Consider the following 138303-nt stretch of genomic DNA (forward strand, 5'->3'; position numbering starts at 1 on the left):
TGTAATGCTGTACAAATCTTATGGTTGGATGTATACAAATGATTAAAAAATAAATTCCCATCCATTATGAGTTTCTTGTCTAAAGAGGACATCATTTGGTCTAACGTTAAACAACAAAGTAAATAATTTATTTATTAATACTCTATTATGTTTAGGAAAAACCATGAGTGATCCCTGTGGATTAGATAACTGAATCAGTCATTGACGTACTCTCCCTGCATTTGTATCTCAACCAACTCTATAATTTTCTTTTTTTTTTTTTTTTTTTTTTTTCCACGATCCATCCTGTCGTGGTAATTTATGTTACTTTTGTGCTGCCTCCTTAAATGTTGTGTTCCTGTTAGCTGTATCCGCCATGTTTGTTATAAGTGTATTTGACAGATGTTCAAATAAAGAAAAAAAAAACTTGAGGCTGTGTCGTTACGGAATTCTTCTTTTGTGATGTATAACGGCGGCCAGTAACCTTAAGCGTGCATTACCGCCCCCTAGCGCAATCCCCTGACTCAAATCCTAGTCCAGTTGTGTATCTCGTTGGGTCTCGTGCTGTCGCGATAGTTGTGGTTAAACTAGTCTCACGATAGTTTGCGAGTGAAAGAAAAAGCTAGCAGGCAGGCTACGGACAGGGCGGACCCGAGCAGACTTTATGAATTGTTTCTATTGTTTAGGCCGATAAAATGGTGTCTGCATCTACACACCGATGAGTTTACGGTTCGCAGCAGTCGTTCGCTCCTCTACAGCATGGATTCAAACACAGCAATTTGCTCCCTGAGAGAGGAGGGAGAGCTGGAGGACGGGGAGATCTGCGATGATGAAACCGAGGAGAGTGTGCCGTTCCGGCGGGGGGATGGTAACAGGCCCGGTGGCCGCGGGGCCCCTCCACGGAGCAGAAAGTCTCACTCACATCCTCAAAACGTGCTGCTACACCCGGGTCCCCAGGCGCCTGACTTTCGTCTTTTGATACCGTACAACCTCGGACCTCACGGTCCCTTTCTCCCGAACCACCGGCAGCAGTGCGGGCCAAGCGGGCCCGATCGGCCTCTTATGACTTCACCGTCTCCGCTATTGCCGCCGCCGCAGCTATCGGGGCTTGGGTCCCACGGCGACCCGGGCCCGAAGTCCAACTTCTGGGAGCGTAGCCACGGAGCCCTAGGTAGGTTCAGGCACCGGGCAATGCCGAATGGTGCGCGCGGGGCCTGGACCCGAGGCAGCAAAGCTCCCGCCGGTCGTTACGGGCCCGGGGAGAGTCATGGCCCCATGAAGGAGTCGCCCTCCAGAAAACGCATCCTTTCCTGTTTCTGTCATTATTAATGTGAAATTAATAGTATATTTAGTATATGGTTTTATTCTTAAGCATCAAATCAAATCAGATCAAAATCAGAAAAGCATCAAAATCCTTTTTCTCCTGTAACGGTTTGTTACAGACTTAATCTTAGTTACAGGTAAACAGGTAACTAGTTCTGACGTCCCTTTGGTCCACTTGAGTTTCCCAGATCAGTCGCCATCTGTGTGGTGTGGAAACGAATTCAACAAACCTCGCTGAGAAGTTCTAGTTCTGAAAACGTGGATGACGAAGATACATTTTAAAAATGAATAATTGATCATACTCCGAAGTCAAAAGTTATCCTAAAAATCTTAAAATGTTGAACTATTTCTTCATAGTATTCTGCTGCTTTTGGAATTTTTTAATATATTTTTCATCATGTTTGGAGAATTTTCTACTAGATGCTGACCTTTTTTCATTATCTTACTAGTAAAGTTATATTTAATTGTATTGGGAAACTTGCTTCTAATAATAATAATGATAATAATAATAATGATAATAATAGCTAATCTGAATAAACAGTAATTTATTGTATGAATGCTGACCTCACGAAATAAATACTGCTGACCTTAACTTGTCCTCTCAGAGAAATCTCAGACCAGGACTCAGACCAGGAAAGCAATCCACAGTATTTCCAAAGCAGACAGCAGTGTTGACGAGTCCTTTGAGGAATTGTTATCCAAGTATAAGCAGATTCAGCTTGAGCTGGAATGTATTCGCAAGGAGGAGACCAAGGCTCTGGAGCCTAAAGCTTCTCTCTTCAAAGATGACCCTCAAGGCCACGCCGCCAGTATTACAGAGACCAGATTGGTACCTGAAGCTGGTCAAACAAAACCAGAGGACGCAATGGAGGTGGAGAAGTCAGAGAAGAAAGTCTTCCAAGCGTTCAACATCAAACCTCTGCGTCAGAAACTGCCGACTCCTGCAAATCTGGATGAACTGCAGAGGGGACGTGTTGATCAGGAGGCTGAAGAGGGCACACACGGAGATGGTGAGAAACAGGTCTTCCTGGTTCTGTCAGCTTTCAAAGTGTTTCCCTATAATTTCTCTTGGAGCTGTGACATATATACAGGATCTTGGTGTTCAGTCAGTATAACAATTGTTTTGAACAGTTCACTGAATTTAACATGGGAATATTTCTTTTTTTTACTTCTGCCCGAGTTATTGTTACTGCACTCCAGCTTTCTGGATTTCCAGGAGGACATGCAAAACTCTATTTGTTTTACAATTAGATGTTTCAGTAAAAGAGTCTCCGTTTGAATTTTTGGGAAAACTAAAGCTAAGCTGAGGTGATGGACTTTCACATTGAGTCATTTGTCAGAAGCTTTTTTTTTCAGGCCGATAGACTGAGGTATGAAGCAGCATATCTGGGATATTCTTCCAGTATGATGAATAGGAAGGCCATTCCTTAAGATTAATGAGTGACGTTTGAGATCATTTCAATTATTGTGTGGTGTGTTTACCTCCAGGTGCAGAAGAAGAAAATGGAGCTGACGCTGGAGTGAAAACTGAAATGAAAACCAGCCCAGAATCAGAGGAAAAGACATGTTCATGCTGCACTGAGGAAACTGACAAAGAGAAAAGTAGAAAGACGTGTGCATGTGGCAGAGAGTCATCAGCCTCCAGCGAGGATTCTGCCCTCTCTCCAGACAAGGTGGAGACGGTAAGTGTCAGGATTTAGTACAGAAAGCAACATGTTTTACTAACTCAATATTCCCCGGTAGAAACGCCATATGTCATTAGTCATTTGTAAAATGTAAGAACTGAAACGGCTATAGATACTTGCTGTGGCCCACCCAGTTTATATTCTGGTCGCAGTTCAGAACAAGTTTAGTCCAATACAATAAAAATCTGTTCTCTAGAACATTTATCTGAGTAAGGGAGCTGGTCAGTTGTTAGAGAGTTGGACCATGTGAGTCCCACCAGCAAACCTTTCCTCCAAAAAACATTTTCTGCATCAGAAGCATTAAAGAGCCTGCCAGTTTATTACAGTCATAGATTACTGCATCAGTGACATGTCAGTCACGGTAGCCCTTTCACAACAAATGCAGGCATGAAGGACAGTTTTACTGTACTAAAGTTTGTTTTCATTCTGGAACCAGCCGGTGGTGAAGGTGGAAGAGGAAGAGCTTTCAGAGCTGCAGCTGCGTCTCCTCGCTCTACAGTCAGCCAGTAAGAAGTGGCAGCAGAAGGAGCAGCAGGTGATGAAGAAAAGCAAAGACCGGATCACAACGGCCATGCAGGAGAGAACCTCCAGCTTAGGTCCGGCACCTGGGCCTCCTACGCCGGGTAGGCAGAGAGTCACCACCAGGTTAGCCTCTTTTGCCACTGCTGCTGCAGACAAAAACAAAACCAGGTCCAAACCTCAGGACAGGGAACGAAACAGGGCCAAGACTGGGCCCAGACCTCCAGACAGAGACCGGCTTTCAGAAAGAGAGAGACTCAAACAGAATGCCAAACCTGGTTCCAAGGCGTCTCAGGAGAGGGGCCGGACTCCAGGCAAACCTCATCCAGCCAAGAGAATAACGAGCCCAGGTGACCAAAACCAGAAGCAAAGTTCGGTTTGAGATTGACTTTAGGAAAGCTGAACATGTTTCCTGACTGTGTTGTGTCAGGCTCAGTGGGAAAACAGGCCTTCAGGAAGCAGCAGCTCAGGACTTGGAAGCTGCAGCGGCAGCAAGAAGAGAAGCGGCGGCAGGACGAGGAAGAACGACGTAAACGAGAGGATGAAATTCGCCGAATCCGAGACCTGTCCAACCAGGATGAGCAGTACAACCGCTTCATGAAGCTGGTGGGAGGGAAGATGAGGAAGCACAGCCAAGTAAGAGATTAGTTAAATTTACAATTACAGCTTGGTTCTGTTGTTCGAATTTACTGTGTGTAAACATCAGGTTTGAGCTGTTTTTCTCTCAGTCCACAGACCGTGAACACAGGAAGTCTACAGGTAAACTGGGCCTGGACACCTCAGGGAACCTCTACCAATATGACAACTACGATGAGGTGGCAATGGACACAGACAGTGAGACCAGTTCCCCAGGTGAGGAAACGGGAGCCTGTCCTATATTCACCACCATGATACAACCTCTGTCCTCTGCTTAGAACCAACCTTAAGCTGAGACTTCTGTTAATCCTGTTCCCTTTTTCTTATTATTTAATATTGTGGTTTTGTGTTGCAGTCCCATCCCCCTCTCGCAGCCCATTTCCTGCTGACAGTCCTGGATGTTTCCCTCAGGTGTGTCTGCATGGGACAGACTCAGCTCAATTTTCACTGGTATGCTGTTAGACTATGTTAAAGAGCCATTTGTATACTAGAACTAATCCTGGTCCTCTCCATCAGTGAGTAGAACTGTTGCTTAGTCCAAATGTTGTGTTGTAAATTAAATTTGCGCCTATGTTCTAATTCCTTTGTTGGCCATTATTGTGCTCATGGTCCTTTTACACATGTCTAAAATGAGTAATTGGGTTAATTCAGTCTTTTAGGAAACTTAGTATCACATCACCACACACAGAGAAAGAAACGACCTACTGACTACTGTTTGTACAAAGGTTGACGCTTTTCACAGCATTACGTTGTAAAGACGGCCCTGCTCACGGTGCAAACAGTTTCCTGGGGTGTGTCTGTATTTATGGCCACATTTGACACATGCTGCTCTAATCCTGCTATTACTCATTGTTTTCCAATTAGCACAGCTTCATTTGCTGGTGTCGTATAAATAAATAAAAAAAAGAAATAAACGTATCTGGAGGGAAGCACATCGTGCTGAAATGTAACAATGGTGGACATGGGATAAATTAGATCAAGCCCCGACATAGTTATTTTCCATTACAGTTCAAGCATTGCTTTCTTGTTTCATTTAAATAAGAAGTGGAAGCCTTGGGGACATGCTAGTTTCATAGTTAATCGAAAGGTGCTGGTTCAGCCTCATCACAAACAGAAATGCACATCGTAACATGTTTTCCATCCTGTTTGTCAGGACTTTTCTCGGCCCTCCCTCTCACCTGTGGTCTCCACTATTCCCCCCCCACCTCCACCTCTTCCCCCTCCACCGGATGAGGTGGATCCTCCTCCTAAACCCCCGTTTGCTGATGAGGAGGAAGAGGAGGAGATGTTGTTGAGGGAGACCTGCCTCATGTCAATGGCCAACAAAAGGGTGGCAGTTACTGAGGTTTGTCCTTCATTTGTGGTTAGTTGAAAGCAGAGTTACTGTGTTTACCTGCTCCGTCGATGAATATGTCATTGCTGTGTGTCGGTCACAGGAGAAGGGCTGCATCCATCCTCCTCCTCTATCTGGTGTCCAGCAAACAAGCAGAGGCAACCTGAGCACAGTCAGTCTGAACACGGTGTCTCAGTCCAGGAACAAGTTTAGCAGAGCTCATCACACTCCCAGAGCCCCACTGGTGGTAAGATAATTCTCCTCACAGACACAAGCAAAGGCTCATTCACGCCTTAGGTATGGAGTCAATGTAGGGTCACAATAGATCTGTGTGTGCTTAACCAGATTTGTACCTTTACACTTAGTGGGGCTATACCATGCTTTACGCATACAATTTGGGACGTTAAAATTCAGCACAAACCGCTAAATTGTAAAATAATGTGACTCAATTCTCTGATTTTTTGGCTTACGAACAAAGAAGTTGTCGCAGTCGTTTTACATGGCACAGCAGATCCTGAAACCCTGAACCCTGATTAAAGTCATCAGTCGGCTGACTGATGACTTTAATTATTAATTACCAGCTAGAACGTGCACTTTTAAAGACAGAGTAATATGTGGATGAAGCACGGCCTTTAACTTGTTTTGTGTCAAGTTTGTTTTTGTTCTTTTTGTTTTTTTTTTCCCTCCACAATCAGCAGCGTCTCATCCATTACCAATTCACCTTTTACCTACCGACTAAGTAAACTGTGGGTGAAGCAAAGCAGATTCAGCAGCAGTGTATGGCTGAGCTAGCAGCTCAAAGTGAATGCTGCGAACTAAATCAAAACTATTCTGATTTCTCAGACCAAGCTGTGTGCTTGACTTTTTGATATCGGTAACATCATTAGAGCTTCTGCTGCAATGCTGCAACGCTGGAACGTACGCACCTCGACCTCCACAAATCACGAGAGTAACGTCACACTTCATACATGAATATGAGCTGTCATGTCTGTGTGATGATTAAATTTAATCCAAGTCATCAGTCAGTGGACTAGCTGTTGCTGCTTGTGGAGTTTTCAGGATCTGCTGTGCCACGTCAAAGGGCTGCGATAACTTCCTTGTTCATTAGCCGATTAGAACGTAGAGCAAATTAGGGTCACGTTATTTTACTTGTAAATTTAGCCTCGATTTGTGTGGAATTTTAACTTTAATTTGTATGTATAAGCATGGTATAGCCTCTGGTTACGCATGCACAAATCTATTGTGACTCTAAATTTACTCCATACTTCTAATGGAACCTGTTCTGTGTGTTTCATCTCTGTCTCTTCCAGCTGCCCAGACACAAATCTGTGGTGGTTTCTCTCAACGACTCCGATGACAGTGACTCTGACATGGACACATGCAGCTCCACACAGTCAGTGTTTGGAGGACTGGAGTTTATGATCAAAGAAGCCAGGAGGACAGTGGAGGTGGGCTCTTTGTACAGTGAGAATCCGTGTTTTGCCTCATCAGTGAGATAGTCATTGGAGTTGCAGGGAGATGAAGCTCTTGCTTCACTGGTGTGTGAATGAGAAGCTTCAACTGTAAATAGGGTAGAAAAGGTTTGGACCATTTCTTACAGAATCTTCTAAATCCTTTAGGCCGCAAAGCCTAAGTCAGCCTTGGGGTGTGAAAAGGAAAATAACCCAGTCAGAACTCCAGAAGCTTTACCTGAAGCCAAAAAAGCCGAGTACCATCTGCTTAAAGAGGAAATTGCCAGGTACCATATAACTACCATATAGTTATTTTAAATACCATATAACATGCATCTTATCAGTAAAGTGAATGACTGCTGCAGTAGGGAGAGGCAGAAGATGCTGAAGGAGCACAGTCTGACCTCCTGCTCCACTGCTCCTGCTCTGTTTGAGTCACCTGCAGAGCTTAAGCTGAGTGATGCTGAGCAGAGACTCACCAAAAACAGGTGGGACAATAACAGATTATGTAGTGCAATGTTTTCTTGCTATGAACAGTTTTGCCCACTTTGGTATGGTGCCTTCTGTGTCCTTCTGTCCCACAGAGAACTGCTGCAGAAGGATGAGGCCATCCTCAGACATCTGCTGCAGCAGGAGCTAAAGAAGAAGGAGTCTCTGAAAGCGGCAGAGGCTAAAGTAGCCAAACTGAGAGAGCAGCTTCAAGCATCAGAGAAGGTTGTCAGTGCAAACAAGATGCTCCTCAAGAAGCTGCACGAACAGGTGAGATGTGGATTGAGGCTGGCTCCAGAGGTGTTTGGTGTTTGCTTACAGCTGAGCACTCCTCATGTGTAGGTGCATCGTGTTGAACAACGAGTCTCCATAAAGAAGAGCATTACTGTCAAGTTGGAGAAGGAGCTGGCCCAGACTCAGCTGGCTGCTAGAAAAGGATGTAAGCGCAGATCAGACTCCCACCTAAACAAGGTGAGTACATCCTCCTTTAATTAAGGAAGTGGTGACAGTGTCTCATTGAAGCCTAAATCTGATGCAAGCCTATTTGAATGCAGCTGTGCTTAACGGCACAGTCATCAAACTACACGCACATTATTTGGGTCATTCTGTTGAACTGCTGCTAGTTTTAGTTTGTAGGTTACAAACTGTCAAATAACAAATCTGAGAGAGCGAAATCAGGAGGTTTATGCTGCTTTTTCACAAGGAAGCAAAAAATGTTTCAGCTTCTTAATTTCTCCCCCACCCAGCCCACCAACCTGTTCCGTGTCGACTCAGAGCGACACTTTGCAGAGCTAATTGCTCAGAAGCAGCGACTGCAGAAACTTGAGTCTGAATATGCCCTCAAGATCCAGAAGCTGAAGGAAGCTCAGGCCCTGAGGAACAAAGGACTACTGTCAGAGCCCCCGATCCGAGCCTCTACCCCACCAGACCCTCGGGACCAAATCCCACCTCCTTCCAGGCCCTTTCCAGTGCCTCAGCCGTCTTTGCATGACCTCACCCAGGACAAGCTCACCCTGGAAAGTGAGGATAGCGCAGAGGCTGATGATAATGACTCAGAAGCTGCTGCCGCCGCTGCTGCTGCTGCTGCTGCTGCTAAACGTCCTCGTCGGCACTCACTCCGGCAGTCTAGCTGCTCCTTTACCAAACCAAATCTGGAGCAGCTGAGTTCCACCCCAGCTAAAGAGAGCAGCACCAAACGCAACGCAGTGATTCCTGTTGAGATGTTTGCTGGGCTCGACCTGGATGCTTTGAAGCTGCGAGACCAGCAGCAGCCCCGGCTGGGGGAGCTGCTACAGAGGCAGCTGCAGATCCTGGGAAACGACCTCCGTGACCCTCCACCTGCACAAGTAAGACCCAGCACTGTAAAGCTTCAATTTGTCTACAGAGGCAGAATTCAATATTTCAAAATGCCACAGGGAAGCAGCCTATTTCCTTAAACAGAGAATGAATAATAATTTTGCACCTTCGAAATGAAACAACACAGAAGTGATCTTTGCATGTCCTCATGCTAATGTTTCCTCAGAAGGCTTTTTATTCCAGCGTCTTGTCTTTGTTTTTTTTAGGTGGTCACCATAGTGCCAGACTCAATAAGTCGGTCTGGCAACTCAGAGCTGAAGCCCGTTCCATTTGGACCATATCACAGCCCCCTGCTGGGCTTCAAATCATACAGGTGCAGTCCACATCAACGCTTTACTCCTATAGAGGTTTCTCAGCATTAAATCCACAGATTCCATGAGGATTCAGACATGTTTGTAGGGGAATTTACTAGGTTTTAGAAGGTGACCTGTGTTGAGTCACGTCAAGAGACACTGGTGTGTTCAGGTTATTGGGGAGGTAGCTTGTCCAAGATAGATTTTGTGAACACTAACAGCTCTGTTCGCTTCTGCTCAGGTTTAGTCCATATTATAGGACCAAGGAGAAGCTGTCCCTGAGCTCTGTCACCTACAGCAACACCATCAACCCCAAGAAGTGTTTCTGTCGGTTTGACCTGACAGGAACCTGCAATGACGATGACTGCAGATGGTGAGAGGAACCTGGTCCCTTGCCTGCTGAGCTGTGGCGTCATCTAACCCTAACCCTTCTTCTGTTTCAGGCAGCACATGAGAAACTGCACATTGACTGGAAACCAGCTTTTTCAGGACATCCTGTCCTACAGCCTATCTCTGATCAGCTGCTCTGAGAGCAGCTCGGACGAAGACATCTGCACCGCCACAGGTGAACTTTCAGCTTCTTAGAACAGTTTAAGTTGTGGGAAGTGTTTATGGATCTTTGCCTGTTTTGCAGAGAAGTACATGAAGAAGCTGTTTGGTATCAACAAAGACCGGATGGGAATCGATCAGAAGGCCGTCCTTCTTGTCAGCAAAGTGAACGAAAGCAAACAACATGGTTGGTGAGCTGCTGAATGCTCATTATCAGAAACACTGTTGGCAGATTTGTGACACGTATTGTGAACTGCAGTTCCTCCATTCACCACCTGTAAAGACCTGAGGAGGTGGCGACCCAAACCATCGGCACTAAGCACCATTAGCCCTGAGGAAGAGAGTGACGATGACGCCACATCTGACATCACCACTGGGAGACAGGGTGAGGAACAGGCGTTCTGTTTGGCTTTGATCCTTCTTTCATGACAAAATCGAATCAAAGTTTATTTATATAGCACTTTCCAATAACCAACAAGTTAACCAAAGTGCTTCACAGTTAAAATATAAGGTTTGAAATAATTTAAATGCAAAAAGTAATCAAACACAATAGCTAGCTTAAGAAACCGATTTTAAAACCAATACATTGAATAAATCATACCGTTAAAATACTGTAAGACAGTGCAGGATAAACCAAAATACATGCTGTTATGTATTTAGCTGGACTGTATGTGCTAATAATTAACGCTGGAATATCCCATACATACAACCATTCCCTTTAAGAATGAAGGACTTTTATTGTGCTCGTCTGGTCTGGTCTTCTGTGAACATATAACACAGTACAAGTACAGTAGTACTAGCTTAGCCTAGCCTACATTAGCTAACGTGCCGAACTCAAACAGTTACGCATGTTTACTTATAAAGTGTAAGAACATACAATAGAACCATTGCAGAAAATGTCTACGAATCAGCGGCACAACAAGTAGTAATAATAATATGGTAATTTACAACACATACATACACAATGAATAAAAACAGATGAAGAATAAAAAGGATAATCTCCTAGTGCTCTGCTAAATGTCTGTTCTAGAGAGTAGGTGCTGCCACCGCAAAAGCACAATCACCCCATCTCTTGTACCTAGTATGAGGGATTGACAGTAAGTTTTTCAAGAGGTCAGATAAATCAGGGGGAGCAAGACTATTAAGTGCCTTTTAAAGACAAAAGTTCTCATGCCTAGGAGTGTTTGTTAGGAAATGTGCTGCAGTGTTTCGTACCAGCTGCAGACAAACTAATGCAGCTTTCGGACAACTGTACAATGTGTTACAGTAGTCAAGTCAAGAGCTAACAAATGTATGAATTGCACTTTCCAACTCTCTTCTACTCAGGAATGATTTAACCTTTTGATAGCAGCGAAGCTGGAAAAAAATGGATTTGACAACAGCCCTGATGTGATTTTCAAGATTTAAATTGCTGTTGAGGATGACCCCAAGATTCTTCACAGATTGTTTTGTGGCGAGATAGAACCTAAGTCAGTAGCAGTGTTTTTTTCCAAAAAAATCTATTCAGTTTTAGCTTCATTTAATCAAAGAAAAGTTTGAGTCATCCAGGATTTGATGTCACTCAAATAGAGAAGTGATTTAAATGAACCATGTTTCGTGGGAGATAGATTTGAATATCATCTGCGTAACAATGATACGAAAGGCCATGCTTATCCAGAATAGAGCTCAGCGGAAGATGTCACGAAAAAAACATTGAGCCTAGTTTGGAACCTTGAGGGACGCTATATTTCAATGGAGAGTAAGATGATGAGCTATCTCCCATTGTAACAGAAATGGATCTACCAGTCAGGTAAAATTCAAACCATTTAAGTACACTTCCACTGTGTGAGCAAGGCGAGAAATCAGAATTCTATGATCAGCTGTATCGAATGGAGCAGTGAGGTCCAGCATTACTAAAATAATTCAAATTTTAGTTGTCCAGGGATAGCATAATATCATTGTGCACTTTCAAAAGGGCAGATATGGTGCTGTGCCTTGATATAAACCCTGACTAAAATTTCTCAAGGATATTATTTTGTAAAAAAGGTTTTACCTGGTTAAACACAACTTTCCCAAGAACCTTACACAAAAAGGTCTAAAATTTTACATTTCTGTAGGACTAAGATTTGGTTTCTGACGAAGTGGACGAATAACAGCATGTTTAATTTAATTCAATTTTATTTATATAGCGCCAAATCACAACAAGGTTATCTTTAAAGGGGTCATATCATGCAAAATCCACTTTTTAGACATTTTGGAGCGTTCCTATGACTCTATGGTTCACATACACACACTGAGCACGGTAGAAATGCATTTCCTCCTTTTTTCACATTTTGAAAATGGAAATTTTCTCATCTAATGGAGACAGACCTTGTCCTACTCTGAAGCCGGGTCCCTGTTGTTGTCATAGATGTAGGAAGTCCTCCCTGCAAATCCTGAACCACCACCCCCACAATGATCCCGAACCAAAACTGGACTTCCGCCATTTCCCCCCCTCTCACTCACCGTGAACAGACGAGCACGGCAGCGCCAAAGTCCTCCCATAGAAATAGTTCGGTTTTTGGGTGTTTTAACCAACACCAAAGTCTCTTCACTTTACCAAGGGTTCAACAAGTGAGGACTTTGTGGGTCACTTTTATTTTAAACAGACCGATGCCATAAACACTGCCTCAGCATTTATACGTATGTGCATTTCAAACGAGGGTGCGTACAATGCTGGATTTGTTTCACGGCTCCTGTTGGGGGAAAAAAAGGATCTATTCCTACAGTCCGTCATCCACTCACTGAAGTAAGTACATGCTTAATACTTATAATGTTTTTAATTGTTAGTTTTTCTGTTTAAAATGTAGTAACCCATGTGTGAGGCAAGTTAGTAGCTAGCTATCTTAACTGCTACAGCCCATTGTCCCCTTCAAATGTGCTCATGTGGGCTCCTGCAGCCACACACCTGTGGAGAAAAGCTAATGGCTATCGGCATTCGAGCGGCGACAGGCAGGGAGCGATGAATCTAGCTCGCTGTAGTAAGTTTGTGCTTGATACTTGTGATATCTAAATATGTTAGTTGAGTCTGTTTTAAAATGTAGTAACCCACATGTGAGACAAGCTAATAGCTAGTTTTGCTAATGGCTACAGTCAGTCAACCGAGCCTTTGTCCCTTTTTTAAATGTGCTACTCTGAGTTGGCGCAATCACACACCTGTGTGGGGAACAGCTAATAGTTATGGGCCTTCGATCGGTGACAGGCAGGGAGCGGTGGATCAAGCTTTTGTCCGGTTGACGTGCTGCCGCTCCTATTTGTGTGTTGCGTTAGCCGTTAGCATGTTGTTAGGCCTTTGCACTTTAGAGCTACAGCTGGTCGATCGCTACAATAAGAAACAGCAGATGAACACGGATGTTTATTACCCCGTCCAGTGTCGCAGCCTAAATCAACTTGTGATTTGGGGTTATGTTATTGTTCTATCAAACTCTAACATGATTAGTTGGTGGTAACTAATGGTAACTGTTGTGTTGCAAGCTTAGTTGCTAATTAGTCGCATCTCTACAATAACTGCTGCTTATCTGGTCAGTAACCTATAGCTTGTACCATAGCAATTATATATGTAGGACTAATAAAATTTACAGTAAATGTAACACTGTCTTTTTCTTTTTCTGTCTACCGTGGTGGGGCACATCCCAGTTACCCACATGCAAGGAGGTTGTCAAACAGAGAAATCACTGCAGACTGTTGGTACACAGAAATCTGTTGCCCAGCTCAGGAGTGAATGTATGTACATTTGTATCCACAAACAGTAAGATAGGCAATACAAGATTTAAATTTTAATTTGTATATAATGTTTAGATTCAATATTTGAATTGTAACAACTGTTAATTTGTTGTTTTAGCACAGGCAGGCCTGTCCTCTGATTTAATTTTTTGTCTGGTATTGTTACATTAGAGAAGGTTTTGACCTACATCACTAATCTACAATTCTGATTGCAGTACCTTTTTGTTTTGATGAGGTGATGTTGAGGACAGCCACAGCTTCCATCTGGTAGAGGACTGCTTCCGCTCAGTCTTCCAAATAGTGATGAGAACAAGGATCACCACATCTCCCTGGTCATCTGTCTACAACTATACCTGTCCTGCTGCAGAAAAAAATCTGCAACATAACCAAGTTTACCCCCAAACCAGGACAGGTCTGTTTACCCTACTTCCATCAAGCATTTCATCTGCAAGGCCCTGCAAAAGCTTCTATCCTCAAACCCCCAGACTTCTTAATTAACTCAGTAACCTATACATTGCACATTGGAGTGTGAAGGTAACAGTTTGTTCTAGCTTTGGAGTAGTGGTGCATTTTTTTTGGTTGACAATAAAGCTGGCTTTAATTATTGCATATTTCACTGAACTCTGATTTCCTGAATAAAAGCGTTTTCCCCTCAGAAAAACATAGTATTGAAATTACATGTTTTTCTTTTTCTAATATGGTAAGCCATAAAGGTGAACCGGCCATAAATAAAAAGCATATAAATTATATATAAATAAAAAAAAATCTTAATTGAGTATTGCACTCTCAAAAAACACTTCTACTCAAATGATAGAAGAGTTATTCCACAGGTGGTCAACATCCATCATACAGTGATCATCATTTAGTGTTTTATCCATTAGGAAACTGCCTTCATCTACAACCCAAGCATGAAGAGATGGCAACTCAGATTCTTCACCCCAGGAATCCCCAGCACCAGCTCACTAGCCTCTGTAGACTAGATACCTGTAACAACATCAGATACAGAGACATTACTGTCAGATTTATTAAGAATGATCAAAAAACACAATTAAATGCAGTAAAAATAAGTCAGGTCAATATATAATTTGAACTAATGCTTTTTGTTCCCAGGTAGGTCATGCAGTGATTGAATAGAAAACTATAAAAAATAGAAACTGAATATCAATGCACATTTATTAAAATAAATTTATGTCAGAGCAGCAGCACAAGTAAGACAAAAACAGTGAATTGTGTAAATGTACAATGTATTTATATTCTTTCAGCTATGCTCTTAAACTTTTATTTATTTGTGTAATGTAAGCTAAAGTAGTGTTTTTTATTAGCGAGTGTTTTCCAGGTAAGTCATGTTTTAAATATTCAAGCCATTTAGCATAAGAATTAGCAACCGCTAGTCATTTTGTAAATTACATTAATCAAATAAATTGAAGTTCGAAATTACCAATGAGACACATGTTGAAGTCACCACATTTCGGCTGATGCAAGAGTCCCTCTTCAGCTTCAGGGTCAGATTCGGGATCGTAGATGTATGGTTCTACTACTCTACAGGACCAGCTGGCTATTGTCTTGCAGTCCTGTAGTGGGTCTTCTTCTGTGGAGGATTGCGTTGGATTGCATTCTCAATGTCGCACTACTGCCACCTATTGTATCCTAACCATGCGGTGACTCATATCCATGGAGCCAATTAAAAAAAAAAAACAACAACAAAAAAGGTATGCGCTTCCACATAGAGGTGTGGCGAGCAGCTTCGCTTGTGACAGACCCAGAAAACACAGCGCTGAGGACAGAGTGGAGGAGAGAGAGAGAGAGCGGGGGAGAAGCACTGGAGAGAAAGAGACAAGGTTAGTTAGGTTATTGGACAGAAGAGGTAGAAAGAAACAAAGGAGCTCAGTGTATAAATTAAGTCCCCCAGCAGTCTATGTCTATTTAGCTTAACTAAGAGATAGTTCATGTGCCTACAATCATTGCCAGTGACCTGAACCATCTGTAACTGCAAGCTTTATCAAAAAGAAAGGGTTTTAAGTCTGATCTTAATGGTAGAGTGTGTGTCAGCTTCTCAAACCTGAACAGGGAGCTGCGTCCACAGGAGAGGAGCTTGGTAGCTAAAAGCGCTGCCTCCCATTCTACAAGACTCTAGGAACCACAAGTAGCCCAGTGCTCTGAGAACGAAGTGTTCTGCTGGGAGTATAAGGAACTATGAGGTCTTTAAGATAAGAAGCTTTATCATTAAGTACTTTGTAGGTGAGTAGGATCCTACATTTTACAGGCAACCAGTGCAGAGAAGCTAATGTAGGAGAAATGTAATCTCTCTTTCTAAGTCCTGTCAGAACTCTGGCTGCAGCATTTTGAATAAGCTGTAGGCTTTTTAAGAGCTGTTAGGACATCCTATGAGTAAGGAGTTACAGTAGTCCAGCCTAGAGGTAACAAATACATGAATCAGTTTCTCTGCGTCGCTCTGAGAGAGGATGCTTCTGATTTTAGCTACATTTCTAAGGTGGAACTAGGCTGTTCTGTAGATTTATTGTATTATAGGTTTATTGTATGATGTAAAAGAGAGATCTTGGTCAAAGATGACACTAATGTTTCTCACAGTAGAATCTGAAGCTAATGTTGTGCCATCCAGGGTGGCTATCTGACTCAATAGTGTCTCTCAGATTTTTAGTCCCAACAATAAGAATTTCAGTTTTATCGGACTTTAGTTGAAGGAAGTTTTCGGACATCCAGGATTTGATGAACAACAATTTTGACTAATTAGAACTAAATGAAACAGATCAAAGACATATATAGCTGAGTATCATCTGCAGAACAATGAAAATTTATAGAATGCTTCCTAATAATCTCACTTAGAGGAGACATGTATAGGCTGAACAGAATTGGACCAAGCACAGAACCCTGTGGTACTCCATATCTAGTCCTTGTGCATGTGGAGAGTTTGTCATTAACATGAACAAACTGGAATCTGTTCTAGAAATAGGATTTAAACTATCCCAGTACTGTCCCTTTAATTTCCAATTCTATGTTCTAGTCTCTATAATAGAATGTTATGATCAATTATATCAAATGCAGCACTAAGATCTAACAGGACAAGGACAGAAACTAGATCATTGTTCGAAGCCAAGAGAAGATCATTAACTCTAATCAGAGCCCTTTCTGTGCTATGATGTTTTCTGAATCCTGACTAAAAATCTTCGTACAGGTTATTTCCACTCAGGTGGTCAGATAATTGTTTAGCAACAATTTTTTAAAGAATCTTAGAAATAAAGGGTAAATTTGAAATGGGCCTGTAGTTGGCTAGGTTTCCAGGGTCCAGAGTAGTTTTTTCAATAGAGGTTTGACCACAGCCACCTTAAAAGCCTGTGGTACATAGCCTGAATGTGAAGATTGGTTCATTTGATTTAATATAGACAAGCAGATCAAAGGTAGAACTTCTTTTGAGTAATCTGGTTGGGATTGGGTCTAAAAGACAAGTGGACGACTTGGAAGAGTTGATTATTGAGGTTACCTCCATATGAATTATCGGGAAGAAGCTGTCTAGGTAAAATAGAGGACTTGGTAATTTAAAGTTGTTCGATCTAGACAGTGATTTCTGTCATTTGGAGGAAATCGCTGCTGAATGTCCTTAATGGTGATAATTTTATTGGTAAAGTAGTTCATAAAGTCATTGCTGTGTTGAGTCTACTATCCCCTTAAATCCCAGCAGCAATGACTCTTCGTCAGCCTGGCTACATTGCTAAAAAGAAACCTGGCGTTGTTTTTGTAGCAGTTTTCTAGCAGCACAATGTGCTTTTTATATATTATTAGACTGTCCTTCCATGCAATGCAGTTTACATTTATTTTGTTGGAACGCCACTGCCTTTTTAGTTGTCGGGTCCTGTGCTTTAGGCTGCGGATCTCTGAGTTATACCACAGAGCTAACCTCCTCCGATTCACTGTCTTCTTCTTCAGAGGAGTCACTGTCTAACATTGTATGTAGAGAAGCTGCAGCATCCTCTACAAGACAATCAACCTGTTCATAAGGATTAAGGTGACTGTTCTCTGTGTATCTACAAGACATTGAGGCAAAAGATGATGGAATCATCTGCTTGAATCTGGCAACAGCGTCGTCAGATAAACATCTGCTGTAGTAAGATTACTTTCCTGCTGCTGCAAGGTCAATTATGGTAAATTCAAAAGTTAATAAAAAAGGTCAGATAAGAGGGTTTTGGGGAAGGACTATTAAATTGTTAATTTCAACCACATATGTCAGGACAAGATTGAGACTACGATTAAAACAATGAGTGGGTTCATTTACCTGCTGAGTAAAACCAATGGTGTCTATTAATGAGTTGAAAGCAGTGCTGAGACAGTTGCTGTCAACATCTACATGAATGTTAAAGTCTCCCACTACAATGACTTTATCTGTGGTAAGACCCAAGTCAGATAATAATTCAGAGAATTCAGTTAAGAACTCTGAATAGGCAGCAGGAGGACGGTAAACAATACAAAACACAACTGGCTTCTGAGTTTTGGAGTCTGGGTGAGAAGGGCTCATTGATACACTCAAATTATAACAAGTTAAAACTATGTTTAGGTTTAGCAGTAATTAACAAGTTTGAGTTATAAATTGCTGCTACTCCTCCACCTCTACCTGTACTTCTAGGGACATGATAGTTGATGTGACTCATAAGTAGCATGGTCAGAAGGACGTCCAGGGAGCAGACAGTTGGTTTTAGCCTGTGAATAACATCCTGTAATGATGACAGTGAGACTGGTGTAAATTGTGTAAGTGCAACAGAAGCCGAAAGCGCCATAGGCAGGTCAATGACAGAGCCAGGCAATATTAGTCTTAAGGGCTCGATTTTATGAGTAAAAAAGTTTAAAAAATTTATCATATATATCAGCTAGTGGAGAAGGGCCAGGGTTTACAACAGAGTTTATTGTATTAAACAGAACTCTTGGTTTGCTGTGGTTATTTCGGAGTATGTTAGTGAGGTACCATGATTTTGCCTTTTTAACAGCATCTTGATAAGTAGAAAGACAGTCTCTTAAATAAAGCAGTGTGACTTGCAGCCCATCCTTCCTCCACTTCCTCTTTGCTTGCTGGCAAGTCCTTTTCAGAGCATGTGTATTATCGTTTAACCTGCAATAATATTGAAATTTATAAACTTGGCTGAAAATTCTTCAGCAGTAGTCGCAGTGATGATACAACGGCGACAGATGGTAGTAGAGGGCGAATGAGGCAAAGTGGGGACAGTAATATCAAAAAACACAGGAAAATGATCAGAGATGCCGACGTCCCTTATTTCGTTAACATATATAGTATAAGGTTGAGTTTGTTCTTGGTTTACTTAGTTGTTTTGATTAAGGATTTTGATGCTGATCCACTTGGGTTTGCAGAATATTTTACCCTGATGAGAACCTGAATAGTCATCACTGAGAACGGCTGTTAGTCGTTCAGCCATCTACAGCGAGATGGGTCAGGGATCACATGACTAATATGGAGGGCTGTGTACAGTATGGGATATTGGTGTGTTGTTCATGGCCTTGACTTGTGTTTGTCTCTGTTGCAGATGATGGCTCTAAGTGCAGTCTATCTATTTTGGACGTCTGTGTCACATCAGAGGACAAACGTTATTTTGTCAGCGAGACAGACGACATATCAAACCTGGAGACTAGTGTCCTAGAAGGTCCAGCAGACACTCAGCTGTGGCTTAAACTTGCCTTTAAGTACTTGAACCAGAATGAAACGTAAGTCACCAGCCTGCCATTAAGTCACTTTGGATGCCATGGAGTCAGCTGTGTTTACAGCTGTTTACTTGTAGGTCTGCAGCAGAGTGCCTGGAAGCCGCCTTGAACACGTTGTCTCGAGCTCTGGAAAATAACTGCGATGACCCAGAGGTGTGGAGCCACTACCTGTCTCTGTTCTCCAGACGAGGCAGCAGGGAAGAGGTCCAGGAGATGTGTGAGATGGCTGTGGAGCATGCGCCTGACTACAACGTGTGGTGGAGTGTAAGTCACCATGTGCGGGTACATAAAAAAACAGTCTGTGTTTTCCATAGGTTACAGTTGATAACTTTGCAGAGGCATGTCTGCAGTATTTGAGCCTGGAGACCTCATTCGAGGGGAAGGACTACGTGTGTGATCGCCTGCTGCACTTTCTCCTCAACGAGGCGTCATCGGGTGTCACAGATAAACTGTCCTTCCAGCTGATGGAGGCACTGCTTTACAGAGTCCAGCTCAACCTGTTCACGGGCAGGATGGAGAGTGCTCTCGGCATTCTGCAGGTCAAAGATCTCTCTGTTGGTGGATTTATGTACTATTTGATGGCAGAAAAAGTGACCTCCTGGAAACAAACCACTGTACTTCTACGTGTAGAACGCCTTGAAGTCAGCTCAGGACAAGAGCATGGCGGAGCACCTGACGGCCAGTGACCGGGCCTTGGTCTGGCTCTCCTATATCCACCTCACAGAGTTCGACCAGCTGCCGTGTAGCTTGTACGACCCGTCAGACTCTGGTCCATCCAGACTGGTGAGCAGAGAGCCCTTCCTGCTGCCGTGGAGAACACCACAGGACATCAGCACACCTCTCAACATCCTTGTTGCTCTCTTCCAAGGTACGAAAGCAAAGCCTCAGCTGGTCCAGGCGGATGGGTTCAGTTTGACTAATTGTTTGTGCTGTTTGTTTGTGGTCCTACGAAGACGCCATCCAGCGCTGCAGTGATGACGCTCTGTCTCAGAGCGAGAGGGTCTTGGCCTGTATGCCTTTGCACACCAACCTTATCTTTGTCCACCAGCTGCTGCAGAGGTGAGACAAGCACTCTTCATGATGCTGACAGTCTTGGGAGCATGATCGTGTTCTAGGTTCTTTTGGTCAGAGAACCTGCCATCTCCACCAGTGCCCTGACTGTTGGGTTCATCAGATGTTGCACCCAGTGACTATTACCTGTTTGCCTCCATTCTCAGTGAATACATTTAATTTCTGTGTAGCCTATTCACCATTAGAGGAGAAGGGATGTCCCACATGCATGTGAAACCTGTCTATTACACTGGTGATGTAGCTCACATCAACCTAACGGGGAGCGACCGCCATCTCAGATATGCTCGTCTGGACACAATTGATTCCTAGCATGGACGCCCTCACATCCGCAGGCTTCCTCCTTCTGCCCATCTGCTCCTCTATCTGTGTGTTGATTGGGTCCTGTGACCGTTGTTCTGGCCATGTGCAGGTACAACGAAGGCATTGCTCTGTGTGAGTCTCTGCTTTTGGAGCGTCCTGAGTCCTGCGCCATACGAGACGCCCTGGCCGAGCTCTACATCAGGAAGGGAAACCCAGATCAGGCTGTCAGCATGTGGCTCCACGCACTGGCCGAGTGCGCTAACAATGCAAAGGTCTTCTATCACTCCTGCAAGTTCCTGATGGCTCAGGTAGTTCAACAGAATAAGTCTTTCTTTCAGCTACTGTATTTAGTGTTGTTTGTTGTTTGGCCTCAGAAAAACCTAATTTTCCCACTCCAAAGTAGTGAAACAACACAGTTCTGTGTTGAACAGCTAAAGGAAAATTAGCATTTTGACTTTGGACATCGCCTACTGGTGCTAATGTTTTCATTTTACAGGAGAAGTCAAGTGCCATTGTTCCTCTGTTTCGAGGATTTGTCCTGTCACTTTGTGAGGATGAGCAGAGTCAGAAGAACCCCATAGATGTCCTGCGGTACGTTGGAGCACAGACTTATCAGGAACCAGACCAGCTGTTAATGTTGTGTAATCAGTCCTGCTCTGTGGCTTTGGTTGTGAATGCGACATCAAGGTTTGCTCAAGACTTACTTGATGTTTGTCACTTCCTCTGACACCAGACACATCCTGGGTTTCCCCGCAGATGAGCTCCTCCGGGGTCCCGTCGTTAAGAAGGAGCTAGACGAGCAGCTCGGTCAGCAGATGCCATACTTCCACCTCATTCACTGGTGTGTGTGTGTGTGTGTGTCTGTGTGTGTGCGTGTGTGTGTGCCCGCTTGGCCTGTTCCTTGACGCTGCATTTTTGTCTTGCTGAAGCTGTGTTGATGTTGTTGCAGTCGTTGGCAGTGGCTGCACGGCTCCATGGAGGAGACGGTGGACGCCTTCGAGAGAGCGCTGGGCTCCAAAATGCAGCTGAAGGAGCTGCACCAACTCTGGATGGAGTGAGTTTGGACACCAGCGTGTCATTTTAAAAGTCCTAGTGGTCAGTGGTGATGTGAAGCTCTGCCCTGTGTTCCGCCTCCTGCCTCATCAGTTACCTGGAGTTTAGCAGCAGCCTTCGGGCCCATGGGCCCAGTCAATCCAAACTGCTATCGGATCTTATCATTCGCTGCCTGAGCACCGTCCCGTCACGTCTTGAGCTTCCCTTCAACCCTGCAGAGTTTTGGAGCTGCTACAAGTTCCACAACAAGGCAAGACCGTGAATGCTCTTCACACTAACTCTTCAAATCATATTCAGATCAAGTAAAAACACAGTGATTCTGTTCGGTTCTGCTCTTCACTACTCTCAGGTGGTGAATCTTTACCTGACCTGTCTGCCACATTCCCAGCATGCTCTGGTTCTGGAGAGGCTGCGATACACCATGCCTAACAGCACCGAGCTGGGCCTCAGGTACACAGGCTGACGATGGGTTGTGGCATTATCAGCTTATCAGCAGGAGCTCAGACGGAACTGGTCCGTTCTGTGGTTGTTGGGTCAGTGTGATGTGTTGCTGCACAGGTTGCTGCATCAGGAGTGGCAGGATGGTAACACAGAGCACCTGAAGTTCCAGGCCCGGATGTTGAGCACTACCAGTCCAAAGTGTTTGGCCTACTGGAAAATGTAAGTCTGCGTAATAAAGTGGATCCACTCAGCTCTACTTTAAGTCCAGTAGGAATCAAAGACGGTGAAGTTGATGCTTCTCGGCTGTTTGTTTTTACAGAGCAATAGCTGCAGAGCGGGAACTGAAGGCGCTATCTGAGGTGAGTTGTGAGACAACAGCGGCTCCGTTCGCTTCTGTTGACAATCACTTCCTGCCAATGAATCCGATTTGTTCCCCTGCAGGTGTTTTATCACTGTCCACCGTCGGTGAACATGTGGCCATTTAGATTGTAAGCTTTTATGGGCAGCAATCCAGCCTCTGCTGTGCTTTTCTGACCCATCTGCCTTGTTTTGTGTTCGTAGGTGCGACTTGTGTATCGGCAGGCGCTGCAACACCTGCCCCTGTGTGCTGCCCTGTGGAAAGATGTAATTCCCCCTTCACTCTCTACCATTCGCCTTTGAGCCACATCCACACGGTCACACAATGTGTCTCAGCTCAGTGTTGTTCAGATGTGTGTGTGGGCGTGGGCGGGCACTTGTATCTTGTGATAACCAAAAACCATATTTTCTTATCAAAGTGAGGACATTTTGGCCAGTCCTCACTCCTTTGAAGGCCTGTGTGAGAGTTGAGATGTGATTTTTAGGGCTGAGGTTCAGATTAGAGCAAGGGTTAGACGTCTGTCTTTAGTTGTTATGGTTAGGGTAAGGGGCTAGGGAAGGCATTATGTCAGTTGAGGTCCTGACTAAAAAGTAAGTACAAGGGTGTAAGATTTTGATGACACAGAACATGTGACGGTGGAAAACGGTCTATGTTGTTATACCTGTCCATGCCTAGTACACGCATGTTCACTTGCTGCCCCCCCCCATCTTTCTGGCCTCAACTTTACAGTGGCTTCTGTTCGAGGCGGCGGCGGCTGGAGACTCTGATCGCCTGCGGCGGTTGGTGGACCGGTGTCAGCAGGTGGGAGTGAGTTTAGTTTTGAGCTGAGCGTGGGGGGAGCGTCACTGACTGTCATCCACCGCAGACTACAAATGTATATCACAATAATAAACACAAATCAGCTGATTGGCTGTAGATGAGTGAGTGACGAGGTAAGACAGACACCCCCCCACACCTCCACCTCCTCCAGACCCCGAAAGTCCTGACGGACCTGCTTATGTGCGTCACATCATGTACGTAAGTATCGACCTGCTGAGTCCTCGTTTCTTCTCTTTTTTTTTTTTTTGTTTGGAGTTTGCTTCCCTCCCCTGCATTTCTTTGCCCTGGGGTTTGGGGTGGGGGGTGATCTAATGTTTTTTTACTGTGGTCTTTGACCCTTCATGTTAAAAGATGTTTGGCCCTGTAGCCATGCTGCACCAGACTTTTCTCTAGAGAACAAGATCAAAGTGGATCCTGAACCGCGTTAGTATTTCAGTGTGACAGACTCGGCCTCAGAGACTGATCCGTGCTATGGACCCCAGGCCCAGTCAGGACTCGCCAACATGTGCAATCTGTTTTTCTTTTTTTGTCAAAATTCTGCCAAACAATGATTAAAGCGTATTAGTCCGGATGGGAGCGTCTTCACTATTGGGTTGATATGTGTTGGATTAAATGTTAATTAAATTATTTTCTAATGAGGAAACTCGTGTCTGTGGCATCACTTCCTGTAGTTACTGTGTTCACTGGTTTGTTTCACCCAGAGCACCCAGAGATGCATCTTCACACACTGACTTAACATCTTCTGCAAGAACCAAGTGGGGGAGAGTCAGTATATTGGCATAAAGTTTGTTCAGGCCTATGGACATGGACTCTGATGGCACCACTTAAGACAATAAGCTGAGTGTGACCCAAGCTTTTTACCAGAGATGCAGATTAAATTATGATCTTCTTTACTCACCTGGTCCAGACCGATGAACCTGGATCGCGTGGCCTTGGGTTTGGGGATGTGCATGTTAATATTTCCTGATGTGCAGCCTCTGTTGTCTGAGTATGCTGAGCCTTATGCTATGCCTGAAGGGGGCGCTGCTAATCCGGTATCGTCTGTCCAGAACGTGACGACTTGTGTGAATGTTTCCAGTAAAGTATCAGCACGTGAAACTACGTTCTGAAGGTCGTCTTCCTCATCTTTCATTGCAGCCTGAGGTTCTGTTCAGGAAACTGCCTCTTCCTCTGCAGTTAGACACTTCCTCAACTAATTGGTGACAGGGACCTTGGACACAGGCCCAGACCATGACCCTTGCTCTTTGTGAGCTCTGAACTCTCTGAATGTGGGAACACGTTAACGAAATGCCAAAGTTTTGCTGCTTCACATACTGGGAGATGTACACTCAGGTTTCCTTGGCTCTCACCTTCCTGACTCCTCTGACAAACAGCATCAGGTCCCTGAGGGCAGTGCTGACGCACAGCCTCTTAATGTAGTTGTAAACTGGAGCAGAACCACTGATTTGCTTTTCTTGTGAGTTGATTTGGATGAACATGAGCCTACTGAAGGCTTTGTGCTGTTGTTACTAGTGTGCGTGTTCTGTCTCTCTGGGTTGGGCTGAGTTAAACAGCACAACTTCCTGCTTAGGGTGGAACTTCCTTCTCACCGGTTGGCTACTAAACTATTTTCAACAGAGGTTAAACACAAGTAAAGACCCAAAGACTTAGATATGGCTCAGTAAATACGTTTCATTGGGAGATGCAGGAAGAAGTGAAGCCACAGACGGAACCAGGAGACCAACCGAGACCCGACTGACCGTACCATCAGCTTCACATAAAGCACCTCTGATTAAATCAATCGTTGCTCAAAGAGAAGGAATCTGAGTAACGATAATGTATCTGAGTTACTATCAGCTCAGTAAAGTGATGCTTCCTTTAAAACTTGATTCCTGTAATGCGATGCAAAACGGAAGGTCAGAGGTCACATCCGGCCTAAATGACTAATGTATTTGGTATTATTGTGTCGGGTTTCTCTCGCTCCTCATGCCTGGACATCAGCGGAGGCTGTGGTCAAAAGAGGTATCCTACAGTTATTTGTGAATCAGTTGCACAAGTAACTGAACAGCATTGTAATAGTATCAGTAAAATAACCTGTTCAACAACGATTCAATGTTTACTCCTCCTTTGACCACGGCTGAGTAGATGAGCTGTCTTCCTCTCACGTCCTCTGGTATTTAACTCCTTTACTGCAAAACCTCCAGAACAATAGAATAGCAGGAAACGCTGCTCACGGACCTTTTCCTCCCTCAGACTCGCTTCCCTTCAGCACTTTTCTTCTGCAGCTCAGCGACATGGGCGCCCTGATTCTGCTTCTATATCTGCTCCTCAGTTTCAGCCGCATGTGTAAGTTCTGAAACTAATCACAGGTTTGCTGCTGGGTGAGTTCTGAAACTAACCACTGTTTTTTACAGGGAAAGTTCACTGTCAGAGGGTTTAACTGGATGTTTTAATGAACCTCGAAACTGCACAAACTATAAAACCAAAATCAAAATGTTTAAAAATCCCAGAATTTAGTCCAAAGGTATTTTACAAGCTGAAACATTTAATGTGCCGTACAGATTAAATTCATCTGGTGTTCAGTAGGAAACTAATCTGATTCAAGCACCAGAATCTAAAAACGCTTTTCTGTCAATTTGTGATGAACTGATAAAACCTGGACTTGAACCATTCTGAAGATGTTTAGTTAATTATTATCGTTAATTAAATGATTCATTTTAAGACCAAAGGAAGTAAGTCCACTTGTCTGCTTTCTGTCCAGGGAAGCTGAGATGTGTGGGGTGCCGAATGTAAAAGAAGCATGTATTTTTTTCTCACATTTAACTAAATGTGACAAAGTCTAAATGTAAATGTTAAATGTAAATCTAAATATTAAATGTAAAAATAAATGTTAAATGTAAATCTAAATTATATATCTAAACATTGAATATTAAACGTCAATGTTAAATGTTTGTCGAGTGTAAAACTGAGTATGACATGTGCAAGTAGACTCCTCTTCAAATAGCGCTCGTAATGCTGATCCCAGATCTGTGACGTGGACTCAAACACCTTAAACAGTGCGCGCAAACCCCACCCACATCTGACCTGGAAGCCTTCGTTTTTAGCTTGCAAGTAACTTACAAAAAAGAGCTAGCTAGTAAAATTAACTAACTAGTTTTCCCCCCGTGCAACAGAAATATTCTATTAATCTATTAATGTTCATGTCCAACGATGTTTGTAGGAAACTGTTGCTTCATGTGTTTGATAAATGAAGACACAACTCTTATCGGTTCAGTTAGTGGATCAGATTTTAGGTCTGGAGGAAGACATGTGTGGTGTGGTTTGAGGTTAAAGGTTACTCAAGTGGTTCAGACCCGTCTAGCTCATACTGACACGTTGGTGTGTCTGTCCCCAGCCGGGTTCCTCATTGTGCTGACCCCTGGCAGGCTGTGTCTGACCGCCAAAGGCCAGCGCGTGGTCCTGGGCCAGTGCCGGGCCTCTGGGCCCTCCCTTCAGTGGGCGTGGGCTGGTGGAGGCAGGCTGCTCCATGTCCAGTCCTCCATGTGTCTCTGGGCTGATCCCAGCCCTCAGGTGCCATCTCATGCCCGCCTTGTCACACTGAGTGCCTGTAGCAGGGCATCGCGCTGGGGCTGCCTTGATCCGGACGGAGTGCTAGGACTGGCTGACACACACATGCGCCTGAGGAAGCTGGGCTCGCTTGTCACGGTGGCAGAAAATCAACAGAGCAGCTCATGGTGGACCAGGTATGAGCTGGATTCAGGTGGGATCCAGAGGATCATATCTATGTGCCACGGCTCAGGTGAGTCCAGCACCAGCTGTAAAAACACTGACCCACTTTGGTTTATGTGTGATGCACATCTAAGTCAAGTCAATAGCAGCTGTGGTTCTGCCTGTCTGCCCGTCTGTCTGTCTGTTTGCCTGCCTGCCTGCCTGCCTGTCATTTTAAAACCAAAGAAAGCAAATCCACTTGTCTGCTTTCTGTCCAGGGAGGCTGAGATGTGTGGGGTGCCGAATGTAAAAGAAGCACGTATTTCTTTCTCACATTTAACTAAATGACACAACACGTTTTCTCACATTTAGCTAAATGTGACAAAGGCTAAATGTAAATGTTAAAGTAGACTCCTCATCAAATTGCGCTCGTAATGCTGATCCCAGATCTGTGACGCGGACTCAAACACCTTAAACAGTGCGCGCAAACCCCACCCACATCTGACCTGGAAGCCTTTATAGCTTGCAAGTAACCAAAGGGTCCGCCTGCCCGTCTGTCTGCCTGTCTGCCTGTCTGCCTTCCTTCCTGCCCGCCTGTCTGCCTGTCCGTCCGTCTGTCTGTCTGCCTGTCTGTCTGCCTGTCTGCCTTCCTTCCTGCCCGCCTGTCTGCCTGTCCGCCCGTCTGTCTGTCTGTCTGTCTGCCTCTCCGTCCGTCTGTCTGTCTGCCTTCCTTCCTGCCCGCCCTTTCTGCCTGTCCGTCCGTCTGTCTGTCTGCCTGCCTGTCTGTCTGCCTGTCTGCCTTCTTTCCTGCCCGCCTGTCCGTCTGTCTGTCTGTCTGTCTGTCTGTCTGTCTGTCTGTCTGTCTGCCTCTCCGCCCGTCTGTCTGTCTGCCTGTCTGCCTTCCTTCCTGCCCATCTGTCTGTCTGTCTGTCCGTCCGTCTGTCTGTCTGCCTGTCTGCCTTACTTCCTGCCCGCCTGTCTCCCTGTCCGTCTGTCTGCCTGTCTGCCTTCCTTCCTGCCCGCCTGTCTCCCTGTCCGTCCGTCTGTCTGTCTGCCTGTCTGCCTTCCTTCCTGCCTGCCTTTCTGCCTTTCCGTCCGTCTGTCTGCCTGTCTGCCTTCCTTTCTGCCTGTCTGCCTGTCTGACTTGTTTTCTTCCTCTTTTCAGATACAACATCTTACTCGTTGATCTTTCAATCATCCACTAATGAGCCTTTGAGCCTCAGCAGTTTCGTCAGAGCAACTCTGTCACACACAAAACGAACCCAGAGAAGCACCAGGCGTCTCAACGAGACCAAAGAAACTTGGCCCTGGAGGTCGGTCAGCACCTCGGGGCTGTGGACTCTAGCTACATCCACTAATCCTGGGGTCCTATTCAACTCTCAACAAGAGGTTCTGTCCGGTTCTGGATCCACATATCCCACTAATGGAAAAGGCCACACATTAGTACCTTCACCTCCACACAACTCAACATCAAGTCCACCTAACACAACTTCACCTCCACCCAACGCAACATCAATTCAACCCAACACAGCCTCATCTCCACCCAATACAGCTTCACCTCCACCCAACTCAACATCATCACCTCCACCCAACACAGCTTCATCTCCACCCAGTACAGCTTCACCTCTACCCAACTCAACATCATCACCTCCACCCAATACAGCTTCATCGCTACTCAACTCAACATCATCATTTCCACCCTATACAGCTTCACATTTACCCAACTCAACATTACCACCTTCACCCAACGCAGCTTCATCTCCATCTGACACGGCTCCATCTCCATCCAATACAGCTTCATCTCCACTGAACTCAACATCACCTTCTCCACTCTATACAGCTTCACATTTACCCAACTCAACATTACCACCTTCACCCAACGCAGCTTCATCTCCATCTGACACGGCTCCATCTCCATCCAATACAGCTTCATCTCCACTGAACTCAACATCACCTTCTCCACTCTATACAGCTTCACATTTACCCAACTCAACATTACCACCTTCACCCAACGCAGCTTCATCTCCATCTGACACGGCTCCATCTCCATCCAATACAGCTTCATCTCCACTGAACTCAACATCACCTTCTCCACTCTATACAGCTTCACATTTACCCAACTCATCATCATCACCTCCACCCAACACAGCTCCATCTCCATCCAATACAGCTTCATCTCCACTGAACTCAACATCACCTTCTCCACTCTATACAGCTTCACATCTACCCAACTCAACATTACCACCTTCACCCAACGCAGCTTCATCTCCATCTGACACGGCTCCATCTCCATCCAATACAGCTTCATCTCCACTGAACTCAACATCACCATCTCCACCCTATACAGCTTCAGATCTACCAAACTCAACATCATCACTTCCCTCCAACACAGCTTCACCTCCACCCAATACAACTTCATCTCCACTCAACTCAACATCACCATCTACACCCAACACAGCTCCATCTCCATCCAATACAGCTATATCTCCACTCAACTCAACATCACCATCTCCACCCAATACAGCTTCACATCTACCCAACTCAACATCATCACTTTCCCCCAACACAGCTTCACCTCCACCCAGCACAGCTTCAGCTCCACCCGATAGAGCTTCATCTCCACTCAACTCAACATCACCATCTCCACCCAATACAGCTTCACATCTACCCAACTCAACATTATCACCTCCACCCAACACAGCTTCATCTCCATCCAATACAGCTTCATCTCCACTCAATTCAACATCACCATCTCCACCCAATACAACTTCCCATCTACACAATTCAAGATCCTTCTCTCCACCCAAAACAGCTTCATCGCCACCCAATACAGCTTTATCTTCACCCAACTCAACAGCAACACCACCAGTACCTCCAAGAACAACTTCACTTCCCTCCACTACAGCAATGTTTATGATGAATGATGATGAAACCACCACCCACCACGTGGTTCCTGCAGACTTTACTATTTATCCAAAGACTTCAGCGACATCCACAAGTCAAATTATTTCACCCACAACGGTCAGGGTTGGACTCTTTCCCCTTACTCCAACAGGATTATCAAACACACCCAAATCCTCCACTAGTTTAGTATTCACAACCAAACAAAAGACAACCCCTTTAGCTTCAGCAACTCCACCCAATTTTTCTACCACCATCAGGAGTCTGATACCTCAAACTCCAACCACAACTGTGACAAGGACGACACATAGCACAGCACCCATCAGTCCAGTCTTCAACACACCTACTCCAACTCCTGCAGCACTAACCATGACCAGAAGAAGTCTGACTGCTCCCCCAACAACAGCAATGCTTCAAACCTCTGCTCCACCTGTAAGTTCTACTGTTATTATTATGATATATTCTGTTCATCTCTGATTGATGTGCTCAACCTCTGCAGGAGGAGGACTGTGGGTTTGTAGCTGTTTAAAGATGAGGCCAGGTGTTTGTGTGTTCACCTAGATTGGACCATGGTCCAATCTAGACTCTCATACCACCAACACGTGTTGATACCTCCAGTACCAGCACCTATCTGCTCATATGATCTTAAGCTAAATACACTTGAGCTAAGCTAAGTGTAGCTGCAGGGGTTCCACACAGACCCGACACCAGGACTCTGCAGTCTGGTCCAGGTCACCTTTGAGGTCACTCTGTTTTTGCTGTTTTAAACTTCATCTAACTCTGACCATAAACCTAACCTCTTGTTGTGATCTCCTTTTCCAGGTTCATACCGCCAGGGCCTCGCCATGTTCAGTGAACCTGACAGAGATCCAGTCTGGTCCGGACTTAGCCGTGGTGACCGTAACCAGTGACGGCGTGTGGTGTGAGTTCAGCCTGGTCATTGAGGATGTTTCTTGGATGCGATCAACTCACTGTCACTTATCTAAAGAGACCAGGACCACCTTCATCTGTCACATCAAGGGTCTGGAACCCGGGACCCTGTACCGCTTAACAGTGGTTTCCAGGAAGAACGGACAGAGGAGCAGTGCCTTGCTTCGCACAGGTAGGAACTGTGAATCCAGTCGTCAGGTAAGCACAGGGCTGCTGAGGATTCATCTAGTCAGCATGTGCGACCTCATGATGTAGATCAATAACTAGACACCAAACCCAGGCTCCAGGTCCTCTAAACCCAAGCTGACTGAAGCGCATGAGACAATGTCTCTGCTGTGTGGTCAGTAAATCAATGTGTGCAGAAACAATAATTGAATACATCAGTAAAATATATATTTAGTTTCAGGTAACAACAAACAGATGTTTCAATGCCTGAAGTGTTGCTCGGCTTTTAGTGTTTGTTTCCAGCCACTTCCCTCCTCACATTGTTTCTGCGGCAGCAGGTCCAGAACAGAGCCTAAATACAGAACTGCACCCGCCACACGCACACACACATTTACTCACACACATACTGTCAAGCTATGCCAGAATATTGCAGACCGTTTCAAAAAAATGTTAAAAGACCCAAAAAGAGATGGGCTGGCAAACATGTTTATTAAAAAGCATGCAACACAACCAAAAACACTCCCCTACACAACAAGACAAAATCAAGGAATGGGAGGAAAAAACTATTAACAGGAAAGCCTGGCTCACAGGACTAGAAAACACCTGGCAACATTAAATAAGCAACAGGGGGCAGAGGGGAGGATCAGGGGAGCGGTGTGGCAGGAGGCGCATGGACAGAGGGAATGAATGTGAATGCATATGTACAAGCGGGGGCAGATAGTCAGGCCACAAATTGAACACACAGAGATAATGTAAACACAGCATAGTAGCTGATCGCTAATCCCTGACTTAACTTCCAATTACTAGACAGATGACTGGACTTCTGGTACCCGGTACCAGAAGTCCAGTCATGTCTCACCTCGGCTTCTACAGGTAAGATGCGTAGTGGATTTATTTTACTTTATTTATATATTTTTTTCAAGCACATAAACATAAAAGAAAAACCAAAACGTGTAATGAATAATATCAGCATCCGTTCATCTCTATAACTCACACATTACATGCTTGAAAGTGAGTAGAAGGAAGTAATACTTATCTAGTTCTACCCTCTTTGGTATTACATTTTATCTTCCCATACTGTCAACATTGCCCATACCATAAGATGCAATAACACTTACAATATTAATACCAGTATTACCCACCAACACAATTATACACTATCTAAACCCGAATAATGTAATGTACTTATGGGTTGAGCTGCTCGTGCTATCTGCAGGATGTCAGTAAGGTGTGTCTCTCTCCTCAGCCCCTTCCTCTGTCCGGAATCTCCAGGCTAAGCCTTTGTCCTCACACTGCCTCAGTGTTTGCTGGCAGGCGGGTCCTGGCAAAATTGAACAGTTTAGGATTCTGCTGCTAATGGATCACGAATGGGTATCACTAAAAAACATTACCGTAAACAACACTGTGAGATCCACTCAGCTGAATGGCCTGCGGCCTGGAACCCGCTACACCGTCACCGTGGTAACAGAAGCTGTGGGCCTGCAAACATCCAGCTCCACCCACGCTGTCACAGGTCAGTTTCCTGAAGCCCCTCTTTGGATTTGTTCATCTCATCAGGAGAAATCATAGTTAGTGTTTGAAGTCTGTGTCTGAAATCTTCTGATTCTGTTCTGTGAATAAATGATCTTAGTTCAGGGCAAATAATTTTGTTTTGCTTGGTTCTGCTTGGTTCTGATAAAACTGGAATAAATAAAAGGCGACTGTTGATCCTCAGTTCCAGCAGTTGTGTCCGATCTAAGGATGGACAGTGAGGGCAGCTCCACTCATCTGCGGGCCTCCTGGGGCTCAGCTGATGGAGGTGTGGACTTCTACCTTCTCACCTTGTCGGACTCACAGTCCGCTCCTCGGCAGCACCGCCTGCAGCCCAACGCAACCCAGGTGATCTTTGAGGGTCTGAGCCCCGGTCGCAGCTACGAGCTGTCGGTGAAGACCATAGCTGGAGGACAAAATTCTGAGACTTGGGCAAGTGGCCGGACGGGTGAGCTCCATGTTTCACGTCGTTGCGCTGGTCACCACGAGCAGAGAATCTTCAGCCTGTTTTTGTCCATTTGCTTCATTAAAGCCTGTGCTTGGTATTGTCTTAGTGCCGGACCCGGTGTCGTCTCTGTCTGTGGTGCCTCTGGGCAGAACCCTGAGCGCCAGCTGGACGCCGCCCTCAGGGGACTGGGACAGGTACAGCATTGTTCTGAGGAACGGTTCCATTGTTCTGCTCAATGAGACCATCAGTAAAGTCAGAACAAAGTTTATCTTGGACCTGGTTCTGGTTCCGGGTAGACTCTACAGAGCAGAAGTCACGGTTCACAGTGGGGGTCTGAGAAACTCAGTGTCCTGCCAGGGATCGCTGCGTGAGTTCTGTTTGAAAGTGGATGTTTTCAAAAAAACACAAATATTACCCCCTCTTTATTTTATTATTTATTCTGTTCCTCTCTGCTCCCCTCTGTTCCTCTCTTCTCCCCTCTGTTCATCTCTGCTCCCCTCTGTTCCTCTCTGCTCCCCTCTGTTCCTCTCTGCTCTTACCTACTCTCTTCTACTCCCCTGTGCTCCCCTCTGTTCATCTCTGCTCCCCTCTACCAACCAACCCCCCGATCCTCTCTTCTCCTTCCTGTACCTTTCAGCTCCTGGCCCTGTGCAGCAGCTTGTTGTTCGTCACTTTAATCAAACTGGTCTGAGTGTCCTGTGGAATCAACCAGTTGGAGACTGGGACACGTTTACGGTGCTCCTCAGACAGGCAGACTCCACCACTGTGATGACTCAAAGGTTCCTTCCCTGGGAGTCCAGAGAGTGTTCCTTCCAGAACCTCACCCCAGGACGCCAGTACTCAGTGTCTGTGTTGACCATCAGTGGGAACCTGACCAGCTTTACTAATGTGACAGCATGGACAAGTGGGTGTGGTTTATTTGTCTGTTGTACTTTGTCAGGAGCTAGAAAGTCCAGAGGAGTTCGGTTGGACCCTGGTCCCAGGGGACTCTGAAATCTACTCATGAATGATTTGTTGTGCTATTTTATCAGCATAAGTAGTTATCTTTGTGTGTTTAGAGCATCTGCTTGTTCTTTAAGGTCCAGCGCAGATTGTCAGGCTGCAGTTTTCCAATGATGGAACCACCGACAGTCTGCGGGTGCACTGGGAACAAGCCTCTGGAGACCTGGACTTTTATCAGGTCCTGCTGATCCACGAAAGCAGTGTTATCAAGAATGAGAGCGTGGAGCCAAAAACAACCAGTGTCAGCTTTGGATCTCTGATTCCTGGAGCTCTGTACCGCACTGTGGTCACCACAGTCAGAGCTGGACATCTCTCCAGACAGACCGTGGCCGAGGGCCGCACAGGTGAGACCAGATCCCAACCAAGACCAAAGTATATAAACTGTTTACACTGCAGGTGTTAACTAGAAAATAAAATGTGATTTGAAGCCAGATGGGTCTGAAAATAGAACATTTTAGAACATTAAACAATTGCATCGAGGAAAAGCTTTTAACTACACATGAGCCCAAGACACACATGTCTTTTAGCAGTGCAATGTGTGTGTGTGTGTGTGTACATGTTTTTCCTTCGACATGGGGACCATAAACCAATGTTTTTACTATCAAGGTGAGGACACTGTGACAACGTGGGGACACTTGGCGGTTCCCCACCAGTCCGAAGGCTTTTGATGGTCAAGATGTGAGGGCTGAGGTTAGAATTGAGTTTTGGTTCGGATTAGAGCAAATGTTAGACGTCTGCCTTTATTTGTGAGGGTTAGGGTAAGGGGCTAGGAAAGGCAATGTCAATGGGGAGTCCCCACTTAGACGTGAAACACGACTGTGTGTGCATGTGTGTTTGTGTAAGGAATTGAAGCATGAATTTTCAGGTGTTTACAACAACAATAAAACGCTGTCAAGGTCTGCCAGACACTTTCTGTCAAGATGAAGACTTGATTTGTAGACACTGGACCAGCTTCAAGTATTTGCAGTGATTAATGCCCTGCTACTGTCGTCTCAGTCCCAGCTGCAGTGGGGGAGGTGCGGGTCAGTAACAATGGCCGTCCGGACTTCCTCAGCGTGTCGTGGGGTCTGGCTCCAGGTGAGGTCGACAGTTACCTGGTGACACTGAGGGACCACAAGGACATGGTTCACTTTGTTGCAGTTTCCAAATCCAGCCCTGAGTGTGTTTTTAACTCTCTGGTGGCCGGACGCCTCTACAACATCTCCATCGCATCCCGCAGTGGCAGCTACCAGAACCATACCGTGGTCAGAGAGAGGACACGTAAGTCCGTTCATGTCAAATATGGAAATAAAACATGGTAGAAATGTTCAGGTCTTGACCTCTGTCTTTCTCAGAGCCGTCAAAAGTCCAGAACCCAACAGCAACACATGGAGCCCGAGACAACTACCTGAAGGTTTACTGGCATCACGCAGCTGGAGACTTTGACTTCTATCTGGTCTTCATCAAACACAACAACGTGCTCCTGCAGAACCAGACGATCCCAAAGACTCAGAGCCAATGCGTGTTTAGCAGCCTGGTGCCAGGCAGACTCTACACCGTGCTGGTGAACACACGCAGTGGGAGATATGAGAGCAGCACCTCCACCCACGGTCGGACCTGTGAGTGTTTTCCTCTGTTTCATGAGGCTCATTCAATGAGGCTCAGTAGGAGAGTCCAGACCCCTTTTTGTTTTATTAAATCATTTTGTTAAACGATCCAGTGCTATGAGGTACCACTGGGTTTGCATACTGCTGGGATGAGAGGTTTATTTGTGTTTCCTCGCTCTTCATTTTGGCTTTGCTTCCAACATTCACTGTATTGTTTTTCTAATCTTTATTATAGTTATAGTAGTTCATAGTTAGCGTTCTTCCGTACGTTTTTCTACATCTAGTCCCACATACTTTCAGCTATAGAAACCATTCAAGTATCAAAATAATCAGCTTTTTAAGGAGACAGGTGCTATTATTTTTCACATTCAAATCTTTAAGTTATTGAGCTTTTTTAAAAAAATTTTTCCATTGAAATGAATGAAAAAACATTTTCAAATCCTTTTTAGCTTTAACTACTTCAACATACTTTAAGCTACAGACACCAGTTGAACTACAAAACAATCTTCAACTATATATATATATTGTTCAGCTTTTTAATATCTTTAATACTTTCTGAGTTAAAGCAGTTTAAGCATAGGGTGTTTTTTTTAAGAATTCTCAGCTTTTCCATTAGTGTGTATTGTGTCTGCTAGAGTGTGAGGACACGTTTCTTTAGGCTGATACCTTTCTGTTTAACTCTTCACTACAGCCACAGTTTTTAATCCCTGAACAAATTTTTTTCACTCGTTCGTGGTCATACTTGTCTTCTTTCTAATGATGTGTCTGGTTAAGCCATCAGACCTATACTTTAGTCTGTATCTGCCTCAAAGCAACAAGTGACAAGAGTTCTAAAATTTCTCCCATACACTCTAATGCATTTGTCTGTGAGGGTTTTGAGGAAAAGCGCAGAAGTGCTGGCATTTTTAAAATGAGACTGAGGAGTAAGAATTGTGGCCACAAACATAAAACTTACACCATAATTAATAGTGAGTATTTCTGGCACCCTAACAGAAGCTGGTGTGAGAAGGAGTGACCATTGCAATGACTGATGCATGGTTTGTAATAAAATATTATCTATTATAAATCCCTCAAAATCTTTTCACAATAAAAGCAATCCAATTGCTCCTTAGCATGTTTTCTGCTTTTGACTGGGTAGTTACTGACACTGTTCAAACTTTACCAGTTAAGCACACACATCCCCCTAATCCTTTAAAAATTAAAGCATAAGTCAAAATCATTAGCTTTTGTAGAAAAAATCCTGTGGCTCAACGGTATAAGTCCTTGACTCAGGAATAGAAGATGTGTTTTGATTCCCATTGGAGGCAAGTTTATGCATTCAGTTCATAATATAACTACATTGATTTCCTTCCTTCCTCCACCAATCCAAATATTTAGACTAAATAGCACATTTCCTGCTTTTGACTGGTTAATTATGATTAGTTAATGAGACTATACTAGATAAAGCATTTTCATAAGAAAATGCACAGTGAATGCTTCCATGCTGAATGTTGTCAGACTTCGGCAGATGTCGGACCCACATGCACAGTACACTCGAGAGCTTGATGAATAAACAATGTTTATTGTATCGACGTAGTCAGGCAGTCCAGGTCATACACAGTGAGTCTCAATTCTTCAGACACCAAAAGGGACAGGCAAGATCAGATCCAGTAAACAGTCAGAGGTTCGGTACACAAGTTAACTCGGCAGAGGTACAGACTAGGGCTAGGCAAAACTCGAGGTCAGACGGTCAGAAAATTACCACAGGATCCAAGGCGAAGGTACAGACGAGGGACAGGCAGGAATTGGCGGTCAGTAACAGACATGATCAAAAGACAATATGGCTATACTAGAACGCTGGAATGTGGTACTGAGACTCGACAATCTGGCAACTCAAGTGTGTGAGAGGTGGAGGCTATATACTGGTGTGGATTACTAATTACAGACAGGTGTGGATAATGGGAACCGGATAATGACAGAAACAGCTGAGATGAGCTATGACCAGGAAGTCCTTTCAGAGTAAAACAGGAACCAGCACAGATCGTGACAAATATATTCCTGAAAAGTGTATAGGTTTGCTTAATTTGATGTAATATAGCGAAATGTATTAAAATGGCTAAATATTGTAATTAAATAGTTTTGATTTCAAAAAGCTAAATGAATAGCTCAACATTTTGGAAATATTTAATACAGCTGAAATTTGCTGCAGACCAAGTAGTGGAATTTAGATTGAAAAAAGTTGAATATTTGAAGGAAGTGTGTGCAGGTAATTGGCAAGTTTAATTTAAGTTTAAACTAGTCAAAATCAACTAGTCAAAAGCAGAAAAGTGATATTTAGGCTAAAGAATTAGATTGGTGCTTTTATTTTGAAAGGAGTTTTAGGAAATGTGTGTCCTAAATTGCTAGACTGGAAAAAGGGTTCATTGAGTAGTCATAAATAACTAGTCAAAAACAGAAATTGAAAAAAGTTAGATTAGTGCTTTATTCTGAAAGGGGTTGGAGAAGGTGTGTGGGCAATTGCTAAACGGTAAAATAGTCCTACCAATTAGCAGTCATTAACCAGTCAGAGGTATAAAAATGAATTATAACAATAAGCAATCCTTTGCATACTTCCTTCATTTTAGTGTTTCTTGAATTTTAGCAGATCTCTTTGAACTTTACTTAAATTGCCTTAGGTTTACATTGAAACTGCTTCAACATTCAAGTCTTCGCTTAATAACATAAATATTTAGCGAGAGCTAAGCTATGCCAATTGAGACCTGTGCAGCTAATTTCTATGCTAATCTATTAAATAAGAACCTTAGATATTTTTGTTATAAGTTATAACATTACTTAAATCCTAACTTTAAGTATAACACTATAAACACAACAATGGTTACTTTACCCATAAGCCTTAGTGGCTCAGAGCGGTAATAACCCTCCTGGGCCAACTGATTGAGCTGATCTGTAAAAGTCCCTGCCTTTGGAGAACCGTCCCCATGACAATGGCGCAGCTGCAGTAGATCAGTAATTGAGCTCAGAAACTTTTGACTGAGATGTCCAACTCCTACTGCTCAGTGTCTACAGCTGCTCTAACTTTCTCTAAATCATGTCAAAATAAAAGCATCAATACAGACCTTTAGCTTAAATACCACTAATTCTACTTTTCATTATAGTAATGAACCTAATTTATTGTTTAATTACCAACACACACCTCAGATCCTTTTAGTATGAAAACAAACATTAAAATCTTACAATGTATTAGAAATAATTCTGCTTTTATTTTGTATTTTCAGCCTCTGCATTACATTATTACATTTTTTTCTTTTTTTTTTCTTCTTTAATTACTTTTCTAAGATGTTAATGCTAATAGCATTTAAAACCAATTTACCCACCCACAGAAAGATTTTCATGTAATTTATGTCACCCTAACTGAAACTGGTGTGAGAAGGAGTGACACTTGCAATGATTGATGCATGATGTTCTATTTGAGTATTTACTTTTGCATTACTAGTTTACTTTCAACCACTTGTTTAATAACATAACTATGTTAAAATTACAGCATATTTATAATCTTGATTCTCCATCTGGAGAAACCTTTTGAGCGTTGTCCTCTCTAAGCCCTGTTAACCTATGATTGATGGATAATGTTGTATTAGCATATTTACCTTTGCATTAGGTCAACCTTTATACTATTGCAACCTTCAGTTTTTGTTTGTTAAGCACATACAAGTCAATTCAAAATAAAAGCACCAATCTATGTCTTTAGCCGAATAGCATTATTTGTGCTTTTAAATGCGTAATTGTGACTAGTTAATGAGACTATTTCATAATTTAGAAAATTAATCATGCACACCTACTCCAAATCCTTTTAAAATAAAAGCAGGAATTCATATATTTAGCTTTTTTTCCAAATCCTTTCAAAATAAAAGACTTGACTATAATGACTACAAATGTATAGTTTAGTAATTGCCCACACACACCTCCTCCAGATCATTACAGAATAAAAGCACCAATCAAAATCGTTTGCTTCACTGGCAGTGTTTCTGCTTTTGACTGGTTAATTATGATTAATTAATAACACTATTTCACTCTTTAGCAATTATCTGCAGAAACATTAAATATATCAAATATTTGTACAATTTTGAACTATTCTTTCAGCTTTTGAAACTAAAACTTTTTAATTATTATATTTAGCTACTTACTACCTTGAGCTAAATTACATCCAATTAAGCAAACCTTTACACACTTCATTCATTTTCAGCAGTTCTTCAATTACAGCAAATCTTTTTCAAGTTTTCTTAATTTAAAATTCAACAACTTCAGCTTCTTCTGCAAAATTCAACTCTGTTAGAACAACTCCTGATTCTCTTCAGATACATTCATCTATACTTTATGTGCTTAAGCTACTTTCAGATATGTTTTAAATGTTTCAGCTATTTTCAGCAGTAATACATTCAGTGTGGAAGCATTCACTCTGCATTTTCTTGTGGAAATCCTTTTCCTAGTTATTATTATTTCGCCCCATTTTTCAGTCTGTTTCATCATCTCAGTGCTCTGGGAATCATCGTTAATTTCTTGTCAACTTTTTCATCAACTTCTAACATCGTCATACCTTGGCGTAGATTCATGATTTAAACTTTAAAAGCGTCTATCATCCTTCAACTTTCTCCATGTAACTCAGCGTTTTTGTGAGCATTTAAGTGTAAGGTGGCTTTTGACGAATTCTCAGCTTTTCCATTAGTGTGTATTGATGTCACAGCTAAAGTGTTAAAAAAAAAGTGAGGGCGCATTTTTTACAGGTCCATGCACATGCAAAATTTACTTTTTGGACATTCTGGTACGTTTATTTGACTCCCTGGGTCACATTAAGACACTCCTGGTGTGTTAGAAGTACGCCCCCTACCTTTTTCACATTTTTGAGAGTTTATCCAATCCGGTTCAAGAAGCATCGTTTCAAATTTGGCGGACTGGATACGTCTACATTCGCGCTGACCAATCACAGAACCAGCTTCGCCCCCCCCCAGACAAACCTGGACCCCTAAATGTACCTGAAACATTTAGTTTCAGTCACTCCAGTCACAGACAAAAGAAGAAGAAGTCACTGACTGCGCAGTCTACCATAGGAGGTGGCGCTAATGCACCTTTCAGTTGATTGCCACCTGCCTTTAAAAGACAAAAGAAGAAGTCACTCAGGTTGAAGAAGCGCCCTGTTCCTCAAGACGTTATCCACCTGCTGCTTCCCCAAACGTAAGTACATGCTTGATTCTTATTTGATGTATGTACTCCAGAAGTTTCTCTGTTTATAATGTAGCTTCCCTCCTGTGTAAGGAATGCTAATTGCTAGAACCGTTGAATCTAACAGCTACAACGACAGAGAGAGAGACAGTGTTGCAAGGTGCTGACACGCAATTTGGATGAGTCCAAGCCTCTCCAGCATTTGTCCGGTTCGAATCGTGTGATATATGGTACTGAGGTCATTCACTCAGCTCACATTATAGCTGCTAGCGCGATAGTAGTGCAGCTTTAGCGGCTAGCGTTAGCAGCTGGCGGCTAGCGCTAGTAAGTTGTGAGAGTCAGCTGTGTTTCTAATTACTACAGAGCCTGTCGTGTGTATGTTGTAGCCCAAGTAGACCCGTGATTTGGGTAATTGCAAGTTCTATCTAAGTCTAACATGTGTGTTGTTGCTTATCTAGTCAGCTACTTTAGCTGTAAACGTGACATGTTTTTTATACAGGCTGACGCATGCCAGCTACCGAAACGCGAGGAGGTTGCTTCTTAAACTGACAAGCTGACAACCTTGTAGAAGAGTAGAAGAGTGCTCACCTCAGGAGCAAAGGTATGTACATTTAACAGCAGTATAGTCATTTGTTGGTCAATATGCAGTTTTATTTGACAGAGATTTTGCATTTCACATTTCAGTAGTTGTGGTATTCATAATCTGATCTATATTATTGTCTATGTATTTACTCTGTATGAAGTTGGTCAACTTATTTTGATATTTTAGTCTGTTGACGGGTAATTTGTAACTCTAGTGTTATGGTGCAGATTATGTGGAAAATGTGATGGAAACCATCTTCAATAAAGTCCTGCTGGACTCAGGTTGTTCTATGGAGGACTTTGTAAACATCCCTGTCCCACCGGCCCTCTGAGCAGAATTTGAGCAACCTGACAGAAAGGAGGTCATTAATGTCATGCTAAGATTTAACAAACCAGCACTATAAAATAAGTTGAAAATGTGTTTGCTCCACACACCATTAAAACTGATCTAACTACCTCTATTTATTGTTTAGATCTGTAAAGGTTGTGAGATACATAGGAAATACTGGTCATTTCATTAATCTGCTATTCTATTCTTTATACCTTCTAGAGTGGTGTCAAGGAAAACAGCTGCATCCTCCATCTGTACAGCAGCTGCACTGCTTCCAATGTCTTCCAACACGTGAAGACAAAAAAAGATCCTCACATCTCCCCAGCCAACTGCCCATGACTGTACCTGTTCTACTCCAGAAACTATGCTTTCAACATAACTATGAATCCTACCCGTTCATTTTGTGGTCTGCAAATTGAACTGTGACGGTATCTTATCCAGCATTATAGTGCTGATGCATTGGTTAGAAATAAAGTTGGCTTTGACTATTGCTGTTTCACTGAACTATTTTTGTATGTGTATATACCTAATGAGGGAAAACAGACAAATGTTTTATAATATTTCAGCTTTTATTGAGGTATTGCCAAAAAAACAATTTAGGTATTTCACAGGTGGTCTAAGTCCAACATAGGTGCCTTGTCCCTCAGGAAACACTGCCCTGATCCAGACCAGGGAAGGTAGGATGACTTGGACTCTTCGCCCTAGAAGTCCCCAGCACCAGCTGACAAGACTTCTAGGCTAGATACCTGCAACAACTTGAGATACACACAGACATAGTACTAAAACTACATTTCTATTAGTTATATATTAGCACTTGATATATCATACACCTTACTAAAAGCAATTAAAAAAATATTAGGTCAATATATATTTAGAAACAAAATTATGTTTGTAAACCAGAGATCCCAGGTACATTATGATTAATCTGTAAATACTAAAATGTTCTAAAGTTTTTTATGAATTTCTGAGATACTGATTTATTCCATGCATGTGTAATTGTCTGATTTACTGTATATTAAATGTGTTCTGTAATGAATACACATTTAGTCATACTGGCCCCAGTCCTGGATCATCAACCATGACAGTAGGTTTGGCAATTAGTTCAGGCGTCTTGACCTCGACTTTGTAATTTTTGTCATCTTTTTAATCTTTGTTATCTTTTCAATCTTTCATTGTCATCTTTTTGTCGTAGTAAACGGTTCGATGTCAGCAACATAACGGTGTTTGACACATTATCGTCAACGTTATGTTTCCCACGTAATTTTTCAAGAAATGACTTTTTCTAGTTAATTGTAAAAACAACCTCGCCCTCGCTAATTGCCACTGCTCCTTTTCTGTGCAGTCCCAGCAGCCGTCCAGTCACTGGTCCTGGCTGAGCAGGGGACCGAGTACCTGATGGTGAGGTGGTTGGCCGCCCCAGGAGATGTGGACCATTATGAGGTTCAGCTGCTGTTCAATGATCTGAAAGTGTTCCCTCCCATCACTCTGGGCAGCAGCAGGGGGGAGTGTGTCCTGCCGTCGCTCACTCCTGGGCGCCTTTATAAAATCCTGGTCTCTACCTTCAGTGGCCCAAATCAAAAGGCCCAGTTTGTGGAGGGACGCACAGGTGAAAAGACTGCTACTGTTCCTTAGTGTTGATGAATCAGAGTGTATGAAAACTGATGATCACATGCTGCACATTAAACACTAATGTAACCTATTGTGGTCAGTATTGGTTTGGGAACCTGTTTATTGTGTCTCCTCCTCAGTTCCCAGCAAAGTGAAGAACATCCACATCAGTAACAGTGGAGACAGTAGCAGCCTGAAAGTAAGCTGGACCCCGGGTCAGGGCGATGTGGACGGGTACTCTGTGTTCCTGTACCATAACAGCCGCCAGCTGGACGTACGGTCGGTTTTCAAGCAGCAGAACGAGGTGACGTTCGCTTCACTGCAGCCGGGACAGCTGTACAAGGTGATGGTTCAGTCGGTTAGTGGAGAGCTGCTCAACAACAACACAGCCTCAGGACGCACAGGTGAACACTTAGATATGTGTGGTTCACATAGAGAAAACGCTGCTCTAAACTAAAAGCTGTAACAATAGCAAAGTAAAAGCCTGATTTATGTGTTCAGTCCCTTCTGAAGTGTCTGGGCTCCAGGTGGACAACCTCCACAGCACCTGCAGCCTCTGGGTGAGGTGGCAGGAAGCTCTGGGCATCGCAGACCGCTATGACCTGCAGGTTCTGGACAGCAGAGGCCGCTTGGTCACTAACTGCTCTGAGCCTTTTGGAAGAACAACACACACGTTTAACGGCCTCACTCCGGGAAAGAAGTACAAAGTCGTGGTCCAGACTACGAGCGGAGGGGTCCACAGCCCGGGGGTCAGCGCTGAGGCTCGAACTCGTAAGACCAAAGTCAAACAAACACTCAAGTATGTTTTCTGTAAATATCCGTGTGGAATCATGGGCAGTATCTCCTTCCTCCTTTTTTCCCCTTTTCCTCCTTCTTCTTCTCCTCCTCTCCCCCCTCTGCTCCTCCTCCTCTTTCTCCTCCCCCTCCTCCTCTTCTTCTTCTTCGTCTTTCCTCTCCTCCCCCCTTTCTTCTCCTCTTTCTCTTCTTCCTCTTTCCCCCCTACTTCTCTTTCTCTTCTCTTCCTCCTCCTTCTCTTCCTATTCCTTCTCCCCCCGCTCCTTCTCCTTCCTCCTCTTTCTTCTCCTTCTCCTCCCCCACGTTCCTCCTCCTCTTCCTCCTCTCCCGCTTCACCTTGTCCTCTCCAGGTCCTGCGGCCGTCACTGACCTGACCATTACAACTAACAGGACCACCTCGCTGTCCTTCTCCTGGTCTCCACCTGATGGAGACTTTGAGCTTTATGAGGTTTTCTTGTATAAAAGTGATGACTCGCTGCAGGAGCGACGACGGGTCCAGTCCACAGGTCAACAGTGCTCGTTTGAGAACCTCAGACCTGGCGCTTCATACAAGGTGGTGGTTCTGAGCCACAGCGGTGACCAGAGCAGCCAGTCCTTCCTCTGGGCCAGGACAGGTGAGGATAGTGGAACTGAGTTGTCATAATGTGAAACACTGAATGGAGTGATCCTTTCATTTGGTAGTTTTATTTACAGTTTGTCATGTTGGAGATCTTTATGCATTATCATTAAAATGAAGCTAAAGTTTTCAGGGGTTCCTTGTCTTGGGCTGTTTCCGCTTCAGTCCCAGCAGCTGTGTTGTCTCTCAAGACTTGTGGTGGGAACCGGTCCGAAAATTTGTGTGTGAACTGGGACCACGGTGGTGGGGAGCTGAGTGGATACCTGCTGCAACTCTACAATCCTAATGGCTTACTGCATGTCGAGGAGCAGCTGGGACCAGAAGTCACAGAGTTTATCTTCTCTCACCTGGTACCAGGTCGACTATACCGAATCGAGGTTCTGAGTTTGAGTGGAGAAGTCCGTAACAGAGCTAGCACTCTGGGCAGGACTGGTGAGACAACACGAGCAAATGTTTTTCTATGGTCAATGATTACAGCTGTTATTAATCAATCCCACATCAGAGATTCCGAATGAGAGGAAAGATCTAGATAAGGAACTTGTCCTAAATGGATAAATCTGTAACAGAGATGATCAGATTACAGCTAATTTTTTTCCCCACAGCACTAGCTGGTGATCAGGCTAAATTAAAAAATGTTGATTCATTTTGATGCTGCAAATTAATTTCTTTTGATTGACTAACTGATTTTCATCAAAATATAATGTGTAATGTTTATCAGTTAGTTGCAGTGTAATAAGTATAAAACCTTAAGCCTGGAGTAAATGTTTAGAACTGGGATTAAGAGCTTTTAAAGTTTAATACATACTGTTTGTCTGGTCCCTCTAAGCTCCCAGACCTCCCACCTCCCTCCTGTTTAGAGGTGTCACCAACTCCTCCCTTGAAATCACATGGAGTGGCCCTGTGGGTTCTGACTATGATGACTTTGACCTGCAATGGACCCCCCAGGACCCGCTGTCTGTGATCAACCCCTACCACAGCCGCACGTCTGGCAGCCGCATCGTCACAGGCCTGTTCCCGGGACGGCTTTACACGTTCCACCTGTGCACTGTGAGCGGTGCCGGCAGACCTGGAGCTGTTCCCACCTACAGCAGTTCCGTTATCAGCAGCATCCGGACCAGTAGGTGGCAGCACCTCACTTACTTCACAAAAATACGTTGGCCTGAAAATAAAGAAAGGGCCAAGTTTCTACTGTCTGTTATAGCCTTAAAGCAGATCTGAGCTCAGATTGCTGTGACCAGCTGAGGTAAGAAATAGTTCAGAGAGCTGAAATATTTTAGGAGCAGATCAATATAAACAGTAAATATAAACAATTAACTTTTCTAGTCCACGACGTCAACTGAGATCATGTGTATGACTTCATGCTGAAGCTCGGAGATGCTTCAGGTGCTGCTTCTCAGCTGGTGACCTCTAAATAGTATATGGGATATAGACTAAATAGATATAGGGACTGATCTTCTGTTCGCTTTCATATCCTGTTGCTGTCTCCTACTACAGAGCCGGAGCGAGTCCACAGCCTCCACTGCCGCCCTCAGAGCTCCACATCCATCTCTTGCTCCTGGGTGCCTCCGGGCTCCGACTATGATTTCTACAACATTGAATGTCTTCTCCAGAGCTCCCAGATCCTGGTCCACTCCAGACGCACTGGGAGAGACTCCAGCACCTACCTAATTTTTCAGCTGGAGCCACACAAACGCTACACCATATCTGTGAAGGTGATCTCGGGCAGCACCACGAGTGAGGCGGTTCAGGACAGTGTGATCACCATGATTGATCGTAAGAGGCAGCATGTTGTGATTCATTTCTTTTTTAAACAATCTTCTATTTTTTTTCATCATTCACTGTTTTCCTGTAGCTCTGGGTGGATGTGGACAGATAAATGTGTCTGCTCTAGTCAGTCTTTCTGAACATTGATGTATTTAAGTCCCACTGTGGGGGCTCCTCAGGCCACAATCTAACTAATTTAGACTTCCTAATTGCAGGTCCTCCAGTGCCGCCCCTTAGCACCAGGGTGAGTTATAAATCTGCTGTGGCCAACAAGTCCTCCATTTCCTTCAGCTTTAACTGCACTTGGTTCAGTGATGTCAACGGAGCTATCAAGTTCTTCGCTGTGGTGGTGCTAGAGTCTGGAGGTGTGTACCTGTCTGCACGTCTGCCCTTACCACTACTAGCTATGCCTTTAGCTGGACCCGTACCTGTGTACCTGTTCCGCCATTCATACCTGGATTTTCACTTACACTACTGCTACTGATATTTATCCTTGTACTGTCCTGTCCTGTACTAAACAGCTGTTTTTTTCTTTCTTTTCTAAAAACAACTACAATGAGCAGTCATGGAGACATTGCTGAAATTTGTACTCGTAATATATGGTATTTGTACTGTATATTTGCAGGATTGGATGACGTGCAGCCTGATCAAAAGCACCCTCTGCCTTCCTACCTGCACTATAAATTCAACAGCTCCATTAAATCCTACCAGACAAGTTACTTTCCCAGTAACTGCAGTTCCACTAACTTTGAGGTTAGGCTGGGAACCGGTATGGAATCGCTGGGGGGACCATGTGACCATGAGCCACGTGGCAGTGGAGAGTTAAATCATTTCTGTGATGGTCCACTGAAACCAAAAACTGCCTACAGGTAGTGAAAAGACCATCTTAGCTGTTCGATTTCCCTGTAGATTTTGGGAGAATTGTTATTTCATCAAATATAGATGTTGCCAATCCTGTTTCAATGACACATCTCTGCTCGTGGTTATGTATGTTTCCTGACTGCTGAGAACCTGTGTCCTTCAGGCTCAGTGTTCGAGCTTTCACTCAGCTGTCTGATGAAGACAAAAGTGACTTTAGTGCCTTGTCTCCTCTGTTCACGGACACGTACCTGTCGCTGCCTGTGGTCACTGAGGCAGGTAGGGAGGAAACACCCTGTGCACCACAGACAGACTGGAATAGTACAGAACTGTCAGTGTGTTATGTCCCATTCCACATGTCAAACTCATCAGAAACATTAGGCTCTTCTTTTTCCCAGAGCGTCTGAGTGGAGTCGTTGAAGGCGTCAGTGCAGGAATGTTTCTCATTGCCATGTTGGCAGGTGTCACAGCTTTGCTCATCTGCAGACACAGGACTTGGAAAGGGTAAGTACTTGCCATTTAAGTAGTAATTGTAAGTAAACCAGTGAGTGTTGGTAGTAATTATAACTAAAAAAGTGAGGGATGGTAGTAACTGTAACTAAACCAGTCAGTTTTTGCAGTAATTATAACTAAACCAGTGAGAATCTGTAGAAACTGTAACTAAACCAGTGAGTGTCGGTAGTAACTGTACCTAAACAAGTGAGTGTTGGTAGTACCCTTAACTAAACCAATGCATGTTGGTAGTAACAGTAACTAAACCAGTGAGGATCTATAGAAACTGTAACTAAACCAGTGACCGTGTATAGTAAGTGTAACTAAGCCAGTTGGTAGCAACTGTAACTAAAGCAGTGAATGGTTTTTAACAGCAGGAATTGTGGCAGGTGTGCACACAGGTGTGCTGGACTCTAGTTTCTCCAGTTTATCTGTTTCAGTGATGAGGAGCGCCAACCAGTCAGGATGAGTATGAGGAGAGAAAGACCTGGACCTGGTTTTCACTTGGGAGGGCAAGGGTAAGAAAAACGCTGAGATGACTCAGTCATACTTAAACAGACTGAACTAGACTGAAGTGTAAAACCATTACTGACTACACTAATCGTACTACTACTACAACTCATACCCTTGTAGAGCAATAGTGTGTAGCTGACAATAAAGACACAGACTTTAGAACTATGCCACATATACGCCTAATGTTGATAATATCAATACCAATGCTTGTATTGATATCGATATCGATACCCCGACAAAAATATTGATACTTTGGTTGAATTTTTACTCCTCCGAACTTAACTATCGTGTCTGACTGTGTCTCTAAGTGCCTGTGTGTACGCAGAATGCCTGCGTCTGTATGCCAGAGCTAAGCAGACACACACCAGCGCACTAACACTTCCACCCCCCTTCACCTACCCTCCTGCTTTGAGATCTCACATGACTTAGGGACTTGGGCCAGCAAAAAAACAAACAAGCAGGAGGACACAGACGAAGCAGAAGCCAAAAATGCAACAACGGCGACCTGTACAACCGGCAAAAAATAATATGTTAAATACAGTGGCAACACCACCAATTTATTTTATATATTTATATTCACTATGTCTGGGTTTTATTAAATTAATAATACACTTTCAAACAAAACACCTGAAAGTCATGAAAATGCATTTGTATTTGATAATGCATTAGTTATCAAAAAGTCTCTGTATCGATATCGGCGATACTGGTCCAGTATTTACGTGGTATCGTATCGATTCCAAAGCTTGCAGTATCACCCACCACTTATACTCGAACTAAACATTAAAGCTGGAGCTTTACTGTAAATATATACCGACATTCAAAACTGCACAGCACAGACAAACGGAAAAGTTCCAGTGAAGGCTGAGAGGCAGTGAATGTTACCGGTCTGTCGTCACTGTTGAGTTTATTTTAAATCAAAGATTAACGGACTGCAGGCAAATTGTCACTTATAAACAAGACTCACTAACATCTGTCTCGTGCTTTGTCTTGTAGCAACCAACACATCTCGAGGTGAGAAATCCACCATCTCCAATAATGTCAATTATGTTTTTTTGAACATTTTATTCTTGTGTTAAACATTTACTATTTTTGTTCGTCAGTCCCATCAAGATCACAAACTTTGAGTCTCACTATAACAAACTGCAGGCCGACTCCAACTATCTGCTGTCCTCAGAATATGAGGTTTGTTATCATGTTGTTTGATGAGACACAGTTTTTGTGTGCAGCAACTTGTTAATTTAACCAAGTCTTGAACTACCAAAGCAAGAAACAGAAACTAACATAGTCAGTGTTACCACGATGCTACTGTGTCAACAGTCACACACTGCAGTAGGAACTCCAGTCATTCCAAGCTGTGACGCTGGCAAGCTTGACTGTGGCGCTGTGTTGGTTTCTTCCTGTCAGGACCTAAAGGAGGTCGGACGGAATCAGCCTCTGGACTTTGCTCTTCAGGCGGAGAACCGTGGGAAGAACAGATATAACAACATTCTGCCCTGTGGGTGATGCTCACACACATACACAAAAAGGCGGAACGAGCTTTTGTGGCTGAGTGTCTGTGGTTTCTCTGTCCAGACGACTCAACGAGGGTGAAGCTCTCTTACGTGGACGATGACCCCTGCTCCGACTACATCAACGCCAGCTACATCTCTGTAAGAAGCTCACCTGATGCAGAGGGAAGAGTATTCAGTTGTCAGAGCCCACATGTGATCTCCTGCCCTGTGTTTCCCAGGGCACTAACCTCCGGCGGGAGTACATTGCCACTCAGGGCCCTCTGCCAGGAACAAAGGATGATTTCTGGAAAATGGTCTGGGAGCAAAACGTTCACAACATTGTGATGGTCACTCAGTGTGTGGAGAAAGGCCGGGTGGGTAGAGGCTTCTGTTTGTACCTCCTGGTCTGGATCCTGGATTTTGGTGCTGTATTCACAGGGCTTATGACTTCAAATCCTATTGATGCTCTTCTGCAGGTGAAGTGTGACCACTACTGGCCCTTTGATCAGGACCCTCTGTACTACGGAGATCTAATCGTCCAGATGTTGTCAGAGTCTGTGTTACCTGAGTGGACCATACGAGAGTTCAACATCTGCAGTGTATGTTCCACTTACTCAGTTTGCCTGAGTTTCTGTGTTCGAGGACCTTCTCTTCTGGGTTTTTTCTTTGTCACTTCTTCCTGCGCTTAGTACTACTGATCCTATTCTTCTTTTATTCTCTGTGTTAGGAGGAGCAGCTGAGCTGCACCCGCCTGGTTCGTCAGTTCCACTACACGGTCTGGCCCGATCATGGCGTCCCAGAGACGACTCAGTCCCTTATTCAGTTTGTTCGAACGGTGCGGGACTATGTCAACAGGACTCCTGGCTCTGGGCCTACTGTGGTCCACTGCAGGTACACACTCTGTGATTAATGTTACCTATTTGCTGCTACAGTTATTCAGAGTAAATGATTCAAATCAATCACAAGAATGCCTTAGTAGATTTTTAGCGAGTGTTTAGGGTTGTTGTCTTGTTGAACATTGGACATTGGTGTCCAGAATCTGCTCATATTAAGTGGAATCCATGAGTCCCTCAACTTTGAAGATTCCCAGTCCCTGCCCCAGCCACACAGCCCCACAGCATCATGGAACATGATGTTTTACTGTAGGTAGCAGGTTTTTTTTTTAGAAATGCTGTGTAGTTATATACTACTGTGTAGTAGTTGTGAGAAATGCGGAGAAAAGGCTTCCTCTGCATCACTCTCACATACAGCATCTCCTTAAAAGTGTAGTGTTCTGCACAGCTGATCGATGCACAGTGACTTCGTCTGCAGCAAGATGAAGTTGTAGGTCTTTGGTGTTGGTCTGTGGGTTGACTGTTCTCACCAGGCGTCGCTTCTGTTTATTCGAGATTTTTCTTGGTCTGCCACTTCGAGCCTTGACTTGAACTGTGCCTGTGGTCTTCCATTTTCTCAGTATGTTCCTAACTGTGGAAACCGACAGCTGAAATCTTCTACACAGCTTTCTGCATCCTTCCCCTAAACCATGATGGTGAACAATCTTTGTTTTCAGTTCATTTGAGATCCTCATATTGCTACTCTTCAGAGAATATTCAAAGAGGAGGGAAAATTGCCTCCTTGAAATACACTTTCTCATAATTGGATTCACCTGTGAATGGAGGTCAGTGGTCACTGAGCTTACCAAGCCAATTTGAGTTCCAATAATTACTTATAAAGGTTTTGGAATCAAAAGTAGGAGTAGTTGAATTTTTAATTTTGTGTGCCTAATTACTAAACTGTAAAATAGTCATATAATAAAGTCATAATAAACAATTTGAAAGCAGAAATACTGCTATATAAAGCTGAAGATATGAATTTGTGCTTTTATTTTGAAAAGTGTGTGTGCTTAATTGCTGTGTAAAACAGTGTGAATGACTAGTCACAGATGATACTTTTATAATATAGCTGAAAGTTGCTGATATATTAAGTATATAACTCAATTTATCTGAAGGAAATCAACGTAGTTATATTTAAGAACTGAAAGTTAAAACAGTGTCAGTAACTATCCAGTCAAAAGCAGAAAACATGCTAATAAGCAATTGAATAGCTTTTATAGTGAAATATTTTGAGGCGGGGAGTGTGGGTTTTTATTATACTGTAAAATATTCTAATTAACTATTTGTAATTAATCGGTTGAAACATTACTGAAACTACCTGATGAGTTGAATGTAAAGCTAATCAGATCTGCAAAGAAAAGGTTTCAGAGCTGAGCTGTGCACAAATAAAACAAAAGCAGCTTGAGTTCTGTGTTTGTTTTGCACATGACAACAGTCCTGTAAATCCTTCTTCTGAATTTTGTTGAAAGACTTTTTCTAGTTAGGGTTCAAACCAGGATCTCCTGCATCAGAGCAGTTTACATACTACTGGAAAAACTGAATATTTTTCTAATAAATAATGTAGCTGAACATTGGTAATACATTAAGCATGTACATCTATTTATCTGGGAAATAATTATATTTACATGATAATGTGATTGCATAAACATGACTCAGACAGGGATTGAACCCAGATCCCCCACTCCAGAGTCAAGAACTTTAGCCATTGAGCTACACGATATAATAGGTAGTTAGTAAGCTCCTCGGTGGCAGAGCAGCGGGTGTGGATGAGATCCGTCCTGAGTACCTCAAGTCTCTGAAACATCGCGTGGAGGAGGGGGACAGTTCCTCTGGACTGGACAACTGGGGTGGTTGTCCCTCTTTACAAAAAGGGGGACAGGAGAGTGTGTTCCAACTATAGGGGATCACACTTCTCAGCCTCCCTGGGAAAGTCTATGCCAGGGTACTGGAGAGGAGAATTCGGCCGATAGTCGAACCTCGGATACAGGAGGAACAATGTGGTTTTCGGACTGGTCGTGGAACGCTGGACCAGCTTTATACCCTCAGCAGGGTGCTTGAGGGTTTGTGGGAGTTTGCCCAACCAGTCTACATGTGCTTTGTGGATCTGGAGAAGGCATTCGACCGCGTCCCTCGTGACACCTGTGGGGGGTGCTCCGGGAGTATGGAGTCCAGGGCCCTTTGCTAAGGGCTGTTCGGTCTCTGTACAACCAGAGCAGGAGCTTGGTTCGTATTGCCAGCAATAAGTCAGACCTGTTCCCGGTGCATGTTGGACTTCGGCAGGGCTGCCCTTTGTCACCGGTTCTGTTCATTATTTTTATGGACAGAATATCTAGGCGCAGCCAGGGGCCGGAGGGGGTCTGGTTTGGGGACAACAGGATAGCATCTCTGCTTTTTGCAGATGATGTTGTCCTGTTGGCTTCATCAGGCCAGGACCTCCAGCGTGCGCTGGTGCGGTTTGCAGCTGAGTGTGAAGCAGCTGGGATGAGAATCAGTTCCTCCAAATCTGAGGCCATGGTTCTCGATCGGAAAAAGGTGGTTTGCTCTCTCCAGGTTGGAGGAGAGTTCCTGCCCCAAGTGGAGGAGTTTAAGTATCTTGGGGTCTTGTTCACGAGTGAGGGAAGGAAGGAGCGTGAGTTTGACAGACGGATCGGTGCGGCAGCTGCAGTAATGCGGTCGGTGTTCGGAGCTCGGAGTAGAGTCGCTGCTCCTCCACATCGAGAGGAGCCAGTTGAGGTGGCTCGGGCATCTGGTTCGGATGCCTCCTGGACGCCTCCCTGGGGAGATGTTCCGGGCATGTCCCACCGGTAGGAGGCCCCGAGGAAGACCCAGGACTCGCTGGAGTCTCTCGGCTGGCCTGGGAACGTCTTGGGGTCTCACCGGAAGAGCTGGAGGAAGTGTCCGGGGAGAGGGAAGTCTGGAACTCTCTGCTTAGACTGCTGCGCCCGCGACCCGGCCCCGGATAGGCGGATGAAAATGGATGGATGGATGGATGGATGGATGGATATAATAGGAAGAAGACGTAGCCGAAGAGCTTCCTCTGGATGGAAAGAAATGCTTAGTATTTTAAGATATTTATTTTATTAAACAAAGACTTGAGTGCTGCAACAGTGACAAAGGTGTAAACCTAAAACAAATGTGAATATTTTAATACAGAACCAGGCATCAATCATTGCAATGGTCACTCCTTCTCACACCAGTTTCTGTTAGGGTGCCACAAATACTTACTATTATTACTACAATACAAGTATGCCTAAATATACCTATATAAGAAAGATCAGGTAGTTTAAAAAAGCTCAGCGTGTAAATCTGCTCCGATCAGGAATCAACAACATCCACATCTACATCTTTTTTTGAATGTAAAAGTCTCCCACTTGTCACGATTCATGTTTCTTAGTTACGTTTGTCTAGTGATGTCCGGTTTTATTTTGTTACCACTTCCTGTTTAGTCCTCATCCAGTCAACTCAGCTTTACTTCCTGTTGTTATCATCACCTGCATGTCATCCGTCATTAGTCATGTTGTATTTAAGCTTCACCTCTAGCCATAGTTCCCTGCCAGATTGTCTACGTTGATTCCTCACTAGCATTCCAGCATTCCTTGACCTCTTGCCCTGTGTTACTGACCGTGCTTTGTCCTCGACCCTGCTCTTACCTAGCCTATGACCGTCCTGTACTGTAAGTTGACCTCTGCTTGTATCTTGACCACGTCTCTGCCTGCTTCTTGTCGGATCCTGATTGCTACTCCACCGTGTATGACCTCTGCCTGCCTGACCTTGCTAATAAACCTTCTTATCATACTCAAGTCAATGCTGTGCATTTGGGTCCTTCTTCTATCGTCGGTTGGTGACACCACTTCAATGACTTTATCAGTGCTAAGAACCCAGCCAGATAATAATTCAGAGAATTCAGTTAAGAACTCTAAATAGTATAATATGGAGCAGGAGGACGACAGACAATACAAAATACAACAGGCTTCTGAGTTTTAGAGTCTGGGTGAGAAGGGCTCTGAGTGATACTCTCAAATGAGTTGTAACTATGTTCAGGTTTAGCAGTAATTAATACGTCTGAGTTATAAATTGCTGCTACTCCAACATGATAGTTGATGTGACTCATTGGAGTCGACTCATTTAAAGTAACATATTCATCCAGCTGCAGCCAGGTTTCAGTGAGACAGAACAGATCTATATGATGGTCACTAATCAAGTCATTTAATAACAAGGATTGTTGATGAAGACCTGATGAAGACCTGACCTGATGAAGACCTGATGAAGACCTGATGAAGACACTGGAGAGACTGGTCCTAGGTCACCTCCACTCTGCAGTGTGAAGCTACCTGGACCTGCTGTAGAGGACGCCGTCATCTTTCTCCTACATCGAGCTCTTTCCCATCTGGAGAAGCCCAGCAACACTGTGAGGATCATGTTCTTTGACTTCTCCAGTGCTTTTAACACTATCCAGTCGGTGCTTCTGAAACACAAACTGGAGGAGGTTGGTGTGGACCTCCATCTGACGGAGTGAATTATAAACTACCTCACAAACAGGCCTCAGTTTGTGAGAGCCATGGACTGTGTCTGACACTCTGACCTGCAGTGGGGGGGCTCCACAGGGGACTGTACTGGCCCCCTTCCTCTTCACCATCTATACGTCATACTTCAGACACAACACGGACAGCTGTGTTCGCAGAAGACTCTGCGATTGTCGGACTTATCACTGATAATGACGATGCAGAGTACAGAGGACTCACTCAGTGACAAACTCAACTTTGTGGACTGGTGCCAGCGGAACCACCTCCTGATCAACGCAGGAAAAACAAAGGAGATGGTGGTGGATTTCCGCAGATGGCAGCCTGCTGTCATCCCACAGATGGATGTCCAGGGAATGGACATTGAGAGAGTGGACTCTTACAAGACAGGACTCATAACACGAATGGTCAGAGCAGACTCTACCTGCTGAGGAGACTGCGGTCTTTTGGAGTGAGGGGGCCACTCCTGAAGACCTTCTATGACTCTGTGGTGGCATCATCCATCCTGTACGGTGTGGTCTGCTGGAGCAGCAGCATCACAGAGAGGGACAGGAAGAGACTGGACAGGGTCATCAACAAGCCCAGCTCTGTCCTGGGCTGCACTCTGGACATGGTGCAGTAGGTGGGTGAAAGAAGGGTCCTGGCTAAACTGACATCCATCTTGGACCAGGACTCTCACCCACTGGAGGACTCATTGTCTGCTCTGGAGAGCAGCTTCAGTAGCAGACTGATCCACCCTCGCTGTGTGAAGGAGAGATATCGTAGATCCTTCCTACCTGCTGTGATCAGACTGCACAATCAACAATATTAACAATGTTAACCACCTTCCACACCAACACTGTCAAACCACCCACTATATCAGTAGTAATACAGACACTCGTTCAGTTCAATATTTGCGCAATATATTGTGCAAAACTGTGCAATATGTACATATATGTACACTCTAATCACTGTTTAGGTGGTCAGGGAGCAGACACAGTCTCTATGCGAGAACTAAGACTAAGAGGGGCTGGCGGCTGTAGAGAGCATGCAGAGGCATATAAGACTGTGACTCTGCGTCCTGGTCTCCACTCTGAGTTGTCAAGGAGTAGGGAGGCCACAACCACAAGAAATTCCCGGGGCCCACTCCATCAGCCCCACCTGTTACTAACTAATAAGTAATAAGTAATAAGTAATAAGTAATAAGTAATAACTAATAACAACAGTGGAAAGGGGTAACCTCCAGCAGAAGTGGGCCCAATGTGGATGGGTCAGCGTTTCAGTCCCTGTTGAACTGAAGATGACTGTGTGTGTTTGTCAGCGCTGGAGTGGGACGCACAGGAACCTTCATTGTTTTGGATCGAGTGCTGCAGCAGCTGGACAGCAAGGACACGGTGGACATCTACGGATCCGTTTTTGATCTGAGACTACATCGATCACACATGGTGCAGACAGAGGTAGGACAAACCTCTTACAGTATGGCATTATGGGAAGTCATGTATCAGAACTATGTGAGCACTTGTGAACCTTTATGTTATGCTGATGGTGAATACTGTGAACAAGTTTCACACTAAACAGACAGCTTGGATCATTACTGTCCTCATACCTGCCTTCAAACAGCATTTAGAATGTCTCTACAATGCACTCTGGTGTCCTGGGATGTGTCCTGTTGGTCTGAGTCTGAGTGCAAAAGTGAACTGGTTCAGACTGAACATGAAGTCAGACTAGTGATCTGAGCAGAGGACCTCATCGTGGCTGGACTGGGGGGTTTTGAGGGGCAAGGCAGGGCAGAGTTTAAGGATACTGGATATGTTTCTATCAAGCAACCATCAGAACACAGAGAGACAGGAAAGCAGCTTCATCACTGATGCTGGATCTAAGGTTATATCAGATGTGGACCTAGAGTCGGATCAGCCATGTGATCCCATATCTAAGCTAAAGTCTGCAGATGTGAGATTAGAGCTTCGTATTGTTGTCTTACCTGTTGTGACGTGCTGTGTTTTCAGTGTCAGTACTCGTACTTGCATCAGTGTGTTCGAGACGTTCTGAGAGCCCGGAAGCTTCGCTATGAGCAGGAGAACCTCCTTTACCCCATCTATGAAAATGTGAACTACAGTGTCCAGAAAGGTGGGTGAAGCACCCGCAGGTCAGTTGACCTCCTCAAAACCAGCTGCTAATCACGTGTACTGATTCTCTTTCCACAGAGATCCCGTGTACCAGGCAATAGAGACTGTACTGATGGAAACCTGACAATTCTATTTTTATATTTTAATAACAGATATTCCTAATAGAGAAAACTTTATTATTTATGTAACATACTATACATTATTCCTAATAAACTGACCCTGAGTTTACCCGGTAATATTTGAGCAGTAAAAGAACCAAATTTGAATGACGTTCAACATAATGCGTGAACACGCCGCTAGTGTTGTCGGTACTACTTCAGGAAGCTCAGTGTTCAGACAAAGTACCCCCCCGTCCCAGTCCGGTCGACCCGCGCATGCGTCGTGCCGCGGGTCTTTAGCACATTGGAAGTGTCGGAAGTTTAGCAGCCGTGATTTAGCACCTAAAAGCTAACGATACAGACTCGTCCCCACCGTAAAACTTGATTTTCAGGAACAAAAAAGTGTATTTGGGCGAAAGGTCGCACATTACAGGGAACCACGGAGGACAGTGTATGGATTTAAATCGTTTTCTATTGTTTGATAAGCATAATAAACAGCGTTAGACAGGTTTGAAAGAAGTTGTGATTGTTTTTGGCGCTCTAGTAGCGCAGAGGAAAGATGGACGCTCTGCGGCTGTAGCAGCGAGCTAACCCTAGCTGGCTTCTTCGCCTACTGGTCAGCGAAGTACGTGGACGCATCCGAGCTACTACACTGATCTGGGGGAAAGTTTGAACGCTTTATACCACCACACCAGCGGTTCTGGTGAGTATGACTCTGAGGAATAGGTGGTGAGTTCGGGCTTGTAGAAGGCTACCGGACGAAATGCGCTAAGTGTAGCCTCGAAGCTAATTAGCTGAAATCAGTGTTAGCTTATTGAAGTCGTGTTAGCTCCGAGCTAACTAGCTGCCATTACATGAAGTTCGTATGAGTTAGGTCTTACTGACTCAATAAGTTTGTAATAAGTGTGACTTAGGTAGTTGGAGTTAGTGTAAACGGTGCTTTAGGCGCATGCTTAGTTAGTTGGTTACTTAGTTAGTTGGGCCATTGCTGGTAAACACACACTCTGTCTCAACTGAGTTAACTTTAACCGCTTGGTATTAACCTTGATATACTTATTAAATACAATATTAAACCAATATGCTGTGTCTTGTAAACGTTTTTACTGGTATTTGTTGGTCTCCTGCCATCAGTCGTACAGTAACAAACCACAGGCATAAAAGAAGGTTAAAGTAGGGTTAGTCCCATGAGATAAATGTTTATGTCCAGCTGAAGTACTGATGGTAGTTCTACCCATAGAATACTTGAAACGGTTCTGTAGAAGCAAACGTAAAATCAGAAAGTTAGACTTGAACCCTTTGCTATGTTGTTTTGGACCAAGAGTGAATAAAATGTTAGCGATTGTTAAATAAATCAATGGTCATTAATATTATTATTAGTTTGGAATTTTCACACTATTAATTATATTTCTTTGAAAAAAATATAATTACAGGTTGGGTTTCATAAAATTCTATGATTTATGTCCTACCAATGCTAATGGCTCATAATCAATACTTACTCGAAGTTTCTATATACAGGCCTTGAGGAACTGTACTTGGCTACTTTCCAGCTCTGTAGTTTGTATTTGAGTCCAACAGTGAGTGCTCTTGTAATTTTTCTGACGAGCCAGTAAAACAGACTAAGGCTACATGCTTTAATGTTCTATTTTAAACTAATATAGCACATAAATCAATAAATCGATCATTGTGTGAGTCAGTTTAGTTGGTGTCTGGATGACGGTAGACACCAGATATAGAAATTCAAAGCAAAGTCTGGTGATTTTAAAAGCATGAGATGGAGGAAGTGCTGCATGTATCATTAATCCGTTATGTTCTCGATTTTTCTTAGATTTTCCTAGAACCTGTCGACGTAGTTTCAAAAAAAGCTGAAACTTAACCACAGCAACATTTTTAAATATGTCTGTGCAGCTCTGCTCTGCATGTTTGCCGATCCACTAAAGCATGAGTGTCCCTCAGGCTCTGAGGATGGGACCAGGGCTACTGGAGGCAGGATTTAGGTGAGTTTGCCTCTACGCAGAGACCCAAAGCTTTTTGGTTTCTGTTTACAGGTTTTAACGTGTGTGTTTCTGGTTTCCCAGATGTCACATGGTGCTCTGAAGAAGCCATGGGTAGCTGCTTAAGCTGTCCAGAGAAAGAGTCAATTCCAGATAATCATCTAAGTAAATTCAAGGTAATTCGTGCCTCAGCCTGTTGGAAGCTCAGAGTCATTCAAGCTCACACCCTGGATTATTCACTAATCACTGTGGTTGAAGTTTTACAAAATGCTGATTTCACAATTTCAATAAGTGCTTGAGTTGCTTTTAGAGGGTTAGCGCCTTCAGGATGGGTCTCATGGGCTTGTCGTTCTAACACTGACCAGCTTGCAACCTGGTCCTGTCCCACCTGAGTTACAAGTCCCTAAATGTTATTATGCAGTTGTAAAAAGAGTCTGACAGAGAATGGCCAATGCCCTATCTTAACCTTCAGGGCAATTCTGTAAATGCTGACATATTCACATATTAGACTTACTTAATAATAATAATCACCCAAATTAACATTACTCATTATGACATGAGTTTTATGATGAAACTTAGAACACTTTTGCTCATTTATTACTGTTGCACCTGAACCACACTTCAGGATGAGAAGATGCTTCATGTCGTCAGATCAGACACTTAATCATCACATTTTCTGTCTGTAACTATGTTTTGATCATCCATCACAGGTTTTAACTCAACGCACAGATTTGTCACTAGACAAGTTCTCTTATTGTTGTGAGTTGCATGGCCCCAATACCACACTTAATTTCTAAGTTAACAACTGTTCATTGATAGAGAAAAGAATGAATTCAATAAACACTTGATTATTGGTCATTAAGTCAGTTTGACTGATAAACTTCTGTTTCCTCCAGGTGATCAACGTTGACGACGATGGGAATGAGCTGGGCTCAGGTGTGATGGAGCTGACTGACTCTGAGCTCGTACTCCACACCCATCGCCGAGATGACGTCAGGTGGCCATATTTATGCCTGCGGCGCTATGGCTATGACTCTAACTTGTTCTCATTTGAGAGTGGTCGCCGCTGCCAGACAGGCCAAGGTAGGCGTCTTGGTCCTCTGAATTCCTGTATGCCTGTAACCAAAAACAATACTTAAGATCACATTACAGAACTTGAAGCTCATGTCTAAGGATTCTGTGCCATACTGTTTGTGAACTGAGGTGAGCCACGTGAAAAAGAACAACAAATGTGTTTACTTTCTAAATTCCTGAACACATCAAACATTCCCCTGTCTCTACTGAGCCTGGCTTCGTTGTTGGCGTCCTGCATGTTTCACTGATCAGCGACAACATTTTACAGTAGTGAAGTGATGAGACACAAGTCCTGAACCAAACTATCTCACCGTAATGGAGACATAGACCACATACAGAAGTGGATTAGGTCTGAATGGGTTTTTTCTTTGTCTTTTATTTAAACAAACACGATGAACACAGTTAAGCATAGCAGAAACTGGACGCAATCACTCTGGGTCACACTGACTGGTCATACAGGTTGCTGGATGTTAACCAGGCGAGAATGTTGCTTCCTCAGAGTCTTTTTAAGACATAGGTTTTATGTTTTCAGGCATTTTTGCTTTTAAATGTCCACGAGCTGAAGAGATTTTCAACATGCTGCAAGAGGTGATGCACAATCACAGCATCAGTGTGGTGGAGGAGGCCGTGCTGGAGCCCAGTCACCAGCCTGCACAAACTCCTGCAGGTATTGCTCTCTCTCCAAATCAATGAGCAAAGAGTGTTCTGGAGGTGATTAATGAGTAGGACTCAGGTCATCAAACTCATTTTTCACTTCAATCAGCAATTTGTCGATTGTTAATTAGCATCTCCAGAAAAATCAATACTGCTGTACCCTAGAACACATTAGATGTCACCATCAGCGGAGAAACGTAAATCCGCAGTGAAGATCACAGTGCATTCAGTCGACTATGATCTAGATGTGTATGTGTTGTAATTAGCTCTAGGTTACTCAGTGCCAACGGTGCCAAATGGTGTGACCAGGATTCCCTCAGTGGGTGAAGCTCCATCTCACCCCTCCACCCGTCACCCGTCTGTGGCCAGCACCCGTCTTCCGTCGGTGGGGGAGGAGTCTACTCATCCTCTGCTAGTGGCTGATGACGCGGTGAGACGTTCTGTAGTCTGACTCTACCTAGCTGAGATGACTTACTAAACATTAGTGGCAATAAATAACTAATTATAGTTAATTTCTAGCCAGTGAAACATTCATATTTGATTAGTTAGTTCTGTTTGGTAACTGAATTGTTGTCCTGTACTGAACTCACACTGATGCAGGTCCATACATATGTCAACACCACCACGCTTCTGGAGGACCAGCCCAGCCCACTGACAGTCACCACCCCTCTGGAGAGTCCCACATCACCCCAGTCCCACTGTCCTCCGACTCCCCCGCCCCCTCCGAGGGTCCGCGGCGACCCTCCGGCCCCACCCTCCCAGCCTGAACCCCAGGTGCTGCTGGAGCCTCAGGGGGTGCGTTTTGTGCTGGGCCCAACCCCAGTTCAGAGGCAACTAATGGAGAGGGAAAAGAGGCAGCAGGAGCAAAAGGAGGCCCAGGGGCCCCAAGAGACTAATGGCCACACAGAGGACCCCAATGAGGCCGAGCAGGCCCTCATACACTCCAGTGGTTCCTCCAATCCATCCACAGCTTCTCGTCGGCAACGGCCGCCCCCCATCACTCCCGACCTGCAGAATGTCAACAACTCAGCCCAGCGGCGCACGGCCCTGCTGGACTACGAGAACCTGCCAGCGCTTCCCCCAGTGTGGGAGGCACGGAAGCCGAGCTTTGAGGATGAGGAGAGCGGTGGCCTTAAGACACCGTCACTTAATGGCTTCAACCACCACCCCAACCACGGCCTGTTGCACCACTCCTACTCTCACCCCCTGTCTGCTGCCCTCGAGCCCTCGCACAACTACGTCAACACGGAGAATGTGACAGCGCCACTCAGTGCACACCGGCCAGACACTGCCCGGCGCCGTGCCGATGGCCCCACTATCTTTAACTTTGACTTCCGCAGAACACCGCTTCTTGGTCACCCGGACCCCCCCAAGACCCTCAACTACATTGAGGTGGAGATGGACAGTGGTGCAGGAAACAAAGGCGCCTCAGATGGCAGCAACCCTCATACACCCCGCACCCCCACTTCGCCATTACCCCCCCACCACCCCCACTCGCCGCACTGAGCTATATGCTCTCATCGACATTGAACGCACCGCCGCCATGTCCAACCTGCAGAAGGCACGGCCGAGAGATGATGGCACATCACGCAAGACGAGGCACAACAGCACGGAGCTTCCCACCAAAAGCACTGTGTGACCCCACCCGTTCTTTAAGCCTTCGTTTGTACAGACACACTGCCGCCACAGCTCCAGGCTCATTAATGACTTCCTGTGTGCTCACCTGCTCAGGTGAAGCCTGGATGAAGCCGATTCCTCCTGTTTCTATGGTACAGATCAGTATTACTGAACAAAGCATTCCATTTAGCCTTTTATATGATTCTCTACATGCTGCTGTCCTTAAGTATCTATGGACTACATGGTACCAGTTCTGTTTCTGAGTATGTACAGTAGATCTGGCACAATAAATGTTTTTATTTGTACTCGCTGGACAAAATGTCCCGTCTCATCGTTCTGCAGCTGAGCCCCTCCACAGTAATATCCCCTGATTTGGACCAAGTCCCAGGTCAGGGTCATCTTGTTGCTCTTTTGTGATTATTGTGATATATAGCTTAGTTGGAACTTTATCACTGATGATAAAAAATTATTTCTGGGTTGATTTTCTATTTTTTTATTTTATTTTTATTTTTTTTTGGTGCATCTTCAGTAGAGAAAAATAATCAAGGGCTGCTGTAGGAGAGTAGAGGAGGAGGAATGTAAATCTCTGTACTCAATAACTAATATTTGGCACTTTTTAAAATGAAGTCAAAATTGGACCAAATGTTATTTTCAGCTGTGTTTCGTTTGTTATGCTCAGCCCTCCTGCTGTTATTCCAGAGAGTGTGTAGTATAGTTGGCAGAAAAAAAGGTTACTGTAGTAATCTAGGCTTAAATTCTACAAAATAAGTATAATTAGTTGTGGTTTGAATATTACATTGAATGAATTAATGAACTAAAGGGAACATATAAAAGAACTGTAGTCAGACACAGAACAGTCTCCAGCTGATCTGCGGAGGTCCTGGTGACGGTCATTAAGGGACCTCACTACAGTTCAGAGGGTTAATTAGACAAGGTTAAATAGCTGCACCAGGAAAACATCCTTTATTTTTGTTAAATAACTTTCAATTCAAGTAACTGCTGCTAAAGACGTTGCATGTTGACTTATTTCCAGGCAGCATGTCTGTGCTGAAGCTGAAGAGAAGCTCTATGATGCAGAGACTCTCAGGCTGGATGCCCTCATCCATCAGGGGGGAGCACGGTCCGGCTGACCTGGCCCTCAGTCTGGCTGTTCGAGAACTAGAGGAAGATTCCTTCATCTTCGCCCTGTGTCAGGATCACAAACTGCGCATGTGGTCCTTCAGTGTGTGTGTGTGTGTGTGTGAGTGAGAGAGAGAGAGACTTCAGATTGTTGTCTTTGTTTTAATATGATCTAGGACATAAAGCTGGAGCCTGATGACATTGTGTCCAAAAGCCCAATATCACTATTAAACATAAAACACCTGAAATTATTGGAAAAGGACAAAGAACACACAATGCCTTAGTGATTCACAGAACTATATCAGGATGTCTCATGCAGCACTTTAATTGGGGTTGCATAGTTCATTTGACTTCTAATACCTGGCATCTTTCAGCTTTCACCGGCGCATCAATATCAGTGGCAGCCAACTTTAGGATGTGATTCAAGCTTTGTTTTATTTATGCTCATTACAGAGAAAACTTGCTCACAAAGATATGTGGTTCCCAACATGCAGAACAGTTTTGCATTGAAGGCTGTCAAGTTAGGGTAACGTGGCAAAAGATTCTCATAAAATGTGTTCATGCCAGCTCTGGCAAATGTGCCCTCCAAATCCGAGTCACACTGCAAGTCTATTATTACAAGTTGGATGCTGACAGATCGATCAGATGGATTCACAGTAAATGGCGATCAAAAAACTTAAAAGCCTTTCTCTTGTTCACCAAAAATCTGAAAGCAGTGCTCAAACTCCTGTAACAGTCCCGTTATTTTATTTTTGAATGGCAAGCCGTTTAAACACTTAAGGACTTTGAGACTGAAAGTATTTGGATTAGGAAAAAGTACTGTTTTAGATATATACAAGTACATTTTGACTATCCATGACTTAATATCAGATATCTGAAATGACGTCATGTTTGCTATTGCGCAATTGTAGCATTTATAAGATATTTGTCAGACTTTCTGACTAGTCAAAGTATAAATTAAGATATCTGCAACTACATTCTGACTAAGCACAAGTACAGTTTTAGATATCGGAAACTCCATTTTGACTAGTAAGAATTGCCTATTGACTTGAATGGGATAATAGACTATCCACAATTCAGTTTCTCCTATCCACAAGGGGAATTACGAATATCTGTAACAGCAAGCCGTTTTAACATTTAAGTGTTTTAAGGTGACTATTTGTATTTTAGATATCCAAAATAACATTCTGACTTGGCACAAGTGGAATTTTAGATATACGTAATTCAATTTTGCTATGACTTGAATGGGAACGTAGTTCTGGATATCCACATTTCAATTTGGCCTCGGTAGAAAGGGAATACAAGATCTCCACAACTACATTCTGCCTAGGCACAATTCGAATTTTAGATATCCGTAAATCCTTTTTACCTAGGCACAATTGCAATTACAGATATCTATAATATATCTATAATTCGCTGCATTTTACGGATATCTAAAATACAATTTTGGATATCTCAAACTAACTTATTACTAGTTGTAATTCAATTATACATATGTATTTATTAGATAGTCAGAATTCAAATGACAGATATCCGGAATGTATTTCCACCTAGTCAAAACTATCATTTGAGGTATCCACAACTACATTCTGACTAGGCACAATTTGAGTTTTGGATAGCTGTAATTCCATTTTGCCTAGGCAGAATTGCCCATTAATTTGAATGGGAAAGTAGTTTTGGATATCCACAATTCAGTTTCGCCTAGGTAGAAAGAGAATTTCAGATATCCAAAACTGCATTCTGCCTAGGCACAGTTTGCATTTTGGATATCCATACTTCCTTTTTACCTAGGCACAATTGCAATTACAGATACCTATAATTCGCCACATTTTATGGATATCTAAAATACAGTTTTGGATATCTCAAACTAACTTATTATTAGTCGTAATTCAATTATAGATATATGTAGTTCCAGATTTCTACAATTACAGTTTTGACTAGGTAGAATTCCTTTTCAGATATGGCAAAGCTTTTTACATGCGCCGTTTTAACATAAAACACTTAGATAGACTCTCCGTAATTGTATTTTAGATATCCAAAATAGTATTCTGCCTAGGCAGAATGGGAGTTTTGGATATCCACAATTTATTTTCGCCTAGGCAGAAAGAGAATTTCAGATATGCACAACTTAATTCTACCTATGCACAGGTCGAATTTCGGATATTTGAAATTACGTCGCTGATGTCAGTCACATAATTTTTCATATTTACAGATGTCTAAAGACGTCTAAAGATATCCAGAATGACGTCACGGGCGTCACTGAGGCGCAGTGGCTGCGCCGATTTGACATTTGTTAGTTTCTGCTATGTATTCTCCAGAATGTACACATTCTGGAGAAAGACAAAACGATTTGGGGAGTTTAACTACTGCGGTCAAGTGAGCCGTCGTTCTATGCACCAAAGTCAAGTTATTAATCATCAAAGTTATTACAGTATGACATAGTACTTTCAAGTACTGCTAAATCCTAAACTATACAGTAAAAATACACGACTCTTTGTGTGGTGATAGTACACATCTAGCAGAAATAGGAGAAAGTGGTCTGGTCTTGGAACTATGCCCCAAAGTCAAGTTATTAATCATCAAAGTTGACTGTATTACAGTATAACATAGTACTTTCAAGTACTGCTAAATCCTAAACTATACAGTAAAAATACAAGAGGAAAGTGGTCTGGGCGTGGAACTATGCAACAAAATCAAGTTATTGATCATTAAAGTTCAATTCAATTCAATTTAATTTTATTTATATAGCGCCAAATCACAACAAAGTTATTTCAAGGCACTTTACAAAGTAAGGTTTAAAACCTCACACAACTAAACCCAACAAATCCCACATACAGCAAACATTTAATTTGACAGCAACAGTGGAGATGAAAAACTCCCTCTCTAACGAGGAAGAAACCTCCAGCTGAACCAGACTGGATGTGGGTGGCCATCTGCCTCGACCGGTTGGGGTGAGATGATAGAGAGAGAGAAAATCACAGCAACAAGCAACAACAAGCAACAACAGAGGGAGGGAGGGAAAATGGGGGGGGCACAACTACTGGAGAGAAATAGACAAGGTTAGTTAAACATGGGACAATGATGGGAGGTTATTGGACAGAGGAGATAGAAGGAAACAGAGGAGCTCAGTGTATAAATTAAGTCCCCCAGCAGTCTATGTCTATTGCAGCTTAACTAAGAGATGGTTCCTGTGACTAACAATAATTGCCAGTGACCTGAACCATCTCTAACTATAAGCTTTATCAAAAAGGAAGGTTTTAAGCCTAATCTTAAAGGTGGAGAGTGTGTCAGCTTCTCGAACCTGAAGAAGGAGCTGGTTCCAGAGGAGAGGAGCTTGGTAGCTAAAAGCTCTGCCCCCTGTTCTACATTTAAACACTCTAGGAAGCACAAGTAGCCCAGCGCTCTGAGAACGAAGTGTTCTGCTGGGAGCATAAGGAACTATAAGGTCTTTAAGATAAGAAGGAGCTTTATCATTGAGTACTTTGTAGGTGAGTAGGAGAATTTTAAATTCTATCCTACATTTTACAGGCAGCCGAGAAGCTAATGTAGGAGAAATGTGATCTCTCTTTCTAAGTCCTGTCAGAACTCTGGCTGCAGCATTTTGAATAAGCTGTAGGCTTTTTAAGGAGCTGTTAGGACATCCTATGAGTAAGGAGTTACAGTAGTCCAGCCTAGAGGTAGCAAATGCATGGATCAGTTTCTCTGCATCGCTCTGAGAGAGGATGCTTCTGATTTTAACTATATTTCTAAGGTGGAAGTAGGCGGTTCTGGAGATTTGTTTAATGTATGATGTAAAAGAGAGATCCTGGTCAAAGATGACACCAAGGTTCCTCACAGTAGAATCTGAAGCTAATTTTATGCCATCCAGGGTGGCTATCTGACTCAATAGTGTCTCTCTCAGATTTTTAGGCCCATTTGGTGTCTTTTAAACAACCCTGAATTTTAACTAGTTGATCTGTTTCATTTGGTTCCAAGGACATGTATAGCTGAGTATCATCTGCGTAAAAATGAAAATTAATAGAATGCTTTCTAATAATCTCACCTAGAGGAGACATGTATAGGCTAAACAGAATTGGACCAAGCACAGAACCCTGTGGTACTCCATAGCTAATCCTTGTGCATGTGGAGAATACCTCATTAACATGAACAAACTGGAATCTGTTCAACAAATAGGATTTAAACCATCCCAATGCTGTTCCATTAATCACAATTCTATGTTCTAGTGTCTGTAATAGAATGTTATGATCAATTGTATCAAATGCAGCACTAAGATCTAACAGGACAAGGACAGAAACTAGACCATAATAGAAGATTATCAGTGACTCTAACCAGAGCTGTTTCTGTGGTATGATGTTTTCTAAATCCTGACTGAAAATCTTCGTACAGGTTATTCCCACTCAGGTGGTCAGATAATTGTTTAGCCACGATTTTTTCCAGAATCTTGGAAATAAAGGGTAAATTTGAAATGGGCCTATAGTTGGCTAGTTGTCCAGGGTCAAGGGTTGTTTTTTTCAATAGAGGTTTGACCACAGCCACCTACAAGCCTGTGGTACATAGCCTAGTTGTAAAGATTGGTTGATTTGATTTAATATGGACGACCTTATTAAAGGTAGATCTTCTTTGAGTAATCTGGTTGGGATTGGATCTACGACTTGGAAGAGTTGATTATTGAGGTTAACTCCATATGAGTTATGGGGAAGAAGCTGTCTAGGTAAGACAGAGGATTTAATAAATTTAAAGTTGATGGATCTAGACAGTGCTTTCTGTCATTTGGAAGAAGTCGCTGCTGAATGTTTTTTCTGTTGATGATAATTTTATTAGTAAAGTAGTTCATAAAGTCATTGCTGCTGAGATTTAAGGGGATAGTAGACTCAATACAGCTTTGACTCTTTGTCAGCCTGGCTACAGTGCTGAAAAGAAACCTGGGGTGGTTTTGTTTTCCTCAATTAGGGAGGAATAATATGTTTTTCTAGCAGCACTAGATTTCATTAGACTCCCTCCATGCAATGCAGTTTACATTTATTTTGTTGGAACGCCACTGTCTTTCTGGTTGTCTAGTCCTTTGCTTTAGGCTGCGGATCTCTGAGTTATACCACGGAGCTAAACTCCTTTGATTCACTGTCTTCTTCTTCAGAGGAGCCACTGTGTCTAACATTGTACGTAGAGAAGCTGCAGCATCATCTACAAGACAGTCAACCTGTTCATAAGGATTAAGGTGACTGTTCTCTGTGTATCTGCAAGACATTGAGGCAAAAGATGATGGAATCATCTGCTTGAATCTGGCAACAGCGTTGTCATATAAACATCTGCTATAGTAACAGTTCTTTCCAGCTATTGTAAGGTCAATTATGCTAAATTCAAAAGTTAATAAGAAATGGTCAGATAACAGAGGGTTTTGGGGAAGAACTATTAAATTATCAATTTCAACCCCATAATATCAGGACAAGGTCGAGGATGTGGTTAAACGATGAGTGGGTTCATTTACCTGCTGTGTAAAACCAATAGTGTCTATTAAGGAGTTAAAAGCAGTGCTGAGACAGTTGCTGTCAACATCTACATGAAATGTTAGAGTCTCCCACTACAATGACTTTATCTGTGCTAAGAACTTAGTCAGATAAGAATTCAGAGAATTCAGTTAAGAACTCCGAATATGGAGCAAGAGGACGGTAAACAATACAAAACACAACTGGCTTCTGAGTTTTAGAGTCTGGGTAAGAAAGGCTGAGAGTGAGGCTCTCAAATGAGTTATAACTATGTTTAGGTTTAGGGGTAATTAATAAATCTGATTTCTAAATTGCTGCTACTCCTCCACCTCTACCTGCACTTCTTGGAACATGATAGTTGATGTGACTCATTGGAGTCGACTCATTTAAAGTAACATATTCATCCTGCTGCAGCCAGGTTTCAGTGAGACAGAACAGATCTATGTGACGGTCACTTATCAAGTCATTTATTAAAAAGGATTTAGATGAGAGAGATCTGATATTTAATAAACCACACTTTATTAGCTTACTGTTACTTTGTTCTGTAAGAGGAACTGTTTTGAGGTTTATTAAATTCTGGTAGGTCTCTCCTCTTTGATTTGTTTGTGACTTGTATAGTTTAGGTGGTCGAGAAGCAGACACAGTCTCTATGCGATAACTAAGACTAAGGGTGGGTGGAGGCTGTAGAGAACATGCAGAGAGACGTGTAAGACTGCGATGCCACTCTGCGTCCTGGGCTCCACTCTGAGTTGTCACAGGGTGGGGAGACTAAGCAACATGGCCATGTTACTAGAGAGCAGAGAGGCTCTGTTCAACGTGGGATGGACGCCGTCTCCTCTAATCAGCCCAGGATTTCCCCAAAAAGTGCTCCAATTAGCCACAAAGCCCACACCGTTTGCAGGACACCACCTAGACAACCAGCGGTGGAGCGATGACAGCCGGCTATACAAGTTGACTATACAGCCCATACAGTTACAGTATGACATGGTAGTTTTGAATACTAATAAATCCTAAACTATACAGTAAAAATACACAGATCAGATCTTTGTGTGGTGATAGTACACCTCTAGTAGATCAGGGGGAAAGTGGTCTGACCCTGGAACTATGCACCAAAGTTAAGTTATTAATTATAAAAGATTTACAGTATGACATGGTATTTTTAAATACTAATACATGCTTAATTTTACAGTAAACGTACACAGATCTTTATTAGGGGTCCGTGCATGAAGTGCAATTCATTATTCATGTGTAGAATGAAAATTGAACAACGTCTTTTTATGCTGTGTTTCGTTTCCGTAAATCGGTAAAACACATTTGCGATATACTGATTTACTCATTCTCCTTTTCTCCACTTTCAAAACGAAATAAGAAAAAGGGAAACCGGGGCGGGGCCAGTCGCCGGACTTTCACAATAAAACGCCCAAGAGCATTTGAAGCGCAACATCGGCAAATATTTGTAACTCTTGCGGTTGTGTTTTGACACACACTGAGACCCACATTGTTAACATTAATCAACGTAACAATCATTTATCAAAATCATTTATTTAACCAAGCTATTTAACCAAGTGCTGACAACTGTCATTTACGTTACGACTCATGGCATTTGCTAAAGGAATGACAGGTCAGTCAGCTCCCACCGTCGGGTCACTCACAGAATCACCTGTCATCAAAGCTAAGTTTTCGGGGCATCCTGCTTCACTAGACTGCAGCGATATCACGACCTTGTCGACACCTGATGAGGAAGAATTTAGCGCATCTGCGGTGTTCCGATGCTCAGTTTATGGTGAGACTTTAATCGCGTCCTCCTGCTTGGCCAGTTGATGCTCTTATGCCCAGGAAGACGCTCTAATGCTGTGCCGATCTTTAAAAGTATTCTAAACAGTGATTTATTAAAGTTTATTGTGGCTGTTTAGACATGCTCCATCATTGGACTTCCTGTCTCAGAGCCTGCTTTACCTGCGGGAGAATAACAGCCACTCAACCTGCCTCACAATAACTGAACTCATTGTAGGCCATGACTGCCCTAATGTGCATCGTATCATCTTTGTGAGACACTCTGACCTGCAGTGTGGCAGCCCCCCAGGGGACTGTCCCGGCCCCCTTCCTCTTCACCCTCTACACTGCAGACTTCAGACACAACTCATCTGGCTGTGTTCTGCAGAAGTTCTCAGATGACTCTGCAATTGTTGGACCTATCACCGACGATGATGACGCAGAGTACAGAGAACTGACACAGAACTTTGTGGACAAACTTTTATCCCCTCCCTTCCCAATTAGGGACGCCCGCTACATAAAGAACAATTATAACATGGTGCACATTTCTACCACACTGCCACACACATGCTACATCTCCAGAGCAATTGCACCAGTCACTTTAATATCGCACTCACTTTGTTTGGTGCAGTCACCTTACCTCATTGTTATATGTACATGATGCCGATAACCTGTGGAGTTCTAAGTTCTAATTTCTTATAATTATTATTGTGTTATTTCTTCTGTATATATGTCTATATGTCTCTGTGCTGTTGCAACGTGGTAATTTCCCCATCGCGGGACAATAAAGGTATTCTATCTATCTATCTACCTTGCAAAGAACATCTTAAGTGCATGTTCTTATGATAGTAAAGCAGCAGTCCTTTTTTTCACAAAACATTTGTAGTCAGAACTGCCCATATGTTTGTTAACCAATGTTTATTTACCAAGTTTAAATCTGCCAACTCACAAAATCTTCAACATCTTCAAGGCTGAACTTTATAGAACATGTAAAATGTAATATTATCTATCAGCATAGAAACATATAAAACAATGGCTTAATTATTTGAAAACAAGTTGCTAAAAGAGCTACGGACTGTTTTCCTCAGATAAGGATGACAGATGAATCAGAAACAACAGTGCATGGAACACTGTGGGTTCACCTCTTGTAATGCAGTCCTATGACCTATATGAGGCTGAGAGACAGTCATCATTGACACAAATGTCCTCTTTTGGCCAAAATCCCTTCCACACCCCAGAAGAACAACAGCATACAGAGCTACGATTTGGGACTGCATTACAAGAGGTGAAGCCACAGTGTTCCAGGATGCACTGTTGTTTCTGATTCATCTGTCATCTGTACGTAAGATGTTTAATGCAAGGTATGATGACTACTAAACCAATACCGAAGGTAGGTGGTGGAAAATAAAAAGATCCTGTGCAGGCACTCATCTGCTCTGTACATACAGTAACACCTTGATGTTGCGTGACAGATCATCTGATCACACACACTTTACCACAGAATCTGCCTCACAAAGATGATGCGATGCACATTAGGGCAGTCATGGCCTACAATGAGTTCAGTTATTGTGAGGCAGGTTGAGTGGCTGTTATTCTCCCGCAGGTAAAGCAGGCTCTGAGACAGGAAGTCCAATGATGGAGCATGTCTAAACAGCCACAATAAACTGTAATAAATCACTGTTTAGAATACTTGCAAAGATCGGCACAACATTAGAGCGTCTTCCTGGGCATAAGAGCATCAACCGGCCAAGCAAGAGGACGCGATTTCACTCTCACTATCAACTAATAAAATCACCGGAACACCCCAGATGCGCTAAATTCTTTCTCATCAGGTGTCGACAAGGTCGTGATGTCGCTGCAGTCTAATGAAGCAGGATGCGCAGAAAACTTTGTTGGCAGGTGATTCTGTAAGTGACCCGACGGTGGCGAGCTGACTGACCTGTCATTCCTTTAGCAAACGCAATGTGTCGTAACGTAATCGACAGTTGTCAGAACTGAGACGGGTTAAATAAATAATTGTTACGTTGATTAATGTTAACAATGTGGGTCTCATTGTGTCAAAAAACGACCGCAATCCTTCAAGAGTTACAAATATTTGCCGATGTTGCGCTTCAAATGCTCTTGGGCGTTTTATTGTGAAAGTCCGGTGACTGGCTCCGCCCCCGGTTTCCCTTTTTCTTATTTCGTTTTGAAAGTGGAGAAAAGTAGAATGAGTAAATCAGTATATCGCAAATGTGTTTTACCGACTTACGGAAACCAAACACCGCATAAAAAGACGTTATTCAATTTTCATTTTACACATGAATAATGAATTGCACTTCATGCACGGACCCAAGTCAATGGGCAATTTTGCCTAGGCAAAATTGAATTACGGATATCCAAAACTCGAATTGTGCCTAGTCAAAATGTAGTTGCGGATATCTTAAATTATAGTTTTGACTATGTGGAATACATTCCGGATATCTATAATATGAATTTTATCTAAAAAATGTTAAAACGGCTTGCCATAGCAGTGCGTCCTTTTTACGCTGTGTCTTTAAAAGTTTCAAGTCATAGCGCGGGACGGATCCTATGACGTTGAAGTGGGAGAAGATGGCGGCGGCGGCGGCTTTGGAGCGCAGCTTCATAGAGATCTGTGGATTTGAAAGGGAAACTCCGCACAGGTTTAAAGAAGTCACCGTAAACCTCGGTATACCTCCACACTGTGTCCGTACGCGCTTCGTTGATACGCGTTTGTCGGCACGCGAGTGTTGGAACATGCCAACCAAAGCTAGCATGGCTAACACGCTGCTTGCTGCTAGAGTCAGACGGGCCTTTGGAGTTCGTGTCGTTTGACGAGGACAAAATATCTTTATAATTCTTAAAACGCAATGGCCGCTCGCCTAACCCGTTAAATGTACAGCCGCTGCCCTAACCACGTCTGTTTGCCAACGCTCAGCTCGTCAGTCGGTAACCGGGAGTTTTCAGTCACGTGTCGAGTCGTGGCTGAAACGGTTCCAGGCTCCTTTAATCATTTAATACTTTTTTTAAAAGAAGTTAGGGTGGAAACTACACCAGCCGTGGTTTAAAGTGGCTGCACAGCTTGTAGCATAAAATTATGTAAAGTAGCATATTAGATAAAGTCAAGACTTGAGATCTATGAACAATTGTGCTTTTGTCAACAAGCATCTGTTGCTAATAATATGATACAATAATTATATGTCATTCTTATAATGAAACAATGATTGTCTTAGTGTTTGTACTAGTTGATAACATGACTAGTTGTGTGTATACTTTTGTTAGGCTACATTTGGTTGCTATATAGTGAAAGTAGTTAACAAATTCAGATTAAGACTAAACAATTATTTGACTAGGTGACCCTCAGCGCTGATGTGAGACCCAGTCTCACCGGAATAACAGCAGGCTGATGTTATGTGTAACTCAGAAACATGAATTAAAGCAAAACAGCCTGATGAGTTTCACTTTTTTCTTCATCAAAATGTTAAAATATTAGTTATTGCATCATAAAGATATCAGTATGGTCTAACTGGATTGGAATATGTCTTTTTCAGTTATGTAGAATGTTTTACATTATTTCTATTCAAAGTGCCTCTCACACAAATTCATGTCACAGGCAAACTTCACTCTCTCCTCTTGGTTGCTCTATTCAGAGGAAGAAGCCATTGTTTTCACATTTTTATTAAAGTGAACTGAATCCCTTTGTGTCCATGTTGTAGGTCTGACTGTTGTTGCTGGTGGGAAGTTTCCAGACAGTGCAGGCGCGTTTCATTATGAGGAGAGCGGGAAGCTGCTGTCCATTACCAGTAACAGATTTGTCCACTGGTAAGTCACCTCCATTACATTGGTCTTACTCTTCTTGGTTTCTATATTGTTTTTACAGGGTTGTGTGTTGTGTTGCCCCAGTGCTTTGTTCCAAGCATCTATCGGATGTCGAGGATCTCTCAGTCCAGAGTTCTAGTTAAAGTAAATGTCATTGTCCCTAACAGCTTTGATTTAAAAAGTCCTGGCCTGTATGATTTATGTGGAAGAGTGCTGGTCATGGGGAGACTGTGTTGCTGTTGGTGCTGTAGAGGCAGTGAGCAGTGTGGTTCAGGATAGTAGTTGTGTCTTGTGAATCCTCTGGTAACATTTTATCATTATATAAATATTTCGGTTTAGGCTGACAGGTTCTGAAAATGTTTTATATTGTTCAGTTAAATTTATAACGCTTCAGCAACTGACATTTGTAAAGTTTAACAACTTGCCAAATACCAAAACGCAACCTGTGTAGAGATCTATAGAATCTTACCAAAATACTGGAACCAGGAAGAGGAACAACTACAGATGGAAGAACAATCATATGCCACACAGCAGTTTATGTAAGTGGATTGGAGCATGTAAGGGTAACTCTCATATCTGCATCTAGAGCAGCTTCTCTGAGAAGTTTCAGAGAGACCTAAGTATATTCATCAGCTTCACCACAAAGGATACATTAAAATAAGATATATGACTTTATTGATCCCACAATTCCTGTGTTTTAGGAGCAGTATAACGGTACAGAGACAGTCAGATGAAAATGGAAAACAATAGTAACAGTAATAACTGTGCAACTGTGCACCATTATTAATAGTACGAAGGAAAGAAAAACAACTACAATTTGTCACTGGTAAACATACTTCTAGTAGTAGTAGCAGTGTAAAGAATTGTATATAACGTTGAACAAAAACAAGATAGATACAAAAACAGTAAATCACCAAATCACAACAAGGCACTTTACAAGGTAAGGTTTAAGACCTTACCTTGTAAAGTATGTGTACTATAAAGTCTAATACCAACTAAACCCAACAAATCCCACATACAGCAGGCAGGCAGGCAGGCAGGCAGGCAGGCAGGCAGGCAGGCAGGCAGGCAGGCAGGCAGGCAGGCAGGCAGGCAGGCAGGCAGGCAGGCAGGCAGGCAGGCAGGCAGGCAGGCAGGCAGGCAGGCAGGCAGGCAGGCAGGCAGGCAGGCAGGCAGGCAGGCAGGCAGGCAGGCAGGCAGGCAGGCAGGCAGGAGGCAGGCAGGGCAGGCAGGCAGGCAGGCAGGCAGGCAGGCAGGCAGGCAGGCAGAGGCAGGCAGGCAGGCAGGCAGGCAGGCAGGCAGGCAGGCAGGCAGGCAGGCAGGCAGGCAGGCAGGCAGGCAGGCAGGCAGGCAGGCAGGCAGGCAGGCAGGCAGGCAGGCAGGCAGGCAGGCAGGCAGGCAGGCAGGCAGGCAGGCAGGCAGGCAGGCAGGCAGGCAGGCAGGCAGGCAGGCAGGCAGGCAGGCAGGCAGGCAGGCAGGCAGGCAGGCAGGCAGGCAGGCAGGCAGGCAGGCAGGCAGGCAGGCAGGCAGGCAGGCAGGCAGGCAGGCAGGCAGGCAGGCAGGCAGGCAGGCAGGCAGGCAGGCAGGCAGGCAGGCAGGCAGGCAGGCAGGCAGGCAGGCAGGCAGGCAGGCAGGCAGGCAGGCAGGCAGGCAGGCAGGCAGGCAGGCAGGCAGGCAGGCAGGCAGGCAGGCAGGCAGGCAGGCAGGCAGGCAGGCAGGCAGGCAGGCAGGCAGGCAGGCAGGCAGGCAGGCAGGCAGGCAGGCAGGCAGGCAGGCAGGCAGGCAGGCAGGCAGGCAGGCAGGCAGGCAGGCAGGCAGGCAGGCAGGCAGGCAGGCAGGCAAGCAGGCAGGCAGGCAGGCAGGCAGGCAGGCAGGCAGGCAGGCAGGCAGGCAGGCAGGCAGGCAGGCAGGCAGGCAGGCAGGCAGGCAGGCAGGCAGGGCAGGCAGGCAGGCAGGCAGGCAGGCAGGCAGGCAGGCAGGCAGGCAGGCAGGCAGGCAGGCAGGCAGGCAGGCAGGCAGGCAGGCAGGCAGGCAGGCAGGCAGGCAGGCAGGCAGGCAGGCAGGCAGGCAGGCAGGCAGGCAGGCAGGCAGGCAGGCAGGCAGGCAGGCAGGCAGGCAGGCAGGCAGGCAGGCAGGCAGGCAGGCAGGCAGGCAGGCAGGCAGGCAGGCAGGCAGGCAGGCAGGCAGGCAGGCAGGCAGGCAGGCAGGCAGGCAGGCAGGCAGGCAGGCAGGCAGGCAGGCAGGCAGGGAGGCAGGCAGGCAGGCAGGCAGGCAGGCAGGCAGGCAGGCAGGCAGGCAGGCAGGCAGGCAGGCAGGCAGGCAGGCAGGCAGGCAGGCAGGCAGGCAGGCAGGCAGGCAGGCAGGCAGGCAGGCAGGCAGGCAGGCAGGCAGGCAGGCAGGCAGGCAGGCAGGCAGGCAGGCAGGCAGGCAGGAGGCAGGCAGGCAGGCAGGCAGGCAGGCAGGCAGGCAGGCAGGCAGGCAGGCAGGCAGGCAGGCAGGCAGGCAGGCAGGCAGGCAGGCAGGCAGGCAGGCAGGCAGGCAGGCAGGCAGGCAGGCAGGCAGGCAGGCAGGCAGGCAGGCAGGCAGGCAGGCAGGCAGGCAGGCAGGCAGGCAGGCAGGCAGGCAGGCAGGCAGGCAGGCAGGCAGGCAGGCAGGCAGGCAGGCAGGCAGGCAGGCAGGCAGGCAGGCAGGCAGGCAGGCAGGCAGGCAGGCAGGCAGGCATCTGCTATAATCAGCGAGGGGACATGTGGCTTGAATCTTCTCATCCTCTCTCTGCGCAGCACCTTTCTTCTGTCTTTTTTCTCTTCACAAACTTTTTTGCCTCCTCTGCATCACCTCGTTTTCTTCAGGGAAGCTTGACGTTTATGGCGGAGTAAAGTATTTTGTGGCCAATTTTAGTGAGATCAGTTGATCCTGGGTGTACACAAAGTACTTGAAGCTGCTCACTCTCTCCACTTCAACCTCACCAACCAGTTGCACATGAGGTATCCTCATGTTCACTATCATCTCTTTCGTCTTATCTTTGTTGAGGTTGTTGTCCTCACACCATGTCACCAGACTGGCCACCTCCCTCCTATAGGCTGCTTAATCTCCCCCAGATACTGACTATTACTGCAGTGTCATTGGTAAACTTCAGGAGGCTGTTGTCTTTGTAGGATGGGACAGTCACGTGTGAACAGTGTGTTGAGGACACACCCCTGTGGGGTGCCAGTGTTCATTATGGTGGTGTCTGACAATTTGTTTCCAATCCTTACAGACTGAGGCCTGCCTGTCAGGAAATCCAGTAGTCAATTACAGAGTGTAGGGGATAGTTCAAGTGCAATTTGTGAGTGAGTTGGTGGGGTATTACCATGTTAAAAGCAGAGCTATAGTTAATAAAGAGCATCCTGATGTAGGCGTACTGCAAAGGGTACAGCTTGACTCCAGTTTCTCGTCTCTTTCTAACACATCTAACACATTCTGATGGTTTTAATGTAATGCATCTGGATTAGAGTTGTAAAGTGTTGCCGGTTACTTCTAGCTTGATCGGAATATACCCTAGATCCTTCAGAACCTGCAGCAGACACAGTGTATATATAATAATATGGTACATAAATATACATTTGTCAAGGTGAACTAGTTTACATGTTAAATTATGGGGACTTGTTTCAGGTCCACGTCAGGAGACATAGTTCAGCTAGTGGAACAGTCTCTGGACACCAACTTGCTCAACAACGCCGTCAAACTCCGGTTCACCCACTGTACTGTGCTGCCTGGGGGGGTACACATACAGGAGACCCTCAACAATGTGGTCATCCTCATCTCCACCAATCAGAGCATCCATAGACTGGTGCTGCCTCACCCTTCTCGCATGTACCGCAGCGTGAGTAGAACCTTCATTAAAGCATTGCTCACAGATGATGGCAGATGTATGAGAATTTAGAGTATGTAGACACTGTAACCATACCTCGAATGGGTCTGATCTGTCATTCAGGAATTAGTGACAGAGCTGCAAATGCAGTCCATCTTTACTGATGTGGGGAAGCTGAGTCTACAGGACTCCCCTTATGGTGCCATCATCCCTGTTGGGCCCATAGGGAGTCCCAGCACTGCAACGTCCTGGCTCAGTCGTGAGGGAGAAGCCCACTATGCTCTGGCCTCCCCAGCAGGAGGGATCATGGTGGTGACTCTGCCCCCTCATGATACACAAGGTAAGGATGAGGTTTTTAGGGCTGCAACTAATGATTATTTTGATAATCGATTAATCTGCGATTATTTTAATATCCAAAATGTAAATAAACAAAGCAAGCATAAAGTTTTGTTCCAATGTGAAGATTTGCAGCAGTTACATTAACCTGACTGTGCGAGAACATGTAAACTCCACACAGACTCCTGGGCTCCATCTGCATCTGAGGCAACCGTGACAACCACTAAAAAACATGTTGTCATATTTTAATGCTGCTGTTACATTTAGTGTCTGCATCGTTTAAGTTGTGCTGTTCTGTGATGGCACCGTTCATCACTATGCAGCGAACGAGATGATTGTGCATCTTAATCTGTTCTGCTGCCATCGTCAACAGTCTTCACGTGATGGATTAACAACATTGTTTCATTCTTACGTTCTCCTGTGTCGCTGTGACCACCAGCTGAACTTTGTATGACTAGCGGGTAATTGACAAAATTAGGGTGCAGCCTTTCTGCTGCGGCCGCTTGGTTTGTTTTTTCTGGCATTTTGTCAGTGGCTGTGTTATTTTGCTCTCGCGCTGCGCCATAAAATGAGCAGCCCAACTAATCGATAACAGCAAATCATTATCGACTTAATAGATTATTATTGATTCGTCGATTCATTGTAGCAACCCTATTTAAGCGTTAGCTGTTATCTGTTGCAGCAGTGAATGAAGCATTACATACTCTAAAGGTCTCCTTTTCCTCTGAACACTTTATGTGCTGAGTGTTTTAAGTATTTGGACAGTTGGATGCTGAGCTTTTCCATCATCCGGGCAGAGTCTCTCTTTATAGTTGGCAGATAAAAAGGTTACTGTAGTAATCTAGGCTTAAATTCTACAAAATAGTATAATTAGTTGTGGTTTGAAAATTACATTGAAGGAATGAATGAACTAAAGGGAACATATAAAAGAACTGTAGTCAGACCCAGAACAGCCTCTAGCTGATCTGCGGAGGTCCTGGTGACGGTCATTAAGGGACCTCACTACAGTTCAGAGGGTTAATTAGACAAGGTTAAATAGCTGCACCAGGAAAACATCCTTTATTTTTGTTAAATAACTTTCAATTTAAGTAACTGCTGCTAAAGACGTTGCATGTTGACTTATTTCCAGGCAGCATGTCTGTGCTGGAGCTGAAGAGAAGCTCTATGATGCAGAGACTCTCAGGCTGGATGCCCTCATCCATCAGGGGGGAGCACGGTCCGGCTGACCTGGCCCTCAGTCTGGCTGTTCGAGAACTAGAGGAAGATTCCTTCATCTTCGCCCTGTGTCAGGATCACAAACTGCGCATGTGGTCCTTCAGGGTCAGTGTGTGTGTGTGTGTGTGTGTGTGTGTGTGTGTGTGTGTGTGTGTGTGTGTGTGTGTGTGTGTGTGTGTGTGTGTGTGTGTGTGTGTGTGTGTGTGTGTAAAAAATGGAAATTATTATGTTGCTTGTTTTCACTTGCACTTCCAAATCTCCGATTTATGGAATTGAATTCAAACATTTGTCTTTGTTTGTTAAAGTTGTACATCAATATTTTCCTACCCACCAATGACATCAGGGGAACGCAGGAAGGAAATCCTTGACCATTTATGGCTAATACATTTGCTGAAGTTATCTGCTGGTGTACGTGGTAGTACCGTACCTCTATCAGTAGTCAGAATTTAATAAAGCTGCTGTTTATCACTCTGCACAGGAGCAAGCCTGTCGGCTAGAGGCCGACATGCTGGATTACATGCCAGCCTGTAAAGGTGTAAAGCGTCTGTCGGGCCAGGGCCACCGCCTGAGGCTGGCCTTCTCCTCCATAACCGGCCTGTGTCTGTGTGTTTACCTGGCTGTACCTGCCAGAGGACAGTTCATCGTTCTTCAGGTGGTCCCCACCAATAACAATCGCTACAGCTTCGAGCACATCTCTTCCCTTTTCACCACTCAGGTAAAGCGCAGGTGTTCCTTGCTCAACAGGTGTCATTTTATAAACCAACTATAATCCGTTGAGATAAGAGTGTGGAGTGGTATGACAACTCCAACCTGTTACTGAACACTGAACCAAGGAGTTGGACCTTCACCCCCAAACAAAATGATCTGGTGAAGTTTAAAGAAACCTGCTGAAGTTCTCATACACTGAGGGTATTCTTAAGAGGTGTCACCCGCGTCAGTACCTCCCCACATCTGAGGGCCTCCCCTCTGGACGGCAGCTTTGCTGCTCCTACTGCAAGACTCAAAGGAGGAGATATTTTCCTTTTTTTAAAAGTTATTATTTTTTTCTATTATTGATTATAAATTAATATTGCAAACTTAAGATTTTATGTGGTTGTTGTACAACTGACATGCTGCCTGAACAAGTGTCCTGCCTCAATTGCCCCTTGGGGAAAAATAACGAAATTAAATTTGAAATGAAAAGACTTGTGGCCTCACATCACCAGGAAATTGTCCATAGTACATTTTACAGTTGTGTGTACGTCTATTCTCCTGATCAGTTATCTTAAACAGAGTTGATGTTGTACACTGACTGACACTGAAAGTAACCTCTGTCAACAGGAGACACTTTTGGACTTTGCTCTCACCTCCTCAGATGTCTGGGGACTGTGGGTAGATGACTTCAACAACACTGTTGTCAAATACATCAGTTTTGAGCAGTAAGTAAGATCAGCAGCGTTATATTAATTACAGCTGAATAAATTAACTTGAATTATGTGACTCTGTCTCCTTATCACTGTTAAAGGAAAACCAAAATGATCTCGGGTAGTATTGAAGAATTAAGGGACACTCAAATTATCATTTAAAGCTGTAGTAAAGTTGTAAAGTTGCCAAAAAGGCCTTTGCAGAGGAATAAATGATCATTTCTCTGCATAGAAAATTTGGAGTGCCCCATAATTCTTAAATATGACCAGAGATTGTTTTGGTCAACTCCCAATGAAAATCTGTGAAGTTTTCTTTTTAATGTGATATTTCACTAAAACCTTTACTCAACAGTAAATGTGGTAGTATTCTAGTCTCCTAGTCTTTTCTAGGTTTGTTGAAGACCTGACAATGACCAGAGATTATAGATATTAAGATTTTAAATCATAACTTCAAATCACATTTAACATTAGTTCCACCTGTGGTTCAGCTGTTAAGTTAAATCTGTGTTTTACAGTAACACAGCAGGACAGTGGAACCAGGTGTTTGTTCAGCCTCCACCAGATGAAGAAGTCCACATCGGAGTGGACCAGGACCCCAGAGTAAGCATACACCCACACGCAGATCAGTACCAGGCTTCTGACTGACACTGTGGTGAAGCATACAATCTGGGTAAATAAGGATGCAATGATTGGTGCAAATGATCCGTATCTTCTTTCTGAGCATTTCTTTAAACAATTGTAGCCTCCACTATAAACACTTTAGTGATAATCGGCAGCAAATAAAAATCCACACATTAGCTTTGAAACACATTTTAGTCTATGATTTGTTGATCACCACGATTACAATAATGTTGCAATAATGAACCAAGTTTCTCTGCCTAACACATCTGACAGCAGATAACAACTGTGAATACCTGATATTTTACTGTGGAAGTTAAAACACAGGGTGATTGTTCAAAAAGGTCAGTTGACTTTCTTTCATGGCATTTATTGTGTTTGTGTGAACAGGAGACGTACCTGGAGGTTCTCTTCTCTCCTCTGCGATTCACTGCGTCAGCAATAGTTAAAGCTCTTCAGGTGAGAACACACCTGTGTTCTGATTTGTCTTTTGTGTTACATTCCACCCGTTAAACTCCTGTGGCGCTGTGGAGACCAAGGCTTCTGTTTCTTAAGCTGTCGGGGCCAAATGTTCCACTGGTTGAGGATTAGGTTTGTTCTGTGTTGCAGATCTATTGTCGGGGGTCAGAGAGAATCACTAATGTCTCCTGGGAAAGCCTTAAGAAGGAGGTGACTTTGGCTGTGGAGAGTGAGGTGAAGGCTTAATATTTATCCTGCAGGTTTTTGTGTTTGTCACCTTAAAGACTAGGTGAATAGTAAACTTGTCCTTTGAACTCCTTCCAGCTGCAGAGCAGCGTGACAGAGTTTGAGTTTTCTCAGGAGGAGTACCGTCAGTTGCAGGTGGAGTTCTGGTCCAAGTTCCATGCCTGTTGCCTGCAGTACCAGGAAGCTCTGTCCACTCCTGTGGGTCTAACAGTCAGCCCCCACACATCTATGGTGTGCCTGCTAAAGAAGGTGAGAACGGCTGCCAGATTACAATGTCTGTTGTATTTGCGGGTGCACAGGTGAGTAAGAGCACTCAAACGTCAAAGCCACTTACAAACATGATAGATGCATATCCAGATGTTCCCTGATTTCCCCACACCTGTTGCTTTCTATCAACACCAATAACATAACAAGAGCTAAGAAGATTATGTGACAACTCTATGGTCGGCTTTACTATGTGTGAGGTGGCTGTGTTTCAGGGTTTTATCTCGTTCCTCCTGCCGTGCTTTGCTGTGGATCATTTGTATCTTTCCTATGACGAGTATCTGTTTTCTGAGGAGGAGACGCCCATCACGGATGGTAACTTTACTTTGTGAACCTGCTGTGACGCTAATTAATACCTTACAGACATGCTTGAATTGTTTTTGGACATTTTCTATAGTATAGTTTTTATTGTGCGTACAATTTCTTACAGCGCTCTGTACATTTATTTTGTACATCTTGTGTATTGCACCTGCAGATGTGGAGGGGGGGCATGACATGCTGCAGATGGTTCAGTGCCTGCGTCTGGTGACTGATGCAGTTTCTGGAGAGATGGCATATGAGATGGAGAAGGCGTTGGAACACCTTGAGTCACCAGAGAGAGCTGCAGAACTGGTCCTGGAGAACTTGCTGTCCAACAACCAGTGGGTTATTTTGTTATTGTGCTCAGTGATTGTAAACACCTAGTGGACCTGACAATGTGCCAGACCTGCGTTCTGCTTTCTCACAAAGTCTGTAACCACAGCATGTTCCTCACGTAATTCCTCTCTTTAAACTGCTGGCGTTTGTTAACTCTGGATTATTGATACACTAAAGTATGTTATATTAATAATCTGTTTTGTGGTTAGCAGTGATAACGTGATTGACGACATCCAGAACAAGATGCAGGACATCAGGAACCCAATATCAGCTATGATGGTTCTGCTGAGGGAACTGGACCTGGAGACGGATGCTGAAGTTGGAGGAGGAACCATTGCTCCTGATGCAGGTGTTGTTACCACCACTGTTGAACTTTAAACCTTAGATTCCTGTAGAAGTTTCCTGCAAAAATCTCAGACGTGTGTGTTTTGTAGGTCAGAATCTAAACATGCGGATCAGTCTATCTCAGCTGTATGGCAGCAGCTCTGCTGTGTCTGTGATCTGTCAGACGGTTTGTCACATGGCCATGACCAGAGCCGTGTTCTGCAGAGACCTGCTCATCCTGCAGAAACTCTATATGCGATTTGGAGACAATGTAAGAACCCATAATGCCGTTGGCTCTCACATTCACAAAAAACACAGTGACGCCAGCCTCAAAGGTCTAAACCCAACTGGTTACAAAGACCTGAACATGTGCCTGTTTGTGTTTTGTTACCTGTTAATCAGGAGAATGAATCCTAATCTTTGCTACACAAACACAACTTGGAGTTTGTTCTTCTCAGGTATTTCTGGGTGGGGGTGGGCAGCTGTTGCAGTTACAACAGGATCTGATTCCTCGCTGCTCCCACCTCCTCTCCTCATACCACGTCCTGAAGCACTTCAGTCAGAGCCTGGCCTCCTCTGTCCCTGTGGATATCATGTAGGAACCATCACACAAACACGTGCATCTCCACAGCTCCCTCTGTACTTTATAATTTCCTCTCATCTCTTTCTCGCTTGTGTTTTGATGAAGAACCGTTATTTATAAATATTCAATGTCACACATTTATTAACAACTGAAGCTGTGTCTGCATCATCAGGTTTTAAAATTTAGTAACTCTACATTCTTACATGAATACTGTATCACACTAAACAATGTTTGACTTTTGACTTTCAGAGATGCTAACCTTCAGCACCTCACAGTGTTGGAATTGTCTGACAGCCCGGCATTCTCCACTATCAGATCAGGTCAGTAAATGGCTTCTGGTTGGTTTAATAGCTTCACACTGTTTACAGGGAGATTTGTCACATCTGATATGGTCTGTGCCCCACATTCAAACTGACAGAAGCGCTTTTGATGTTGTGTAACTACAGTGTTAAGTCCTCAGACGGTTGTAGAGATGTTCTACCAGACTGTTGCCAGGAAGATCATCATCTCTCAGATTTACTCTCAGCAGCAGAGCAGCACCCTGCTGCTCTGGCCTCACATGGTCTCTAATGTGGTCCACCTGCTCGCTCAGCTTCTGTATCCTCAGCCTCAATATGGAAATAATTCATCAGTCAGAGACTGGCTCGATGAACGTCTGCTTGTGGTGTTAAGTCTTAACTGTCTCCCAGTTGGCCCAGTAACCCTGGTTTCCAGTTCCCTGAGTGTCTGATGGCCAACTGTCAGCACATACAGCTGCAGGTGAGAGCGTATATACGTGTCTAGTTGCAACCATGTAATGATGATGGAATTTATTGAGGTGGTTTGTTTAATAGGACATGGTTGTGATACACTGCATTAATCAGCTGATCAAACTTTTTGATTTGGTTTCCACTGACTAAATTCTATGATATAAATGTGAAAATCAACTTCAGGCTCTGTTTCCTTTGTCTGCAGGAGTATGTGAGACTGATAAGTCCGTGGTGTCAGGTCAACATTGGCTCCTGTCACTTCATGTTGGCTCAGTGCTATCTGGCGTATGGCGAAGGCCAAAAGGTGAGTCACGGAGGCCTGACAATGAACCAGGCCCAAAGGTGGCATCCGGTCAAGTCCTCGTGTTGTTTCTCCACCAGGCTCTGCAGTGTTTCCAGAAGGCAGCGACCGAGGTGGAGAAGGAGGAGTTCCTGATGAGACTGACAGGAGCTGAAGAGGACGAAGCTGCTTCCACCCCTCGATTACAATACTACAACAAGGTACAGACACCTCAGCAATAAGAGCACAGTTCTTTTACAACACTGGGGTCTGATTGGGATCTGTGTTCAGGTCCTGCGTTTACTGGAGGACGTTGGTCTGCCTGAGTTGGTCATCCAGTTGGCTTCTCTGACCATAAACGAAGCAGTGAGTGACATCAGCAGTCTGGTGGGTGTGACTTGCATCACAATGACCTCATCACAGCACAAGTTAGATTTCCTGCAGAGACATGACATCACTGTGCTTGTGTGCAGGCAGCACTGTGGACTAGAATATTCAAACATCATCTGGATCTTGGACACAATACTGAAGCCTACGAAGCTTTGACACAGAACCCAGATAATAGCATGTATGTACACGCACGCAGATTGCTGCTTCTGTGGATGAAGGCACAAATGGGAGGGACTGGTTGATGGTTTGTCATCCTCACAGGAAGCTTGATTGTCTACGTCAGCTAGTGGTGGTCTTGTGTGAACGTTCTCAGCTCCAGGATTTAGTTCAGTTCCCATACGTCAATCTTCACGATGAGGTAATGCCTTCATCTCAATCACATCAGGGGGGACGTAAGTATGTCTCAGCCGGTGAATTTAACAAATTTGTCCTCAGGTTGTCGGTATCATCGAATCTCGGGCTAGAGGTTTGGACCTGCTGGCTCATAACTACTACGAGCTGCTCTACGCCTTCCACATCAACAGACACAACTACAGGAAAGGTACAAGAGCAAAGCTGCCCTGAACTTTACATCTCTCATCTAGACAGATCTGGTTTAATGTGTGTGTGTGTGTGTGTGTGTGTGTGTGTGTGTGTGTGTGTGTGTGTGTGTGTGTGTGTGTGTGTGTGTGTGTGTGTGTGTGTGTGTGTGTGTGTGTGTGTGTGTGTGTGTGTGTGTGTGTGTGTGTGTGTGTGTGTGTGTGTGTGTGTGTGTGTGTGTGTGTTCAGCTGGTACGGTGATGTTTGAGTTTGGAATGCGACTGGGTCGGGAGGTTCGCACTCAGCTTGGCCTTCAGAAACAGGTGAACTGTTACCTGGCTTCTCTCAACTGTCTTCGCCTAATTAGACCCGAGTTCGCCTGGATTGTGCAGCCAGTCTCTGGAGCTGTGGTAAGGAAACACATAGACACAGCCTATGTGTCATTTCACTGGATGTGAAATGACATTCACTGACATTTTGGTTGTTTTTTGCAGTATGAGCGTCCAGGAGCATCTCCAAAGAGAAACTCTGAAGGAGAGTTTTCTTATGAACCAGGTGAGTTGGACGAATCTTTATCAGCAACTTGGACAGGTGTGAGTGTGTGTGTCATTGTCTAATTTTCTAAACCCAGCAGGTTTATTTCTAGACAGAATCTGAATGGCCTCCCCTCACCTGTCCAGCTGTTTTGTTTTTCTCTGTTTAGGTAAACGTCAGGTTGACATCCTGGAACTCAGGGACCTGGAGAAGGAGTACGTCCTTTCCCGGAGCCGTCTCACCCTGGCTCAGCACCACCCACCGTCTGCCTCCATTGCAGGTACATCACTATTTTTAGGTCTTGCTCCTGCACTACCTTTATCAGCACTAATGTGACCACCTCTGTCTGTCTATCCCTGCAGGCAGTGCGACCGCTGAGGAGATGGTGTCCCTTCTGGTCCAGACCGGGCTCTATGACTCGGCTCTGTCTGTGTGTCAAACCTTCACTCTGAACCTGACGCCGGTCTTTGAGGGTCTGGCCTTCAAGTGAGTCCTGCTTCTTCTGAGGGCTCCCTCATCTGCAGTGTCATCAGTGTCCCACTTACAGGAACCATGTAAACAACTAAATGTGAATCAGGCCAGTTTAAACAAATAATAATAATTTAAACCCACAGGATTGTAGCAGCAGGTCTAGAAACCTGTGGGCTGTTGGTGTACAAACGGATTTTCATTGTGAGAAGGTGTCTGAAGAGAGAACATGTCAGAGCGAGCCGATCTGCAGCAGAAAGAAATTTATTTGATGCAACTGGATTGAGTTCTGCTTCTTTTGTGTTGTGCTTCTCCTTGACTCTCCGCTCCAATTTCTATCTGATTGTTGACTAACTGTGAAATGGTACCGACCATGTCCAATGTGTTAGAGCGAAGCTGCCTCGTACTGGTGTTGAGAACAGGAGCAGTGTAAGATTTGACTGGTTATTCCAGGTGCATCAAGCTTCAGTTTGGGGGGGAGGACACTCAGAACGAGGCCTGGACTTGGTTGGCTGTTAATCAGCTGTCGTCAGTCATCAACACCAAAGAGTCCAGGTTAGTTTCATCTTTGTGTTTTCAGTAAGCAGACATTTGGTGGATCATCTCTGGTTTCTGTCCACAGTGCCACAGACGAGGCGTGGCGGCTGCTGGCCTCCTACCTTGAGAGGTATCCGTCCTCTAATGGACAGCATCAACGCTGCGTCATCAGCAAGCTGCTGTCACACGGTGTCCCGCTTCCTGATTGGCTGATCAAGTTATACAAGGTATAAGACTGCTCTGTTTGTTGCCATGGCATTGCGGCTGGTGTCTGTTACAGGACGTGTGCAACGTGTTTCAGGCCGTGGACGCAGCATCGCTGCTCCGTCTCTACCTGCATTTTGACCTCTTGGAAGCTGCAGCTGAGCTGGTGCTGGAATATGTTGACGCTCTGCTGGGGAGGGGACACCAGTATTTTGGAATACAGGTAATACAATGAACACAGTGTGTGACCAGCTCAGATTAAAGATTCTCTTTCCTCTGGTTCTGGTTTGTCAATCTGCTTCCTTTTGATATTTTTGTTTCAGAGAGCTCTGTCTGCGACGTCTTCTTCTGTCTGGCTGCCGTACACCTCCATTGATCAGCTGCTGCAGGCGCTCAGTGAGACTCAGACCAACCTTAGCGTGAGTCCTTGTTGTGGTGACTTCACAGTAAAAGCCCAGTGGTTAACAAAGAATTTTTCATATTGATGATTGCCAAAGCACAGTGATGTTTAAGCATCAGTGTCGAACTAGAGCAGTCTTAAGGTATCATCAAAGGTTTATAGTACACTTACTGACAACACATCTGGGACAAACATCTATTGTATATTAGACAATGTGTGATGATGGCATGGTCCAGGTGTGTTCAGCCAATCAGAAGCTGTAATTGCAGAATCAGACCAGATGTTTCATGTTGCAGGGAATAGAACCTGCCACTGTGTTACTGAAACCTTCTGTTGTTTTTAGATTTACGTCAAGGTTCAAGACAAACTGGATGAATATCACAAACTAGTGGATCAGACGACGAGACTGAGGCTGGCGGCTCGATGAGAAACCAGTGGAAACAGAGTTCTCTTGCGTCTGGATTCTTTTTAAATGTGTAAATTATTAAGTGGCTGCTTATGGTTTTTTACTGGTCATTTTTCTGTAAGCCCTGAAGAATAAACTTTGTTTCAGTGAGAGCCTCTTTGTTTAGGTCTTCTCCTGGTGGGTTCCCCCTAGAGAATCCTCAGGTGATGTCTGAGCCTCTGCTCACCCTCTTCTGACCTCTCAGACGCTTAGTATAAGGAAAGAACTGAATAATGGTCATTCTCAGTCTTCAAGGTCAAGTGATGGTTACAGCTTGTGTCAGGTGATGAGGCAACGCACCATTCAACTGGCAAATGCTTGTTAACCACTGGTGGTGATTCCTACTCCCACACGAACAATGTTGGTCCAGAAATTAAGTTTCTTTTCTAGCGCCAGGAGACAGCAAATGGAGCTACTGTGTGAACCTCCATGTGTTCATGAGTTGTTTCTTCTGAACTAAAGCACAGAGATGTGTAAATGAACAGTCTTAACACCAGCAGTTTCTCTGCAGTTTTAAACAATCAACAAAGTAACTGTGACACACATCAATAAACACATTCATAGGATGTACATGGTTAACATGTTTAACTTTATAAGACAGAAATGGGGAATGTATCAACCCAATGGTGCCAGTTTCATACAGATGCAGGTCCGTTGTTACAGATGACTTTAAATTGCCTTGTGTGGCCATGTAACTGTTTGGACAGTTCTGGAGCTGTGTCACACACCAGCTGCTTGGTGCTGTGTAGGCTACGAGGGATCTGGGGGGTGTTCCAGAAAGCAGGCTCAAGTAACCATCTGCTAAACCCTGAACTCTCGGTTGATTAACCCCAAACCTGCTTACCTCGAGTAAGTCTGTCCCAAAACACCAGAGAAGAGTTTGGTGAATCTACCTCCTGTTGGTAACCCAGAGTTAACACACGTATGAAGACATTTTCCATCGATGACCGAATTTACGAGTTGCCATGGAAAATATCAAGTGAAAAGTGCAGCATATTTCACAGAGGCGGAGTTGGAGGTTTTAATGCTGGTGTATGAAGACTTTAAGATGTCTATAATTAAAAAAAGCAACACAGCTGCATCAAAAAGTTGGCTTGGCAAAAAAATAACTGCGCGAGTTTAATTATAGTTATGTTACCCTCTGATCTGTGTAATAGAAAATTAAGAATAACTTTCACACTTTTTTTTGCTATTAATTTCAAAAGACAAATAATGTTGGATAATAGTAATATTCTTGTTTAATAAGATGTAATCCTTCTGGAGCAAGAAGAACTCTGTCCCAAGTCAAAATCAAACACAAACATTCTACAAAAAGGTCAGGTTGATTACGCAATTACAGGATCTATGTATTGAACATCCATCCATACATCCATGTTCTACCGCTTGTTCCCATGCAGCTGGCTCTGTCCTGGGCGACCAGTGCTCGATGGCAGTCCTAGGGGCACTTCACACACTACCTTTCATGACAGGAATCACTTAGTGAAATGGAAGTTTACCACAGTAGTACTAATTCATGATTTTTTTTTATGGCTTTAAATCAACTAATATCTCTGGCTTTTACATTGTTGTAATACTCTGACTTTATCTCACATGGATCTTATGGTTTGTATTGTCTTGCAGTCATTGATGGACGGATTGTATTATTGGACCCTCCAGGCACAACACAGTCTGTGACATTAGTGATTTGCTGCCAGGTACCTTTAGTTACATTTACGTCTTCTGTCGTTTTATTGCCAGATAAAGTATACTTGCATATTTCCACTGTAGGATGAAGATGAAGAGACCACTTATGTGGCATGGTAGTTCAGCGGGTGGGGCATTGGCCAGGGAAACAAACGTCCCGGATTCGGACCATTAAAAAGGCTACACATGAAATCGAAATACTGTAGCATCACCTTAAGGTTAGGACTGAACATTATTTTTTTACAATTTGTGGGTGTGTAAAGCAATGCAAATAATATTTAATGTTATTTTTCAGGACATGAAGAAATGAGAGCCACAAATCATGTCTCTTAAGTCTTCTATCTCTGTGGTCTACTTGGTTCACTGCTGGATCCTCTTGGGTATCTTCAGCTCTCTCCTCTTATTGTGACAATGCTGTGAAGGATACAAGCCACTATAATGTCACATAGATCCATTGTAGTGTCCTGTAATGATTGAAATGTGCATAAAACAATACAGTAAAAACATAAACATACCCTGTTGAAACGTATGGCGTAGTGAACTCCCTGAAGATTCTGGAATCATATACTGACCCTGGCCATCTTGCTTAAAAATTTGTGATGAGATGGGTTGCATCACATATTACCTAGTTAGTGGAAACAGTAATGAGTTTAATGTTTTTTAAAACCAAAAGATTCGGGACAGGAAATAATAGCACAACGACACTGTGAAATGACTTCCTATTAATATAGTCTCCCTCATTGACGGAAGGAGCTTTAATAGTAATGTGGGTGCCATCGATGCACGAAATCACATTTGGAAACCCTGAAATAGAAGGTGTGCAGTACGTCCGAGGTGTACTTATTAAAATATGTCCATCCATCCATCCATCCATTTTCATCCGCTTATCCGGGGCCGGTTCGTGGGGGCAGCAGTCTGAGAGGAGAGTTCCAGACTTCCCTCTCCCTGGACACTTCGTCCAGCTCTTCCGGTGGGACCCCAAGACGTTCCCAGGCCAGCCGAGAGACTCCAGCGAGTCCTGGGTCTTCCTCGGGGCCTCCTACCAGTGGGACATGCCTGGAACACCTTCCCAGGGAGGCGTCCAGGAGGCATCCGTACCAGATGCCCGAGCCACCTCAACTGGCTCCTCTCGATGTGGAGGAGCTACTTCGAGCTCCTCCCGGGTGACAGAGCTCCTCACCTTATCTCTAAGGGAGCGCCCAGCCACCTGATGGAGGAAGCTCATTTCAGTCGCTTGTATCCGTGACCATGCCCTTTCGGTCATAACCCAAAGCACATGACCATAGGTGAGGGTAGGAACGTAGATTGACCGGTAAACTGAGAGCTTTGCCTTTTGGCTCAGCTCCCTCTTCACCACGACGGACCGATAAACCGACCGCATTACTGCAGCTGCCGCACCAATCCGTCTGTCAAACTCACGCTCCTTCCTTCCCTCACTCGTGAACAAGACCCCAAGATACTTAAACTCCTCCACTTGGGGCAGGAACTCTCCTCCAACCTGGAGAGAGCAAACCACCCTTTTCCGGTCGAGAACCATGGCCTCAGATTTGGAGGAACTGATTCTCATCCCAGCCGCTTCACACTCAGCTGCAAACTGCACCAGCGCACGCTGGAGGTCCTGGTCTGATGAAGCCAACAGGACAACATCATCTGCAAAAAGCAGAGATGCTATCCTGTGGTCCCCAAAGGAGACCCCCTCCGGCCCCTGGCTGCGCCTAGAAATTCTGTCCATAAAAATAATGAACAGAACCGGTGACAAAGGGCAGCCCTGCCGAGGTCCAACATGCACCGGGAACAGGTCTGACTTATTGCTGGCAATGCGAACCAAGCTCCTGCTCCGGTTGTACAGAGACCGAACAGCCCTTAGCAAAGAGCCCTGGACTCCATACTCCCGGCGCACCCCCCACAGGATGTCACGAGGGACGCGGTCAAATGCCTTCTCCAGGTCCACAAAGCACATGTCGACTGACTGGGCAAACTCCCACAAACCCTCAAGCACCCTGCTGAGGGTAAAAAGCTGGTCCAGCATTCCACGACCAGGCCGAAAACCACATTGTTCCTCCTGTATTCGAGGTTCGACTATCGGCCGAATTCTCCTCTCCAGTACCCTGGCATAGACTTTCCCAGGGAGGCTGAGAAGTGTGATCCCCCTATAGTTGGAACACACTCTCCTGCCCCCCTTTTTGTGAAGAGGGACAACCACCCCGGTTGTCCAGTCCAGAGGAACTGTCCCGCTCGTCCACGCGATGTTGCAGAGGCGTGTCAGCCAAGACAGCCCCACAACATCCAGAGACTTGAGGTAATCAGGACGGATCTCATCCACCCCCGCTGCTCTGCCACCGAGGAGCTTACTAACTACCTCAGTCACCTCAGCCTGGGTGATGGGCGAGTCCGACTCTGAGTCCCTTGCCTCTGCTTCCTCAGCAGTAGGCATGTCGAAGGGGTTGAGGAGATCCTCGAAGTACTCCTTCCACTGTCCAATAACATCCCCAGTTGAGGTCAACAGCCCCCCCCACCTCCACTGAAAACAGAGTTGGTAAAGAACTGCTTCCCCCTCCTGAGGCGCCGAACAGTTTGCCAGAATCCGAGCGATAGTCCTCCTCCATGGCCTCCCCGAACTCCTCCCAGGCCTGAGTTTTTGCCTCTGCAACGGCCCGGGCTGCAGCACGCTTGGCCTGCCGGTACCCATCAGCTGCCTCAGGAGTTCTACAGGTCAACCATACCTGGTAGGATTCCTTCTTCAGCTTGATGGCGTCCCTTACCTCTGGCGTCCACCACCGGGTTCGAGGACTACCACCACGACAGGCACCGGAGACCCTGCGTCCACAGCTCTGAACGGCCGTGTTGACGATGGAGACGGAGAACATGGTCCACTCGGACTCTATGTCTCCAACCTCCCTCGGAATCTGGTCGAAGCTCTCCCGGAGGTGTGAGTTAAAGGTCTGTCTGAAAGAGGGATCAGCCAGGCGTTGCCAACAGACCCTCACAATACCTTTGGGCCTGCCAAGTTGTTCCAGCCTCCTTCCCTGCCAGCGGATCCTACTCACCACCAGGTGGTGATCAGTTGACAGCTCAGCCCCTCTCTTCACCCGAGTGTCCAAAACATATGGCTGAAGGTCAGGTGAAACGATTACAAAGTCTATCATCGACCTCCGGCCTAGGGTGTCTTGGTGCCATGTGCACCCATGGACACCCTTATGTTCGATCATGTGTTTGTTATGGCCAAACTCAAAACTCCAACACATGGCGACTAAGCTGGGGAGCAATGAGCAAGCCCACACCAGCCCGCCGCCTCTCACCGCAGGAAACTCCAGGGTAGAAGAGGGTCCAGCTCATCTCAAGGAGTTGGGTTCCAGAGCCCAGGCTGTGTGTGGAGGTGAGCCCAACTATTTCTAGCCGGTACCGCCCGACCTCCTGCACAAGCTCAGGCTCTTTCCCCCCAGTGACGTGACATTCCATGTCCCAATAGCCAGATTGGTTATCCAAGGATTGGGTCGCCTAGGCTCCCGCCTTCGACTGCTGCCCAATCCACTTTGCACCGGCCCCCTACGGTTCCTCCTGCGGATGGTGGGTCCACTTGAGGACGGCCCCACGTCGCTCATTCGGGCTGTGCCCGGCCGGGCACCAAAAGCGTAACCTCACACTTCTATGTACAGCTGGAAGTTACCATATGTTAGAGCCTCTCAGCTGACCATTTTTAGAAACATTATTTCACAAGCTTCATTACAGATGTTGAGAGTCGAGTAATGAGGCCATTGAATTAAAGTTGATTTTTGAGGAGCAGTGATGTTTCAGAGGCTGTTGCTAAGTTCATCCAGGAGGAGGTGCTTGATGTTTTTAACCATCTCCACTGTATAAAGGGTTAGTTTCCATCTCTGGCCCATTATAATCACTTGGTTTACATTGCGTCCTGCTGGGTTTATAATGTCCAAACTACGGTTATTATTTCATAGGAAAAAGATTGAAAAAGTGTTAGAGCTTTAAAGGTAGTTACAGATATTCAACAGCAGTTACTTGGTGATTTTTACTGTCACAGGCTGCTGTTGTTATATCTTTATCACACGTATAAGTTATATACAAGTTCTTTTAATGATAGTTAAAGTTACTGATGCTATTTACAGCAGCTGTAGCGTTAACCTGACGCAGCCACAGGAATGCACAGCGTGTGATCGGTGTATAAATGTGTGTTCTTTGAAATGGTTGTGACCAGGGCACTGGCTCTGGGCCTAGGGTGCCAAATTGGCCAGGGCCGGCTCTGTTTGTGACATAATGTAGTTTTGGTAGATGGACACCTGAGTAACCCACAGCTGCAGTGGGTTACTGAGCACACAGAGCAATAATACAGCAGAGCTGCAGCTGATGGGCCTGAGGTCCCTCCCCTGCTCATTTATGGCTCTGGACACTGGAAGCAAAGGCTGCACACGACTGAAGAGCGAACACAGACACCAAGAGAAGCAGTGCGCTGCAGCCATGTCAAGCACAAGTAACCGGTTTTGGGAGTTTTGGAGGAGCCAGAGGGAGCGAGGAGCTCTGCAAAGGAGAGTCGATGAGCTGAGACTGGAGCCCTCACAACTGTAAGTTGTAATCAGTGATTTGCAAAGTCCACGTGTGTCACAGTTTTACACGTTTCCATTTATAATCAGTGCTTTTGTTGTTTTGATCGCTTTGACTACGCACTTTTAAAATGTTAACTTAAAAATCTAACATTCGAATACAGACATTTTAGGTAAAAGAACCCAATTACATTATTTATTTACAATTACCGCCTATTTTACAAACACACTGCCTACATGTCTTCATAAATTATATTCTGGGCGAATATGAACCTGAGTATGAAAACTTTTTACTTGATTAATTAAGCGAATTAGAATTATTTAGAATGTAAAAAAACAGGTGGCACGTGTGACTGAAGAGCGTGTGAGGTTTTGAACAGTTTTCATCGCCCTTTGTGTGCGGGCACTCCTAGGAAGCTGTTGCTAAGCAACAGAGGAATTCGGGCAGAGCTTCCGAAAGCCAGGATGGTGTCTCTGCTTCCACCTGTGGATGCAGAGGTCTTCAGACGTCTCACTCCGGAGAGCGGCGTCCGCTGCCCAGAGGTGCGTGTGACGTAATTGCTTCTGACTGAGGCACCCGCCAGCTTGACCTTGGAACCTGTTGGTAGAGATGCAATGTTCAGTTCTGATCCATTAGGCTGTGGCAACACAGAACTAGTATTTTGACCCATTTCTAATGAGTCAGACAGAACCGGTCATCACTACTCTACAAACCAGCAAGTTTAGCTCATTCTTTCCTTTTGGCATTGGTTTGTCTGTTTCAGTTTTCAACACTTTTATGATAGTGTTTTGAAGAAAACCCAATCATGTAGCTTTATCAGTGGTCAGAGGCTGGGAACCTACTTTCTTCTCTGATTGACTGACAGGTGACAGACCAGCCCAAAGCAGCTGTTCATCTGGAGTCTGGGAAGCCTCTCCCGTTTGTGTATGGGACCCCACCCATACATCTCCTCAACACCCCACTGGAGGAGCTGGATCCTTTCTACCAATCACAGAAGGTAATTTATTGGAAGTGACCGGGGGCAGCTTTGTGATTTATGGATTTTATTTCATTTAAAGGGCAAAGAACTGTCTCGCTTACCGTCTATCTAATCACTCCTCCTGTCTCTGATCTGCAGACCTTCATTGTGCTTGATAGAGGAAACATCATCCACAGGTTCAGTGCTGAGTCGTCCTGTTACCTGCTGAGTCCGTTCAGCCCAGTGAGGAGGGTCGCTATCAAGATTCTACTCAACTCATATCTTTTATGGTGTCACCTTCTTTCATTGTGTTTTTTTGGTTTTGTTGTGAGTATCTCTGTAAGTATTGTCATCATCATCATCTTCTTTTCCTTAAAATCTAAACGTGGTTCCGGCTTTTCATCCTTTTAACGATTCTGGCCAACTCCCTTTTGAGCTGGTTTGCACAGTGAGTTAATGCACAACAAGATCACATGGAAGCAGCGATGGTCTGTAAATAACAGGAAGTGAAAATCTTAATGAAATTTGAAATGAAATGACACAAAGAACCCTTAGTGTCTCCAAAGACACAAAAGGTCACTACTACAGTTCACATAGCTAACAGTTCTCCTTTTGAGCTAATTCTTCCTCAGCAACAGAAACAATCGGTTTCTTGTTCTGAAGCCAGCAGAGAATTAAACGAATGAGTCTCAGCAGCTGCAGTCAAAGCAGAGGATGTCTATGTCTAATCTATGTTTAATACTCTTTCACACTTGGTCTTGATTTCCAATTTATACAGTTTTCCAGCATGGCATCTGTAAAGGTTTATCAGAGGTGAAGTCAGTGAATATCTGTAGCTATATATGTAGCTCTGCATCATGTTAATTGAGAAGAGATCAGTGCAGAAATTGAGCTCAAAGTTTGGTGTTGTACTGATTGTCTTCTCTGAGCCTGAGCAGGAAGCAGCAGTTGTGCAAGTTTGCTCTCACGTTTTTGTGTTGGAACAGATACATCTTCACAGCCATTTACACCTGTGAGGTCATAGTGAAGGTCATGTCCCGAAGTTTCTGTATGGGACGCTTTACCTTCCTCAGAGACCCCTGGAACTGGCTCGACATCATGGTCATCACCACAGGGTAATCACCAGTCAAACACAAACTGAAGGTCTTGTACAGTGGTTTTCCAGACTGTTTACATCTGTGTCTCTAATGACCCAATAAACGCTGAGTTATGGGACGATCGGTCCTGTCTGAAAAGCATTTCTGAACCTAAAGCGGGACCAGTGGTTTTGTGCGGTGCTTTAAGCTCAGGCAGAATGAATTTGTTCTCTGTGTTTAACCTGCTGTCTGTTTGTTTCTTGTGTGATTTGTGTCTTTACATCCATCACTCAGGCTTTTGTCCAGTTTCGTACACATGGGGAAGGCTTCTGTCCTGATGCCAGTGTTCTTGCATCTAAAGATGATCGCAGTCTACCCAGGTTAGTTGGGGGTGAGTGTGGCATGGTTCACCTTGAAGTGACAAGTTCATGAGTGATGTCCCTCTTTTCAGGTATGAGAAAGACTGCAGAAGCTCTCGTCAAATCAGTGAAGCAGTTGGCTGGTGTTTTCATTCTGACAGTGTCTGGACTGAGCATCCTGGCTACGATTGGTCTGCTGCTCTTTATGGGAAGCTTGAGCCAAAAATGTGTCACAACGTTTTCTAGTAATGTGACTGAACCCAGTTTCCTTGACTACAATGGCAACCTCAGCTTCATCACACACATCAAACGCCCTGGTAATATCAGAATCAGAATAAAGATGTTCTTGCTCAGTTTAAATTAGATTAAAAATTGACTCAGCTCGAATAACCATCCATCCTAGTATCCTATTGTCTCCTCGTTCTTTAATGGCACAAACCTGAACCGCTGCCGGTTTGTGGGATACACTTTTTAGCAGCTGAGGTACATTAGATATATACCACCAGTCCAAAGTCTGGATGCGCCTGCTCATCTGAATAGTTTTATTTATTGTCATGACACATTAGTGTAAAGTAGGAATCAAATCTTAAATATGAAACAAGTTTTGAGTAATTTCACATTTTTTTCACATTATTTGTAAGTGTTCATTTATAGTTTTGATGACTGCAGGGCAAATCTGCCAGTCAGAGAAGGTATGTCCAGCTTGGTGTACATCAGTGATGTTCAAAGGCTGGTTCATAGCCTATATATATATATATATATATATATATATATATATATATATATACACACACACACACACACACACTCTATTCTCACCCTCCGCGGGTGGTCTCATCCACTTTCCAAGCTCGGGTCCTCTACCAGAGGCCAGGGAGCTTGAGGGTTCTGCGCAGTATCCTTGCTGTTCCTAGGACTGCACTTTTCTGGACTGAGATGTCGGATGTTTTTCCAGGGATCTGTTGTAGCCACTCCTCCAGTTTGGGGGTCACAGCCCCCAGTGCTCCGATCACCACAGGCACCACTGTGGCCTTCACCTTCCAAGCCTTCTCCAGTTCTTCTCTGAGCCCTTGGTATTTCTCTAGTTTCTCATGTTCCTTTTTCCTGATGTTGCCATCGCTTGGTATTGCCACATCCACCACTACGGCTTTCCTCTGTTCGTTGTCCACCACCACAATGTCTGGTTGGTTCGCCATTACCATTCTGTCAGTCTGTACCTGGAAGTCCCACAGGATCTTGGCTCGCTCGTTCTCTACTACCTTGGGAGGTGTTTCCCATTTTGACCTTGGGGATTCCAGTCCATACTCTGCGCAGATGTTCCTGTATACTATGCCAGCCACTTGGTTATGGCGTTCCATGTATGCTTTCCCTGCCAGCATCTTACACCCTGCAGTTATGTGCTGGACTGTCTCAGGGGCCTCTTTGCACAGTCTACACCTTGGGTCTTGTCTGGTGTGGTAGATCTGGGCCTCTATGGCTCTGGTGCTCAGGGCCTGCTCCTGTGCAGCCAGGATGAGTGCCTCTGTGCTGTCCTTCAGCCCAGCCCTTTCAAGCCATTGGTAGGATTTGTTGAGATCAGCCACTTCAGTTATGTTCCGGTGGTACATCCCGTGTAAGGGCTTGTCCTCCCATGATGGTCCCTCTTCCAGCACCTCATCCTCTGTTCTCCACTGCCTGAGACATTCACCCAGCACGTCGTCTGTCGGGGCCTTATCCTTGATGTACTTATGGAGCTTGGATGTTTCATCCTGGATAGTGGCTCTCACGCTCACTAGTCCTCGGCCTCCTTCCTTGCGACTAGCGTACAGTCTCAGGGTGCTGGATTTGGGGTGTCACCATCCTCCCACATTTCTCGAGCCCGAATGACATCCCGATGTCTGAGCTGTAGATCCTGGTGGTGTGGATCAGCGAGTCGATGTCTTGCTCACTCTTGGCGTACAGCTTGATGTCATCCATGTAGAGGAGGTGACTTATGGTGGCCCCGTTCCGGAGTCGGTATCCATAGCCAGTCTTGTTTATTATTTGGCTGAGGGGGTTCAGACCTATGCAGAACAGCAGTGGGGACAGTGCATCTCCTTGGTATATGCCACATTTGATGGATACTTGGGCAAGTGGCTTCCCATTGGCTTCAAGTGTGGTTTTCCACAACCTCATCGAGTTTGCAATGAAGGCCCTTAGAGTTCTGTTGATGTTGTACAGCTCCAAGCATTCAGTGATCCATGTGTGTGGCATTGAGTCATAGGCTTTCTTGTAGTCGATCCAGGCTGTGCACAGGTTGGTGTGTCGCATTCTGCAGTCTTGGGCGACTGTTCTGTCTACCAGGAGTTGGTGTTTGGCTCCTCTGGTATCCTTACCAATGCCCTTCTGTGCTTCGCTCATGTATTGACTCATGTGCCCACTTATCTTAGCTGCGATGATGCCTGACATGAGCTTCCATGTTGTGGAGAGACAGGTTATTGGCCGGTAGTTGGATGGGACTGTGCCCTTTGAGGGATCCTTCATTATCAGGATCGTTCGCCCTTCGGTTAGCCATTCAGGGTGAGTCCCATCCCTTAGCAGCTGGTTCATTTGTGCTGCCAGGCGCTCATGGATTGCAGTGAGCTTCTTTAGCCAGTAGGTGTGGATCATGTCAGGGCCAGGTGCTGTCCAGTTTTTCATACCTGAGACTCTATGTTGGATGTCTGCCACTGTGATAGTCACTGGATTCTGTTCAGGGAGGTTGCTGTGGTCTTCCCTCAGATCCACCAGCCACTGTGCATCACTGTTGTGTGACGCCTCCCTTTCCCATATACCCTTCCAGTACTGTTCAGTTTCCAGCCTTGGTGGGTCTGCTCTGTTGTTATTACCCTGCCATTGAGAGTACACTTTCGCAGGTTGTGTTGCGAACAGCCGGTTTATTCGTCTGGCTTCGTTATCTCTGGTGTATCTCTTTAGGCGGCTGGCCAAGGCTTGTAGCCTTTGCTTGGCAGTTTCGAGTGCTTCAGGTATGGTCATCTGGCTGTACCTCTTAGGCATTGGTCTTTTCATTGCACCTCTCTGGGCCTCTGTCATTTGGCTCACTTCCCTCCGAGCTGCCTTGATTTTTGCCTCCAACCTTCGTTTCCATGGTGGGTATTGTTTCTCATGGCTCCCATGGTTGCTCTTATAGCCAAGCATCTCTAGGATCACTGATGCTGAAGCGTATATCAGCTCATTGGTTTCTGTGATTGTTGTGGTAGGGATCACTCTCAATGCTGCATTCACATCTTCCATGAGACTTTCTGATGGTACTTCACTTAGCCGTTGTAGTGGGGTTCGGGGTTGCCTGTTCAATCTCGCCATGATCTTATCTTTCAGGTCAGTCGCTGCCTCGCTCAGCGTATCTGTGCTTATTGGGGCTTCGTACCCAATTTCCGGTTGGGGAGATGGTGAAACCTCCCCTCTGACCTGGCGTCCTGGCTCCCCCTTGCCGTAGCATTTGTGTTGTATCTCGTCAATCTCAAGTTGTGATAGCAGTTGCCGTTTGTGGATGTTGGAACACTGAGCTACTAGTTGCTTCGCCGTCAGCCTTGAATGTGGGTTTCTCCGTTCCCATTCACCGCACATTCTTTGCATGTAACCCCTCTGACTAGGGTTACTTGAGTAGTAGCATTCCAACAGAGCCTTGTTCTCGCATCTCAGCCATTTCTTTCTTGTTCCAGTAGCCCACTTCTCGCCAAGGTGCTCTGGTTCCCCAACACCTGACGCAGACCTTGTTAGACCGGGCGACGTCTGAGCCGGTATCTCATGTGGTTCATTGTCTCTCATGATGTGAGGTAGGCGGTAGCTTGAAGGGTCTTGCCCAAGGACCCACACTGGATGCCTATTCGCCCTAACGGGTATTCGAACCGGGATCCCCCCGCATGCAAGTCCTGTGACTTTACCGATTGAGCTATCCAGCGAGCCATATATATATATATATATATATATGCACAGGAGCAGGCCCTGAGCACCAGAGCCATAGAGGCCCAGATCTACCACACCAGACAAGACCCAAGGTGTAGACTGTGCAAAGAGGCCCCAGAGACGGTCCAGCACATAACTGCAGGGTGTAAGATGCTGGCAGGCAAAGCATACATGGAACGCCATAACCAAGTGGCTGGCATAGTATACATAGTATACAGGAACATCTGCGCGGAGTATGGACTGGAAACCCCAAGGTCAAAGTGGGAAACACCTCCCAAGGTGGTAGAGAACGAGCGAGCCAAGATCCTGTGGGACTTCCAGATCCAGACTGACAGAATGGTAATGGCGAACCAACCAGACATTGTGGTGGTGGATAAAGAGCAGAGGAAAGCCGTAGTGGTGGATGTGGCAATACCAAGCCATGGCAACATCAGGAAAAAGAAACATGAGAAACTAGAGAAATACCAAGGGCTCAGAGAAGAACTGGAGAAGGCTTGGAAGGTGAAGGCCACAGTGGTGCCTGTGGTGATCGGAGCACTAGGGGCTGTGACCCCCAAACTGGAGGAGTGGCTACGACAGATCCCTGGAAAAACATCCGAAATCTCAGTCCAGAAAAGTGCAATCCTAGGAACAGCAAGGATACTGCGCAGAACCCTCAAGCTCCCTGGCCTCTGGTAGAGGACCCGAGCTTGGAAAGTGGATGAGACCACCCGCGGAGGGTGAGAATAGAGTGTGTGTGTGTGTGTGTATATATATATATATATATATATATACCCACAAACCCACAATATATTTAGTTGAAGCAGACATAGCGACTCCCATATTGTTTGTGTATGACAGGAAACTACTACTACCTATCAGATCACATTGACCCTCTGCTGTGTGGAAACAACTCCATGGCTGGGTATGTTCACACATGCTGCACTGATAATAACTGATGGTGATGGTGATGATGATAATGACAATGATCATGATGATGTATTCAGGGCCTGTCCAGAGGGTTACTCCTGCCTGAGTACAGGGGAAAACCCAAACTATGGATTCACCAGCTTTGACTCATTTGGTTGGTCCCTGTTAAGTCTGTTCAGACTAATGACCCAGGACTACTGGGAAAACCTGCTCCAGATGGTCAGTAACTTGCTGGTCAGTTACCAGTAGCCAAGCTGGTGTGTCCTGTCTCTCATTTGTCCATTTTCTCTCAGGTGTTGAGGACATCAGGCAAAAGCTATGTGATTCTCTTTGCACTCATTTTCTTACCTGGCTGTTTCTGCCTGATCAGCCTTATTGTGGCGGCAGTAGTTGTGGGGTTTGTTGAACGGGATGAGGCTGGCATCACAGAGGCCAAACAGAAAGAAGAGGAGTTCCTTCAGATCCTGGAAGTGATGAGGAGGAAAGACGAGGTGAGAGGCAGAGGCAGAAAGAATAAAAACACTAAGTTGAGTCGATGGAATGTGTCCTGTTAAACCTGACTGTTGTTACAGCAAAGGTCTGGAGGGGACTCAGCTGCAGACAGGAAGAGCCATGAACACACAGCAGGTACACACCCTGCACTCTCCTTACCTGTGAGGACCCTCAGCCACATAAACCAGGATGTGCTGTGTGTTTCAGGGCCTGAGCAGGACCGCAGCTCATGCTTTGCCTGTTGGACCGCCTTTGCCAACCTCTGCCTCAAGTGGAACTGTTGTGCCTGTTGGCGGTGGCTCAAACAGCGGCTTCAAGCCTTTGTCACAAACCCGTTCTTTGACCTTGGGGCTGTTATCTGCACTGTCCTCAATGTCATCATCTTTTCCATGAATCATTATCCAATGACAATGACTTTCGAGTACAAGCTGATTTTGGCAGAACTGGTCAGTGAAACATGAGAATGGGATAGAATAGAATAGAATGGAATCCGTTTATTGCCTGTGAACCTGTGCTTACAAGTGTAGACCTGCTGCTAACTGACCTCTGACCCCTTAGGTGTTCACCGTGATTTTCCAAGTAGAGGTGATTCTTAGGGTTCTGGCCTCGGACCCCTATGGCTACTTTAAGGTCAAACTTCTTTTTCCTCTGCTGAGAAAAAACTTAACCAATTGTGCACACGACACAGAAAACACATAGAAACAGGCTGGAAAGGTTACAGCCTGTGATCCTTTACCAGTTCGGTGGTCATTATTTTAAGTGTTGAGTTGTCGTTCTATATCCCTGTGTAATTTTGCTGTTGCCATGGTTACAGGTGGGCTGGAACGTCTTTGATTTTATCCTCTTCGTTATCTCTATCATCACGAACTTCATCGTGTCATACATTTATCTAAGCCCAGTGGTAAGTGTGTGTCATCAACCTGATTGTCAACCTGATTCTCCTTTGTGCCTCCTCTCTCTCTAAGTCTGTCTACGGTTCTATCTGTGCAGGTCAGAGTGTTCAGGTTGGGTCGCTGGTGGCCCTCCTTCAACCTGTGGATGAAGGTCGTCTGGTCCTCTATGAAGGCTTTGAGGAACTTGACTTTGATTCTGTTCATCATAGTCTTCATGTTCAGTATAGTTGGGGAGAAGCTGTTCCGGGACGACTACAACACCAACCTCTATCGCATCTCAGCCGAAGTGCAGCTTCCACGCTGGCACCAAGCCGATTTCTTCCATGCCTTCCTTGTTGCTGTCAGGATCCTATGTGGAGAATGGATCGAGACCCTGTGGGACTGCATGGAGGTTTCTGGTCAGGCCACATGTCAGATCTTTTACTTGATGGTCATGCTGATTGGAAACCTGCTGGTGAGTCTCACGAGTGGGAATGATAAATGTAAGGTACACGTAAACAGACAGAATGACTGAAAAGTAGATTTCACTAAAAAGTAAATTTGCCCTCATTTGACCCCATATTAATTTGATTAATATTGGTTAATTTTAAGTGAGTGGCTCACACAATCAAAACACCTTAATAACGATTCCCAGTTCCTAACAGAGTGGATCTAGGAACAGAAGGCAAACAGCCTATTACATTATGAAAGCCTCCACCTGATCTTGGCTGGTGAGTCTGGGTTAGAGCCTGGAGACAGACTTACATCCTGAACTTGTTTCTGGTCCCATTGCTTGAACAGCTGGTGTTGCTTCATGCTCTGATGTGTCTTGACTGTTGAGTAATAAAAATGTTGTTGCTCATTCAAGGTTCTGAACCTGTTCCTGGGCCTGCTGCTGAGCTCATTGAATGGGGATTATTTTGTTCCAGTGGAAAACGTTGAAAACAACATACAGATTGCATTAAACCAAATAAGAAACAGACTAAAGATAAGGACTTATAAAGAAACAGAAGGTAGGTCCTTCATTTTCGTGTTTGTTGCTCTTCGGTTCCTTGTTTATCTCAGTTTAAGCAAAATCCATTATTTAGACTGAGGACACTTGAAGCCAGATTGAATGACTCGCGTGTAAATGATCTGCAGCAGTGGACAGGAACAAGGACCATGCATGTGTGGCTCTGGATGTAGTGTCCTCCAAGCAGAATGCCAGTTCCAAAAGGGCCTCAATTACAGAGACTGAGCCTGAAAACGAAAAAGAGGAAAAGACGCAGGTAAATTCTATTCTTATATGAAATTATATTGAATCTGTGTTTCATTTGCAGCTGAACCCTAGGGAAAAAAAGTACTAAATGTGTTGAATTCCTTAGTGGCACAACATCATCACCACTACCCCACAGAACAGAAAAGCCTTCACAGTCAAAAGAGGGGTTTAAAGATGAAAAGATAACAATAAATATCTGGTTAAGCTGCTGTACGTGTAAATAGTTGTGGCCCAGTGATGGATAGGACAGAATGAATCAGATGAATCATCAGCGTAGACCAGGTCACAGGAAATCATACCATTCCAGAAAGCTTGGTTCTGGCGTGATGCGACTTACACTGACCCACAGTTGCCCAGTACCAGTAAGGACTGTTGGTTCAGTTCTATCACTACCAGGGCCTCAGGTGAATATTCTGTTGTTGCATTTGGAGGGAAATCAAGACTGCATGAATCACAAGGACTAAATGAATGAGGTGACTGGGTGTCGGAGCTGGCTTATCAGGGAATGAAGGAGTGAGTGAGGTAAAGGTGGAATGAACGGAGAAGCAACAGGAAATTAAGTGAGACCTTACTGTGACATATGTCCTATGTTTCTAATGTGTTCAGTGTGTCATTGAGCAGAAACAGGAGAAGGAGGATGAAAGCACACCTGAGCCCTGTTGCTGCGACAGTATGTACACACCACCACTACCAGAACCAGAACATGTGCTGCTTCAGTAGTTCTTCTGTTCTTGCTCAGAATGTGTGTGTTTCAGGTTGTTACCGCTGCTGTCCATTCCTGGACGTAGACACATCCCAGGGCTTTGGCAGGGGCTGGGCTCACTTCAGGACATCCTGTTTGTTCATTGCAGACCATAAGTGCTTTGAGGTTTTAATCATCATTGCCATCCTGCTGAGCAGCGTAGCTCTGGTAAGCACACAGGCAAAGCTTTGCTTTAGCCTCCACAGACATAATCAGGGACGGGTTTTCACAGACCCAACTAACCAGGTTACTGAAATGAGCCAATTACTGCCTCAGGCTGTCACGGTCGCAAGGATGAGGACTCACATGCACAGCACAACACAGCTTGGGTTGAAATAACTGACGATTTATTCCAGGTTACAGTATCCACTTCAGGCAGCGTCATACACGGAGATCAAGCGGGGTTGAAGCAGGATCAGGCAGAGACAGTGTCAGGGACAGGCAAAGTCGTACACAAGAACTGGATTACAATACCGAATCGTCGAGCGCAGGATCGTGGTCAGGCAGGCAAGGGCGGTAACAGACAGCGGCAGATAATCACGGCAGACAAGGCAGACGGGGACTAGGCACGCTCAGAGTCAACGGTCAAAACAGGGTACATGAAAACAGGGCTGGATGAATCAATGAACGGGGAATATGACGGGTACACACAAACAACGATCTGGCAGAGAACTAAGGACACAGGTGGTGGTTAAATACAAGAAGTAATTACTGATTTAAAACAGGTGTGTGTAATGACCGGGTGAAGCAAGAACAGCTGTGACGTGACGTAAACCGGAAGTGAAGCTCGAACTGAAACAGAGACCAGGAGACTACCAAAATAAAACAGGAAGTGGAAACTGGAAACCCAAAACATGATTATATAGCTGATGACCGAAGTCCTTTCAAAATAAAACTGAAACACAGAGCCAGAACCTGACACAGGCTCATCGTGGAGCTCGGGATCAACGGACACAGTCCAACCTGTCTGAATCTAATGAACTCATTCCAAAGTTACTCGTTTCAGTTGGACACTTGTGTTAGTTGAGCTGTCAGACAGATTCATTTTAACCGCATTGTTTATATGAACAGGTATTTGAAGACGTCTATCTACAGCAGAATCCAGACATGCAAGATGTTCTGAACAAAGCAGACCAGGCGTTTGCCTGCCTCTTCCTTCTGGAGATGCTCATCAAGTGGATTGCCCTTGGACTGAAGAAATACTTTAGTAGCTTCTGGTGCTGGCTCGACTTTCTCATCTTGGCCGTAAGAAGGAATCAGTGACTTATTGCTGTTATTGCTGACAATGAATCAGGACAAGAGTTAACATTAACAGTTATTCTGTCTTTAAGCACTGACCACCATCTCTTAACTTGGTACACAGGAACGAGTTAATGAACCCTAGTATTGTAGAAGGTAGGGTAAATAAATGGATCAAGTATTTGCTGATGCTAAGACAGATTGGGCCCCTGAAGGTGGAACCTCCCCACAGATGCTCATTTACACTGAGCTCTGGGAATCTCAAGAAACCATGATCAGTAGTTCTGTTGATAGATGCTGAGCACTGCAACATCAACATCATGTTGATGTTGAATTTAGGAACAGGATAAAATGTGACAGTTTAAAACAGAAACTGAACTTATCTGTGTGATTATACAAACTGTTGCAGTTAGACATTTATCTAGAAAAAGCATACTATTTGCACAATTGGTGAACCACAAACCTGACTAAACCCTGGAGAATGTTCCACTTTGACAAATGTCAGTGTGGTATTCATGACATCACCAGGGGGTGCTGATGTCATAGCCAGGTGATCCGTGTCTTTCAGGTATCAGTGATGGCTATTACAGGCGCAGGGCTGGGATGCAGTGAACTGGGAGCAGGTCTGTCTCTGAGGACTCTGAGGACTCTGCGGCCCCTGAGGGCTCTATCCCGCTTCCAGGGCCCAAGGGTGAGACACAGGAAGAGAGTAGTGTTTGAACCACGGATGCAGGCAAACCTTTCGTTACTCGTTGTGTGCAGGTGGTGTTGGAAGTCCTGGCAGTGAGCCTCAGGTCCATGTGGAGCGAGCTGCTGGTGTTTCTGGTTGTCTGGTTGTTTTTTAGCTGCTCAGGAGTGGAAATGTTTGGTGGACAGTTTTCATACTGTTACAATGGGACATCAAAAGAACAATTCTTGCCTGATGTGGTGCACAACAAGTCTGAATGTATGACTCTAGACGATGCTGTCTGGATTAACCCATACATAAACTTTGACAATGTGGCTATAGGATACCTAGCGCTGCTGCAAGTGGTAAGTGTGAACCCTCAGAACAACATCTCTGCTGCTCTGACTCTGGAAATGTTCCACTGTTCAGTGATCGAGACGAGGCTCTGGACACATGACTTAAGTGCAACGCTCAGGTGCAGCCTGTGATTCTTAAGCATTATTACATTCTAGTTGTGGTGTAAAAAACATTTCAAATCTTAATGTGAAGTCTAAGGTAACCCCTGGTAACTCCTAACCCCTTAGTCAGGTTTTAACCTCTATGAAGTAACCCTTCATTGTATTGTAAAGTTTAACAGCTCACATTAGAAAACAATTCTGTTACTTTGACAAGCTCCATGTTTTTCTAGGCAACATTTAAAGGCTGGTTGGACATCATGTACTCAGCTGTGGACACCAATTGGGTCAGTGTGGTTCTACAGTCAAACAATAGTGGTGTATTCAAAGTGATATTCTCTGAAAGGTATTGGTACCTTTATAGGTAGTGGTACTGCAGGTAGTCACTGGTGTTAGCTGGTCCTGGTACTGGTACTGATGCTGGTGTGTTCACAGGTGGAAGAACAGCCAGCGTATGAGGCAAACCTGTACATGTACATGTACTTCATCAACTTCATCTTTATTGGCTGCTTCTTCACCATCAGCTTCTTCTTCAGAGTCTTCATAGACATGTTGGGCCAGCAGAGACACAAGATATGTATCCATACTGACAGACAGGCAGGCAGAGCACTCAGAGAAACATAGCTGATGGACAGGTTGTACAGGAGAAACAGATAATTGGATAGTTACTATGTCAAAGGGTGCCATGTAAAGATTAGTTGAAGATGATACAGTGTTGCTGGTGAATCTTCTCAGTTAATTTGGTCTTTATCCTTGTTCTTACTTTGGAGGGAAACATTTTTTCATGACAGAGGAGCAGCAGAAATATTCCAGGGTCCTGGGGAGGCTCTTTTCCAAGACATCAGTCAAATCTGGGCATCGACCACAGGTGGGTTTACAACTTCCTGTGTAGCTCTTTGGTCAGACTAGCATAGTTGCATAGGCATAGGGCCCAGGTTCTCATCATGGTTCTGAAATGTCCCTGCTATGTTGTACATTCAGGTAAGATAAGAGATTTATATAGATCATGGTTAGATAGCCCAAAGTCACACTGATGTTTTTGAAACAATTTAGTAGGAGACTGGACCCAGAACCACAGCTGGATTGGAAATCAAAATGGTTTGATAATTATTTTAAATATTACTCTTAACCTCTTAAACCAAAAAAACAAAAATGTTCTCTACCTTCCCAATAGTCACAGGTTTGGTGGTTTGAATCCTTGAGCTGAAGTGTCCTCGGGCAAGACACTAAAGGTGTCATCTTAAGCTGCCTTTGGTGTAAATAGCAATGACATTTTCTCACTGTGGGATAAAGGCTCCATTTTAAGTTTTTAAGTGAAGATGAGTTGGCGGCCATGGTGTCACCTGACGGTGTCACCTGGCCATCAAACCCAGACCCAGGGTGTTACCTGTCCATCTACCCTTATCAGGGTGTCACCTGACCATCTACCCTTAACCCACAGTGTCACCTGGATATCTACCCTTAAACCACGATGTTACCTGACCATCTAATCCAGACCCAAAGTGTTACCTAACATAACAGTTACCTAACCACCTTCAGGCTCTACTGCTGCTGCCACAAACTGTTTGAAGCTGAGACCACAACCTCTTAAATGTGGTGACACAGGGTTGACATGCTCTGATCCTAGCGCCCACATTGATGAAACCAGTTTTTCTTTTCTTGAGTTCACTCCACCTTAAAATCTGACGCCCCAGTTCTTTACTTCATTGTGTTGAATATGACATGGTCAGGTCAACAAATATTGCCCAGCTGTAACCTCTTGCTTTCCTTTCTCCAGAACCAGTGTCAGGCTTGGCTCTTTGACCTGGTGACCAACCCATTTTTTGAAGTCTTCATGGTGGTGATGATTTTCCTGAACATGGTCACTATGATGGTGGAGACAGACCAGCAGAGCCTAATGAAAGAAATGATCCTGTACTGGATCATGTTTATCTTCATCCTCATCTTCCTCTTTGAGTTTCTGCTGAAGATCATTTCATTCAGAAAACACTACTTTACTTGTGGCTGGAACATTCTTGACTTTATGGTTCTCAATGCTTCTATCCTAAGTAAGTCTATACAGTGTGATGTAATTTCCTTTACAAGTGTCTGGTTGTGTTTGTTGTGAAGTGTTAACAGAGGTGATGGTAAATAAAGGGACTCAACTGTAATATGTGATGTGTGTGACACTTTTTGTGCTTTTTTTCTTCAGGTCTGTTCCTTAGCCACCTCTTTGTGAAGTTTTTCATCCCACCAATGATCTTCCCTATGTTTCGATTGGCACGTGTCTGTCGAATCCTCCATCTTTTCCACTTCACCCGAAGGATCCGGACACTGCTTTTGGCTTTTGTGATGTCATTACCTGCCCTTTTCAACATCTGTTTTCTCCTCCTTGTCCTCATGTTCACCTACTCTGCCTTCGGCATGATAAACTTTGCCTACGTGAATAAGGAGGCCATGCTAGATGACATGTTCAACTTTGAGACATTTGCAAACAGCATCATCTGTATGTTTGTGATCACCACTAGGGCTGGGTGGGATGGGGTCCTGATTCCCCTCCTAAACAAAGAGCCAGACTGTGACCTCACAGGACACTGTCTGAGCCCAGCCGTGGGCATCACCTTTTGCACCTCCTATGTCCTCCTGTCCTTGCTGCTCGTAGTCCAGCTGTACATTGCTGTCATCCTGGAGGCTTTCAACGCTGACAACGCTGAAAACCTGCCTGACAATGACCTGCAAATGTTTTATACGACCTGGATGGTATTTGACCCTAGTGCTTCACAGGTGATACAGTACAGGTATGTGTAAACTAAACTTATGTGTTTTTACTCAACCCCCAAACCCTGGTGGGCTGTGATGCTCCTCTAGACCTGGATGAGTGAAGCCTTGCAGTATGGAATTTCTTACTGGAGCATTTTTTAACAGAGCCAGTCAGGTCTTTTAAGGTGACTCCATGCTGCCTTGAGCCATCAGACCAGCATCATGTGCCTGTCTGTCAGTCTGCTGGTGCGTAGTTTCTCTGACCGACTTTTCTGATTCCTACAGTCAGCTGTCAGATCTGTGTGACAGCCTGCAGGGTCCGCTGAGGATTCCCAAACCCAACACCATCAAACTGGCCCGAATGCATCTGCCTCGGCTTCCTGGAGACAAAGTCCACTGTTTGGACATCCTCATGGCTCTGACTGCACAGGTACAATCCTTTACTGTAGCTTTTCTCTCTCTCTATCCCCTCACCCCAACCGGTCGAGGCAGCCCCCACCGCCCACATCCAGCCTGGTTCTGCTGGAGGTTTCTTCCTCGTTAGAGAGGGAGTTTTTCCTCTCCACTGTTGCTGTCAAATTAAATGCTTGCTGTATGTGGGGCTTGTTGGGTTTAGTTGTGTGAGGTCTTAAACCTTACTTTGTAAAGTGCCTTGAGATAACTTTGTTGTGATTTGGCGCTATATAAATAAAATTGAATTGAATTGAATTGTTACTAGTAGCAGCATTGATGCAATAGCACCAATACAAAATAATTATGTGTTTGCAGGCTTTTGGAGAACCAGGAGAAAGGGATGCTCTGAAAGCCAGACTGGAGGAGGAGTCAAGGACCAAGAGCTGCCCAAGGTTCTATTCTATTCTATTCTATTCTATTCTATTCTATTCTATTCTATTCTATTCTATTCTATTCTATTCTGGAACAGACCGGCGCCTCAGTCAAAGATCACAGCACTCTTGTTTTGGCATGTTGGTCTCACTCTAACCAAAAGATGTAGAATCTACGCTGGCAGGAAAACATCTGCCGAAGAAATATTTGAACCTCAACACTTAACAAGGAGATGTAAAAAATTATTTTTTCATTTACTGAATAAGAGGTAAATGTAAGGATACAACACCTGAGGAATAACTTGAGTTCGTAAGTGAATGAGTGAACTGAAGGATGTTGGAAAAGCTTTGTTGGTTATCCGGACATTAAGGAAGAACAAGCTCACTTAAATAAGGGGTCTGATAGTCTCTAAAACAACTGTATTAATTGACCATTATTCTCGAGCACAAAGCTGTCAAAGCTGTCGCTACATTTTCTGTCCTTTTTTTGACAGTAACACCGTCAACGTTGCTGAGGCCCCAGCTGATGCTTCATGTGTTTAAGATTGAACACAGCTGCCAAATGACAACCTGAGGGACTGGAAATCTGTTTGTCATCAGTCAGTGTTGAACCAGTGAAAGGATGAATTCAAACTAAGACACAATTGTCTTTGAACTAATCGTTAACAATTTGTAGCATTTATGTTAACAAGTATATTGTGTAGAATAAATTTTAACGTTTCTAGAAATGTCTAAACTGATATGTCAGATATTAACCTGATCACTCATTCAAACCAGCACATATTTAGAAGTGCTCCTATAAAGTGTTGAATATTAACACATGATCAAATAATTGTGTTTATTCCTGAATGTGGCTTCAGTAACTAAATGCTATGGTATTATGCTTTTATTCAGTAAAATGCTTTTTTGATCACATTTGCTTCAGCTTCATGTAACCTTCAGATCATTGGTGCTAATATTAAACCACTGCAGTTCTAATTTTTGGTTCATTAAATTACTAAATGACAATTTTCTTTCTACACAGTCTTTCAGCTGTGAACTGTTGTGGCCTGGTAGCTCAGTATGTAGCGAGTTGCAGAAGCAGAAGGTCCCTGGTTAGGTCAGGCACCAGGTGTGAACCCGGTGGTGGGTTGGGGTGCACACAAGTGGTGCAAAATAAATAAGTAGGGATGTACCTTAGGTTGACACATTCATAACAAACAACTGCTGTACTGTGGCTTACCTTTGAAATTAATATTAATACCAATTAAAAGTGTTGAGTTATGTGCATACACTCATACAAACATATACATATAACATATTCCTACACATATGTTATACATATTGTCATACATCATCTCATACTACTTGATAAGCATCACAATTTCCATATTAACACATTATTGATATTGGTAGTGATAAGTATCAGTAATACTTGCAGTTAGGTTTAGAATGCCTGTTTATAAGTTCAGGTGTTGAGTGTTTTACTACAAGGTTAGTAAAGCTCTAGCTTAACATTGTTCCCCCAAAGGGTGAAGAAGACGTTGGTGCATGAACAATGCCACTTGTAAAAGCCAAGGTGATGGGAGGAGCTCGGCCACTAAGGGAAAGGGGAAGAGGGAAGAACCCTAGCAGCCAGGGAGCCCACACACCTTCAGTTCCAGGAGGGCAGGTGTTGCAACCCAAGCCGCCCACACAGAACCCCCCAGGCAGAGCTGCAGCAGCCACAGAGACAGCCCCTGAGGTTAGAGTGGACCACCGTGGGTCAACGCTGTCCGCCCCATGAGAACCAGAGGCAAACACTCCCCCCAGTGGGAGGGGCGGCTTGAGAGAGTGGAGCCCCAGAACCCACAGCCCGTAGGGAGCCCGCCAGGAGATGCCCCTGCGCCCAGAGTGAGACTCACCCCCAGTCCACCACCCCCACACAAGCAGAGCCGACCATATCCCCTGACACCACAAAGGGGCCCGCAGCACAAGGCCAGCAATTGGTGGGGGTTGGCAGAAAAAAGGCTACCCGTGCAGCAGATCCACGTACCCCGGGAGGAAAATGGGACCCCCAACAAACGAAGCGCACCACACATACATACTCAACAGACATAGACGCACACCCACACCCACACCCACACATTTATCAAGACACACTACCACAAACTCTCTCACAAAGAACTAGTCAATCATACGTGAACCCATGCACTCTCAGATACATTCATACACCCAAACCATTCGCTTAATCTCATTGCGGAGGGTAGGTCTCCGGCCTGCTGCCCATGTGAACCCAGGCAGGCACCCCAGAACCCTGCAACCCAGCTTGAACGTGAGTGTGTGGAACTAGAGTGCACTGAAAGTGGGGGACACCTCCAGGAGCATGACCCAGCAGACCATCAATGTGATGGCTCTGTCCATTGCCTCCCTGGGAGGCAGCCCTCAAAGTCCTGGATGAGTGTAATGCAATTAAAACTGCAGAGCATCCCAATTAGGAGGGACGAAACTACTTTCCGGAAGCCCCCATCGCTGCATCAGTAGGACGCCCCTCGCAGACCTGGGTGGATGAATGTGGAGGGATGTAGTTGGGAAGCAAGTGTAGTGCTCCACTCAAACCTACACACATACTCTGCGGTTGTGCAGACCAACCTCTGCCCAGGGCCCAATGAAGACCGCAGCTCGAATAGCCAACCAGACCCCCCCACAACAGGCCTGAGCACTTACCAGAGTGGGTCAGACAAGAACAAGCAGACAATGTGTCTAAGGTGGTGTAATCTAGCAAGCTGTTCAAGTACTGAGTAATGCTTAATTTCTTTTTAGTTTTCCAGTTCATGAGGATGAATTTCTTTACACCACAGGGCAGAAAGGAGTGTTTGTGATGAGTTTGTCTCTAGGTCAAGCCCACTTAGAGCTCCAAGAAGACAAAGTTCAGGGGCTGCTGGGATTGGACATCTTAACCAGGTTGACAGTTCTTCGTATACTCCTTGCCAAAAGTGCTGCACAGGTGATCATAACCAGAATGCACGGAGAAATCTATCTGCTGTGTTACCTGTACAATGAGGGCAAATATTTGAGTTTGTGAGACCCATTTAGAACATCCTTTGTATTGTATAATGTCTTCTATGAAGAATTTTATACTGTATTAGTTGTAAATTTATATTTTTTGTCATTTGTAATAAATTAGAATATATATTTTCCAGAACATGTGATTAGTGGTGATGTCCAGATCAGCTTCAGCCTGAGTTTGGTGCTGATAATAGGTAGATCTGCAACTTTAATATTTCTGCAAAAATGTTTATTCAATGTCTATCCATGAGGAGACTTCCTTTTTTTAACCTTACCACCACTGTTCAAGCACTAATTGTCCCCAGGTGTATCTGGTTCACTCAGGAGGTGAGCAGATACAAGAATTTCCTCAAACAATTGGATTAATCAAATCCCACAGACACTAAAAACGTGCACACCGTAAAACATGTAATGATATTACAAACATATGTTTAAATACATAAAACTGTCATGGCGATCACAGCGGAGACAAAGCTCGGTGATGAAGAAGGTTTAATAGAACTCGTAGTCAGGCAGGCAAGGGTCAATACACAATCCAGGCAGTAGCGGCACAGGCAAGGATCAGACAGTCGATGGTCAGGAGGCAGGCTTAGGTCAGACTTACGGTGAAACAGGCTCAAAGGTGAGGCAGGAGGCAAGGTCAGCAAAAAATAGGGTCATACACGGATCAAGCTACGAGATATAAGTCCAGGGTCCAGGCCGTGACAAAAACCAATATAAAGTCCACCCTGTGACATCGGGATGAGTTAGTCATTTTAAAAATTAGAATAATAAGAACAAGAAAGCCTTTAATTGTCTCGCAGAGGAGGAATAGTGTCACATGACAACACAATAAAGCACAATACCGAGTAGAAAATACAGCATCAGAAGTTAAGTTGGCACAGTAAACATTATATAGATCAGTGGAGTGAGTAGCGTATGGCGTTATGAGAAGGATTATTGCATATTATATTATTATTACACAAATTTACACGAATATTGCACAGAAGAATACATAACCAGTAAAAATGTGGGTAAATTGTGAATTAACAGTGCTGATTGTACAGTCTGATAGCAGCAGTGAGGAAAGATCTGCAGAATCTCTTCTTCACACAGCAAAGGTGTATCAGTCTGTTGCTTAGCTCATGTCCCTCTCTCCCATGTCATAGTCCATGCCCCCTTTTCTGTTTGTTGTTTTCCATTGCAATAGGTGTTTTGTTCTCCTGGGCTTATTTCTGTTTTTTTTAAAGGAGTGATTTTTTACTTTCTGCTGCTCCTGGTTTATTGTATTGTGTTGCTAATCTTATTAGAAGATCTTGCTTGCCCTATCCTGTGGATCTCTCTGGCTCTGACTCAGTCCAATGCAAGGTCACAGACTCGATCTGCCATTTTGCCTGGCTGTTTCATGACACAGTGTGTTCTTCATGGCCTTGATGATGAACGGTGACAGGTTGTGTGTGAGCTCAAAGATTCACTGCTGATGCTGGACCTGATACCTTGAATAATATAGTGTAATGACTGATTAGTTTCTGAGCCTCTTCACTGCATGGGGTGTAGTCACTATCTTGCTTCTGTCAAGGCTGGTTCTGAAGCAGGTCAAAACGTGGGCAGCAGGAACCATCTCTGCTCTTCAGGACTGTCTATTTTCCACTGACTGGAACATATTTGAGGAGGCTGCAACCCATGGTGACTTCACCGACTTGGAGGAGTCATTGTTAACCAGCTACATCAACAAGTGTCTTCAAGAACATCATCTCACGTCCCAACCAACATCCCAGGCAGTGTGCTTAGAGAATGTGCTCTACAGGTGGCAGATGTTCTTACCGACATCTTGAACATGTGAAAAGCGCTGTCATTCCCACATGCTTTTAAGTCCTCCACCATCGTCCCCATGCCAAAGAAGTGTCCTGTCTCAATGATTGCCGTTCTGTTGCACTCACACCCATCATAATGAAGTGCCACAAGCAGCTCGTCATGAGATACATCAAGGCCCTTATGCCTCCCTCACTAGACCCACTACAGTTTATGTATCATGCTAACTATTCAATGGATTAGGCCATCTCCATTCCATTTGGTTCAGCATTCAATACCATCATCCCCCAACACCTGATCAGGACGCTGAGCCTGTTAGGCCTGAATACCTCCCTCTGCAACTGGATACTGGACATTCTGACCATAAGACCTCAGTCAGTGCACATCGGGAACCGCACCTCCACCACAGCGCTGGGGCCCCCCAGACCATCTCCTTAGTCATGTTTAAACACAAATGGTTGCACTTGCACCAGTCCACAAAGTCCTTGTCCTTGACCTGTACTCCAGCTGGTTCCCCTTGGACACACAGCCTAGATTGCTGAGTCATTTGAGAACTTTTGGATATGACAGGTGCTGGTGTTGTATGTCAGGTCAGAGGTTTAGAGGGTGAAGAGAGCACCATCCCCTGGGGGCCCCCAGTGCTTAAAACCACCACAGAACACACTCACACTCACCACCACACACCTCAGATACACAGCTGCGCAGCCTTGGTTGGTGAGGTAGTCATTTGTCCATGCCGACAGCTGTTTGTCTACTCCTGCCTCCTCCAGCTTCTCTCTTAGAAGTGCCGGCCTTATGGTGTTGAAGGCGATGGAGAAGTCAAAGAACATGTCCCTCACAGTGGTTCCGCCAGCCTCCAGGTGAGTCAGCGTCCGATGCAGCAGGCAGATCACTGTGCCATCCACCCCGATGTTTGGCTTGTAGGCAAACTGCAGCAAGTCCATTACTGTCCCCACCACAGAGCGAAGGTCGCTGAGGACGAGCCTCTCCATGGCTCTCAGATGGGCAGTCAAGGCTAATGGTCTTTCTGGTCTTTAATAGTTTGGTTCTTTAGCGAGGGTTAGGGGTTATATTACATGTCTCTTCTGAAAATACTTTTTGCTATTTTCAATCTTCCCTTCTATATGTGAAAGAAATCATTATTGTGTAAAGCAATTTCCCTCTGACATTAATACATTTTTTTTAACATTTTGAATCTTGAATCCTAAGCAGCTGCATCACAATTGGGAATTGTACCGTTGCGATTCGTAAGACACTACAGTGGACAGTGAGGACAGCTCACAAGATCATTGACACACACACACACACACACACACACACACACACACACACACACACACACACACACACACACACACACACACACACACACACACACACACACACACAAAATCACTCAGACAAAGTACCTGAAATACTCTTTTGCATGTTATTTTTACTACTTGTTATTACACAATAGTATTTCGCCATCATCGCTGCTACTTTCAGAATTGCTTACATGTCACGTTATTTGTGTTGTCATTCTGTAGCTTTTGTCTTGTCTGCACATTTGCAAAGGCACTTAATATTGTCTCTTGTTTCTTTGTATAATTGACTTTCTGTAAAGTAATGAAAATGTTGTAAATCTATGTTGTAAATTATGTTGCATGTACATAGCACCTGGAGGAAAGTTGTTTTGTTTCACTGCATACTGAACTGTATATGGTTGGTGTCATGTATCTGGCTGTTCCTGTCGTGTTTCCTGTTTTATTTTGTACAATTTCTGTTTTTGTTCTGTCATGTTGCGTTCCTGCTTTATGTTTCTAGTCACGCGATCTACCAGCTGCTTCTGATCTGTCATTAGTCTCATTATTTAGTCTCCAGCACTCACCTTGCTCCCTGATTGTTGCGTGTTCTCACCACTATCTGGGGTCTTGTTTTGATTCCCAGCCAGTGCATGATCTAGGATCCGTTTTTGTTTCCTGTCCCTGTTTTGGCCTAGTTCCTGTCGGTACCTTTGCCTTTGCTGGATTTACTGCTTTTGACCATTTGCCTGCTGTTTTGGATCTGGTGCCATTAAACCCTGCTTTATTCAAGTCCTGTCTCTGGTTCTGTGCATGTGGGTCCTTTGTTCCTTCTCAGTTCCCTGACAGTTGGAATGACAATAAAAGCCTACTTGACTTGACTTCTTGGAAATGAGCATGTGTTGGTCTCATGACGACATGTGGCCAAAAGGAAGCCTGGACCAAAGCTTGTGGCTATGTGTGCATTCACTGTGATGAAGTGACGTGAGACATGTTGAGCTGAACATTCACTGTATGACTCTACACATTAGCAGTGAATTGAACATGAACTGTGAGAAACTGAAGCTCCAATGTACAGACGAGTGAGGCAGGTGAAACTAGGAAACAGTGAGCAACTTTTACTTGGAAGAATTTTTCTAATTGTCCTTTTAGCTCATATTTGAATATATAAGAATCTATGTTTCTTACAACTATGATCAGTCTGAGGAGCTTGGTAACATGTGTTGGGTTCAACTGTAGGACAAATCACAGCAGCACGAAAACGGGGCAGTCCAACTCTTTTCATACTCCCAAACACCATCTGACTGAGCTACAGGAAATGGATGATTGTGTCTGGGGAGAAATAGGTTGTGGCTCCAGAGAAGACAAATAGTAAGAGAGAGAAAATTCTTTCTTTAATCATTTCAGCATGAAATGTTTTGGATTTATATTTAAAGACAGAACTGAAGAGAAGCACTGGTGCCATCTTGCTTCATACCAAAGATCTGTCCCCTCTGAGACCTCTCACCTGGAAAAATAACGTGTATTGCTGAGTCACCGACATCCTGCTATGTTGGGAGGATTGTTGGTCTAGTTTTGTTATTTCTATTTAGATGGTTTCGTGTTTATGCAGTGATATGAGATTAAAGTGTGAACACTAGTCTAAAACTCAATGAAGCCAGCGTCTCGGATTCCTAAAATTAGTTTCTGTTGTATTATTATTTTAATATCAGATTGACAACTTTCCACAGTGAATGCGATAGACAATCCTCTAGTGTCTGTAGTATATTTATGTATCATATCATATATTATTATATAGGTAGTGAACAATCTGTTCGGGTCAGGTTAAGATGCAGTGACTGTTCCTCAACCCTTGCAGTTTCGCAGGGTCGTTGTCTGGGGAGCATCTGGGATAGACTCCAGGAAACAGACATTTACTTATTTTACTTATTTTACTTTTAGCAGTAAAATTGATCATTGCTTATGAGAGAAGTACAGAGAGTAGATGGGTTCGTGTGGGGTGGGGTGAAAGAGTTTGCTTAAACTGGGTTCGTAGAATCTGGGTTCGCAGAATCTGTTGCGTAAACTGTTTATTCGAGCTGTTCCTAAGGAAATATTCAAAATGTCATGCCGACCTGGGAAAGGAACTAGGAGGTTGATGGTGGGCCAGATGAATCCGGGAGCTGGACAGATAACACGGCCCAGCGCCAGGACTTTCCGAGCAGCCGAGAAAAACATCTACACGTCCTTATTTGGACATGTGGAAAGACTTTAGGTGACGGTTAAAAGCAGGCCTTCACAGACTGGGGTTTTCAGAGCGCTTCGCAGAGGGTCCGCTGGTAGCACACAGCGGACCCTTTCCGACCTCTCGGTTCTCTCTGCAGAGGAACAAGCAGGTGAATTCGGTCTCTGCCTCTCTTGCTATTACTCTTTTGTAATCATTATCTGATTGTGTTAATTCGTCATATAATAAACCTGTATGCTATTGATTTAAACTTCTAAGTTGAGTTCTTGTGAAATCTCTGTCGTGGTCTAAGACTGAGGGTTACACAACAGGGAGAATTGCTGCTGTGCAGCTGTGGTCTTTACACAACAGATCAGTGATGACACAAATCTGGAATCTAATGTCAAAGCTACAAGTTCAGAATTCAAAGGAGTTGAGGGGAAACAAAGAGACGTCTGTTTGTAGTCTAAAGCTGGAACAGCAGACAGTTGGACGTCATCGGCTCGGTCCCCAGCAGTCAGAAGGTTTCAGCTGTTCATGTAAATGTTAAGATTATTCTCTATTAGGATTTTAGAGAATCAAGAATCAGAATTGCACTGCAATATTCACAGTTATGATTTTTAAGTGATTTTTTTTGCACACCCTTTTTTTATTGCACTGTATTGTTTTGTAGGTGCTTTTACAATTTTATAAATAACGCTTATCTAATCTTGACAGCACACAAGGTTTGTAAGGTGTAGAAAATAAGTAAAAGTCATAATTATTAAACCCCAATAAGGTGCCCTGCTTCTGGCACCAGGTGTATCCTTGAGCAAGACACTTCACACCTTACACTAGCTCCCTGGTACCCGGGGATTAATACAGTTCAATCATAAAAACGTAGTTTTTTGGCAAAATGGCAAAAGCAAAGAACTTCTCATTCAACACAAGTACCCTTTTTTCTAAACTATCAGAACTCCTATCAGAATACTGCTCTGCGTGTGTTTGGTACTCTAAGCATAAGGACAAACTAAGTCAGGACCAAAGTTCAACAGACAAACACAGCAAGAGGAGGGTATCCTTGTGTAAGACTCCAAACCCCAAGTCGCCTCCATTGAGAATAACAGCCCTGCCATCAGTGGCAAAGCTCTTCAATGTGTCTGGGAAGATGCTATTGGAAATTTGGCATGAAAACATGAGAACAATGGCAAATCCTTGTGTCACTTCATGACAATGACTCACTGGCCAGTTTCTGTGTGAACACCTACTGTTGGTCGAGTGCCAATTGTCAACATTTCATTCATCCATGGGTTAGAAGGAAGGAGATTGTTCTTTACGCAATAAGTGTTTGTGTCTGGAGAATGAACCAAAGCTCTAGTGAACGTTTTATCGTGGGACTAATGCTGCCATTGTCTTCTTTTTACAGCTGCATGTGGCCTCAGTGTTTCTGCTATTTCCTGTTCAGTTTTAGTCATGCCTCAAATATTTCTCAATTCAACAAATCCGTCCTCCACCACCCACGCTGTGACTTCTCACCCAGTTAAAAATTACAGCCGAACCAACCCAGGGCTGAAACCTCACATGGATGTTTTCTTCATCTTCTCAATTAATATGACAGTAGTAATGAATAATCAAAATTGAATAGTTTAAACTTTATTGATGCCAGCAGTGGGGATATTTATCTGACCATTTATCACCTGGAGAGCAGTGAGCATCATCATCTTCTCCTTTGATGCTGTTTGTTCCAGACATCTTGCAGTTTTCTTGAAAAATGTGACACAACCACAAAACAGATTTGATGCTTTTCTCAACATCTCAGCTCAGTTAAATTGTGAGATTAACCCTGAGCTGCTAAAGCACCATGTTTGTTGAACCTAACCTAAAATGGCAGTAGTTCATACTCTGTTAATACATAAAATACAAAAACTATTACCTTTTTAACTCAAATGAAATAAAAACCCATGATAATTAATTAATTCAAACATGTCTTTATTTGTTTACTCTAATAGTACGAGTCCATGATGCGTCTCATGCTCATGAACCTCATGTTGCCCATGTTCATGAAGCTCCGGTATTCTCCTGGCCTAATGTAAACCATCTGGCCTCTGAAGTGGGGCTGCTCGTACATCAACCAGTGTCCGTCCATCACGTGGCACGACATGCAGTTGGACATATGGAAACGGTCCATAATGCTGTTGCAGTCATCCATCAGTTCATACATCTGGCCTCCAAAGTTCTCTCGCTCATAGATCCTCATCCTGTAGGAGCCGCGGTGCTGTAATGCATCAACTGTGATTTGATTTGATGATCCCACAAGCAAACAAAAACTAAAAATGTCTGTTTTAAGATTTAAGAAGAGATGACCTGAGCATTTTGCAAGTTCCCCTGAATGTTTGTTTGTCTGGATAAATGTATTTTCAGAGTAAATCACTGGAAGTTTGCTTGTGTTAGACATTTTTCTGCCACTTCCACCCACAGAGAACCTGCTCAGCTTCATAACATCAATGACATCCTTGTCTGTTTTCTTTTTCAGCTCCTGTTGTAAACTGTCTTTGAACACAAGTCACAATTTCTAGATTTGTGTCTGGTTACCATAGGAACCATGCGCCAAGACCGGATGCAGTCACTCATTCCCATCATGGTCATGTAGTCGGCGTACTCGCCCCTCCGCAGGAAATACTGGTTTCCCATGAAGTTGGTGCGGTCGTACACCACAAAGCAGCCTCTCTCCACCCGACAGGAGTGACACCTGCTCAGGTAAGATGACATGTCGGCACAGTCACTGCTGCACTCATAGGAACGGCCCTGGAAGTTCCTGTCCTCGTAGAAGATGATCTGTGTGGAGAAACGTCAGCCACACATTACCAGTTGTCATCTGTGGACTGTGCTCTGTCTGCGTTCAGAGTGACTTACCTTGCTTCTCATGTTCATGCCGGTGGTGGACATGTTGCTGACGGAGGCTTTCCTTCTCACCTGCGTCAACTCTCAGCTTTTATACACCTGAGTGTCGGGTTCTGTTTTGTGTGTCAATGTGCTTAGTCAGCACTCACACAAAGCCTCTTTGTGAAAGGGTTAACAATGAGTGTGTGAGGCCTTTTCATCCACACAACCCAGCAAAACACATCTATATGCACCTTTACACACATTTTGACAGTGACGCTGTTTGTGTGTGACTCTGTTCACTGATTTTTAATTAGCAGCAGAAATCACCACAGTCCTGAAGTTTCAGGAGTTACCAGATCATGTTCTTATGGAAATTGTTGGATGAATACCCTTTTGGGCATTGGCTGACTGACGGTAAGCATATCGCGTCACTTCCGGTTACTGAGGTTTGGTACCGCTGTGTGTGTACGGCGTTACTCTCCGCTCTTTTCTAAATATTATCGTTTTATATCTGGTAGCGACTGCTAAGAGTTGCAAAACAAGCTTTTAACACTCAAGCATCCTTTCCTTTCATTAAACGTCCTGCTAATTTTCACTGTTATCTAAGTGTTTTCTCAGTTAGCGTAGCTCCTAGCTTACTTTCCTGCTATGGCTTGCCTCTTTTTCCTCTCCCTCTCGCTCTCTTCGGTGCTTGGTGTGTCTTATGTTTAGCTTATCCTCTGCCTCCTTTAGTGATGGTAATGGTATCTGTAATAAGTGTACGCTAGTTGCAGGGTTGGAGGCGAGGTTGTTGGACTTAGAGTCTCGGCTTCGCACATTAGAAAACAGGCCAGCTAGCCAGGTCCCTTTAGCCGGTGCGGAGCATCGTAGCTTAGCTGCTACAAGTCCCCCGGCAGGTCCCAGGCAGCTGGGTAACGACTGGGTCACGGCTCGTAAGAAACGTAACTTTAGACAGGCGCCCACGGTTCACCACCAACCGCTTCACGTTTAAACATATTTTCCCCACTCAGCGACACACCCACTGAGAAACCCACTCTGTTCATTGGTGACTCCATAGTTCGAAGCGTGAAGTTAGAGAATCCAGCGGTCATAGTTAAGTGTTTGCCTGGGGCCAGAGCGGGCGACATTGAGTCTTATCTTAAGCTCCTGTCTAAGGATAAGCGTAAGTTTGCTAAGATCGTAATACACGCAGGAGCTAATGACGCCCATCGGAAGTTACTGAAACTAACATTGAGTCGGTGTGTTCGTTTACCAAAACAATGTCGGACTCTGTAGTTTTCTCTGGACCCCTCCCCAATGTGACCAGCAATGACATGTATAGCCGGTTGTCATCGCTCCACCGCTGGTTGTCTAGGTGGTGTCCTGCAAATGATGTGGGCTTTGTGGCTAATTGGAGCACGTTTTGGGGAAATCCTGGGCTGATTAGAAGAGACGTGGTCCATCCCATGTTTGACGGAGCCTCTTTGCTCTCTAGTAACATGGCCATGTTGCTTAGTCTCCCCACCCTGTGACAACTCAGAGTGGAGCCCAGGACGCAGAGTCGCATCGCAGTCTTACACGTCTCTCTGCATGTTCTCTACAGCCGCCACCCACTCTTAGTCTTAGTTATCGCATAGAGACTGTGTCTGCTCCCTGATTACATAAACTATACAAGTCAAACAAAATCAAAGAGGAGTGACTTACCAGAATTTAATAAACATAAAAACAGTTCCTCTTACAGAACAAAGTAACAGTAAGTTAATAAAGTGTGTTTTATTGAATATCAGATCTCTCTCAACTAAATCCTTGTTGATAAATGACTTGATAAGTGACAATCACATAGATCTGTTCTGTCTCACTGAAACCTGGCTGCAGCAGGATGAATATGTTACTTTAAATGAGTCGACTCCAATGAGTCACATAAACTATCATGTTCCTAGAAGTACAGGTGGAGGTGGAGGAGTAGCAGCAATTTATAAATCAGATTTATTAATTACTCCTAACCCTTTAACATAGTTATAACTCATTTGAGAGCCTCACAATACAGTGTTTTGTATTGTTTTCCGTCCTCCTGCTCCATATTCTGAGTTCGTAACTGAATTCTCTGAATTCTTATCTGACTTAGTTCTTAGCACAGATAAAGTCATTGTAGTAGGCGACTTTAACATTCATGTAAATGTTGACAGTAACTGTCTCAGCACTGCTTTTAACTCCTTAATAGACATTATTGGTTTTACACAGCAGGTAAATGAACCCACTCATCGTTTTAACCATACCCTGGATCTTGTCCTGACCTATGGGGTTGAAATTGATAATTTATTAGTTCTTCCCCAAAACCCTCTGTTATCTGACCATTTCTTATTAACTTTTGAATTTAGCATAATTGACCTTACAATAGCTGGAAAGAAATGTTACTTTAGCAGATGTTTATCTGACAATGCTGTTGCCAGATTCAAGCAGATGAAAATGATCAGCATCAGCAGATGATGAGCATCATCTTTTGCCTCAATGTCTTGTAGATACACAGAGGAGAACAGTCACCTTAATCCTCATGAACAGGTGGACTGTCTTGTAGATGATGCTGCAGCTTCTCTATGTACAATGTTAGACACAGTGGCTCCTCCTCTGAAGAAGGCAGTGAATCAGAGGAGGTTAGCTCCGTGGTATAACTCAGACATCCGCAGTCTAAAGCAGAGGACCAGACAACTATAAAGACAGTGGCGTTCCAACAAAATAAATGTAAACTGCATTGCATGGAAGGAAAGTCTAATAATATATAAAAAAACACTTTGTGCTGCTAGAAAAACATATTATTCCTCTTTAATTGAGGAAAACAAAAACAACCCCAGGTTTCTTTTTAGCAATGTAGCCAGGCTGACTAAGAGTCATAGCTGTGTTGAGTCTACTATCCCCTTAAATCTCAGCAGCAATGACTTTATGAACTACTTTGCTAATAAAATTAGCACCATTAGAGATGACATTCAGCAGCAACTTCCACCCAATGCCAAAAAGCACTGTCTAGATCCATCAACTTTAAATTTACCAAATCCTCTGTCTTACCTAGACAGCTTCTTCCCCATAACTCATATGGAGTTAACCTCAATAATCAACTCTTCCAACTCGTCCACTTGTCTTTTAGATCCAATCCCAACCAGATTACTCAAAGAAGTTCTACCTTTAATCAACTCGTCCATATTAAATGAAATCAACCAATCTTTACATTTAGGCTATGTACCACAGGCTTTTAAGTTGGCTGTGGTCAATCCTCTATTAAAAAAACAACCCTGGATCCTGGGCTAGCCAACTATAGGCCCATTTCAAATTTACCCTTTATTTCCAAGATTCTTGAAAAAATCGTGGCTAAACAATTATCTGACCACCTGAGTGGGAATAACCTGTACGAAGATTTTCAGTCAGGATTTAGAAAACATCATAGCACAGAAACAGCTGTGGTTAGAGTCACTAATGATCTTCTATTAGCTTCGGACATTGGTCTAGTTTCTGTCCTTGTCCTGTTAGATCTTAGTGCTGCATTTGATACAATTGATCATAACATTCTATTACAGACACTAGAACATAGAATCGGGATTAAAGGAACAGCATTGGGATGGTTTAATCCTATTTGTTGAACAGATTCCAGTTTGTTCATGTTAATGATGAATTCTCCACACGCACAAGGATTAGCTATGGAGTACCACAGGGTTCTGTGCTGGGTCCAATTCTGTTTAGCGTATACATGTCTCCTCTAGGTGAGATTATTAGAAAGCATTCTATTAATTTTCATTTTTACGCAGATGATACTCAGCTATATATGTCCTTGGAACCAAATGAAACAGATCAACTAGTCAAATTTCAGGGTTGTTTAAAAGACATTAAATCCTGGATGTCCCAAAACTTCCTTCAACTAAATTCAGATAAAACTAAAATTCTTATTGTTGGGACTAAAAATCTGAGAGAGACACTACTGAGTCACATAGCCACCCTGGATGGCATAACATTAGCTTCAGATTCTACTGTGAGGAACCTTGGTGTCATGTTTGACCAGGATCTCTCTTTTACATCTTACATTAAACAAATATCCAGAACCGCCTACTTCCACCTTAGAAATATAGTTAAAATCAGAAGCATCCTCTCTCAGCGATGCAGAGGAACTGATTCATGCATTTGTTACCTCTAGGCTGAACTACTGTAACTGCTTACTCATAGGATATGAGGAGCTCCTTAAAAAGCCTACAGCTTATTCAAAATGCTGCAACCAGAGTTCTGACAGGACTTAGAAAGAGAGATCACATTTCTCCTACATTAGCTTCTCGGCTGCCTGTAAAATGTAGGATAGAGCTTAAAATTCTCCTACTCACATACAAAGTACTCAATGATAAAGCTCCTTCTTATCTGAAAGACCTCATAGTTCCTTATGCTCCCAGCAGAACGCTTCGTTCTCAGAGCGCTGGGCTACTTGTGCTTCCTAGAGTCTTTAAATGTAGAACGGGAGGCAGAGCTTTTAGCTACCAAGCTCGTCTCCTCTGGAACTAGCTCCCTCTTCAGATTCGAGAAGCTGACACACTCTCCACCTTTAAGATTAGGCTTAAAACCTTCCTTTTTGATAAAGCATAAACACAAAGGATTAAAGAAACATGATTAAAGCTCTCTGGTAGACATTACAAAGTAGAAGCAGGACAAACAGACAAGATAAGATAAGACAACCTTTACTAGTACCACAAAGGGGAAAGGGGGACAGCACAGGCGCAATAAATCAAAAGTACAGCAACAGAATCAAATTAAGTTGAGTTAGCACAGTACGACACTATACAGAAAGAGTATGGAGTTATGGCCACCAAAACCACCAGACACAGTCAGCTTCTTACCCCAGGCTGTTTCTGAGCTGAACTCTACTGGATACACACAACAATGACTCAGTGCAATTTAACAATGTATGTGCAATAACCACTTTCAAACTGTCAGAACGTTAAAGCGGCGGACCCACATGCACGGCACGGACAGGCTGGGGTATGAGTAGCAACAGGAATTTATTCCAACTCGGTGTCGATATCAGGCAGGGTCATACATGGACAGTTCATACAGTGTATACAGGAGCAGGCAGAATCGGTGTCAGGGACAGGCGAGGTTTGTACACGAGAGACTGATTTACAATACCAGATCGTCAGGCGTAGAATCGTGGTCAGGCAGGCAGACAAGGTCGGTAACAGGCAGGATCAGAAAACAAGGGCAGACAAGGCAGGCAGGGACTAGACAGGCTCGGAATCGGAGGTCCAAAACAAGATACACGACGGGACTAGATGAACGAACACTGGAAAGTGGTGATAACATGCAACACGAGCAAACAATCTGGCAAGTTACACGGGTGAGACCAAAGTTCCTCATACTTAGCTACATACACATACATTTAGGGCCGGGGGTGGGCTCTTTCACTGGGGCCTGGGGCTCAGGCCAGTTGTGGCCTCGGCCACTGGCCCTGATGGAGAGATCACCACCCAGTTTTAACTGCAAAAAGACATTTAGGGCGAGGGGGGGCACTGTCCGGGGGACACACCGTCAGCCAGCGGTTGTGCTCCTGGAGGTGTCACCCACCTTCAGTGCACTTTAGTTCCACACACTCACGTCCAAGCTGGGTTGCAGGGTTCTGGGGTACCTATTTCTACTGCCCTCTGCCTCCCCCGGGTTAGGGGGGTTGGTCGGGGCTCGGGAGGAGCTGCGGTCCCTGCCTGGGGCCACATGGACGGCAGGCCGGAGACCTACCCTCCCCACGAATGTGATCAAGCGAATGGTGTGGGTGGGAGAATGTATCTGAGAGTGCATTGGTTCACGTATGATTGACTAGTTTGTTGTGAGAGAGTCTATGGTGTGTGTGTGTGTTGATGTGATGATGTGTGTTGCACATGTGGATGGGTGTATGCGTCTGTGTTTGTGTGAGTTGGTATGCCTGTGGTGCGGTTGAAGTGTGGGGGGTCCGGTTTTTCGCCCGGGGTACGATGATCGTCTGCCTGGGTGGTCTCTTTTCTGCTGACCCCACCAATTGCTGGCCTTGTGCTGCAGGCCGCTGTAGCGCCAGGGGATGAGGTCGGGCCGATGGGGTAGGCCCCGCTCCGCCCGTGTGGGGGTGGTGGGCTGGGGGCGGGCCCCACTCTGGGCGCGGGGGCATCTTCTGGCGGGCTCCCTACAGACCGTGGGTCCTCGGGCTCTACTCTTTCAGGCCGACCCTCCCGCCGGGGGGAGTGTTTGCCCCTGGTTCTCATGGGGCGGACAGCGTTGACCCCCGGTGGCCCACTCTGGCCTCGGGTGCTGTCTCTGTGGCTGCTGCAGCTCTGCCTGGGGGGCTCTGTGTGGGCGGCTTGGGTCGCAACACCTGCCCTCCTGGAACTGAAGGTGTGTGGGCTCCCTGGCTGCTAGGATTCCTTCCTCTGCTTGCTGGATGGGCGTAGTGGCGGAGCCCCTCACATCACCCTGGCTTCCACAAGTGGCATTGTTCATGCACCAACGTCTGCCTCACCCTTTGGGTGAATAATGATAAGCTACAGCCTTACTAACCTTGTAGTGGGACACTTTCCAAATCCAACTGTAAGTATTATTGATACTTATCACTACCGATATGAATAATGTGTGAATATGGAATTTGTGGTGTTGTATGTCATGACTTTTATTAAGTAGTATGGGATATGTATAATAATGCACATATGTATGTATATTGTATGTATATGTTTGTATTAGTATGTGCACATACCTTAGCACTATTATTGGTATTAGTATTAATCTCCAAGGTAAACCACAGTACAAAAATTGTTTAGTTATGAATGTGTTAGCCTAAGGTACATCCATGCTTCTTATTTATTTATTTTTTTGCTCCGATTGTTTACTTAACAGATTTGCTTGGTTTCAGCAGCTGGTTGCACCCCTTATCCCCCCCCCCCACCCTCCCGCATACACATCCTAAAGCAGAAACCTAACCTGTCCACCAACACAGCAACATCACACACATCTTGGATTAGCTAAATAAACCATTAAATAAACCATAAATCAGGAAGAGTATATATGTTCTATATATACTCTTCTTGTTAAAGCAAAGCTGTCCATCACAATATGGCATTCAGCGTAATATATGCTGCTTGCTTAACTGCTGGACAGAACAAAAAAAAAAAAAAAAAAAAAAAAAAGTTACACGGGTGAGAGGTGGAGCTTATATACAGGGTGGACTGATTGCGGATGAAGTGCAGGTGTGGATTCATATGTGACTCATACGTGTTACATTCAGAGTGTGCCGACTCCTGTAATGCTCCCTGATGGTATTCCAAAAAATAAATTGTTATTCTATGACTTTGAGACGTACCCGGGTGAGAATGGCACATGTGCCTTTTTATGTCAGTGTGATGAGGGGTAATAGAGTGGGGTTCCACAGAACACCAAAGTGTCACACCAAAAGTGTGACACCAAAACCATCTCTGGAATCTGTGTAGATGGTAACAGACTTCCCTTCTGCTAGTTTACTAGCTTCAGTCAACGCGTTCAACTCTGCAGCCTAAACAGAGCAGTGTCCTGGCAAAGCGCCAGACTTCAAGACGGCTTGAGGAGTTCAGACTGCACACCCAACCTGACATTGACCCAAAGCAGGGTATCTAGAGGCGGAGCCATCAACACAGTCGTCAGGGCTTGGAAGAAGAGTGGCTGGGTTAAGCACATCACACCTCTTGATAGTAATGTTTAGCATGTTAAGAAAAATGGTGTTGTATCTAAACCATGGAGCAGTAGAAAGATGTGATGTTTTCTATTTCTAAACGATCAAAGACACAGTATGAGGAACTAACAAGGTGAGGTCAGAGTAGCCAACAATGTCATGTGAAGCCAGCACATCTCTCTCTGCCGCCACCACTGCTCATAGACACTGTGGAAGTTCAGCAGCAGCTGGGTTAAGCTTGGCAGGAAAATAGGCTACAGGACAAAAGAACAGAAGTCGTACAACCTGATTTCTCAGCCACTGTTTGAGTGAAAGGTTGTGTAGAGTCAGATCAGGAAGACCCAAAGTAGGAGCCGACTGAAGAGCAAGCTTGAGGTCAGTGAACATTGTTCAGCCTCAGATGTCTACGAAGTCCACGATGAAGACGTCTGCATCAAAACCCTGAGTGGGGCCTCAAAGACAGTAAAGTTAGGAATGACGTTTCTGCAAACGTCATTCATGGGGAAACAAGCTGTCATGCAGCCTTCATAAGTCACTTCAGTCATTGTCAGATCGTCTTGTGAGAATACCGTCGTGCCACGCGCCATCACCCGTATAGTAAGTTTCTGCTTTGTTTTGGTCTTGGTTTTGTTAGCCGCCGTCAGAGCTATTGATGCCCGGTGCCTGACCTAGCGATTAGTCTTGTTTTTGTTTGGACATTTACTGAGCCACCATTAAATAAGTTACCAAACTGAGTTGGTTCTACAGCCGTGCATTTGGGTCCTGCGTCATGATCATGTTTCCGTCAATCTGTGACAGGTGTGGCATGAACTGGATCAAACTGGACGGCGTCTGGGACGTAAGCTTGGCTCGACTGAGCGGCGACAGGAGAGTAAGCTTGGCTCGACTAAGCAGCGACAGGAACGTGAGCTTGGCTCGATTGAGCGGTGACAGGAACGGGAGCTGGACCTGCCTGATCGGCGACAGGAACGGGAGCTGGAGCCGATTGATTAAAGGACTGGAGAGGAACTGGAGATTGTGGCGATGAGACGCTGTGGGAACAGTTGGAGAGACACTGGCAGGTGCCGCGCCCAGCTCCAGTCTCCAATATGTGGAGAAATCTCCACATATTGTTTGTCCTCTATGCTGAGCTGGGAAAAAGGGCATAAAAACCAATCCAACTCAGACATGACGCATTCCGCTGACTTCTCGTGTAACAGAGCCATGATGTCTACAAAATATTCTTGGCCACGCTAAATCCCTTCTTTACCAGAGGCATTACAAAACAAAACAGTTTCGAAAACATTGAGCCTATGCCTCTACCGTACTGCACCAGGGCTCCGGCAAGGGCTGAAAGGCCAGACCCCACCTGACTGACAGCTGACAAATCTATACGTGTCTGTGTTATAACCCCAGCACGTCTTGTTTTTAAGGGTCTAAAGTGCAGCGTGAGTATCGTCTTGTCGTACGCAAATTTGATGGGCTTGTTTTGATCATTTTTTTTCAAACATAGACATTCTCTATATAATGCTTGAACAGCGGCAGGTAATGTGGAGCATTAAACGTCTTTGTGATAACGTCGCTGTATAGACCCTTGGCCATCACACAGCGCAGAAGAGGAGCAAATTGTTACACGCAAGGGTCAAGAGCGTCGACGGTAGAGGCAGAGCCAGCATAACAGCGGGTGATTATGGCGGCAAGGCGACCAGTCCGGTGGCATAGCCCCCATGAGCCCTAAGGCCCCTCGTGGACCACCGCGATGACGAACGGGAACCAGCGGCGTCCTCCTTGGACCACCGCGACGACGAACGGGAACCAGCGACGTCCTCCTTGGACCACCGCGACGACGAACGGGAACCAGTGGCGTCCTCCTTGGACCACTGCGATGAACAGGAACCAGCGGCGTCCTCCTTGGACCACCGCGACGAACAGGAACCAGCGGCGTCCTCCTTGGACCACCGCGACGAACCGTGGCCCCCACCGGACCACCAGGAACAATCGTGGCCTCCACCGGACCACCAGGAACCTCATGGGTCAAACGTGGCTTGGCGACAGGAACCTCACGCGGTGCTGCCATCGGGGAAACAAGAAGCAGCCCCACCCTCAGAGAAGCGCCCTCCTTGGAGGGCGGACGTGGAGCCAGAACCGGAGCCAGAGAAGAAACCAGACGTGGAGCCGGAACCGGAGCCAGAGAAGAAACCAGACGTGGAGCCGGAACCGGAGACGAAACCAGACGTGGAGCCGGAACCGGAGACGAAACCTAGATGTGGAGCCGGAATTGGAGACAAAACCAGACGTGGAGTCGGAACCGGAGCCCAACACAAAGAGGTGAAGGCAACAGCTGACGTGCTGTCACGCTGGATCGCACTGAACGGCGCCACCACCTTATGGCACCGTGATGAGCCAGAACCAGATGTTGTGCAACGGGACTGCCCCGCTGTATTTCCACGCCCTGCGTCTCCTCCAAACGCTGGGACCGTTGAGTTGGCACAGCAGTAGTGAACTGCCGATCTGCACACGTCGATGCTTCCTCCTTGAAGTGCCTTGGTGCAGGTGTAGGAGTCTGAACAGCGGCATCCTCACGCTGTGACTCCACGTCCAGTGCTCCCTCCCAAGAGCGCTGGGTAAGAGGGTCTCCCGCTGACACGGTTGCCGGCCGACGGCCAGCGGGCTCCGACACTTGGTCCTCCAAGTGCTGGTCTGGAGGAGCGAGAACAGCAGCCCTCCATTGCATCGTCGAGCGCAGCGTCTTCCGCCTTGAACGCTGACGTCTCGGGGGCTGTGCAACAGACGCAGTGAAGTTCGTTGTGCGAGCCGAATCCGGGATGCCCATCTTCGCGCCAACCCACGAGCTGGAGATAAGCGACTGTCCATGGAAGTCTGAGGGCCCGGTACAAAAACGAACCTCTGAGTCTGGAAGAGGGGGGCGAAGTAGTGCACGTTGTAGCTCATCGCGCATCGCACCCACCTCAACCCACAGCTTTGCCACACCCGGGAACTCAAAGAACCAGGGTTCCTCCCACAAAATGTCATCCAGCAGCTCGACTGCTACTAACCTGGCCTCCAGCCTAGGAGCTTCAGTGGCTGCTTTCAATATGACCCCGTAGCGCATCAAAAAGTGTGGGGACAGATCTGGTCTTGCTGGATTCATGGCACTGAACTTGAACTGATCACACACACACAGACAAACTAAACAAGTTGTACAAGCACGAAAACAAGACAAGCTCCCAGTGAACACAAACACACAGCCTCACAAACAAGACAAGCTATAGTGCTAACACAGACTACCCCTACAGTAGCGCTCCACTACACTTCCCAAGCTCCTTTTAAATCTATATGCCGCACGAGATCTGCGCGAAATACAAAGGGCGTGTTGTCCGGGAACAGTTCAGCACTGGTGTTGGATGGCAGGGTGATATAAAAACCATCCTTGTCTGTATGCTAAACGTTTACGATCTCCAAAACCTTTATATAACTGTTAAACTTTTTGGGCCAGTTCAACCATTTAACCAGAACGTGCTCCACCCCTCCAATTTTGCGTTTGCCCAGAATTCTTTCCACCTTGAATTTGTTACTTTTTGCAATTCTGCCTCATAAAAGGATCCTTCCACGGGCCCTTTCTCGTAATCACAAAGTTTGTATACCGGAGATATCCTACAGTACGAATGCATTCTGTTATCTTAAAAAGTTCTTAGTTTTTTCATCAGAGCCTTAAATAGCTTGTTGTAAAACTCTTTTCCCTGATCTGTCTGAAAAGATTTAGGGATTCCACTCTCACTCAAAAGTGGCCGCCACCCCTTTCACGCCCTTATTCTTAATAGGTCTAATGTATGTTTTATTAGAGAATACATAAATAATGATCAGCAGAAATTTATAGCCGTCGTTGTATGATGCTAGGGCCTGCATGTCGCAGAGATCGGCCTGATCCTTACAGGCTTATGTAGCATGTACGCGTCTTGCTTTGCTAAAAACTCTTTGATGCCATCCACACTAATTTTCTTGTCAGAATCCTGTTCTACGGCTGTGTGTAAAGGAGCCACGCCGCCATAACATCCCGGATGAGACGGGTTGTATTAAATTTTCTTCATCAAGTTTTCCAGTTTAGGAGGCATCTTCTCTTCTCGCCAAAAACCTCAACTCTGAACACCCTGCGTCCTTTCCTTCATTCAAGTACTATTTCAAGTTTTTTCATTCACTTCAGTCATCTTTTTACAAATTCCCTTTTTATTTTTTAAAAGAATAAATGTTACATTGGTACCCGGCCCCGGATAAGCGGATGAAAATGGATGGATGGATGGATGGATGGTTATACAAAATTGAAAAAAATACTTATTGTACAATGTGATTACAATACATGTGATTGCACAAAAATGCAGCTAGAATGAGTACAAGCAAAAGTAGATGCAATACGAATAAATGAAATTTGAATGAGTACTCAATACGACTAAATGAAACCAGAATTAACTTTTATCACAAATGTGCCCCTCCCAGAGGTTCACCGCCTCCAGAAGGTCATGTCGGTCGGTTTTTGAGATAGATAGAGATAGACGCCAGTTTATCTTGTATATCACCCAGAACCTCTACGACATTCTCTGTATGTTTCAGGCTGTACAGGGGGGCCTTTTCAGCCTGTAGCACTCTCCCCCGACACGTGGATGTTATGTTTCACAAGCAGCCTCCTTGCTGCTGCAATGAAGCTGCTGGTCAGAACCCTCCTCTTCAGCGCCTTATAATATCTCCCCAGAAAGTATGGGGTTATTCCAAACAGACAAGTGTGCTGCAACTGCCTGGGATGCAAGGTCTGGCAACCGTTGCAAAGAAACTCATTGTAGTCGTAAATTGCAATGTACAGGACCCGCATTGCAAAGACCTTTACAGTGTTCAGAAACAGCCTCAGCATGGGCCCGTCCACCCCTTCGGCGCATGCCGCCTCTTCCTCCTCGTCCAGGATGGGATGGAGGCCCTCGCACAGTATTGACGTGATCGTGGGGGTGCGTCTCTCTCGTCCACCTCCTCCTCCTCGCTGTCATGAACGCTGCACCCGATTGATCCCAGTTCCAGAGAGGACCGGCCGCTGATTCGCGTTGATGTGGAAGCGGTGTCACCATTGTCATCATTCCCGTCATAGCAAGCACTATCTACCGACGGGGTCGGGGAGGGTGGAGGCGTGAGTTAATGTTGAGAAGCCATGCTTGCCTGGTTGCTTGCCGAGGACTGGGGCAGAGGGTCTCTATTTATCCCTGGAGAAAAAAGGGGTGGGGTATATGCAATGTCAGTTCTCCATTTATCAAATATTTCCAGCCACTCTGCACGATACATTGACAATCTGCTGGAAAATTCCACATTGCTGCTGAAGTGGGCTAAAACAGCCGACTGTCTACGCCCCCGGGTGCATGTATGCGCACTCTGTAATACCAATGATCACTGGAGGAGCCGCAGGTTTCCTGAACAAACTTCAGCATTTTCAGGTCTGGGTCCTTCATGTCAAACACCCCCATAGCATTGCTTAGGCACTGCTCCTTGGTATTCGGCACTGCTCGCCTCCTCTTCTCAACGCGCTAATCTTCCTCGTCAGATTCATCCTCGTCCAATCTTTCAAAGAGCTCTCTCAAATATCTGACTATTATGACACACAAAACACTCCAGTTGTGATGGGCTTCGTTATAGTGTCGGGGGGGAAAGCCTCACCTTCTTTGAGCTGGTAAAGACGCATCTCCCTCGTGGTGTTGCAAAACACATAGCCGAAAGAGCCTGATTCTAGCTTAAGTTCGCCCTGGAGCGACGCGGGTTTTGCTCTATGCACTTTGACATTTGCAGCTTCGTTTTCTTAGGAGCTTGGCGCTGATACTCACTCTCAACTGCAACCTCAATGTTCACGCTCCGTTCATAGGGGGTTTTGTGAACCTCTCTTAGTCTGGCCCGTCACCCAGGACATGTTTCTCATGGGAGACCCTACCAGGGGCATTTAGCCCCCGACAACATAGCTCCTGGGGTCATTCGGGGACACAAGCTCCTTCACTACTATAAAACGGCGGATCAAGGAGTAGAATTATGGATTATATATCCATAATTATAGATATATAAAATTCGAATTGTGTCTGGTCAAAATGTAGTTGTGGATATCTTAAATGACAGTTTTACCGGGTGAAAATACATAACGGATATCTGTAATGTTAATTTGGACTATCTAATAAATGTTAAAAGGGCTTGACATAAGCACCAGTCCACAAAGTCGTGAGAGAGTCCTCTGTACTATGAATCGTCATTGGTGATCAGTCCAACAATTGCAGTCATCAGAGAACTTCTGCAGAACACAGCTGTCCGTGTTGTGTCTTGTCAGGATTACGCAAATACCTGACCCACATGCACAGCGCGGTTTTAACTGATGACAGTTTTTATTGCCACAATCATGGTCAAGGCAGGCAGGGTCATACACAGGTGAGCTTTCAGCGTCAGTACAAAAGGAGCAGGCTGATCCAAATCCAGGGACAGGCAAGGTCGACAACAGATAATCACGGCAGCGGTACAGGTAAGGATCAGGCGTTTCTCTAGGTCAGAGCAGTCAGGTATTACCGAGTTTCCAAAGCTGAGGTATAGACAGGAATCAGGAGTACAAGGTTTAGAACAGGATCAGGAACAAGGTAAGCTATGCGACATTGCTGTAAAGTGGTGAGTACACGCGACAATCTGGCAAGTGACTGGTGTGTGATCTGGAGCTTAAATATTCAACTTGATTACTTGATTACTGGCAGGTGTGTCTGACGTAGACCGGTGATTGCATGAGAGCAGCTGTGGTATGAGTGAAACAGGAAGTCCTTCAAAATAAAACCGGAAAAATGACTAAAACGTGACATGTCTAAAGTCTGACGTATAGAGGGTGAAGAGGAAAGGGGCCAATACAGTCCCCTGTTGGGCCTCCACAATGCAGGTCACAGTACTCTCACAAACTGAGGCATGTGTTGTGTTTCAGAAGCACTGGCTGGATAGTGTTAAAATCACTCTAGAAATTAAAAAACATGATCCGCACAGTGCTGTCGGGCTTCTCCACGTCTGAAAAGCTTGATCTAGGAGGAAGATGATGGCGTTCTCTACTCCTATGCCGTGTCAGTAGGCGAACTGCAGTGGGTCCAGGTAGGATTCCTTCGCAGCGAAAAGGTGACCCAGGACCAGTCTCTCCAGTGTCTTCATCGGATGGGACATGAGAGCCACTGGTCTGAAGCTGCTGAGGCCGTTGGCACTGGTACCAGGCAGGAGGTCTTCCAGAGCCGTGGTACCACCCTCAGCTTGAGGCTCAGATTGAAGACGTATTCCGCGACTCCACACAGTTCACCTGCGCTGGACCATAGGAGTCTGGAGCCATCTGAATCCTTGATCTTCCTGAGCTCTTTACTCACCTGGGTGCTAGAGAAGGACAGGGACTGAAGGAGTGTCTGTGGTGTGAAGTGGAGGAGTGTTGCTGGGATGAGTCACAGGTCTGCAGGGCTGGCGGTAGAGGGTTTTGTGTAGAGTTGCAGGGGGTGGTCCAGGGATGTGTGGCGTTAAAAG

At 44.8% G+C, this 138303-nt stretch overlaps 6 protein-coding genes and 2 long non-coding RNA genes across 20 annotated transcripts; 7 read left to right on the forward strand and 1 right to left on the reverse strand.

Annotated features, from left to right (window-relative positions):
• Window positions 1-558: 558 nt before the first annotated feature.
• Window positions 559-23760, forward strand: LOC114857179 (zinc finger C3H1 domain-containing protein-like). Of its 6 annotated transcripts, none has more exons than XM_055509966.1 (35): window positions 562-1279; window positions 1908-2312; window positions 2797-2984; window positions 3424-3856; window positions 3937-4142; window positions 4235-4358; window positions 4498-4592; window positions 5296-5487; window positions 5579-5722; window positions 6786-6923; window positions 7095-7213; window positions 7292-7414; window positions 7511-7685; window positions 7758-7886; window positions 8162-8761; window positions 8978-9084; window positions 9306-9437; window positions 9508-9629; window positions 9699-9800; window positions 9873-9998; window positions 18901-19078; window positions 19153-19339; window positions 19426-19614; window positions 19706-19943; window positions 20029-20134; window positions 20556-20754; window positions 20943-21037; window positions 21180-21287; window positions 21396-21500; window positions 21560-21749; window positions 21849-21949; window positions 22058-22159; window positions 22260-22299; window positions 22502-22564; window positions 23028-23760. In XM_055509966.1, the coding sequence occupies exons 1-35, from the start codon at window positions 739-741 to the stop codon at window positions 23124-23126; spliced, it is 6201 nt and encodes a 2066-aa protein (XP_055365941.1). In that variant the 5' UTR covers window positions 562-738; the 3' UTR covers window positions 23127-23760. The 6 variants fall into 6 exon arrangements, with proteins under 6 accessions (XP_055365943.1, XP_029009219.1, XP_055365941.1 ...); XM_055509965.1 differs by having other exon boundaries at window positions 565-1279; window positions 2791-2984; XM_055509967.1 differs by having other exon boundaries at window positions 565-1279; window positions 2791-2984; window positions 4498-4553.
• On the forward strand, window positions 10005-17361 carry LOC129604285 (uncharacterized). Its single transcript, XR_008695056.1, has 2 exons — window positions 10005-13354; window positions 13570-17361. It is a non-coding gene; the product is annotated as an uncharacterized LOC129604285 (long non-coding RNA).
• A 1466-nt stretch (window positions 23761-25226) lies between the features above and the next one.
• LOC114857010 (receptor-type tyrosine-protein phosphatase beta-like) lies at window positions 25227-57336 on the forward strand. 5 transcript variants are annotated; one of them, XM_055509962.1, is made up of 35 exons: window positions 25227-25269; window positions 25350-25442; window positions 26491-26895; window positions 27970-30137; window positions 30528-30807; window positions 32047-32313; window positions 32515-32778; window positions 32885-32972; window positions 33075-33145; window positions 33416-33682; window positions 33858-34124; window positions 34777-35040; window positions 35115-35378; window positions 42818-43081; window positions 43224-43487; window positions 43585-43854; window positions 44229-44492; window positions 44660-44926; window positions 45321-45611; window positions 45989-46267; window positions 46474-46623; window positions 46884-47127; window positions 47283-47395; window positions 47515-47620; window positions 48049-48126; window positions 49115-49132; window positions 49222-49303; window positions 49526-49616; window positions 49694-49770; window positions 49851-49985; window positions 50088-50210; window positions 50339-50502; window positions 56304-56439; window positions 56989-57109; window positions 57187-57336. In XM_055509962.1, exons 1-35 carry the CDS (start codon window positions 25242-25244, stop codon window positions 57207-57209), a joined length of 8286 nt encoding a protein of 2761 aa, XP_055365937.1. In that variant the 5' UTR covers window positions 25227-25241; the 3' UTR covers window positions 57210-57336. The 5 variants fall into 5 exon arrangements, with proteins under 5 accessions (XP_055365937.1, XP_029008877.3, XP_029008876.3 ...); XM_029153044.3 differs by having other exon boundaries at window positions 27970-29571; window positions 29617-30137; window positions 32885-33145; XM_029153043.3 differs by having other exon boundaries at window positions 32885-33145.
• On the forward strand, window positions 35390-41963 carry LOC129604284 (uncharacterized). Its single transcript, XR_008695055.1, has 3 exons — window positions 35390-40574; window positions 41062-41163; window positions 41695-41963. It is a non-coding gene; the product is annotated as an uncharacterized LOC129604284 (long non-coding RNA).
• LOC114857011 (fibroblast growth factor receptor substrate 2-like) lies at window positions 57271-62847 on the forward strand. Its single transcript, XM_029153045.3, is given in 8 exon segments — window positions 57271-57909; window positions 59032-59200; window positions 59282-59373; window positions 60094-60280; window positions 60804-60938; window positions 61192-61355; window positions 61526-62401; window positions 62403-62847. Coding segments are annotated over 6 exon segments (1590 nt in total). The 5' UTR covers window positions 57271-57909; window positions 59032-59200; window positions 59282-59307; the 3' UTR covers window positions 62565-62847.
• A 10607-nt stretch (window positions 62848-73454) lies between these two features.
• Window positions 73455-89309, forward strand: nup160 (nucleoporin 160). Of its 3 annotated transcripts, none has more exons than XM_029154330.2 (34): window positions 73455-73606; window positions 74634-74739; window positions 78388-78598; window positions 78710-78926; window positions 80052-80242; window positions 80616-80852; window positions 81458-81555; window positions 82056-82140; window positions 82549-82617; window positions 82768-82851; window positions 82942-83112; window positions 83343-83442; window positions 83603-83768; window positions 83973-84112; window positions 84198-84358; window positions 84546-84682; window positions 84920-84990; window positions 85117-85267; window positions 85360-85429; window positions 85625-85723; window positions 85801-85920; window positions 85991-86086; window positions 86173-86267; window positions 86351-86447; window positions 86525-86630; window positions 86858-87018; window positions 87103-87163; window positions 87312-87422; window positions 87505-87628; window positions 88064-88165; window positions 88233-88374; window positions 88449-88574; window positions 88675-88770; window positions 89095-89309. In XM_029154330.2, exons 1-34 carry the CDS (start codon window positions 73489-73491, stop codon window positions 89176-89178), a joined length of 4203 nt encoding a protein of 1400 aa, XP_029010163.1. In that variant the 5' UTR covers window positions 73455-73488; the 3' UTR covers window positions 89179-89309. The 3 variants fall into 3 exon arrangements, with proteins under 3 accessions (XP_029010163.1, XP_029010165.1, XP_029010164.1); XM_029154332.2 differs by having other exon boundaries at window positions 88064-88159; XM_029154331.2 differs by having other exon boundaries at window positions 83976-84112.
• A 5845-nt stretch (window positions 89310-95154) lies between these two features.
• On the forward strand, window positions 95155-112925 carry LOC114857373 (sodium channel protein type 4 subunit alpha B-like). Of its 2 annotated transcripts, XM_055509969.1 has the most exons (31): window positions 95168-95453; window positions 95846-95975; window positions 96299-96430; window positions 96551-96668; window positions 96776-96839; window positions 97378-97506; window positions 97762-97847; window positions 97919-98143; window positions 102591-102654; window positions 102737-102878; window positions 102953-103150; window positions 103232-103286; window positions 103359-103597; window positions 103710-103781; window positions 103966-104052; window positions 104142-104498; window positions 104892-105036; window positions 105164-105291; window positions 105888-105951; window positions 106037-106191; window positions 107095-107268; window positions 107831-107953; window positions 108025-108294; window positions 108618-108671; window positions 108820-108957; window positions 109148-109252; window positions 110162-110432; window positions 110576-111161; window positions 111409-111553; window positions 111892-111968; window positions 112442-112925. In XM_055509969.1, exons 1-31 carry the CDS (start codon window positions 95239-95241, stop codon window positions 112488-112490), a joined length of 4797 nt encoding a protein of 1598 aa, XP_055365944.1. In that variant the 5' UTR covers window positions 95168-95238; the 3' UTR covers window positions 112491-112925. The 2 variants fall into 2 exon arrangements, 1 of the variants encoding a protein (XP_055365944.1); XR_008695050.1 differs by lacking the exons at window positions 111892-111968; window positions 112442-112925 and having other exon boundaries at window positions 95155-95453; window positions 110576-111308; window positions 111409-111546.
• A 9277-nt stretch (window positions 112926-122202) lies between these two features.
• On the reverse strand, window positions 122203-123283 carry LOC114857216 (gamma-crystallin M2-like). The gene is made up of 3 exons (XM_029153470.3): window positions 123144-123283; window positions 122823-123065; window positions 122203-122505 (listed from the first exon to the last, which is right to left on the reverse strand). The coding sequence occupies exons 1-3, from the start codon at window positions 123174-123176 to the stop codon at window positions 122233-122235; spliced, it is 549 nt and encodes a 182-aa protein (XP_029009303.1). The 5' UTR covers window positions 123177-123283; the 3' UTR covers window positions 122203-122232.
• Window positions 123284-138303: the final 15020 nt, after the last annotated feature.

Source organism: Betta splendens, chromosome 6 (assembly GCF_900634795.4).
Source record: "Betta splendens chromosome 6, fBetSpl5.4, whole genome shotgun sequence".
Taxonomy (NCBI): Eukaryota; Metazoa; Chordata; class Actinopteri; order Anabantiformes; family Osphronemidae; genus Betta; species Betta splendens.

What these genes read in the sequence shown, in the direction of transcription:
- LOC114857179 (XM_055509965.1), top strand. Translation starts at nt 739, where the DNA reads ATGGATTCAAACACAGCAATTTGCTCCCTGAGAGAGGAGGGAGAGCTG. An exon ending in ACTACAACGTGTGGTGGAGT is followed by an intron (nt 19,340 to 19,425) that starts GTAAGTCACCAT and finishes GCATGTCTGCAG; the next exon opens with TATTTGAGCCTGGAGACCTC. An exon ending in GTCCACCAGCTGCTGCAGAG is followed by an intron (nt 20,135 to 20,555) that starts GTGAGACAAGCA and finishes GGCCATGTGCAG; the next exon opens with GTACAACGAAGGCATTGCTC.
- LOC114857010 (XM_029153043.3), top strand. Translation starts at nt 25,242, where the DNA reads ATGAGCTGTCTTCCTCTCACGTCCTCTG. An exon ending in CACAGCCTCAGGACGCACAG is followed by an intron (nt 43,488 to 43,584) that starts GTGAACACTTAG and finishes TTATGTGTTCAG; the next exon opens with TCCCTTCTGAAGTGTCTGGG. An exon ending in CAGCGCTGAGGCTCGAACTC is followed by an intron (nt 43,855 to 44,228) that starts GTAAGACCAAAG and finishes TGTCCTCTCCAG; the next exon opens with GTCCTGCGGCCGTCACTGAC.
- nup160 (XM_029154330.2), top strand. Translation starts at nt 73,489, where the DNA reads ATGACGTTGAAGTGGGAGAAGATGGCGGCGGCGGCGGCTTTGGAGCGC. An exon ending in CACCTGCTCGCTCAGCTTCT is followed by an intron (nt 85,268 to 85,359) that starts GTATCCTCAGCC and finishes ACTGTCTCCCAG; the next exon opens with TTGGCCCAGTAACCCTGGTT. An exon ending in ACCAGTATTTTGGAATACAG is followed by an intron (nt 88,575 to 88,674) that starts GTAATACAATGA and finishes TTTTTGTTTCAG; the next exon opens with AGAGCTCTGTCTGCGACGTC.
- LOC114857373 (XM_055509969.1), top strand. Translation starts at nt 95,239, where the DNA reads ATGGGCCTGAGGTCCCTCCCCTGCTCATTTATGGCTCTGGACACTGGA. An exon ending in GGGAAAACCTGCTCCAGATG is followed by an intron (nt 102,879 to 102,952) that starts GTCAGTAACTTG and finishes ATTTTCTCTCAG; the next exon opens with GTGTTGAGGACATCAGGCAA. An exon ending in TGCTGATTGGAAACCTGCTG is followed by an intron (nt 104,499 to 104,891) that starts GTGAGTCTCACG and finishes TGCTCATTCAAG; the next exon opens with GTTCTGAACCTGTTCCTGGG.
- LOC114857216 (XM_029153470.3), bottom strand. Translation starts at nt 123,176, where the DNA reads ATGTCCACCACCGGCATGAACATGAGAAGCAAG. An exon ending in GCATGAACATGAGAAGCAAG is followed by an intron (nt 123,066 to 123,143) that starts GTAAGTCACTCT and finishes TTCTCCACACAG; the next exon opens with ATCATCTTCTACGAGGACAG. An exon ending in CTTGGCGCATGGTTCCTATG is followed by an intron (nt 122,506 to 122,822) that starts GTAACCAGACAC and finishes GATGCATTACAG; the next exon opens with CACCGCGGCTCCTACAGGAT.